Below are 144179 nucleotides of genomic sequence, written 5' to 3'. Positions count from 1 at the left end.
AAAGAAACTAGGTTCTAGCTGCTGATTGGTGGCTGCATATATATACAGATTGTCATTGGCTCACCCATGTGTTCAGTCAGCAACCAGTAGTGCATTGCTGCTCATTTAAAAAAGCATACCAGGAGAACAAAGAAAAATTGATAATAGGAGTAAATTAGAAAGTTGCTTAAAATTGAAGGCTCTATCTGAATCATGAAAGAGAAAAATTGGGTTTCATATCCCTTTAAATGACAGTGTAACCAACGACTCCCAACTAACTATGTATCGGTTGCTATTGATTAATTAAAAAGTTACATATCGTATACTTTTATTGTAAGATTTTCAGCAACCTACAAAGGAGTGTCATACTAGGCGAGGAGGCTTAACACTAAAGCTCGCCACCAGGCAGGTATGTGCAGGATATGCGATTTATTTATTACAGCAGTAACCTAAATCAGCTGGTTTTAGAAACGCCCGAACAGCAAGACTCCTATAGAGAGGCCTCTCACCCCACTATGAATTGTATACGCGTAGTATTGAACGTGCAAATATATAAGTAATGTCTATATGCCCTAAGATCACACTTAGATTTTGCAGTGTTCCACAAGTTAAGGAATACAGAGGCCACTATAAATTGAGCTCAACGTTTAACCTGTATATCAGTAAATGAAACTTGTTTATATGGATTGTACTCAGGGCACTGCTGTGTGTCTAAGCACTATACAGTACAGTTTACCCCAGGTTTGTCAAGTGTTGCCACTAAAAATACTTATTGTTAGTTGTTAAATATCATATCATATGCTTGTAGTTTGTACTGTGGGCAACCACAACAAGAGGTTAATAAAAGAAATATGAGTAGCACAAAGCTTGCCCTAGGGCAGTAATAATTTGTGCTGAAATTACAGGTATGTGCTACATAAGTACCTTAAATAAACTAGTATCGGATAAGCCTGAACAACAGATCTCCTAAGGAAATACCACTATCCCCATAGTAGAATAATACATAAGAAATTCCACTTAGACTGTCATTCCTCCCTTAACATGTTTCGGCTACTGGCTTTGTCAAAAGTGGAGGCACCGCCCAGAATGCAGCCTTTTATTTGCTTCCTATTAGACATCACGCCCATTTCTTGTGATGTCATGAATGGCTAATCAAATATACATGAAAAAAAGGGACCTTTAACCTAAAATGAATAATGTATTTTACTAACTGATTAACTCACTTATGTACTGAAAAAGGCTGGACCAAATAATGTATTTGACCATACCGTTATCCACAGAGGGGATCATCATTACTAATATATACTGTACACAGTATTTTACTTCTCAAGTCGGCATCACATTGTAATAATACTCTATCATACCAGTCCTGTAATGGTTTATCTGTATAGAAAGAATTTATGACAGAGAGGTTTATATACATAACCTCAGACCCATGTCAAATGAAGTTACCAAATCTAGCAAGGAAAAGCAAAACTAATATTAAAAAGGTTTGTATCTGGTGACATTATTTCATTGCTAAGTGTTGAACTTTAAGTGTTGAACGTTTGTGTTCTAATGTGAACAATTCACTATTGTGCAAAATATTATTATTTTTTTTTTTCAATAAAAATACATTTTGTTGCATTATTTTAAATAAAATTGATTAAAATGCAGTGTGGTGTGCTTACTGTTGTGAACTTAAAATGACAGTATGTTAGTTAAATAAACTTACACAGTGTGGTGTTTTAAAATGCCTGAATTATATTGTGATTTGGACAGTTGTGATTATACTGTCCATTACATTAATTCTCCTACTTTTCTAAGTAGTTTTTCATTATTGTTATGTGTGATGCCAGTAAATCTAATAAAAAATATTTTTCCTTTTAATTCAATAGAGTGCCTAGTGGGCTAATGACACTCTATTCCGTAATATTAATATATATGGGTCCCCGGTATGTTAAAGGGAACGTCTTAATGTAAAAAAGTAAAATAATTATTGTATTCATTTAACCTATTTGGTTGTACTGCATTCAAGAGGTAAATCCAGCGTGTTTCTGCTTTTAAATGGGTACGTTCAATATCTCCACTTCGAATACTTAGTGAGATTTTTTGTATCCCAAAGCATTTCAGATCTGACTTTTTGGATTCATGAACATGTAAAAAGAGGTTTGCCACACTTGTCAATTTTTTGCCATTTTCAAGATCTTTCTTGGCTGATTTGACATTTTTCAAATGTTCCAATATTCTAACTTTGAACTTTCTTGAGGTCATCCCTACATAGATCAAATTGCATTTGCAAGTAATGCCATAGATGACTCCTTCCGTGTTACAGTCCATGTAATCTTGGATGTGATAAGTTTTTCCAAATCTGTCAGTAATGGATTTTATTTTTTCCACATTTTGACACATGGAACAGGAGCGACAGATAAAATTGCCTGATGTCAATTTACCCTTGCCTTTCCTACTGTCAAAATGACTATGACTCACCATCTCCTTCAAATTCATGGTCCTTCTATATCCCACTTGGATGTTCTCTGTACCTAGTATCTCTACTAGTATTGGGTCTGCCTTGAGGATACCCAGATGTTTATTCATAATCTGTACCACTGAGTCAGATTGAGCATTATAAGTCATTATCAGTCTAGTCTTGTCATCTCTTGCTTTAGCTTTGGGTGTAAAGCGGTCTTTGCTATTAGTATGTAATACCCTCCTTCAGGCTATTTTTAAGGACCTCTTACTATAGCCTCTGGATATCAGTCTGACTTCCAGTTCTTTCGCTCTAATTTTGAACGTTTCCAGATTGGTACAGTTCCACCTGATTCTTAGAAACTCTCCGGTGGGGAGTGCCTTTACTGTGTGAGGTGAGTAAGCACTTGAGTGGTGCAGAATCATATTAGTAGTTGTATCTTTCTTGTATAGGTATGTATGAATCTCCCCATTAGGTTGTTTGATTATTTTCAAATCCAAAATTGTGACCTCATTACTGTCGATCGGCCATTGTCAGGAATATCTTATACTCTGTTCACTTTGCTGACACTTCCCCTTTAAATTCTGCTGTCATGTGACGACACCTCCCTATTTAAGGTGTCATTGAACAACACATCTTGGCTAGGTAATCTGATACCTCTGGATATCTTACAGAGCATAACCTCTAACGACCCAGCCGTTTCCCTGTCTTATTCTGGATAGTTGTTAAAACTGCTACATTCCATAAGCTTCTCTGCTTATCCTACTTGCCTACCTGCTGAATGCACTTTCTAGGTTTCCGCTAAATGGTCAGCTGTTCTGCTCTTACAGGAACCGGGTGTCTCTCTCTCTCTACATGCTGCTGCGTGTGACGTCATCCGAAGTGTCGGACAGGAACATCCAGGCTGTAGTCTCGCTACGGCACAACGGACAAGTGTACGGTACTGTGATTTAGAAGTTACATGAACTCTCTGCTGTAAATTAATCTGTGCCAAGTATTTGCCAGTACTGCTTGCCTCTGCATTACCTGTCTACTCCGCGTACTCATCTAACTATATTACTGTGTACAGCTTGCCTATTGGGCCTCAGCCTGCTACTCTGCATACTCCTACATTAGGCTACGCTGCACTTTCTCAAGCAAGACTCATGTCTGATAACATCCTGCTGCTTTAGCTTCTGGGAGGTAGTTCTATTTTCACCTCTCATTATAATACCAGATATACTTTCTCTACCTCTGAAACCCTCAGTTAACATCATGGGAAATAACCCTCACTGTTAAGCTAAGTGTGAGCTAGCAACCGACCAATGTTATTTTGCCATATTGAAGTAACCTTATATTATTATACTCTATACTTATACTACATTTTGACCCTCACAAGGTCACCCTCAGATCTATGAGCATATCTAGGGTATTACATATATCATAACACCCGAGGTTTGGTGTGAGACTGAGTGGTGCCATATATATATATATATATATATATAGTATTATCTTCATATCCTTACATATTACCTAGCCAGAAAATTACCTATATATATATATATATATATATATCTGTTTATGATGGATATAACTGAGCTCACTAATCGGCTAGGGGCATTATCTCAAAACATGGACCTAATGATACAGGGGCTTAGGGACATGCAAACAGAGAACCAGGAATTACGGAAATACATCCGTGAACAAGCAGCTGTTAAAACCCCTGCACTAGAAACAATACCTCCTGAATTGTGTGACAGTTTTGTTGAATACCTGCCAACTTGGAAAAGAAATGGCATGCAGAAAACTAACAACAAACCAGTCAAACATGGCAAGTTGTTCTGCGAGATTGATAATCTGGTAATAATGTCCAATGGGTTAACCATACACTGGAAGAAGACCAAGGGTCATTCCAGTATTATAGATCCTGATAAGGAAGGCAATGATCTTGCGGATTCATTAGCCAAACAAGGAGCCATAACTGGAGAACTCCTTAATATCAACCACTTAATGGGTGCAATTCAGGTAGAAGACATTACCAAAAACCAGGCTAAACAACAAAGTGAGCCTAACCTGGTACAATGGAGTCAGGATTCTTCCAGTTAGGACCTGATCACTAGTCAAAAAGAAGACCCCATTGTAGGCATCTTCTATAAACACATAGAAGATCCTGAAAGCAACCCCATCTCAAAAGAGGATTGTATTGGTAAGGAGGATCTTAGAATCTTAAAGGGACACTGAACTCAAATGTTTTCTTTCGTGATTCAGATAGAGCATGCAATTTTAAGCAACTATCTAATTTACTCCTATTATCAAATTTTCTTCATTCTCTTGGTATCTTTATTTGAAATGCAAGAATGTAAGTTTAGATGCCGGCCTGTTTTTGGTGAAAAACCTGTGTTGTTCTTGCTGAGTGGTTGATAAATGCATCCACAAATGAATAAGTGCTTTCCAGGGTCCTGAACCAAACAAATAGCTTAGATGCCTTCTTTTTCAAATAAACATAGCAAGAGAACAAAGAAAAATTGATAATAGGAGTAAATTAGAAAGTTGCTTAAAAATGCATGATCTATCTGAATCATGAAAGAAAAAAATTGGGTTCAGTGTCCCTGAAATCCAGATCACAATTCAAGTTACAGGATGGTTTGTTAATTAGAACCTCCAAAACAGGCATCCAACAATGGGTGGTATCTACAAAGTTCAGAGGTCTCATGCCTTAACATGCCCATGATGCTCCCACATCTGGTCATCGTGGCGCCAAATTAAATATTACGTGACTACACCTTTTGGCTGGACATGTTGAAGGATGTTCAAACCTACTGTCAAGGTTGTTTAATCTGTCCACAGTTCCAACCCACTGCGCCAACGCATAGAGCGCCATTGCAGAAAAGGGGGATGGTAATGCCATGGTCAGATATACAAATTGATTTTATTGGTCCAGTAACAAGGTCATCAAGAGGTAACAAATACATGTTGACAGTAACATGCCTATTCACTAAATGGGTAGAGTGCATCAGTGCACCTAACAATAGTGCTGAAACATGCGCAGCATTGCTCATCAACCACGTGTTTTCCAGATTTGGTTTACCCCAGAGAATCGAATCCGATCGTGGAACCCAATTCACAAGCGAAGTGATGACCAAGATGTTGAAAATAATAGTGGTCAAAAGAAAGCTCCATATTACAGAGCTGCCTCAAGTGGTGGTGTAGAACGTTACAATCAGTCCATTGTGAAAATCCTCAAAAAGTTTGTGAGTGAAACTGGTAAAGACTGGGATGTAAAATTACCTCTAGTCCTAATTGCATTAAGAGCAACTCCAAGTAGTGCTACTAAGATGTCACCTTTTGAACTGATGACTAGTAGAAGAATGGTTCTACCTCAACATCTACTGTACCGTACATCAGAACAGAACTTTATAAATGCTGCCAATACGCATCAATATGTGGAGAACTTAAGGAAGCACCTGCAATATGTCTTTGCATTTGCTCAATGGAACATAAAAAAGGCTGCAACTGCCGCTAAAACCTATTATGATCTCAAGACGTCCAAAAAGGAATATGAAATAAATGATAAAGTTTCTCTTTAAATTTTGGCAGAGATCAAGTTAAGGAGAAGTAATTCCTTCCATCATGGAAGGGTCCTTTTGTCATTACTGACAAAATATCTCCAGTTGCCTATAAAAAAATGATACTTTTATGGATAAATGGGTCCATATTAATCAGATGCGAGCGTGCCATCCTAAGTTCCAACTACAAGTCATAGAGGGAGAATGAAGTATCATATCCCCAAATGCATGAAAAGTACTGTAGTTTAAAGATGCCTAGCTAGCGAGCATGTGAGGATCAAAAAATAACGGACTCTCTTCATAGAAGACTGTCTATGATGCATACTGTCAATACACTCACAAAGTACCACTGATTTTAAGCCTATTCAAATACGTGTCCTACATATATTTAGAGTTAGAAAGGGGATTTATGTTAGGATATCTGTGAGTGTTATTAAATAATACATATAGATATATATTTATTATTTATACATGATAAGAACAAGAATTCATTTTATTTGTGAAACTGTTTGTGAGGCAGCCCCCTCTTGTTCTGAAGCACAGATATGTAGAACAAAAGAAATAGACACTTGTAAAACTCAAGATGTCACTTTAACAGAAGATCCCTCTTCTGTGTAATAAAAATTATCAGGTAATGACCTCATGTGGAGATATACAGACTTAATGTCTGAGATGGGCCTTTGAGGGTTAAGTGTATGCAGAGAAGAACCAATCTTACAGGGGGAAGTGACCATTAACACTTCGATACAAATTGGTTCCTGCTGAGTCAAATACACGAAGCTCAGACGTACGTCTAAATGGAAAATAGCAGGAGAAAGCAGAAAAGCATGTTGCATTGTAACTATGAAATTCATTTTTAAAGTACAACTTATGTTTAAATTTCAAGTAAGATATACCTCAGTATTGTATAAAAATGTATATAAATTGTGGAACTAAGAAGAAATGCCTAACAGTAACATATTAGATAAATATTTGATAACTTAAATATAAAATGTTTAATCAACTTGTTTCAAAATGGATAGAATATTCTTATATTTTTCAGGCATCTAATAAGTGTATATGTAATTGGTGCTGTAAATAATATCATATGTTTTTTTACATTTAGCAAGATATGTACAGATATGCAATATTGATATTAATATGGGATAATAGTCCAGTATAGATATAAATATGTGAAATTACATCCGATTGCAGATCTCAAGCTATGTATGTGATATTAAGATGATAACTGAGAAAGTAATTGAGTCCATGATGAAGGTATTATAATTCTTTTAAATCTTTTCATAGAAAATATGATTTTTAAACGCATTTTTAAGATATTATAAGTGGAGTATATTCATGTTTAATCTTGAAATACTCAGGGTAAATAGTATGACATAATCCAATACACATGGGACAGGTGGTTTGTTAATACTGGAAGCTAAAGTATATTTAATATTTTAAAGGTTATATGCTAGACTGTTAACAATATTAATAATGAAAGTGCATTTCTATTTGTCTGCTGCCCTCTGATAGTTTATATGAGAATTGCAACCAAGGGGAATTGTAGTATCAGATAACCATATGTCTGAAGGGCCAATGATATGATATTTCCCAGTAGCCAATCAGGACAAGCTCCATTAAGGGCCTATCAAAAGACAGCACTGTGGTGCGTATCCAAAAAAGGTTTACCAATGATTAGAATAAAAAGGGGTGGGGTGTATCACTTGATATAACCTCATGCAAGGAGAAAAAAAGGGTCTTTTTGCTGGCTAAAATTTTGACTGATAACTTTGCTGCCTTTTGGGACACAGTCACTATAAGCAGAATTGGGCTACCTTTTCATTCATATTGCAAAAATACCTCTTTTAATTTATGAGGTGAACTTCAATTTTTATCTGGTAACGTATAAAAGGTTATTTCATACTTTTATATTTAAATCAAAGATATTCTAAAGCTTTAGTTAGGTTGTAGTAAGTATACTGGTATTAAATATTAATGTTTAGAAAGAATTTCATATTTTAATATCATAAATTAATTACAGTTATTGCTATATATATATATATATTTAGAATTTGCCTTATTGTAGCTAAATAAGAGGTTATTTCAGCTCAGATAAATTGGCATATCAATTGGATGTTAAAGTATTTTGTTATATTGTCTAACCAAGCATTGTTACATTAACGGTCCATACTCTGGTATTTTATTGTGTTATTTTAATGCAATTATTGTGAGTAAAGTTAATTTTAAAGGTATATTTTTTATGATCTGTTGTATAGAATATTGTAACGGAATAAGCGTGCATAGTTGATTCAAAACTAGTCTCTACTTAATATATTTCAATGTGTTTATAAATGTAACTAATCTCAAGAATTTAGGAATAAAAATTAATTTCAATTGTTTCGTATATACATTTTAAATTGGAGGTTGTTTTAAAGAATAATACAAATGAATTGTATTATAACCCTAGTATAAACTGACAAACAAATATGGTGTTGTTGTTGGATCTGGGTAATCCCACAATGAAGTCTATGGAGATGCCCTTCCAGGGTGTCTCAGGAACGGGAAGAGACATCAGCAAGCCATGAGGTTGACACACAGCTGGCTTGGAGGTGGCACATTTTGCACATGTTTTGATGTAATTAGTGATATCCTTGAGCATTTTTGGCCACCAAAAGGAATGTTGAGCTAAATTAATAGATTTCTATATACCAGGGTGCCCTGCTAAAGGGGAATTGTGAATTAACTGTAAGATCTCTTTATGAACATTGTAGGGTATATATAGCAAGTTGTTATGGTAGTAAAGACCAAATGGATCTTTGTGTAGCAGATGTCAGTAGTTATAGCTCGCTTAATCAGTTGTCTCAAGTCAGTAGTAAGACCAATGAAGTTGCTAAGAGGAATAATTGGTTTGTTTATATCCTTACTTGTAGGTCTAGTGTCCTTCCTAGAGAGAGCATATGCTTTTGTATTCCTACTACCAAGTCTGTACGTAATGTTATAGTTAAAGCGGAAGAAGTACAGACTCCATCTGAGTTGTCTGGATTTTAGATATTGCAAGTTCTTATGATCTGTAAAAATTAAAATAGCAGTGATAGTACCCTCTAAGAGATGCCTCCAATGTTCAAGAGATGCTCTTATTGCCAATAATTAATTTTCTCCAATAGGATAGTTCACTTCTGCTGGTGTCATGACTCTAGAAAAGAAGGCAACTGGATGTATAGGATGATTAAGATATTCTCTTTGGGAAAGAACTGCGCCTATGGCATAATTGGAGGCATCCACCGCTCCAATATGTACTGCAAAGAGGGGTCTGGAATTATCAGTATGGGGGCAGATGTAAAATGATTATTTAAGGAAATAAAAGACTGCTGGGCATCTTTAGTCCATAGAAAACCCTTCTGTCATTTTGTGTTAAGTCTAATAGGTTTAACAATTTTTGAAAAACCTTTAATACATTTCCTATAAAAGTTGGCAAAACCTAGGAACTGCTGAACTTGTTTTATAGATGTAAGGGTTGGCCACAAAGTAATTGCTTATACCTTTTTGGTCTCCATTTTTATGCCAGTAGTAGTGTAATGTGATAACCAAGGAATGAAATGTTATCGGTGTTAAAACCACACTCCAGTTTGTCATATAATAGTTTTTTTCTCAATCTAAGTAGTACAGTTTTCACATGTTCATCAAAACTTTCAGAATAGATCAAAATATCATCAAGATACACCACCAAAAAGACATCTAAAAGATCTCTGAACACGTCATTAATGAAGTTCTGAAATGTTGCTGGGGCATTGGAGTGTCCAAATGGCATTACCATATATTCGTATAACCCATACCTGGTACGAAAAGCAGTAAGCCATTCATCCCCTGAACGAATCCTAATAAGGTTATAAGTCCCACGTAAATCAAATTTTGTAAAGATTTTAGCACCACCTAGCCTCTCAATGAGCTCAGGGATTAACGGAATAGGGTAACGTTTTTTCTTTGTTGTTTTGTTTAGCTCTCTATAGTCAATGATATGCCTCAATCTGTTATCTTTGTTCCTAACAAAGAACATCCCTGCACCTGCTGGAGAGGTGGAAGGCCTAATAAAACCTTTTTTAAGGTTATCTTCAATATATGACTTAAGGTGTTCAAGTTCAGGATGTAAGAGCGGATAGATATGTCCAAAAGGTATAGAGGAACCTGGAAGGAGGTCAATAGTACAATCATAATCTTGATGGGGAGGAAGACAATCAGCTTCCTTATGTTCAAAAACATCTTGAAACTCGAAATACTCTTTAGGTAATTGTTTTTCCATGTTTAAAACCTGTAATATAGAATGTTTGTTTATTAATTATTTATGCAAAATTCAGATTCAAACTTAGTAGAAAAGTGACCCCAAGTTATTGTTGGTTCATGTAATATTATCCAGTTTAAACCAAGAACAACTGGGAATATGGGTGAAGGCAACACATCAAACTCTATATATTCAAAATGATTAGGTGTGCTTTTAAGAATAATGGGTGTTGTTTGGTAAGTAATAGGACCAGTATTCAAAGGTTTTCCATCAAATAAGATGAACAGAGATAGGAGATAATTTTTGCACAAGTGGAATTTTATTTCTATCTAGTTTCCGCTGGCACCCGAGTCAATGATAGCATCAATGTTGACTGAATGGTCTCCCCACTGTAATGAGATAAGAAGTAAAGGGTTAGAAGTATTATTTGTCTTAGGGGTGAAACAATCTGCAGTGGAGTCAGTCTTATCCATTGTTTCTTTATTGAGACTTGGATAGTCTTTAACTTCATGGTCTAAGGCAGCACAATATAGGCATAGGTTATTATTTCTCCTTCCGGTCTTTTAAGCTGGTGATAGAGGACCTTTAATGAACTCTATATCTATAGGTTTCTCAGGGGCTTTTTGCAGATACAGAATTTCCTTGGTTAACCAGTACTTTCTTGGCGCTGTATTCATTACTATATCTCTCAGTCTTACGTTCCCTTAGACGGCGATCAATTGACACTGTAAGAACCATTAGGGACTTCAATGAAGTTGGTAGTTCTGCTCTGGCAAGTTCATCTTTGATGGCTTCAGATAAACCTAATCTAAACTGGTTTCTTAGTGACACATCATTCCAATCTGTGTCTCTGGCCCAGGTTTTAAACTCGACTATGTAGTCATCTACAGGTTTTTAATTTTTAATTGCCTTAGGAATTTCATGGTGGATTCAACTGTTTTGCTTGTTTGGATCATCATACAATTGCGACATTGCAGAGAAAAAAGCATCTAATGAATCTAATATTGGATCCTGTTTTTCATAATATGTATTGGCCAAGGCCCTGGGTTCGGCACTAAGATAAGAAATAACAGTCAAAACTAGAGCGCTCAGTTGAGTAGGTTTTGGGTTTCAGTAAAAAACATAAGTGTACATGCATTTTTTAAATTCCTAAAACCTGCTCTATCTCCATAAAAAAATTCTGGTGGAGAGACATTAGGTTCTGGGAGTTGATCTGAGGTATAAGGCTTAGAAAATAGTTTAATAAAGGATTTAAAATTCTCATTCTCAATTTATATATCTCTGAGATGTTGAGCTAATATATCCACCATCTGTAAAAGTCCTGCAACATGATTAGCAAGTTCTGCTGGATCCATGGTTTTATAAGGCTTAGTATTATGTTATGGTTAGTTTCCACTTTTCTATGTAATAACAAAGCAAAAGATTGGATCACAACTACAGACTTGTAATCGGTGGCACACATTAGAAAATTCAGTACTACTGCGCCTTTAAGAAGTAAACAGTACAAATCATTTGTGAGTGTAGCTGAACTAATAAACCAACCTGATCACTCTGTCAGATTAAATATAAGTTAGTAGCAATTAATAGGATTAATAGAGGTAGTTTTAATAGAGAGAGAAACAATAACAGATTATATATACAGTTTATAACTTCAGCACTTTAATCTATGCCTATATGCAGGCAACCTTGCTAAAGCAACAGAACAGGAAATCTGTCTGAAGCAACAAGCCAAACCCAAAACTCTCGATATAGAAACAAATAGAAAAGATACCTGATAGATTATTGAATAACCTTTGTAAGGAAGAAACCTCAGAGTATAGAAAGACTAAGGAAGTCTGAAGCTTTCAAGCTGAATGCTGTCCTCCGTTGCGGTATGCTGGCTGGAAGCAGAGGAGGCAGTCTGGTCATGTGATGCAAATGTAGCACGTAACAGCTAAGAAGGAGGAAGATCCTCTGACAAGGTAACAATGTTCTAAGATTGGTTCAGTGAGACCACAAGTCCTGATAGCTACGGGCCATGAGAGTATAAGATAGCTGGAATGAAATAACAAATATCTTAAACGCTAATATGGCTAGATACAAGGAGCACTGTTCACACAGTGATATTCACAAAATACCAAGCAAGGAGTAATGTGGTACCTGGCATTTTATTGGTAGTCCAGCATATAACTCCACCCACTGTTAAAGCAGACATAACAGACCTCTGCTATGATACTTGGGTATGCTTATCTTATTGCTGAGACCAAAGACCTCTGCTGTGATACTTGTGTATGCTTATCCTACTGCTGAGAACAAGTACCCTTGCTGTGATACCGGTGTATGCTCACTTGATCCTGAAACCAATTACCCTTGCTGTAATACCGGTGTATGCTCACTCGATCCTGAAACCAAGTACCCTTGCTGTGATACCATTGTATGCTCACTTGAGCCTAAAAGCTGAATCCTCACCAACAGTGCCCGTAAGGGGTCTGTGCTTGTTGAGAAACTTATGCCTATTATTTCTTTGGGTATTCTATTCCCTTTTTCCCAAATCAATATATTGGGTTTTTTTTTTTGCTTCAGTAAAGTGTTCACAAGAAAATACTTTCTTTGTCCTGTGTATCATTCCTGCATTCTGAGTTCCATACACACCCCCAAAACCTGATAGAGGACCGAATCATGACTGATCGGTTATTACAATATTAAAATATAAAGAAAGCTATAGAAATACTTAGATTAATTAATATTCAATTAAATAATATGTTATCCTGGATATGGACACAATATTATTTATAACTTAAAGGGACAGTACACTTTAAAATTGTTTTTATATTAATGTATTTTCAATTACTTGTTATACCAGCTGTAGAATATAAAATGTATGAGAAATTGCATTTTCAGGTTTATTTGTGTATATGAAAAAGCTGGTTTTGTGCTTTAAAACCACAGCCTATTACAATGGGTTGAGCTTCAGGTAATATATCTCATTATGTTATCACTTTGTGTACACACACTTGCTTTCTTATCTTATATTGGACTGGAAAACTCAATACATAGAGAGAACAATGGAAAATTATAATTTTATTACTTAACTATCCTGCACCCCACTGTGAGTTTATTTTTTTCTGCTGGCTGTGTTTACTTAGGCTATTCAATAGGAGAGACTCCAGTATAAAAACTTTCAGTACAGGTTGGGATACCACAAGCTAAATCAGCTATTTCAAAGGCCAAAATAGGAGTAAAGGAGCTACTTGTAAACAATTTAATATACTCCAGCAGGTAAAATGGATCGCTGGGAAATTTAAATGGGAGAAAATGTTTGGGTGAACTGTCCCTTTAACCTTTACTCAAAATGAATTAAATATCAAATATCACAATTGGATTTTACTAGAAAAATGTATAACTAGCCAGTGACATTAACCCGGAAATAATATGGCTTTTTTTTAACAACGTTTGGCTAACTAATATAGTCCAAATATTACAATTAAAGTCTTAGCTTAACTCCAACAAATCTAATGGAATTTCCAGGAGGTAGAATTCAGCTATCCACCCCAAAATAGTTTTATATAACTTCAATTAATCAACCAGAGAGATTTATGCATTATTAGCAATTCAATATATTATCAATACAATAGCAATACGTTTAAGCCAATTTTAAATACAATTTCTAATATATTTTTACAGTAACTAAAAATAACATATGTATATTAAATACCAAACCTTTTTTTTCTCAATAGTATATTTACTTAATGCTAATATAATTATTATTTCAAATACACTGGTCTATTTAATATTAAATTATAAATATAAGAAACACCTTTAAATCACAGCTTAAGCTGTTACACTATTGCTATAAATAATCCAACTTTAGTCTGAAAGGACAAAAAAAAGAAGAGGCGCTTCCTTGTGCAAATCAACTATGATCGAATAGACAAACATGATGGCACTTGCTCCTATTATACTCACATAAGCGGCAGCAATCGTCGTGCTGTTGGACACAGACTGGAGTCTCACAGCACTCCAGCTCGCTGATATCACAACAACCGGGACCGACGGTCTGCCAGATATACAAACTATGAAATAAAAGGGGGGTGGATACAGCGCTGGAACTGAAAACGTCAAAATATATGCAAACAAATAAGATAAAGTAAAATCCCTAAGAAATTACTAAAAAGACCATAAACCAAAGAAAAAATTATTTGCGCTAACGTTAAAAAATCATAAACAAAGCTTGGACTAGGGGTTATAACTAAATAAATAAAACTATAATGTTCAGGAGAGAGTGAACTTTTAAACCCTACTAAAAGTGACAGAGGGCAAGGAGCTAATCAATAGTATGGTATAGCTCTATATGTAAGACTACTTCTAATCATATGCAAAAGATAATCTCATAAAAATTACACAAATTTAATACAGAAAATATCTCACAAAATAAAATATATCATAAAAATGGGCAATATGAAAAATTAATATCCCAAACATATAAAATGAAACAAATATAACACAATAAAGAGTTATATAACAAAGAACAAACCTAACATGTAGGTGGAAAGCCCAAGAAGTGTAAACCTGTGATGGTCACGATTGTGAAAAGGATACGACTATAAGACTAAACACATGTGAGACAAGACATACTAGAGAACATACTAATAAAACACACAGTAACGTTAAATAAATGAAAATAAGCTTATTTTATAAATAATATGATTAAATGTGCAAATATACAATTACATAAAAAACATAAAAAACATCCAGCTAATATTAGCTTCTCTGTTTCAGTGAACCGCAGTCCTAACGTCCAATTTTTTCTCTTATAAGCTGCACAATAAAAGTGTAGTGATCCAGCGTATAATAATAAAAGTTCTCTCTCCCTCCTCCCTATGTATTTTTGTTGTATTTTACTGTATCCTGCTTGCTCTGTTTTTATTTCACACCTACCCCTATCCAGCTAACCAGCCCGCCCACCTTCCTGCTGTATTTAATGCTGCTCCCTTCGCGACCGCGCAGCTGGCGCGCCGAAGGCAAGCCCGTCAGCAACCGTCCGCGCCCTGACCGCACCAACGCCACGAACCTTGACTCCAGAAACTGCCGCCACTATGATGCCAGCACCCTCCATGCGCTCAATACTGGTAGATCGTCCGCCTGCCACCACGCATCCCCGACCAACACCTTCGGACCTTTTACCTGCCGCAACTGCTCCTTCCCCTCCCTCTGGAACACAACCCAACCAACTAACCCACCCAAAAACAGCCGCAATTACCTCAACTGCATCCTCCTCAACACCCACTTCATTCATAAGCACGCCCTTGAAATCTGGAACCTGCTAGACTCCACCTCCCCAGATGTCACCTTCCTCACCGAGACCTAAACCCCACATCAGCGCCGGACATCGCCACTGCAAAACCCGAAGGCTACAAGATCTGCCACAAAGACCGCATCAACCGACCTGGAGGAAGCATCGCCATCATTCACAAACACACCATCCAAGTCACAACCAGCTCCGACGACCACTCACCAGGCCTAGAACACCTACACTTCAAGATCCAGGTCAACCCCAACACCACCCTCCACGGCACCCTCATCTACAGACCTCCCGGACCTCGTCCCGCCTTCTGCGACTCCATCACCGACCACATCGCACCCCATACCCTCGCCTCAACGGACTACATCCTCCTCGGTGACCTTAACTTCCATCTTGATAACCCCAATGATCACAACACCTCCACCCTCCTGGAAAACCTTGGAACCATCGGACTGAAGCAACTCATAAACTACCTAACCCACGCAGCCGGCCACACCCTCGACCCGATCTTCTCCTCAGGCAACCACATCTCAGTCAATAACATCACCGAACTCCTTTGGACTGACCACCACTGCATACACTACTCCTTCAACAAACCCACCACCCACCTCTGACAGTACCACCCGCCCCGCAGAAACTGGAACAACATCATCCAAGACCAACTACACCGCACCCTAAACAAATCCTCCCCACCTACCTCCACAGACGCCAACTCCTCCGCCCGCAACCTCCACCTCTGGATTACAGACTGCCTCCTCAAAAAAACGTCCAGCTGCCAAACCTCCAACAAGGCTAGCTGGTTCACCCCAGCCTTTCAGGACTCTAAACGCCACTGCAGACAATTGGAAAGAACCTGGAAATCCAGCAAAACCCTTCTGGAAAAAGCTGCCTTTAAGGAAGCAATCACCACCCAACACCACCTCATAAAAAAAACACCAAAAAACAGCCATCCAAGACAGAATCAACTCACACAACAGCAAGGAGTTGTTCTCAGACATCAAGGAATTCTCTAAACCCAACAGCGACACCACCAACATCCCACCCTCCCAGGACCTATGCAATACCCTTGCTGCACACTTCCACCGCAAGATCCTCAACATCTATCACAGTTTCACACCTCATAACTCAATCTCCACCACCCACTCCCCTACACCCAATGACACCCCTCCCAAATTCGCCCCCCCACACCACACATGGACTATCTGGAGCCCCTTCACCACAGAGGACACCCTCAGAATCATGAAATCCATCCACTCCGGCACACCCTCGGACCCATGCCTCATTACATATTCAACAAAGCAAGCGACACCATTGCCCCTGAACTCTGCTGCACCATCAACTGCTCCATCAAAACCAGCACCTTCCCGGATGTCTGGAAGCATGTGGAACTGAAACCCCTGCTGAAGAAACCCTCGGCAGATCCCATGGACCCGAATAACTACTGCCCCATCTCTCTAGTCCATCAACTCGCAACTTATTGACCACATTGAGGCTAACCACACCCTGGACCACTCCCAATCTGGTTTCAGAAGCAACCACAGCACCGAGACCACCCTACTCGCTGCTACAGATGACATCCGCGCCATGCTCGACTGAGGAGAAACCGCCGCCCTCATCTTCCTAGACCTCTCAGCAGCCTTTGACACTGTCGACCACAACACCCTCCGCACCCGCCTACATGACGCTGGCATACGCAGCAAAGCCCTGGAATGGATCACCTCCTTCCTCATGGGCAGGACCCAGAAAGTCAGACTCCCACCTTTCTCCTCCAAACCCATACCAGTCAACTGTGGTGTACTGCAAAGCTCTTCACTGAGCCCCACCCTCTTCAACATCTACATGGCCCCTCTCGCAGCCAACGTTCGACGACACAACCTCAACATCCTCTCCTATGCTGAAGACACCCAGTTAATCATCTCACTCACCCGAGATCCCACCACCGCCAAAAAGAACGTCCACGAAGGCCTGACAGCAGTTGAATGATAACCTGCTCAAACTGAACACAGACAAAACCGAAGTCCTCCTCCTCGGACCCAATAAATCCGCATGGGATGACTCCTGGTGGCCCACAGCCCTCAGTCACCCTCCAACCCCAACCGACCATGCACGAAATCTAGGCTTCATCCTGGACTCATCACTCTCCATGAACCGACAAATCAATGACATCACCTCAATATGCTTCCACATCCTCCACCTGCTACGAAAAATCTTCAAGTGGTTATTTGTAATTCTGTATTAAGGTTGATTGTAGATTGTTTATAAATGTTTAGGTTTATGAAGCAAATACTATAGGTACTGCTGCTGTTACTAATATAAATGTAATTACGTTTTCTGATGTATGAATTGTGAAATGAAACATGTGACCTATACCTTTAACTAGGTTGTGTGCTATTCATTTATTCAAAAATGAATATTTCTCAATTTTATAATATGCAAAATATATGTAATGAATCTTGCTTTAACTAATTATAATAATAACAACATAATTTACTTACTTTGATATAAACATTTGAATAAAAAATAGCGCATGACAATAATATACCACTAGGTTTACACTTGGCTATATAAGAAGCCGTTCCGTGGTCTCACAACAGAAGCTTGATAAAGACTATTTGAAACGCGTTGCTTCTTGGTTTGGTGGAGGAAGGCCACCGTAGTCTGGAAATTCAGACCCATGATACATTTTTACCGGCTTTTGTAGCGGACGCTGAAACAGCTGAACGAGCCTTTTATCTACACAGAGTTATCCTCAGGCAGAACAAAAACTTGCAGTGGGAGCGGATTACAAAAAACTTAACTGTAAGTCCGGATATATTCTTATTTTATTACTGTTCCGCAGTTTTTGAGATAAGATAAGTTTTATCTGCTTTTTACAGAGGAAACGGTGCAGCCAGCACTCTGCATATTGTGTACGCTGGATCACTCCACTTTTATTGTGCAGCTTATAAGAGAAAAAAATGGACGTTAAGACTACGGTTCACTGAAACATAGAAGCTAATATTGACTGGATGTTTTTTATGTAATTGTATATTTGCACATTTAATCATATTATTTATTAAATAAGCTTTCATTTAATTTTCATTCTTATTTTTATTTATTTAACGTTACTGTATTAGATTTGCTGCTGTGTTTTTATTTGTGTGTTTTATTAGTATGTTCTCTATGTCTTGTCTCACATGTGTTTAGTCTTATAGTCGTATCCTTTTCACAATCGTGACCATCACAGGTTTACACTTCTTGGGCTTTCCACCTACATGTTAGGTTTGTTCTTTGTGATATAACTCTTTATTGTGTTATATTTGTTTCATCTTATATGTTTGGGATATTAATTTTTCATATTGGCCATTTTTATGATGTATTTTATTTTGTGAGATATTTTCTGTATTAAATTTGCGTATTTTTTTATGAGATTATCTTTTGCATATGATTAGAAGTAGTCTTACATATAGACCTATACCATAGTATTGTTTAGCTCCTTGCCCTCTGTCACTTTCAGTAGGGTTTAAAAGTTCACTCTCTCCTGAACATTATAGTTTTATTTATTTAGTTATAACCCCTAGTCCAATCTGCTCATTATTTGTATTCGCCAGATATATGCTTTAGCTTTGTTTACGATTTGTTAACGTTAGCGCAAATAATTTTTTCTTTGGTTTAAGATATACAAACTAACCAACTTCGGTCTGAAGGGATAAAAAATATAGGACACAATCCTGGTGCAGATCAGTTGGAAACAACTCAAATATAAAATTATCACACTGTCAGTATATGGCCGGGTTATAATACAATATATTTAATAATTATTCTTTAAAATAAACCCCCCAATAAAATGCATATACAAAACAATTAAAATTAATGTAAATTCCTAAATTCTTTATATTATTTAATATTTATAGACACATTTAATTATATTTATAGGAACCAGGTTATGAATCAAACTATACACGTTTATGCTGTTATGATATGCTATACAAGGATCATAAAAATTACCTTATTCACAATAATCTCCCAAATCAGAGTTGCATTTAAATATCACAATGAGATGCCAAGGTATGGTTTGTTAACTTCTAGACAAATATACTTAAGCTATTTAGCCCACAAATGATTCTATACAACTCTAATTAAAACACCAGAAGTTATATATATTCTTAATGTAAACAGACAGTTTATATGCCAATTTATCTAAGCTGAAATAAATTCTTAATTATCTACAATTAAGACACATTCTAAAATATATATATATATATATTTGCTTTATATTTGCAAAGATAAATTACTTAGCATACAAAAGACAAGCTTAAAACTATACAGGACTGTGAATATGAGCTTAAAATACAAAGTGTCCTTTTAAAATTACTAACTGCAATTTAGTTATAGTTACCAAATAGCTTTAATTTAAATATTAAAAATATAGAACAGTCATACATCACCAAATATTTCCAGGGTTCCTCTGATAAATCCAATTTCACCTCCTAACTTAAGAGGTAAGTTTTGCAAGATGGATAAAAATTAGGCCCAGGTTGCTTTATAATAGACTGGATCGCAAGGCAGCAGTTTGTCAGCCAAATATTCAGCAGCAGCAGCCCCTTTTTCTCTCTTACTTGGGATTATATCACGCGATATAACCCCACCCCTTTTTATTCTAATCATTAGTGAAATTAGGATGATGGGCCCTTCAGAAACTTGTCCCTGATTGGTTATTTGGGAAATTTAATTTTCAACAGCCAAATGTCTTTTGGCTGTAATACTGGATTTAGGCCATTGGGGGCAGCAGACAGAGACAAACAGTTTCATTCAAATATTGCTGCAGTTCAATTATCTAATCTATAAAATGTTTATCAAATACACTATTTCTTTATATTAATAAACCTGCTTGGTCATATTTTTAATATACATGGATCATATTTTGTCATTTTTCCTTATTATTTTAATATGAAACGTCAGTATTATTTCTAACATCATATTATTATTATCTTATATTCATATAAAAACACAGCATATTTCACAATCAGTACACCTCTTTCTGAGTGCGTAAAACGTATGACACAATTTATGGGACAACCACACGTGTATTTGTTAGATGCCTGAAAAATAAAAAGAATAGGTTATTTACATTTTTCATTTAGCAGACAGTCACATTTAATATTAAACGAACAGACAATTTCATATCAATTTATTTGTGTCTATTATTTAATAGTCTGAGGCACATATTTAATGTTTGAAAACTATATATATGATTTGTCCAAACTTCGGATCCTTAAGACTTCTATGATTTAAAAAAAAAAAAATACATAGGTTAAGACATGTTGAAATCTGGATTCTTAGATTTTCAGCTTCCAATATTACCCTTCTTAGGCATAGACAATCTCCCAGATTCATGTGTTCATATTTAATATGTTGTCTGAATATATACATATATATTAATTTGAGTATCTTAACTACAGTACATGAACATTATATAGATAATTTGTTATCAAAAGTACATAGGTTAAGATATTCTGAAATCTTAATTCTTGGCTTCTATTCTTCCAAGGGACACATGGCTGGGCAGGATGTGTAGCTCAACAGGGGATCATTTAACATGTAGATGGTAAAAACTACAATTCCTTGAACATGTTTGTAGATTCAACTATTCCCACAGACGGACCGTCTTTTCCCCACAGGGGGCCTGTGAGTTCCTTACCCATCTTGGGCAGGAAGCCCATATATGGGCATATACCTCTGAAGCTCCATTATGCTAATATTCACTTTGAAGTAGCCCACTGTTTTTTTAATACAACAGTCTAAGCCTTTGTTCTTTCTGAAGTAACTATGCAAACAATTTAATATGATGAATGAGAGAGGGGGGGGGGCTGGTTTACACGGCCAAGAATAATTTGATAGAGTAAATACAACTGCTGTAACCAGTTTCATGTATAATGAATCCTGTGGTCTTAACAACTATATATATATATATATATATATATATATATATATATATATATATATATATATATATATAAATATAATTTAATAATCTTCACAGATACCCTGACAAAACTCACAATGTACTCAGAAGAACGGCAGAACTCTGATGTGCTAATGGACACAGACTGGAGTCTCACAGCGCTCCAGCTTCACTGACACAGCTTGATGCGGGATCCAGACAGCACAATCTCAGATGAAGGTGAGGGGCAAAAAAAAAAAAAACAAAGCCTCCCAAATTCATATATCAAGGACACAACAGATGTCCTTGCTAAATTGTCTAACATGAAAAAGAACAATAACTTTTTGTGGATAACATGTGACGTAGGAGCACTATATTCCAATATTCCCCATGAGTTAGGAATTAGAGCTATGGAAAACTATTTAGATAGAGATATATATTTGCCTTCTTTACAGAAAAAAAATTATAAAATGCTATTGAATTTATATTACATCACAATTATTTCAATATTTTGGATGAATATTTCTTACAAATAAGAGGTACCGCCATGGGCACCAGGTTTGCTCCTAGCTATGCTAACCTTTATATGGGGTCATTTGAGGAATATTTTATATACGATGCAAGGTGGGAGCAAAACCTGTTGTTCTATGGAAAGTACATAAACAATCTGCTTTTTATATGGCAGGGGAGTATAATTGAGGACAATTAAACCATTTTGGACTTTCTTTTACATCTAATATCCAACAGGAGAGTATTGATTTTTTTGGATGTTAGTCTTTCATGGGATGAAGAGGGCAATTTTGTCTCATCCACTTATTTTAAACAAGTGGATAGCAATAATTTTTTAGACTATTATAGTAATCATTTGTTGAGTTGGAAGACAAACACCCTCCCATTGCCCCAAAGTAATCAGCTCTTTTATCTGTAAAAAAAAGAATACAATACCCCCCAACATTACAACCCACCACCCACACACCCCTACTCTAAAACCCACCCAATACCCCCTTAAAAAAAACTAACACTACCCCATTGAAGATCACCCTACCTTGAGCAGTCTTCACCCAGCCGGGCAACATTGGTCATCCGATCCGTCCAGAAGTCTTCTTTTTTTTTAAACATATATTTATTGATTGCAATCCAATATACAGGTACAGCAAAAGACATAATAGCAGAGAAAAAGAAAAAAGATACATAATAAACACATCTGCATATTTTGACTGAAAATCTTTAACCTCAGAAATTCAGAAGATGCCTTCTTATTTATACATATGCTTTTGGATTAACAATTAACAATTTTTGAACCTGAAAATAAAAGAAAAGAAGAAAAAAGAAAGAGAGAGAGAAAAGAGAGAAAAAAAAAAAAAGAACGAATTCCCCCCTGTGTCCCAGGAGCCCAGGCCCTAGCCCGTAAGGTATGATTCAGGAGCAATAACCTTTAAGATATTTAGTGACCCTTAGTATACTTCTCTGTAAAGTGAGATCCAAGATGCTGGAAATTCACCAAGTAATACTAATTCTGCAAAGCTATCAGAGCTCAAGAAAGGATTCAATATGCATCTTTGGACTTGGGCGGAATATGTTTTAATTATGGGGAGCCATCTTATTAGAAATGTTTTAATTTGAAAAGATTCAAATATAATTTGGTTTTGTATTTCTTTAATAAAGAGTGGAAAACTAGGGGCTGTTTTTCCCTTCCATGTTTTCAATATTAAATGTCTGGTCAGTAAGATTATTGTATTAAGTATATTTTCATGTAGGGCTTGATTATTTGTATGATTTTTAAGAAGAGGAAGTCTTCATCCGATGGGCCAGAAGAGGACATCCAGACCGGCAGAAGTTTTCATCCTATCCGGGCAGAAGAGGACATCCAGACCGAGAGAAGGCTTCATCCAAGCGGCATCTTCTATCTTCATCCATCCGATGAGGAACGGCTCCATCTTGAAGACATCCGGCGCAGAGCATCCTTCCAGCACGACGACTAACGATGAATGACGTTTCCTTTAAATTACGTCATCCAAGATGGCGTCCCTCGAATTCTGATTAGCTGATAGGATTCTATCAGCCAATCGGAATTAAGGTAGGAAAAATGTGATTGGTTGATGCTATCAGCCAATCGGATTGAAGTTCAATCCGATTGGCTGATTGGATCAGCCAATAGAATGCGAGGTCAGAGCTGATTACTTTGGGGCAATGCCCCGCAAAAGGCCCTTTTAAGGGCTAGTTGTAATTTACTATAGGCTAGGGCATTTTATTATTTTGGGGGGCTTTTTTATTTTATTAGGGGGCTTAGATTAGGTGTAATTAGTTTAAACTTCTTGTAAAATTTTTTATTTTCTGTAATTTAGTGTTTATTTTTTGTCGTAATTTAGTGTTTGTTTTTTTTCGTAATTTCGTTTATTGAACTTAATTGTAATTAATTGTAGGTAGTTTAGGTAATTTATTTAATGATATTGTAGCGTTAGGTGTTATTGTAACTTAGGTTAGGATTTATTTTACAGGTAATTTTGTACTTATTTTAGCTAGGTAGCTATTAAATAGTTAATAACTATTTAATAGTTAATAACTATTTAATAACTATTGTACCTAGTTAAAATAAATACAAAGTTGCCTGTGAAATAAAAATAAATCATAATCTATCTACAATGTAACTATTAGTTATATTGTAGCTATCTTATGGTTTATTTTACAGGTAAGTATTTAGTTTTAAATAGGAATAATTTAGTTAATTTTGTTAAACTTATTTATTTTAAATTAAATTATATTTAAGTTAGGGGGGTGTTAGGGTTAGGTTTAGACTTAGGTTTAGGGGTTAATACATTTATTATAGTAGCGGCGACTTTGGGGGTGGCAGATTAGGGGTTAATAAATGTAAGTAGGTGTCGGCGATGTTAGGGCAGGCAGATTAGGGGTTAATAAAATGTAACTAGTGTTTGCGAGGTGGGAGTGCGGCAGTTTAGGGGTTAATACATTTATTAAAGTGGCGGCGATGTCCGGTCGGCAGATTAGGGGTTAATAAGTGTAGGTAGGTAGCGGCAACTTTGGGGGCGGCAGATTAGGGTTAATAAATATAATGTAGGTGTCGGCGATGTTAGGGGCAGCAGATTAGGGGTTTATAGGTATAATGTAGGTGGCGGCGATGTACGGTCGGCAGATTAGGGGTTAAAAAAATATTTTAGTGTTTGCGATGTGGGGGGGGGCCTCGGTTTAGGGGTTAATAGGTAGTTTATGGGTGTTAGTGTACTTTGTAGCACTTTAGTTAAGAGCTTTATGTTCCGGCGTTAGCCCATAAAGCTCTTAACTACTGACTTTTAAATGCGGTGGGAGTCTTGCCAGGAGAGGGTCTACCGCTCATTTCTTCCAAGACTCGTAATACCAGCATTAGGCAAATCCCATTAAAAAGATAGGATACGCAATTGACGTAAGGGGATTTGCAGTAGCCTTGAGTCGCGGAAGAAAAGTGAGCGGTAGACCCTTTCCTGGCTGACTCGTAATACCAGCGGGCGTTAAAAAGCAGCGTTGGGACCTCTCAACGCTGCTTTTTAAGGCTAACGCCAAACTCGTAATCTAGGCGATTGGATCTATAAATTCAGATCCTTGTTTCACTTTGGTCTGAATGAAAATATTGATATGGCGGCATTTAATTAGACCAACTTCTTGTTATATTATAATATTGTCTGTAAAATGCCAATAAATGGTCAGCTGTTAAGATATTCTATTAATATCATAAACACACACTTTAATATATTTTTATTACAATATATTTTATCAATATGTAGTTAGTTAGGTACTTTTTTACTGTTATGATTTTACTTCTTTATATATATATTTATATTTACACACACCACACTTTGTTCACGTTCTTTTTATTCTAGTAGTATACACATTTAGGGCTGACATATAGGTCGGATAAAACGCATTCACTAGAATTCACAATAAATATATCTTAAACCTCTCACTTATATATATGTACACACATATAGATATTCTCATTTTGAGAATATATACTATTAGACAAGTCCGGAATCACTATATCAGGCTAGTGTATACATGTTATCCCTTTATCCACATAGATTTGTTAAGTTATTAGATTAATCACATCACGATTTCACTAGTATATATCATGTACTATTTAGTTTTCACTTCATCACATTAATGTTTTCCTTTAATGGTTGGTACACGGGGATTTCATTAAGATAGGATCTCTATATGGACCAATTTTAGATTCACTATATGTACATTAAGATAAGTGGTTATAAGACTACGGTTTGTGTAGCAGTGAGGGTGATTTATAATATTTCTTTATGGAATTGATTTGTCATAAATTGGTTTATAAGGTACAAAGTATCACTATAGACACTGGTCTAACTGGTGACGTTTTGCTTCATCCTCCGTGATATGCCCCTTTTTCTTATATATACTTTCCATTTAGTCTAGTTTTTCGTGTGATGGGAGTGAGCAGCTGATCCTTGTATATGTGAACATACTCTTGACAATCTTCTTGGGACAGATTCTATTTAATTTTTTTCATCCCTTACTGCTCGGTCGAGAGCTGGACTCTGTGGTGCCCCTGTATATTGGACTTAAGTCTAGATAAGTGTACTATTGCTATAAGGAATATTTAGCTATAGTCTATTAAAACATTTCTTTTTATACGTTACCAGTTAGCAATATTTGAGCGTTTCAGCACCCAGTTTCTCTCAATGTCATATAAGGAAGATATCCACAATTTAGGAAGTAAAGTGAGCCCAATATTCTCTTTTCCAAAAAGAGTGTTACAGGAGGGGTTGTCTCACAAAGACTGTGTCACACACCAGACTCTCTAAAAAGCAGGCAGCAAAAAAACAAAAACAAGGCCAGGCCCCTTCTCTCCCAATGTGCAGAGTTTTTGTCTGTGACTTAACTCCTCCTCCATTGTTAAATCATCCAATGAAGAAAACTCTGGGTTTGAACTCGGCTCTCATAGGCCACTTGCTTATGCCACTTGGTAATTGAATTCCCTCAAAATTAAATACCTCTGGCTGCATTACTCAGTTTTGGCCACTGGGGGTACAGAACCTGGAATGTGGAGTTTTATTAGTAAAATATTAAATGTTTCTCAAATACAGGAATATATATTTTCTTTAGATGTTTTCATAAAGTGTTAATTTAAATACACTTATAATTTCATAGTTTTAATAAAACATTGGGTCATAGTATATGGCCTATTTAATTTGACTGAGTATGTATTTATATACTTAAAGGGAGAGTCAACACCAGAATTTTTGTTGTTTAAAAAAAAAATGGATAATCCCTTAATTACCCATTCCCCAGTTTTGCATAATAAAAACAGTTATAATAATACACATTTTACCTCTGTAATTACTTTGTATCTAAGCCTCTACAGTTTTTTTGCCAATCAGTGCTCACTCGTCTGTAAATTCACGTGCATGAGCTCAATGTTATCTATATTTAACACATGAACTAACACCCTCTAGTAGTGAAAAGCTGTCAAAATGCTTTCACATAAGATGAGGCCTTCATGGTCTAAGAAATTAGGATATGAACCTCCTAAGTTTAGCTTTCAACTAAGAATACCAAGTGAACAAAGCAAAATTGGTTAAATTGGAAAGTTGTCTTAAATTACATGCCCTTTTTGAATCATGAATGTTTTTTTTGGACTTGACTGTCTCTTTAATGTTAGATATATGATGATATATATAATACACATATATATTTGATAGTAGCAGAAAGGAAAAACCCAGGCGTCAAGACTTTAAAAAAAAAAAGATTACGTTATTACATAAAAAGTAAAAGTGAGGATAGACAGCGTTCTGATGCGTTTCTGCTTGGATAGAGAATATCCATCAGAGATATATCTAAAGGAAACATTATTCTTTTTCTAGATCCAACAATTTATAATGTCATGCTCAGAAATGTAACCATGCGGTATTTGTGTTTTCATTTTAAATATCCAGTATGCCTCTTGCTTTTATTAATAGATTTAATCTGTCACCCCGTCTCAGGGGCCTGTTTTTTTTCTTTTTCAATTGCATTCCATTTAAACATTTTGTTGGTGTTCCTCAATTAAATGCTTGGCTAAAGCTGAACATGGGTTCTTATTTTCAATACAGGACAAATGCTCTCTAATCCGTGTTCTTACATCACGGGTGGTCATTCTTATGTATTGACCGTTATGCTGAGAGCACTCAATCAAATATATTACATACTCAGAGGTGCAATTAATGCATCCCTTTATTTCAAATTCATCATCTGCAGTGTATGATTTACATTTTTTGGTTGCTTTTATATACCCACAAGCACAGCATCTTTTATTGCCGCATCTATAAGTACAATTACTAGTTAGCCAAGCACTTCCTTGATTAGAACCACTCTTTTTAAGCATACTGGGAGACAAAATGTTTCATAGGGTTTTACCTCTAGAATAGACAAATTGACACTCCCTTCAATAGTTTCTTTGAGAGCTGCATCACCACCATATTCTATAGGAAGATGCTTTTTAATAATGTTACAAATGTCAAAGTACTAATTTGAGAACTGTATTACAAAAGTAGGCCTCTTGTCTTTTTTCTGTATTTTTCTAGAGGACAGGAGTTCTTTTCTGTCCATTCTATCTATGTCTTTACTTACAGATACAATCTGTCTTTTAGGATATCCTCTTTTGGCCATTCTATCAGTAAGTTCCTTTTTTGCTTTATTATAGTCATCATTGTGTGAACAATTTCGTTTTACTCTCATTAGCTGTCCTTTAATTATGCCTTTAACCACATGCCTAGGGTGAATACTGGTAGCATGTAGTAATGCATTTCCTGTTATAGGCTTACAATATAAATCTGTCTTTACATTATTATTTGGATCTGCAATTAACACCAAATCTAGGTATATAATCTGCTCTTTATGCTATATACTGACTAGTGATTTTCATACCCATTTTTTATTCCTATTCAAATAGGACACAAACAAATCTGGGGCGCGATCCGATATACGGCGTAGTTTGCGGCGCAAGCGAGGGAACCCGCGTCGCCCGCAGTTTCAGCTCGCATCTCGAGCTATCCAATATACGGCGCCGTCAGATGCTAACGTGCCGTAAGTCGGATAAACCAGCGATGTCCAGAAATCTGCGCAAGTACAAATTTCTGGCGTCGCCAGTGACTTGCGCCACGTTAGAAACTGCCGGCATCTACAAAACCTGACTAAAGTATGAAATCACCCGCACTGTCTAACACGCCTCCCTAACATAGCCCGACACGTCTAACCCTCTATCCCCCCTCACTAGCCTAACAATAAAATATGTATTAACCCCTAAACCGCCGCTCCCAAACCCCGCTGCAACCTAATAAAGTTATTAACCCCTAAACCGCCGCCAGCTATATTAAATCTATAACCCCCTAAAGTGAGCCCCTAACACCGCCGCCATCTACCTTACCTACCCCCTAAAGTGAGCCCCTACCCCTCCGCTATCTATTTTAAAATTATTAACCCCTAATCTAATCCCCCTACCCCGCCACCATCTATATTAAATTATTTAACCCCTAAAATACTAAACTATCCCTACCACTAAACCTAAGTCTAACCCTACAAATAGCCCTGAAAAGGGCTTTTTGCGTGGCATTGCCCCAAAGTAACAGCTCTTTTGCCAGCCCTTAAAAGGGCTTTTTGCGGGGCATGCCCCAAAGAATTCAGCTCTTTTGCCAGCCCTTAAAAGGGCTTTTTGCGGGCTTTGTCACAAAGTAAACTGCTCTTTTGCCTACAATCTACATCCCCCTACACCGCGGCCACCTATAATAAATGTATTAACCCCTAATCTAATCCCCCTACACCGCCGCCAGCTATATTAACTATATTAACCCTAATTATATTAGGGTTAATATAGTTAATATAGTTATTATATTATATATATATTAACTATATTAACCCTAATTATATTAGGGTTAATATAGTTAATATTGTTATTATATTATATTATATATATATATATATATATATATATATATATATATATATTAAGTATAATAACCCTATCTAACTCTAACATCCTAACTAAACTCTTATTAAAATAAATCTAATATTAATATTATTAATTAAAATATTCCTATTTAAATCTAAATACTTACCTATAAAATAAACCCTAAGATAGCTACAATATAATTAATAATTACATTGTAGCTATGTTAGGGTTTATATTTATTTTGCAGGTAAATTGTTAATTATTTTAACTAGGTATAATAGCTATTAAATAGTTATTAACTATTTAATAGCTACCTAGTTAAAATAATTACCCAATTACCTGTAAAATAAATCCTAACCTAAGTTCCAAATACACCTACACTATCAATAAATTAAATAAACTACAAATATCTATCTAAAAATACAATTAAATAAACTAAACTAAATTACAAAAAAAAAAAACACTAAATTACAAAAAATAAAAAAAATATTACAAGATTTTTAAGCTAATTACACCTATTCTAAGCCCCCTAATAAAATAATAAAGCCCCCCAAAATAAAAAAAATTCCCTACCCTATTCTAAATTAAAAAAAGTTCAAAGCTCTTTTACCTTACCAGCCCTTAAAAGGGCCTTTTGTGGGGGCATGCCCCAAAGAAAACTGCTCTTTTGCCTGAAAAAAAAAACACAATACCACCCCCCAACATTACAACCCACCACCCACATACCCCTAATCTAACCCAAACCCCCCTTAAATAAACCTAACACTACCCCCCTGAAGATCTCCCTACCTTGTCTTCACCACACCGGGCCGAACTCCTTATCCGATCCGGGTGATGTCTTTATCCAAGCGGCAGCAAAGTCTTCTTCCATCCGGCAGCATCTTCCATCAAACGGCATCTTCAATCTTCATTCGTCGCTCCTCTGACGCGGAGCAACCATCCCGGCCGACGACTGAACGACGAATGAGGTACCGTTAAATGACGTCATCCAAGATGGCGTCCGTCGAATTCCGATTGGCTGATAGGATTCTATCAGCCAATCGGAATTAAGGTAGAAAAATCTGATTGGCTGATTGAATCAGCCAATCAGATTCAAGTTCAATCTGATTGGCTGATTGGTTCAGCCAATCGGATTGAACTTGAATCTGATTGGCTGATTCATGAAGATTGAAGATGCCGTTTGATGGAAGATGCTGCAGGATGGAAGAAGACTGCTGCCGCTTGGATAAAGACATCACCCGGATCGGATGAGGAGTTCGGCCCGGTGTGGTGAAGACAAGGTAGGGAGATCTTCAGGGGGGTAGTGTTAGGTTTATTTAAGGGGGGTTTGGGTTAGATTAGGGGTATGTGGGTGGTGGGTTGTAATGTTGGGGGGTGGTATTGTGGGGGGTTTTTTCAGGCAAAAGAGCAGTTTTCTTTGGGGCATGCCCCCACAAAAGGCCCTTTTAAGGGCGGGTAAGGTAAAAGAGCTTTGAACTTTTTTTTAATTTAGAATAGGGTAGGGAATTTTTTATTATGTTGGGGGGCTTTATTATTTTATTAGGGGGCTTAGAATAGGTGTAATTAGCTTAAAAATCTTGTAATCTTTTTTTTTATTTTTTGTAATTTAGTGTTTGTTTGTTTTTGTAATTTAGTTTAGTTTATTTAATTGTATTTTTAGATATATATTTGTAGTTTATTTAATTTATTGATAGTGTAGGTGTATTTGTAACTTAGGTTAGGATTTATTTTACAGGTAATTGGGTAATTATTTTAACTAGGTAGCTATTAAATAGTTAATAACTATTTAATAGCTATTATACCTAGTTAAAATAATTAACAATTTACCTGTAAAATAAATATAAACCCTAACATAGCTACAATGTAATTATTAATTATATTGTAGCTATCTTAGGGTTTATTTTATATGTAAGTATTTAGATTTAAATAGGAATATTTTTGTTTATAATATAAATTAGATTTATTTAATAAGAATTTAGTTAGGGGTGTTAGGGGTAGATAGAGTTAATATAGTTAATATAAATACTATAGTAACTATATTAACCCTAATATAATTAGGGTTAATATAGTTAATATATATAATGTAATAACTATATTAACTATAATATACTTAGGGTTAATATAGATAATATAGCTGGCGGTGGGGTAGGTAGATTAAATTAGGGGTTAATAATTTTAATATAGATGGCGGCGGTGTAAGGGGCTTACATTAGGGGTTAATACCATTAATATAGGTGGCGGCGGTGTAGGGAGGGCAGGTTATAGGGCAAAAGAGCTGTTAACTTTGGGGCAAAGCCCGCAAAAGGCCATTTTAAGGGCTGGTAATAGAGCTTATTACTTTATGGATATTAGATTAGGGGTTAATAATATTAATATAGCTGGCGGCGGTGTAAGGGGTCAGATTAGGGGATAGATCAGGTAGATGGTGGCGGTTTTAGGGGCTCACATTAGGGGATAGATCAGTTAGATGGTGGCGGTTTTAGGGGCTCACATTAGGGGATAGATCAGTTAGATGGTGGCGGTTTTAGGGGCTCACATTAGGGGATAGATCAGTTAGATGGTGGCGGTTTTAGGGGCTCACATTAGGGGATAGATCAGTTAGATGGTGGCGGTTTTAGGGGCTCACAGTAGGGGGTTAGTTTATGTAGATGGCGGCGGTTTAGGGGTTAAATACTTTATTAGGGATTACGGCAGGGGATCGCGGTTGACAGGTAGATAGACATTGCGCATGCGTTAGGTGTTAGGTTTTATTTAGCAGATCGCGGTTGACAGCTAGATAGACATTGCGCATGCGTTAGGTGTTAGGTTTATTTAGCAGCTAGTTTAGGTAGTTACGGGGGTCCAATAGTCAGCGAAAGGCTTCTTACGGCTGCTTTTTGTGGCGAGGTGAAAATGGAGTAAGATTTCTCCATTTTCGCCACGTAAGTCCTTACGCTGTATATTGGATACCAAACTGCGCTGGTTTGGTATACCTGCCTATGGCCCAAAAAACTACAGGCGACGGCAGAAATATACGCGCGTAACTTCTAGGTTACGCCGTATATGTGATACCAAACCCGCGCAAATATTGGCGGCGACGTTTTTTATCGGATCGACCCCCTGTTCCCTCCTTATCACCATGCCACACAATGATCAAATTGTCTATAAAGCTCTTGTAAAGAATAATAGATCTTTTAAAAGGATTACTATCTCCAAAGATCAGGGAATGCTCAAGCCACTCCATAAAAAGGTTAGCATAGTATGGCGCAAAACGCGCCCCCATGTCAGTTCCCTGTCTTTGGAGATAGTTATTACCTTCAAACATAAGGTAGTTATGTTCCAAGAGGATTTTTTTTTTTTTTTTCAAAAATATTTTTTATTTTGTAAAATATGAACATTGTTCATATGCATTTGATATTGTTACAGAGTTGTATACATTTACCGCTATGAAAGCTGCACGCACACAGAACGGCTGACATGGAGTTAAGAGAAAAGAAATGCGTACATAGCAATAACATAAAAAACAAACAAAACAAAACACACTGTGCTGCCCAACCCATAGATCTATACATATATTGTATGGATTAATTCAATCCCCAACATCTCGATCTTAGATACATGAAGTGAATCACTATGACCTTCCACTATAGAGCCCCATTCCTTCTGAATCCCTTTTACCCTTCCAATGTACCAAACTCCACCCCTCCACCAGTACACTAGATCACCCATTTAAACACTCTGCATGTAGTAATTGTTTTAATGTCAAGTACCAAACTTATCTTTTAAATAATCTTCCCATATTATCTTAATTTGTAGATATCTATCTAACTTGCGCTGTTTGAGATAATGGTATTCCTCCAGTGAGATAGAGTGATTACATTCTTGTACCTATTGAGCTATAGTCGGAACATTGGAGCTTTTCCAATTCTTGGCTATTAATAACTTAATACGATTACTAGCAATATTAAATAATTTGGTCTGCTCTACCGTGAATTTTTTAGGGGAGATGTGAAATAGCCAGAGGGCTGGGTCCAGCGGTAAATTTCTATCTAGTAGCTTTGATGTTTTCTTTGTGATTTTTTTCCCATACAGGTATTATGTTAGGGCATTGCCACCAAATATGTGCCATATGGCCAATATAGATTTGACATCTCCAGCAAATGTCAGAGGTACTACTGAAAATTTTCTTACTGCGTGATGGGGTAAAATACCACCTGTGTAGTAGCTTCATATTTAATTCCAGGAGTTTACTGAATGTGGCAGATTTCTTAATTGCTGTAAATATCTTAGGTGCATCAATATGTGAAAACTGCACTCCTAACTATTGCCCCCATTTATTTATGAAGTGAGGTATATGGCCTGGTGCATTCTGTTTCAACAGTACATAAATAATGGACAGTGCGTGTCTTGTAGGAGACGTCTTATGACATAAAGATTCAAAGGCTGTCAGAGGTCTCAGCATGTTCCTCTTATGTGGGTGTCCTGATAGATAATTATAGCATTGCATATAAAAATACCAGTTTCTAAAACAATGGAAACCTTTCCAAGAGGAATTTTATAACTTGTAGTATTTAGACTTTAAAACTTTCATAAAAATAAACAGATTTAGCACATACTTAGTATCTTTCAAATGACTCTGTAGGTTCAATACTATTGATTGCAAAATATTGTCGACTCAGTGCAAAGAGGTTCCAAAACAGATCCTATACCTGAGACTATCAGTCTTCCCTTCAAATCATCAAGTTCCTTGTGAGTTTTGGGTAGGTGGTAGAAGATTGGTACTTTAGGATACTCATCATATAGACTATCAAATGTAGTTCTATTAATATGACCCTTTTCAAGCCCTTTGTCTAGTAAAGATAACAATTTTCTTTCAATAAAGAATGTAAGATTAGTGGAAAGTTTGATATATACTTGCACTAAGCTGTCTTAAAAAATTCAGACATATACCAGGATTTATCACAAACAAAATTACTATTGCCTTTATCTGACTTTTTAATTACAATGTCATCATTACTTTCCAAAGAGGTGATAGCTCTTTATTCTTTTTTTGTTAAATTAAACTTTCTTGGTTTTCTACTTTTATCTTGGTTAAACCGTATCAGATCTTCCATTAATCTTTTCTGGAAGAGCTCCAATTGCTTACCCCTTGTTTGTGTGGGATAAAACCTTGATCCCTGTTTGTGTACATTATAACAATTTTTAGTTTTTCTTTCCACATCATGAACGAATGCTTGTTCATTTTGCGCTAAATGCCCACACACATCCTCAAATAATACCATTCCAGGTTTACCTTGTTTACACATGTACTCTATTCATAATTACATTCATTCACAGGTGTATTAGGAAAATGTTTTCTCAGAGTTAATAACCTGATAAATTTAAAATGGTTTGAAAAATGTTAAAATTAGCACTAGGGCAGAAACCTAAACCCATAGTTTAGAACTTTTATTTCTGATTCACTTTCGCCTAGATTTAGAGTTCTGCGTTAGCCGTCAAAACCAGCGTTAGGGGGTCCTAAAGCTGGTTTTGGCCTACCGCTGGTATTTAGAGTCTTGTAGGTAAGGGTCTAACGCTCACTTTCCAGCCGCAACTTTTCCATGCCGCAGATCCCCAGATCAATTGCGTATCCTATCTTTTCAATGGGATCTTTCTAATGCCAGTATATAGAGTCTGACTGAAGTGAGCGGTTCATAAAGCTCTTAACTACTGTACTCTAAAGTACACTAACACCCATAAACTACCTATGTACCCCTAAACCGAGCCCCCCCCACATTGTTGCCACTCTATTAAATTTTTTTAAACCCTAATCTGCTGACCGCACACCGCCGCAACCTACATTATCCCTATGTACCCCTAATCTGCTGCCTCTAACATCGCCAACACCTACATAATATTTATTAATCCCTAATCTGCTCCCCCAACGTCGCCGCTACCTACCTACACTTTTTAACCCCTAATCTGCCGACCGGACCTCACCGCTAATATAATAAATGTATTAACCCTAATCCGCCTCACTCCCGACTCAAAAACCCTATAATAAATTTTATTAACCCCTAATCTGCCCTCCCTAACATCGACGACACCTAACTTCAAGTATTAACCCCTAATCTGCCGACCGGACCTCGCCGCTACTCTAATAAATGTATTAACCCCTAAAGCTAAGTCTAACCCTAACCCTAACACCCCCCTAAATTAAATATAATTTAAATCTAACGAAATAAAATAAATCTTATTAATTAAATTAATCCTATTTAAAACTAAATACTTACCTGTAAAATAAACCCTAATATAGCTACAATATAAATAATAATTACATTGTAGCTATTTTAGGATTTATATTTATTTTACAGTCAACTTTATATTTATATAATTAACTAGGTACAATAGCTATTAAATAGTTATTAACTATTTAATAGCTACCTAGTTAAAATAATTACAAAATTACCTGTAAAATAAATCCTAACCTAAGTTACAATTAAACCTAACACTACACTATCAATAAATTAATTAAATAAACTACCTACAATTATCTACAATTAAATCAACTAAACTAAATTACAACCCCCTCCCACTAAATTAAAAAACAAAAACAAACACTAAATTACAAAAAATAAAAAAGATTACATGAATTTTAAACTAATTACACCTACTCTAAGCCCCCTAAAAAAATAACAAAGCCCCCCAAAATAAAAAAAATGCCCTACCCTATTCTTAAATAAAAATGTAACAGCTCTTTTACCTTACCAGCCCTTAAAAGGGCCTTTTGCGGGGCATGCCCCAAAGAAAACAGCTCTTTTGCATTTAAATTAACATACAATACCCCCCCAACATTACAACCCACCACCCACATACCCCTAATCTAACCCAAACCCCCCTTAAAAAACCTAACACTAAGCCCCTGAAGATTTTCCTACACCACACCGGGTATCACCGATCCGTCCAGAAGAGGGTCATCCTATCCGGCAAGAAGAGGTCCAGAAGAGGGTCCGAAGTCTTCATTCTATCCGGCAAGAAGAGGGCATCCGGACCGGTAGACATCTTCATCCAGGCGTCATCTTCTATCTTCTTCCATCCGGCGCAGAGTTGGACCATCTTGAAGCAGCCGACGCGGATCCATCCTCTTCTTCCGGCGACTCCCGACGAATGAAGGTTCCTTTAAGTGACGTCATCCAAGATGGCGTCCCTCGAATTCCGATTGGCTGATAGGATTTTATCAGCCAATCGGAATTAAGGTAGGAAAAATCTGATTGGCTGATTGAATCAGCCAATCAGATTCAAGTTCAATCTGATTGGCTGATCCAATCAGATTGAGCTCACATTCTATTGGCTGATCGGAACCTTCCCCCTTTTTGGACAACCTGGTTTCTCTGAAAAACCTGTTGCCTATTGATATTTTTATTTTTTACTTTCTGACTCTCATTAGTTTTTTTAGGTTTCTCCTTAGGTCTAGCTCCCTGCTCAGTGTATGTAAATTTTATTTGCCAGTGTTTTACTGACAGATTGTTTTCCCAAATCCTGATTCTGGAGTTCCTCATCTGCTTCTGAATGTGCAAATTCATCAGATGTAAGCAATTATTTCCCTAAGGCCGAGTCATCCTCATCAGTGTATTCTATATCACTAAAGGTAACCTTTCTTCTATTTCTATGTCCCTTCCTGTTCTTATTAAAGTTTTTCTTACTATTGTCTTTTCCTGCTGAAAGCTACCAGACACACTACTTTTTTGGGGCCTCTTAAAGCCTTTGGTCCAAATATACACTTGGTCATTAGTATAATCCTTACTGTCCCTTAAGAACTTAGAATGCTTGGTATTAATTATCTGCTGTTTTGCTTCTTCGACTGCCTCTTGGAGTAGGGTATCATAAGTAGCATATTCAGGGATATCCCTGAATTTATTTAATTCAGTTTGTATTTTAACAATTTCATCTTTAAGCTTTAACAATTCATTCATTCAGTTCCATTTTGTATTTAACTAAAAGTCCCATTAGGGCGGCGTATGGAGCATTCAGTCAGGACCTCATTCCATTCAGCAATAAAGCTTTTATCCTCGACTATAAATGTAGGACATTTTTGCATTCTCAAGCCCCTTGGTATCATGCCTCTGTTTATGTTTTTATCAAATAACCATTTGTCCAAACGTAATCTCTGTTCCTTAGCCTTTAGTCTTTCCATGGATTAGAACAGATCCGTCAATATAATATTTTCAGTATCTGTATGCCGGTTTTTATGCAGTTTTGCTATCACAAACACAGCGCCGCATATAAATGTGGTGCGTATATTTTGCACATATCACATATTCAGCGCAAGGACTTACGTGGTGAAAATTTAGAAATTTTACTCCATTTTCACCTCGCCACACATAGGCCTAGATTTGGAGTTTGGCGGTAAAAGGGCTGTTAACGCTACGCGGGCTTTTTTCTGGCCGCACCATAAATTTAACTCTGGTATCGAGAGTTTAAACAAATGCTGCGTTAGGCTCCAAAAAAGGAGCGTAGAGCATTTTTACCGCAAATACAACTCTCGATACCAGAGTTGCTTACGGACGCGGCCGGCCTCAAAAACGTGCTTGTGCACGATTCTCCCATAGGAAACAATGGGGCTGTTTGAGCTGAAAAAAAACCTAACACCTGCAAAAAAGCAGCGTTCAGCTCCTAACGCAGCCCCATTGTTTGCTATGGGGAAACACTTCCTACGTCTGCACCTAACACTATAACATGTACCCAGAGTCTAAACACCCCTAACCTTACACTTATTAACCCCTAATCTGCCGCCCCCGCTATCGCTGACCCCTGCATATTTTTTTTAACCCCTAATCTGCCGCTCCGTAAACCGCCGCAACCTACGTTATCCCTATGTACCCCTAATCTGCTGCCCTAACATCGCCGACCCCTATATTATATTTATTAACCCCTAATCTGCCCCCCTCAACGTCGCCGACACCTGCCTACACTTATTAACTCCTAATCTGCCGAGCGGACCTGAGCGCTACTATAATAAAGTTATTAACCCCTAATCCGCCTCACTAACCCTATCATAAATAGTATTAACCCCTAATCTGCCCTCCCTAACATCGCCGACACCTACCTTCAATTATTAACCCCTAATCTGCCGAGCGGACCTCACCGCTACTATAATAAATGTATTAACCCCTAAAGCTAAGTCTAACCCTAATACTAACACCCCCCTAAGTTAAATATAATTTACATCTAACGAAATAAATTAACTCTTATTAAATAACTTATTCCTATTTAAAGCTAAATACTTACCTGTAAAATAAACCCTAATATAGCTACAATATAAATTATAATTATATTATAGCTATTTTAGGATTAATATTTATTTTACAGGCAACTTTTTAATTATTTTAACCAGGTACAATAGCTATTAAATAGTTAAGAACTATTTAATAGTTACCTAGTTAAAATAATAACAAATTTACCTGTAAAATAAATCCTAACCTAAGATATAATTAAACCTAACACTACCCTATCAATAAATTAATTAAATAAACTACCTACAATTAACCTAACACTACACTATCAATAAATTAATTAAACACAATTCCTACAAATAAATACAATTAAATAAACTAGCTAAAGTACAAAAAATAAAAAAGAACTAAGTTACAAAAAATAATAAAATATTTACAAACATAAGAAAAATATTACAACAATTTTAAACTAATTACACCTACTCTAAGCCCCCTAATAAAATAACAAAGCCCCCCAAAATAAAAAATTCCCTACCCTATTCTAAATTAAAAAAGTTACAAGCTCTTTTACCTTACCAGCCCTGAACAGGGCCCTTTGCGGGGCATGCCCCAAGGATTTCAGCTCTTTTGCCTGTAAAAAAAAACATACCATACCCCCCCCCAACATTACAACCCACCACCCACATACCCCTAATCTAACCCAAACCCCCCTTAAATAAACCTAACACTAAGCCCCTGAAGATCTTCCTACCTTGTCTTCACCATACCAGGTTCACCGATCCGTCCTGGCTCCAACATCTTCATCCAACCCAAGCGGGGGTTGGCGATCCATCATCCGGTGCTGAAGAGGTCCAGAAGAGGCTCCAAAGTCTTCCTCCTATCCGGCAAGAAGAGGACATCCGGACCGGCAAACATCTTCTCCAAGCGGCATCTTCAATCTTCTTCCATCCGGTGCGGAGCGGGTCCATCTTGAAGCAGGCGACGCGGATCCATCCTCTTCTTCCGTTGTCTCCCGACGAATGACGGTTCCTTTAAGGGACGTCATCCAAGATGGCGTCCCTCGAATTCCGATTGGCTGATAGGATTCTATCAGCCAATCGGAATTAAGGTAGGAATTTTCTGATTGGCTGATGGAATCAGCCAATCAGAATCAAGTTCAATCCGATTGGCTGATCCAATCAGCCAATCAGATTGAGCTCGCATTCTATTGGCTGTTCCGATCAGCCAATAGAATGCGAGCTCAATCTGATTGGATCAGCCAATCGGATTGAACTTGATTCTGATTGGCTGATTCCATCAGCCAATCAGAAAATTCCTACCTTAATTCCGATTGGCTGATAGAATCCTATCAGCCAATCGGAATTCGAGGGACGCCATCTTGGATGACGTCCCTTAAAGGAACCGTCATTCGTCGGGAGACAACGGAAGAAGAGGATGGATCCGCGTCGCCTGCTTCAAGATGGACCCGCTCCGCACCGGATGGAAGAAGATTGAAGATGCCGCTTGGAGAAGATGTTTGCCGGTCCGGATGTCCTCTTCTTGCCGGATAGGAGGAAGACTTTGGAGCCTCTTCTGGACCTCTTCAGCACCGGATGATGGATCGCCAACCCCCGCTTGGGTTGGATGAAGATGTTGGAGCCAGGACGGATCGGTGAACCTGGTATGGTGAAGACAAGGTAGGAAGATCTTCAGGGGCTTAGTGTTAGGTTTATTTAAGGGGGGTTTGGGTTAGATTAGGGGTATGTGGGTGGTGGGTTGTAATGTTGGGGGGGGGGTATTGTATTTATTCTTTTACAGGCAAAAGAGCTGAAATTCTTGGGGCATGCCCCGCAAAGGGCCCTGTTCAGGGCTGGTAAGGTAAAAGAGCTTGTAACTTTTTTAATTTAGAATAGGGTAGGGAATTTTTTTATTTTGGGGGGCTTTGTTATTTTATTAGGGGGCTTAGAGTAGGTGTAATTAGTTTAAAATTGTTGTAATATTTTTCTTATGTTTGTAAATATTTTTTTATTTTTTGTAACTTAGTTCTTTTTTATTTTTTGTACTTTAGTTAGTTTATTTAATTGTATTTATTTGTAGCAATTGTGTTTAATTAATTTATTGATAGTGTAGTGTTAGGTTAATTGTAGGTAATTGTAGGTAGTTTATTTAATTATTTTATTGATAGGGTAGTGTTAGGTTTAATTATATCTTAGGTTAGGATTTATTTTACAGGTAAATTTGTTATTATTTTAACTAGATAGCTATTAAATAGTTCTTAACTATTTAATAGCTATTGTACCTAGTTAAAATAAATACCAAGTTGCCTGTAAAATAAATATTAATCCTAAAATAGCTATAATATAATTATAATTTATATTGTAGCTATATTAGGATTTATTTTACAGGTAAGTATTTAGCTTTAAATAGGAATCATTTATTTAATAAGAGTTAATTAATTTCGTTAGATGTAAATTATATTTAATTTAGGGGGGTGTTAGTGTTAGGGTTAGACTTAGCTTTAGGGGTTAATACATTTAGTAGAATAGCGGTGAGCTCCGGTCGGCAGATTAGGGGTTAATAATTGAAGTTAGGTGTCGGCGATGTTAGGGAGGGCAGATTAGGGGGTTAATACTATTTATGATAGGGTTAGTGAGGCGGGTTAGGGGTTAATAACTTTATTATAGTAGCGCTCAGGTCCGCTCGGCAGATTAGGGGTTAATAAGTGTAGGCAGGTGTCGGCGACGTTGAGGGGGGCAGATTAGGGGTTAATAAATATAATATAGGGGTCGGCGGTGTTAGGGGTAGCAGATTAGGGGTACATAGGGATAACGTAGGTGGCGGCGCTTTGCGGTCGGAAGATTAGGGGTTAATTATTTTAAGTAGCTGGCGGCGATGTTGTGGGGGGCAGGTTAGGGGTTAATAAATGTAATACAGGGGTCGGCGGGGTTAGGGGCAGCAGATTAGGGGTACATAAGTATAACGTAGGTGGCGGTCGGCAGATTAGGGGTTAAAAATTTTAATCGAGTGGCGGCGATGTGGGGGGAGCTCGGTTTAGGGGTACATAGGTAGTTTATGGGTGTTAGTGTACTTTAGGGTACAGTAGTTAAGAGCTTTATAAACCGGCGTTAGCCAGAAAGCTCTTAACTCCTGCTATTTTCAGGCGGCTGGAGTTTTGTCGTTAGAGCTCTAATGCTCACTTCAGAAACGACTCTAAATACCGGCGTTAGAAAGATCCCATTGAAAATATAGGATACGCAAATGGCGTAGGGGGATCTGCGGTATGGAAAAGTCGCGGCTGAAAAGTGAGCGTTAGACCCTTTAATCACTGACTCCAAATACCAGCGGGCGGCCAAAACCAGCGTTAGGAGCCTCTAACGCTGGTTTTCACGGCTACCGCCGAACTCCAAATCTAGGCCATAGGCAGGCGCAGCAAGCCTTGCGCTGAGTATGTGAGCACCGTAACTCCCTGAAAATATTAACTAACACCTAACGCATGCGCTATATCTATCTATCTATCTATCTATCTATCTGTCAACCGCCAACCTCACCGCAATAACTAATAAAACTATTAACCCCTAATCCGCCATTCACCCACATAGCAATAAACCTAATAAATGTATTAACCCCTAATCCGCCATTCACCCACATCGCAATAAACCTAATAAATGTATTAACCCCTAATCTGCCATTCACCCACATAGCAATAAACCTAATTAATATATTAACTCCTAAACGGCCAACCCCCCATAACGCAAAAAACTAAATAAATTACTAAGCCCCCTAACCTAACACCCCCTAAATTAACCCCAATTACCTAAATGAAAAAATACTAAGTTACAATAAAAAAACCTAACATTGCTTTAAAAATAAAAAAAACTAATGGCCAGATTACGAGTTTTGCATTAGGAGCTATGCGGTGCTAACGAGCAGTTTTTTGTCACCGCTCACTTACCTACAGCGCTGGTATTACAGGTTTTTACAAACCCGGCGTTAAAAGACAAGAAGTGAGCGTAGAGCAAAATTGTGCTCCTTACCGCACTTCAATACCAGCGCTGCTTAAGTGAGCGGTGAGCTGGTCGTACGTGCTTGTGCACGATTTCCCCATAGACATCAATGGGGAGAGCCGGCTGAGAAAAAGTCTAACACCTGCAAAAAAGCAGCGTAAAACTCAGTAATGCAGCCCCATTGATTCCTATGGGGAAACACATTTTATGTTTACACCTAACACCCTAACATGAACCCCGAGTCTAAACACCCCTAATCTTATACTTAATAACCCCTAATCTGCCGCCCCCGACATCGCTGACACCTACATTATATTTATTAACCCCTAATCTGCCGCTCCGAACATCGCCGCCACCTACATTATATGTATTAACCCCTAATCTGCCGCCCCCAGTGTCGCCGCAACCTACATACACTTATTAACCCCTAATCTGCCGCCCCCAATGTCGCCGCCACTATATTAAATGTATTAACCCCTAAACCTAAGTCTAACCCTAACCCTAATACCCCCTAATTGAAATATAATTAAAATAATAACTAAATTATTCCTATTTAAAACTAAATACTTACCTGTAAAATAAACCCTAAGCTAGCTACAATATAACTAATAGTTATTTTTATTTTACAGGATAGTTTGTATTTATTTTAACTATGTAGAATAGTTATTAAATAGTTATTAACTATTTAATAACTACCTAGCTAAAATAAATACAAATTTACCTGTAAAATAAAACCTAACTTAAGTTACAATAACACCTAACACTACACTACAATTAAATAAATTAACTAAATTAAATACAATTAAATAAATTAAATTAGCTAAATCACCAACAAAAAAACACACTAAATTACAGAAAATAAAAAACAAATTACAGATCTTTAAACTAATTACACCTAATCTAATAGCCCTATCAAAATAAAAAATAAATAAAAAATAAAAAAAAAAACCCTAGCCTAAACAATACTATATCAATAGCCCTTAAAAGGGCCTTTTGCGGGGCATTGCCCCAAAGTAATCAGCTCTTTTACCTATAAAAAAAAATACAAGCAACCCTCCCAACAGTAAAACCCACCACCCACACAACCAACCCCCCAAATAAAATACTAACTAAAAAAACCTAAGTTCCCCATTGCCCTGAAAAGGGCATTTGGATGGGCATTGTCCTTAAAAGGGCATTTAGCTCTTTTGCAGGCCCAAAGCCCTAACCTAAAAAATAAACCCACCCAATACACCCTTAAAAAAATCCTAACATTAACCCCCGAAGATTCACTTACCAGGAGAAGTCTTCATCTAAGCGGCAAGATGTCCTCAACGAAGCCGGCAGAAGTGGTCCTCCAGACGGGCAGAAGTGGTCCTCCAGACGGGCAGAAGTCCATCCAGACGGCATCTTCTATCTTCATCCTTCCGGTGCGGAGCGGGTCCATCTTCAAGACATCCGACGCAGAGCATCCTCTTCAAATGACGGCTTCTTCGTAATGAATATCTCTTTAAGTGATGTCATCCAAGATGGCATCCCTTAGATTCTGATTGTCTGATAGAATTCTATCAGCCAATCGGATTTAAGGTAGAAAAAATCCTATTGGCTGATTAGGCCTGTCAAAAATAATCGTTTTGACGATGCATCGCGATGCGGCATGAAACGATTCTGCATCGATGCGCTGAGACGCGATAATCGATTAACGTTACCCACGTGACCAGCCTCCAGGTAACGTAAAAGAAAGTGCGCGAAAGTGCGCGGTACATCGTTTTGACGTCACTGACGTCACGTCACCCAATAAAGCAACATGGGCGCTCATGGGCGGTCTCTTGAAGTGCCGAAGTTACGCAGTAGGAGCAAAGCAGCAAAGCAGGAGTTTGTTGCCTGAGATTGATGATGGTACACGGCGGTATACTACAGCTACACGGCGGGCTCATTTTTATTTTGTGGGAGACAGAGGAGGAGACCTATGGTGAGAATTAGACTAACTAACTGTTTGTTTAGTTAATAGTTACCAAAACGTTGTACATTTTGCCAATGCCATGCCATAATTGCCATTGCCATGCCTGCCTATTGCCTCAACTGCCTACTACTTGCCAATAGGTAAGAGCAAATCAATAAGGGGTACACAATCACATTTATTACACAATAAGGGGTAACAATTAAATACTTGCCTTATTTACTTAACGTAGTATGCTGAGCTGACTGAGGCTCAGGCTGCTGCATAATTAATTGCTGCATTATTGAATAATATTGCATATATAAAAAATGTATTATAAATAAATATAGTATACTATTATTGTCTAATAATGTCTCTATTAGTCTAATCTGTATCTATATCTACATGTTTTTCACATGGATGGATGGCCTGGTCTGAAGTTCTAATATTTTAATAATATATTAATTCAAGAAAGTGCATGCAATTTTAAACAACTTTCCCTATTATATAATTTGCTTATCCTTTGTTGAAATGCATAGCCTCCTCCTTGTGCACAAAGTATTATATACTTAGTAAGTAATGTGTGTGCTGTGCAATGCATTGCTAATATGTCATCAACAAACGATATCTGAGAAGTATGAAGCAAATTAAATAATAGAAGAGTTAGTTATGATGTTTATTTAAAATTGTATTCTCTATCTGAATCATGAAAGTAAATGTTTGGGTTTTTGCACCTTTAAGTGTGTAATATATTACAGTAACTGTGTCAGTGAGTGAGTGATGTCCCCTGCAATTATCACAATGCAATTTGTTTTAAAATTTATGTTCGCAAAATGTATGGCATTGGCAAAGTAGTTGAAGTTACTAGTACTTGTTGATTTTACATTTGCGGCTTGACATTTTGACAACTGGAACTTAGTGTATTTTCTTTTTTTTTTAACACTGACAGAGTTTGACGTTGACAACAACATCATCCGTCACATATGTACATGTCATGCTAAAATGACAGAGGGAGACAAAAAAGATAGAGAGATAAAAAATGCACCTAGCATTTTAAAAGCAAGCATCTGGGCACATTTTGGATTTTATGAACATACTGGAAAGCACGAATTGGACAAGACACACGCGGTTTGTAAAGCCTGTCACACAAAAATTAAATACCTAGGGAATACTACTAACTTGAGAAATCACGTTAGACGTTTTCACTCTGAGATGCTAACCCCTGCCGCTGTCGCCAGTGCCACTGCCAAGGAAATAACAAGACTAGCTGAAGCTCATCAGCCAAGAATTGATGCAATGCTGTCAACTTTGCCACCCAACTCTGAAAAAGGGAAGAGAATAACCAAAGCTGTGGCAACTTTCATAGCGAAGGACCTACGGCCTTACTCTGTTGTGGAAAACCTTGGGTTTCGCAACCTGTTGAAGACACTAGAGCCACGTTATAAGATCCCGTCACGCAATCACTTAACAGAAAACGTTATACCTGCACTCTACCAAGAAACAAAAGCTCAGGTAATTGCATCAATGAGCCAAGCCAGTCGAGTCGCACTAACGTGTGATTCATGGACTTCAGTCACGACGGAGTCTTATGTAACAGTAACTGCACATTACATTAGCAAGGACTGGAAGATCTTGTCGCATGTGCTGCAAACGAGAGCAGTTTATGAGTCTCACACGGGTTCTCATCTGGCGGAGCTACTGTCTCGTGTCGTGGAAGAATGGCAGCTGTCCGATAAATCTGTAGTGCTTGTGACCGACAATGCTTCGAACATGATTGTTGCTGCTCAAGTTGGAAAATTCCCTCATGTAAAATGCTTCGCCCATACACTGAATCTCGCATCCCAGCGGGCGCTGAAAGTGGCCACGCTCTCCAGGCTTTTAGGCAGAGTGCGACGAATATCAACATTTTTTCACCGCAGCACTACAGCAAACCACTGTCTGAAAGAAAAACAGAAATGTCTTGGCCTGAAGAATCATAAGCTAATAACTGATGTGACAACAAGGTGGAACAGCTCATATGACATGGTCGAGAGGTTCCTAGAACAGCAACCTGCAATCTGTGCCACATTGTTGTCTCCAGAAGTCAGAAAAAGTGAGTCAGATCTCTGCACTCTCAACGAAACAGATGTGTCAAATGCAGAGGATGCTGTGAGTGCATTAAAGCCAATGAAAGATGCAACCACACTGATGTCAGAAGAGCGCAATCCAACTGTTTCTCTCATTGCCCCTCTAAATGCACAACTGCTCCAGAACATGACAGACACCATGGGAGACACACCCATGATCCATGAGATCAAGAATGCCATCAAAACAGATCTCCTGAAGAGGTACAGCAGTGAGGCAGAGAAGAAGATACTTTATACAGCCTCTGCCCTGGATCCTCGTTTTAAGGGACTGCCTTTTATTCTCACAGAGGAGGAGAGATTGGAGATATACAGAGGAGTGACTGAGGAGGCTGCATCCTTGGAGGTAATTTTAATTGCATCATGTTTCTTGAATAGATGTGAGCTGTTGTATGCATTTATTTATGCATTACTGTCTCTCTGAGCACACACATAGCATTAGCTGGCTGGCTGCTCGAGGTAATAATGAATGCTATTTTTTCTATTCTTTTGTTCAAACACAGATTGAGTGTACTAGTACAGTTACATCTAGGAGGACAAACGTGGATGAAGTGCCACTGCCTGAGGGAAAAGAAACTCTGGAAGAAGAATCAGCCATCGAGGAGGATAACCCTTCTCCTCCCAAAAGAAAGTCCACATCGCTTCTCATGACTTTGCTGGGACAGTCTTTCACTGACACTGAAGGTACAATAGAACCCAAGACCCCCTATGCCAAGGCTGAAGAGGAAATAGAGAAATATTGTAAAGCCCCATCTCTGCCTCTCACTGAAGACCCTTTGAAATGGTGGCATGTACATGAGGTCATATTTCCCCTCCTCTCTCATTTGTCAAAGCGATACTTGTGTATCCCAGGTACAAGCGTGTCTGCAGAGCGGGTTTTCTCCACTGCAGGAGATGTGGTAACGGCTAAAAGAAGCACCCTCAAACCAGAGCATGTGGATCAACTAGTGTTCTTACAGAAAAACCTACATATTCCATAATTCTGAGTAGTGATTCAGGTTTATAATATTAATATTTAATGTTTTTTGGCACATCCAGAAGAAAGTGCTGTGTGCCCCACTGCCCAGTGCAGACTACTGTTAAGTTATTTTATATTTGTTACTGTTATATAGCTTATAGCTTTTTGAAAAATGAAGCTTAAAACCTTGAGTAAATCTTTGTTGGATCACAAAATATACTAGTACACTACACGACACGACCGACCACGTCACTCTGTCACAGTCACACACACACACACACAATACAAAAGAAACAACACACAACTGCACACACCTCATGTGTGCGTGTCAGTGTCACCCTTCACCATGATTCACTCTTTTTATGATGTGTGTTTTTTTTGGTATTGTTTGACTGTGTGTGACTGTGACTGTGTGTGTGTTGTGTAACAATATATTTGTGATCCCATAAAGATATTGATAATCAAAGTTAGTAAATCTAGTAGTTCAATGCTACTTCTTGTATAATGTCTATTACTACTTCTAGTGTTACTGTGATGTTTGCCAATCAGGAAGTGCTCTGTTTTGTAGATGTTGTGCTATTGTTACAGCACACCCCTGTATTGTTTGCAATGCAGTGAGTGCATAGTGCACACTGCATAAGGGATTATTAATATTATTCATTCACACTAAAAAATTGTCTATTTTAAATAGACCCTTTAAGAAAGATATCATATGTTTTTGTTTATGATCCCAATCCCAAATGCCATCCCACCCACTCCCAGGCAGATCTGTAGGGGTTAACCGAATATAACCAACCAGTTAACAATAACAATGTGTGTACTGCAGTGTCTAACTGTCTCTTTATGAGTGTGTGAGTGTGTCTGTGAGTGAGTGCCAGTTTGAAAAGTTTGTATGTATCTCATTCTCTATGAGTGTGTGTGAGATGAGTGTATTAACTGCCTTTGAATTTTTTTGTTTGTATGTGATTGTGTGTCTGTCCCAGTGTCACTGTCTAACGGCTAGATTTAGAGTTCGGCGGTAGCCGTCAAAACCAGCGTTAGAGGCTCCTAACGCTGGTTTTGGGCTACCGCTGGTATTTAGAGTCAGTGATTAAAGGGTCTAACGCTCACTTTACAGCCGCGACTTTTCCATACCGCAGATCCCCCTACGCCATTTGCGTAGCCTATCTTTTCAATGGGATCTTCCTAACGCCGGTATTTAGAGTCGTTTCTGCAGTGAGCGTTAGAGCTCTAACGACAAGATTCCAGCCGCCTGAAAATAGCAGGAGTTAAGAGCTTTCTGGCTAACGCCGGTTTATAAAGCTCTTAACTACTGTACCCTAAAGTACACTAACACCCATAAACTACCTATGTACCCCTAAACCGAGGTCCCCCCACATCGCCGCCACTCGATTAAAAATTTTAACCCCTAATCTGCCGACCGCCACCTACGTTATACTTATGTACCCCTAATCTGCTGCCCCTAACACCGCCGACCCCTGTATTATATCTATTAACCCCTAACTTGCCCCCCACAACGTCGCCGCAAGCTACTTAAAATAATTAACCCCTAATCTTCCGACCGCAAATCGCCGCCACCTACGTTATCCCTATGTACCCCTAATCTTCTGCCCCTAACATCGCCGACCCCTATGTTATATTTATTAACCCCTAATCTGCCCCCCACAACGTCGCCGACACCTGCCTACACTTATTAACCCCTAATCTGCCGAGCGGACCTGAGCGCTACTATAATAAAGTTATTAACCCCTAATCCGCCTCACTAACCCTATCATAAATAGTATTAACCCCTAATCTGCCCTCCCTAACATCGCCGACACCTACCTTCAATTATTAACCCCTAATCTGCCGACCGGAGCTCACCGCTATTCTAATAAATGTATTAACCCCTAAAGCTAAGTCTAACCCTAACACTAACACCCCCCTAAGTTAAATATAATTTTTATCTAACGAAATAAATTAACTCTTATTAAATAAATGATTCCTATTTAAAGCTAAATACTTACCTGTAAAATAAATCATAATATAGCTACAATATAAATTACATTTATATTATAGCTATTTTAGGATTAATATTTATTTTACAGGTAACTTTGTATTTATTTTAACCAGGTACAATAGCTATTAAATAGTTAAGAACTATTTAATAGTTACCTAGTTAAAATAATTACAAATTTACCTGTAAAATAAATCCTAACCTAAGATATAATTAAACCTAACACTACCCTATCAATAAAATAATTAAATAAACTACCTACAATTACCTACAATTAACCTAACACTACACTATCAATAAATTAATTAAACACAATTGCTACAAATAAATACAATTAAATAAACTATCTAAAGTACAAAAAATAAAAAAGAACTAAGTTACAGAAAATAAAAAAATATTTACAAACATAAGAAAAATATTACAACAATTTTAAACTAATTACACCTACTCTAAGCCCCCTAATAAAATAACAAAGACCCCCAAAATAAAAAATTCCTTACCCTATTCTAAATTTAAAAAGTTACAAGCTCTTTTACCTTACCAGCCCTGAACAGGGCCCTTTGCGGGGCATGCCCCAAGAATTTCAGCTCTTTTGCCTGTAAAAAAAAACATACAATACCCCCCCCCCCAACATTACAACCCACCACCCACATACCCCTAATCTAACCCAAACCCCCCTTAAATAAACCTAACACTAAGCCCCTGATGATCTTCCTACCTTGTCTTCACCATGCCAGGTTCACCGATCCGTCCTGGCTCCAAGATCTTCATCCAACCCAAGCAGGGGCTAGACATCCACTGAAGAAGTCCAGAAGAGGGTCCAAAGTCTTCCTCCTATCCGGCAAGAAGAGGACATCCGGACCGGCAAACATCTTCTCCAAGCGGCATCTTCTATGTTCTTCCATCCGATGACGACCGGCTCCATCTTGAAGACCTCCAGCGCGGATCCATCCTCTTCTTCCGACGACTAGACGACGAATGACGGTTCCTTTAAGGGACGTCATCCAAGATGGCGTCCCTCGAATTCCGATTGGCTGATAGGATTCTATCAGCCAATCGGAATTAAGGTAGGAATTTTCTGATTGGCTGATGGAATCAGCCAATCAGAATCAAGATCAATCCGATTGGCTGATCCAATCAGCCAATCAGATTGAGCTCGCATTCTATTGGCTGTTCCGATCAGCCAATAGAATGCGAGCTCAATCTGATTGGCTGATTGGATCAGCCAATCGGATTGATCTTGATTCTGATTGGCTGATTCCATCAGCCAATCAGAAAATTCCTACCTTAATTCCGATTGGCTGATAGAATCCTATCAGCCAATCGGAATTCGAGGGACGCCATCTTGGATGACGTCCCTTAAAGGAACCGTCATTCGTCGTCTAGTCGTCGGAAGAAGAGGATGGATCCGCGCTGGAGGTCTTCAAGATGGAGCCGGTCGTCATCGGATGGAAGAACATAGAAGATGCCGCTTGGAGAAGATGTTTGCCGGTCCGGATGTCCTCTTCTTGCCGGATAGGAGGAAGACTTTGGACCCTCTTCTGGACTTCTTCAGTGGATGTCTAGCCCCTGCTTGGGTTGGATGAAGATCTTGGAGCCAGGACGGATCGGTGAACCTGGCATGGTGAAGACAAGGTAGGAAGATCATCAGGGGCTTAGTGTTAGGTTTATTTAAGGGGGGTTTGGGTTAGATTAGGGGTATGTGGGTGGTGGGTTGTAATGTTGGGGGGGGGGGTATTGTATGTTTTATTTTAAAGGCAAAAGAGCTGAAATTCTTGGGGCATGCCCCGCAAAGGGCCCTGTTCAGGGCTGGTAAGGTAAAAGAGCTTGTAACTTTTTAAATTTAGAATAGGGTAGGGAATTTTTTATTTTGGGGGTCTTTGTTATTTTATTAGGGGGCTTAGAGTAGGTGTAATTAGTTTAAAATTGTTGTAATATTTTTCTTATGTTTGTAAATATTTTTTTATTTTCTGTAACTTAGTTCTTTTTTATTTTTTGTACTTTAGATAGTTTATTTAATTGTATTTATTTGTAGCAATTGTGTTTAATTAATTTATTGATAGTGTAGTGTTAGGTTAATTGTAGGTAATTGTAGGTAGTTTATTTAATTATTTTATTGATAGGGTAGTGTTAGGTTTAATTATATCTTAGGTTAGGATTTATTTTACAGGTAAATTTGTAATTATTTTAACTAGGTAACTATTAAATAGTTCTTAACTATTTAATAGCTATTGTACCTGGTTAAAATAAATACAAAGTTACCTGTAAAATAAATATTAATCCTAAAATAGCTATAATATAAATGTAATTTATATTGTAGCTATATTATGATTTATTTTACAGGTAAGTATTTAGCTTTAAATAGGAATCATTTATTTAATAAGAGTTAATTTATTTCGTTAGATAAAAATTATATTTAACTTAGGGGGGTGTTAGTGTTAGGGTTAGACTTAGCTTTAGGGGTTAATACATTTATTAGAATAGCGGTGAGCTCCGGTCGGCAGATTAGGGGTTAATAATTGAAGGTAGGTGTCGGCGATGTTAGGGAGGGCAGATTAGGGGTTAATACTATTTATGATAGGGTTAGTGAGGCGGATTAGGGGTTAATAACTTTATTATAGTAGCGCTCAGGTCCGGTCGGCAGATTAGGGGTTAATAAGTGTAGGTAGGTGTCGGCGACGTTGTGGGGGGCAGATTAGGGGTTAATAAATATAACATAGGGGTCGGCGATGTTAGGGCAGCAGATTAGGGGTACATAAGGATAACGTAGGTGGCGGCGGTTTACGGAGCGGCAGATTAGGGGTTAAAAGTGTAATGCAGGGGTCAGCGATAGCGGGGGCGGCAGAATAGGGGTTAATAAGTGTAAGGTTAGGGGTGTTTAGACTCGGGGTACATGTTAGAGTGTTAAGTGCAGACGTAGGAAGGGTTACCGCATAGCAAACAATGGGGCTGCGTTAGGAGCTGAACGCTGCTTTTTTCCAGGTGTTAGGTTTTTTTTCAGCTCAAACAGCCCCATTGTTTCCTATGGGAGAATCGTGCACGAGCACGTTTTTGAGGCCGGCCGCGTCCGTAAGCAACTCTGGTATCGAGAGTTGCATTTGCGGTAAAAATGCTCTACGCTCCTTTTTTGGAGCCTAACGCAGCATTTGTTTGAACTCTCGATACCAGAGTTAAATTTATGGTGCGGCCAGAAAAAAACCCGCGGAGCGTTAACAGCCCTTTTACCGCCGAACTCTAAATCTAGGCCTAAGTGTCTATGAGTGTGAGTGTGACTGTGGCTGACTGTGGTGCCATTGAATGTTTTTGTTTGTGTGTGTGTCCCACTGTGTCTCTAGTGTCTGAGTGTCTAGTGAGTGTGACTGTCTAACTGTCTATGAGTGCACTATGCAGAGAGTGAGACTGAAGCCAAACCCCACTATAGGGGAAGGAAAAGCCTTGAGTAAACCTTGAGTAAATCTTTATTGGATCACAAATATACTGTGCACTACAGACAGTACAGCACACACACAGTGCCACACACAACAGCACAATACAAAAATAAAGCACACACACCTCAGGTGAGTGGCGTGCCACCCTTTCTTCACCATGATTTACTCCTTGATGTCTGTGTCCTTTTTTATGTATTGTTTGTTTGTGTGTGACTGCTGTGTACTGTTCAGTGACAGACTCAGTCACTATTCAGTTGTGTGTAGTACTGCTTTAACAGTAACTAATAACTAACTAATTATATTTGTGATCCCATAAAGATAATATAATCATCAAGAAGAAACTGTAGTTATAGTAGTTCAGTTCAATGCTACTTGTTTTAAATGTCTCTCTCTCAGTCTCTAGTACTATTGTAAGTCTGTAACTGTGTAAACTAATTGTATATGTCACAATCACATGTGTGTTGTGTGCACACTCTGTGCTGTGTGTTGTGTTCCAGATTCTTCACGTGATGTTTGTTTGCCACAAATTGACAGTCATGAAGGCACAGTGGACTGCACCTGTAATTTTGTACCTATAAGGGATTTATGTTTTGTTTTCTGAGGACAATTTTCACACAAATAAGGTATTATGGTGGTAACTTAAGCTTAACCTATCTATTTGGGTTTTAATTTAATGTCTATTATATTATTATTACTAAGTAAGTAAAGAAATTAAATTAAAACCAACATAGATAGGTTAGACATTTATTTGTTGTTCATGTTTCTTTACAAGTGTATAGTGTACTACTTACTAATATATAATATATACATTTAAATATTTTCTTTTACTGAAGAAGTACACTGTGAGCACTGCACTTTTTACACTACGTACTCTGTAACTACAGTTTGATGCCATAATATTGTTTCCAAACCAATACAACAATTGCCATTTAGTATTTACTGTTCTATAAACTGTTGTTGTCTGCTGTGTTCAGACTTTGCCACAGGAAGAGTGTCCTTTTTTGAGCTAATAAAATAAAAAAAGAGTTTATTTCAATACTTTGACTTCTTGAATTTTTTTTTCTGAAAAATTTAAAAATTGGGCAGAAATAGTGCAGTAATCGTGATGCATCGCGATGCATCGTAGAATCGAATCGTATCGAATCGTTACGATGATAATCGTAATCGAATCGAATCGTGAGACAGGTGAAGATGCGCAGCTCTATGGCTGATGCAATCCAATTCCAGTTCCAATCAGCCAATAGAATGCAAGCTCAATCCTATTGGCTGATTGGATCAGCCAATAGGATTGAAGTTCAATCATATTGGCTGATTGCATCAGCCAATAGGATTTTTTCTACCTTAATTCCGATTGGCTGATAGAATTCTATCAGCCAATCGGAATCTAAAAGACGCCATCTTGGAAGACGTCGCTTAAAGAGATATTCATTGCGAAGAAACCGTTGTTTGAAGAGGATGCTCCGCGTCGGATGTCTTGAAGATGGACCCGCTCCTCGCCGGAAGGATGAAGATAGAAGATGCTTCTTCGTAATGAATATCTCTTTAAGTGATGTCTTCCAAGATGGCGTCTTTTAGATTCCGATTGGCTGATAGAATTCTATCAGCCAATCGGAATTAAGGTAGAAAAAATCCTATTGGCTGATGCAATCATCCAATATAACTGAACTTCAAACATATTGGCTGATCCAATCAGCCAATAGGATTGAGCTTGCATTCTATTGGCTGATTGGAACAGCCAATAGAATGCCAGATCAATCCTATTGGCTGATTGCATCAGCCAATAGGATTTTTTCTACCTTAATTCCGATTGGCTGATAGAATTCTATCAGCCAATCGGAATCTAAGGGATGCCATCTTGGATGACGTCACTTAAAGAGATATTCATTACGAAGAAGCCGTTGTTTGAAGAGGATGCTCCGTGTCGGATGTCTTGAAGATGGACCCGCTCCGCGCCGGAAGGATGAAGATAGAAGATGCCGTCTCGATGGACTTCTGCCCGTCTGGAGGACCACTTCTGCCCGTCTGGAGGACCACTTCTGCCGGCTTCATTGAGGACATCTTGCAGCTTAGATGAAGACTTTAGATGAAGACTTTTTTCGGTAAGTGAATCTTCGGGGGTTAGTGTTAGGATTTTTTTAAGGGTGTATTGGGTGGGTTTATTTTTTTGGTTAGGGCTTTGGGCCTGCAAAAGAGCTAAATGCCCTTTTAAGGGCAATGCCCATCCAAATGCCCTTTTCAGGGCAATGGAGAGCTTAGGTGTTTTTAGTTAGTATTTTATTTGGGGGGTTGGTTGTGTGGGTGGTGGGTTTTACTGTTGGGGGGGTTGTTTGTATTTTTTTTTTTTACAGGTAAAAGAGACGATTACTTTGGGGCAATGCCCCGCAAAAGGCCCTTTTAAGGGCTATTGATAGTTTAGTTTAGGCTAGGGTTTTTTTTTAATTTTTTATTTTTTTTTATTTTGATAGGGCTATTAGATTAGGTGTAATTAGTTTAAAGATCTGTAATTTGTTTTTTATTTTCTGTAATTTAGTGTTTTTTTGTGTGATTTAGTTAATTTAATTAATTTAATTGTATTTAATTTAGTTAATTTATTTAATTGTAGTGTAGTGTTAGTGTAACTTAGGTTAGGTTTTATTTTACAGGTCAATTTGTATTTATTTTAGCTAGGTAGTTATTAAATAGTTAATAACTATTTAATAACTATTCTACCTAGTTAAAATAAATACAAACTTGCCTTTAAAATAAAAATAAACCCTAAGCTAGCTACAATGTAACTATTAGTTATATTGTAGCTAGCTTAGGGTTTATTTTATAGGTAAGTATTTAGTTTTAAATAGGAATAATTTAGTTAATTATAGTAATTTTCTTTAGATTTATTTAAATTATATTTAAGTTAGGGGGTGTTAGGGTTAGATTTAGGGGTTAATACATTTAATATAGAGGTGGCGACGTTGGGGACGGCAGATTAGGGGTTAATAAGTATAATGTAGGTGGCGGCGATGTTAGGGGAGGCAGATTAGGGGTTAATAATATTTAACTAGTGTTTGCGAGGTGGGAGTGCGACGGTTTAGGGGTTAAAATGTTTATTATAGTGGCGGCGATGTCCGGAGCGGCAGATTAGGGGTTAAAATTTTTATTATAATGTTTGCAATGCGGGAGGGCCTCGGTTTAGGGGTTAATAGGTAGTTTATGGGTGTAAGTGTACTTTTTAGCACTTTAGTTATGAGTTTTATTCTACGGTGTTGTAGTGTAAAACTCATAACTACTGACTTTAGAATGCATCAGGAAAATTGGAGGTAGAGGGTGTACCGCTCACTTTTTGGCCTCCCAGGACAGACTCGTAATACCAGCGCTATGGAAGTCCCATAGAAAAAAGGGTTTACGAAGTTTACGTAAGTCGTTTTTCGGTAAGGCCAAAGAAGTGTGCGGTGCCCCTAAACCTGCAAGACTTGTAATAGCAGCAGTAGTGAAAAAGCAGCGTTAGGACCTGTTAACGCTGCTTTTTCAGTTTAGCGCAAAACTCGTAATGTAGCCGTAAATTTTATTTAATCTAAAATTACAAAAAAAAGTCTAATATTACAGAAAATAATAAACCAAATTATCAAAAATAAAAAAATTAAACCTAATCCCTATGAAAATAAAAAAAGCCCCCAAAATAAAAACACCCCCTAATCCAATACTAAACTACCAATAGCCCTTAAAGGGGCTTTTTGTAGGGCATTGCCCTTAGTTAAACAGCTCTTTTGCATTAAAAAAAAATCTAAGTCCCCCCTAACAGTAAACCCACCAAACCCCCCGAAATAAAAAAACTAACACTAAAAAACCTAAGCTACCCATTGCCCCAAAAGGGGCATTTGTATGGGCATTGACCTTAAAGGGGCATTTAGCTCTTTTACTGCCCTTAAAAGGGCATTCAGCTCTTTTACAGGCCCGTTAAAATCCTTATTCTAAAAAAAACAAACCCAACCCAAAAAAAAAAAAAATCCTAACTCTAACCCCCAAATAGGTACTCACCGTTCCTGATGTCCGGCGGAGAAAGTCTTCTTCCAAGCGGCGATATCTCCTTCCATCGCGGCGACGTCTTCTATCTTTATCCAGGACTAAGCCGATGCGGAGATGAGCGCGGAACAGAGGAGGAGCCATTGAGCGTGGAGATCCTCTTTGTACAATCACCGCCGCACACTGAGAATTGAATTCAAGATACGCGTTTAAATATGGGGTAACTTGCACTCCTATTGGCTGATTTGAATCTTCAAATTCAAATTAGCCAATAGGATGAGAGCTACTGAAATCCTATTGGCTGATTTTAAGGGCTATTGGTAGTTTAGTATTAGATTAGGGGGTGGTTTTATTTTGGGGGCCCTTTTTTATTTTCAAAGGGATTAGGTTTAATTTTTTTTTATTTTTGATAATTTGGTTTATTATTTTCTGTAATGTTAGACTTTTTTATTTTTTGTAATTTTAGATTATTTTATTTTAATCTTAGTTTTTTTTTTTTTAATACTATTAGGATTTTTTATTTTAATTGTAATTTAGTATTTTATTAATTTTATGTAATTTGGGGTTAATTTAGAGGGTGTTAGCTTAGGGGGCTTAGTAATTAAATTAGGTTTATTGCGATGTGGGGGTTTGGTGGTTTAGGGGTTAATAGATTAATTAGGTTTATTTCGATGTGGGGGTTTGGCGGTTTAGGGGTTAATAGATTAATTAAGTTTATTATGATGTGGATTTTACTATGTAGTTTTACTTTTATTATGTAGATTGCGATGTGGGTGAATGGCGGATTAGGGGTTAATAGTTTAATTAGGCATATTGTGTTGTGGGGGTTGTCGGTTTTAGGGGTTAATACATTTATTATTAGTTCCGATATGGGAGTGATGGCGGATACAGGGGTTTTGACGTGTCTGCTTTATTTTGGGAGGCGTGTTAGACTTTTACGGGATATTTGATTTTTTTTTTATTTTCTTAGGCGCCGGCAGTTTCTAAAGTGCCGTAAGTCACTGGCGACTCCAGAAATTTGTATTTCAGCACATTTCTGGACATCACTAGTTTATCCGACTTACGGCACTTTATGAATTGCTGGCGGGGTTTATGTGATTCCCCGAAGGGCGAGGTGAAATTACAAGCAGCGCAGATTTCAGCAGTTACGCTGAAGCTTGCGAGTTACGCTGAAGCTTGCGCCGTATACGTAATTTCGCCCCAAGGAGGTAATATATATGATATTGGCAAACAGAAAGGTGTATGTCACACAGACAGAAATGCCTCAGAACTGACAAGGGTGGAACAGCATCCAAACAAAATCCTAAAGTTCAAAACAGCGCAGTATAAATGTTCAAATATGCGGTTGTTTGGATGCTGTTCCACCCTTGTCAGTTCTGAGGCATTTCTGTCTGTGTGCTGTTTAATGAGACATACTGTATATATATATATTCAATGTATGGTCCATAGAATTTCCTAGTTATGGTATATCTCAAGAGATGTATTATGAGAGCTATATTGATACCTGGAGATTAATTAATTCAATTTAATATTTTATATTAATAATTTGATTAGGATATATTAATGCTATAATTTCATGTAATATTTTGATACACTTCCTCTACATATTTATATCATGCACATACATGTTAATAGATTAATTATGATAGATATAAATATTTTATTTTTATTGACTATTTAATATATATTCCTTATCAAATATATTTTTATGATATTATTTATTAAGTATGTACCAGTCAACTCAGAACCTTTTATACATTGGATATCTGAATAAACATGTAATTTATTCTGAACATAGTTTGTCAAACATTTTAAATATCAATACAGTAGCATGTGCTAGACATGATATATATATATATATATATATATATATATATATATATATATATATATATATATATATATATAATCTAGAACTTAAATACAGTATATATATATATATATATACACACACACATTTATACAGTACTGATGTATATTAACCCCTTAACCCGGACAGATAGCTCAGCATGCTAAGGCACTGTGCCTGAGCTCTGTAGCAGCCCAAGGGTTGCAGGTTCGACCCCCGGCGAGGTCCACTCAGCCTTTCATCCTTCCGAGGTTGATAAAATGAGCAGCGCCTTGAGACCCTTACGGGTGATTAGCCGCGCTTTACAAGTACCCAATACATACATACAACCCCTTAATGACCAACGATGGTACTTTGTACAAAAAACGGTTGTTATCGACCAACGATGCACCCTGTACATCGTCAGGGGTTTCAAGCGGTGGAAGCGATCCTGATCGCTTTTATGTTATTGCAGTGATGCCTCAATATTGAGGCATCCTGCAATAACATTTTTTAGGCATCCGATGCAGAGAGCCACTCTGTGGCCCTCTCTGCATCGGCCATCAATGTGTCGATCGTTGGTGGGTGCGAGCCATTGCAGGGAGGCGTGTGGGCGGCCATCGATGGTGGAACTTCATCAGAGGGAGGCGGGATCCTGTGTGGGAGTGTCGGGAGTGCGCACGGGCACGTGTGCATGTACGGGGGGCAGGGCAGGTGGGCGCACGGGTGCGGGAGAAAGGAGGGGGGAAATTACATCTAAGGGGTCTAGGAAAGGGTGGTGGGTAGTTTTTGGAGGGGGCAGCTACACTACAGAAAAATAGCTTTTATATTAAAAAATAAATAAAAAATACCTACTTGAATGGCAAACTGGGTACTGGCAGACAGCTCCCAGGTACCCAAGATGGTCAACCAATAAGGTAGAGGGGGAGGGTTAGAGAGCTGTTTGGGGGGATCAGGGAGGTTGGGGGCTAAGGGGGCTAATTAAAATTTTTAAAAAAAAGCCTTTTATTTTAGTACTGGCAGACTTTCTGCCAGTACTTAAGATGGCGGGGACAATTGTGGGGTGGCGGAGGGAAGAGAGCTGTTTGAGAGGGATCAGGGGGTGGGATGTGTCAGGTGGGATGCTGATTTCTACACTAAAGCTAAAATTAACCCTACAAGCTACCTAATTAACCCCTTCACTGCTAGACATAATACAAGTGTGGCGCGCAGCGGCATTTAGCGGCCTTCTAATTACCAAAAAGCAATGCCAAAGCCATATATGTCTGCTATTTCTGAAAAAAGGGGATCCCAGAGAAGCATTTACAACCATTTGTGCCATAATTGCACAAGCTGTTTGTAAATAATTTCAGTATGAAACCTAAACTTTGTGACAAATTGAACATTTTTTTTATTTGATCGCATTTGGTGGTGAAATGGTGGCATCAAATATACCAAAATGGGCCTAGATCAATACTTTGGGTTGTCTACTACACTACACTAAATCTTAAATTAACCCTACAAGTTTCCTACAAGCTCCCTAATTAACCCCTTCACTGCTGGGCATAATACAAGTATAGTGTGCAGGAGCATTTAGCGTCCTTCTAATTACCAAAAAATAATGCCAAAGCCATAAATGTCTGCTGTTTCTGAACAAAGGGGATCCCAGAGAAGCATTTACAACCATTTGTGCCATAATTGCACGAGCTGTTTGTAAACAATTCTAGTGAGAAACCTAAAGTTTGAGAAAAAGTTAACAAATGTTTTTATTTGATCGCATTTGGCAGTGAAATGGTGGCATGAAATATACCAAAATGTGCCTAGATCAATACTTTGGGTTGTTTATTAAAAAATAGATATACATGTGAAGGGTTATTCTGGGATTCCTGACAGAAATCATTGTTACAATGTAACTATCGTTTTTTTTTTTTTGTTTTTTTTTAAATGGTTTGAAAATAGCAAAGTGCTACTTGTACTTATTGCCCTTTTAATACTCTTAGGCAGCAAATCAAACACAAGCTCAAACCACTGGTATAGCTATGTGAGCTCTGTATTTAATTAACCTTTGCAGAGACAGTGCTAAATATTTTTTTTTATCTTAATTGGACATTTAATAATAGATTCTTTAAAACTGCTTTCTTCTTTCCTCATTAATATTCTAGATTCTGGCCTTTAAAGTTAGCAAAAATGCACAGTAACACACTACATAGCATACACTTACACAGACAGATACACACACACTACATAGCATACACTTACACATGCAGATACACACACACTACATACCATACACTTACACATGCAGACACACACACACTACATAGCATACACTTATACATGCAGATACACAGACACACACACTTATACATAGATACACACACAACACAGCTTACACTTATACATGCAAATACACACACATACATACTTATAGATACAGATAGACACACACACTACATCATATCATACACTTATACAGGCAGATACACACACACTACATATCATACACTTATACAGGCAGATACACACACACTACATAGCATACACTTATACATAGATACACACACACACTACATAGCATACACGTATACATACAGATACACCAGTGACGTGCAGTGACGTCAGAGGCTGGTGAGGCAGTGGCTAGGATACGCCTTCATTCTTTAGATATCCTTTGTTGAAGAGATAGCAATGCACATGGGTGAGCCAATCACATGAGGTATCTATGTGCAGCAACCAATCAGCAGCTACTGAGCATATTTAGATATGATTTTCAACAAAGGATATCAAAAGAATGAAGCAAATTAGATATTAGATGTAAATTGGAAAGTTATTTAAAATTGCATATGGGTTTCATATGGGTTTCATGTCCCTTTAAATGGTGTCTTGGAAAACTGGTCAACTTAGTAAACATCTTATTTTAGTCTAAAAGGATTGTAACAGAAACTCTTGCCAGATAACACAATGCTTGCTCTGATTATGAGATCTAGAAATCCATGCCCATTAAAATATGATTAAAACATACTTTTTACTTTAATGCTGCAAATTATGCTTATAGATTCTTTCATTATTCAGTAAATATAAAAATGTCTTGATCCAGTGGCGGCTGGTGAAATTTAAAGATGGTGGGGCGCTTGACCCCACCCCTTTAAATAAAGCCACACCATCAGATGGCACTACCAATTCATTAATTAAATAAATAAAAGGTAGACAGAAACACAGAAAAGCACTTGGGGGGAGAGGGAGAGAGAGACAGGGGAGAGAGACACAGAGGGTTAGAGAGAGAGAGACACAATCACACACAGAGGGTTAGAGAGAGAGAAAGAGAGAGAGAGACACAATCACACACAGAGGGTAAGAGAGAGAGAGACACAATCACACACAGAGGGTTAGAGAGAGAGAGAGAGAGACACAATCACTCACAGAGGGTGAGAGAGAGATAGAGACACACAATCACACACAGAGGGTTAGAGAGAGAGAGAAAGAGACACAATCACATACAGAGTGTTAGAGAGAGAGAGAGAGAGACAGACACAATCACATACAGAGTGTTAGAGAGAGAGAAAGAGAGACACAATCATACACAGAGGGTTAGAGAGAGAGAAAGAGAGAGACACAATCACACACAGAGGGTTAGAGAGAGAGAGAGACACAATCATACACATTTTTAAAGGGACACTGTAATCTTACTTTAATAAGATGTGGCTAAAACACTGCTCTCTCTGCCTCTCTTCCTGCTCTGTAAGGATTCAGGAAGTGACAGTGGCACATTCCACTGCACTTAAAGGGGAAGAACAGAACTCTCTTTTTCACTTTAGAAAAGCTAGCAGGTTTACAGGACAGCAACAAAATATATGAAAGTTGTTTTTTTCCGTTTTTGTTTTGTTTTATATGATTTAACATCCAGCCCCAAGCCTAAGGTCCACTTACTAATGCCTCTCACTGGATTGGTTCAGCCCAAATAGGACTGCCTCAAATAAGCAGTTAATGGGCCATGCAATGATCTTAACCACTTTCATCCAGTAGGTGGTGCAGCATGTTGTGTAATGGTGGGCAGACCTGCTTGTGCCTCTCCATTGAACAACATGTAGCTGTGGGGAAAAAAATGCTGGGGGAAAAAAAATACAATTTTTTTTTTAAAGCCAATAAAAAATATATATATTTTTGCCCATATGAGAGGTGAAGCACTGCATACATACTTATAGATACAGATAGACACACACACTACATCATATATGGGTATCTGTAACTCATTGTATGGGGTCCTGGGGTTGGCAAGCACATTAGCTGACAGTCTGAGGCTGCCACTGTTCGTTACCCTGGTGTTAGCACTGCTCATCGTATAAAAATACTTTTCCACAAGGAATCTAACAGGTATATAACCATGGGAGAGAAAAGCCAGCTGCTTCTGAGTATGTGCCCAACAGAATTATTATTTTTTAAATGCATGGGGCAATGCGGGACAGATGGCTAGCAACCCGGGACAGTGGGACAGACCCCCTAAAATCGGGACTGTCCAGCGAAAATCGTGACAGTTGGGGGGTTTGCATGTATAAGTGTATACTATGTAGTGTGTGTCTGCATGTGTAATTGTATGCTATGTAGTGCTAGTGTGTGTGTCTGCATGTATAAGTGTAAGCTATGTAGTGTGCTTCTGTGTATTTGAGTGTGTGTAAAACAATGCATGTATATGTGTAGCTTGTGTTACTGTGCATTTTTGCTGACTTTAAAAGCCAGAATCTAGAATATTAATGGGGAATGCAGAGAGCAGTTTTAAAGAATCTATTATTAAATGCCCAATTAAAGGGACATAATACTCATATGCTAAATCACTTGAAACTGATGCAGTATAACTGTAAAAAGCTGACAGGAAAATATCACCTGAGCATCTCTATATAAAAAAGGAAGATATTTTACCTCACAATCTCCTCAGCTCAGCAGAGTAAGTTCTGTGTAAAAAGTTATACTTCACCTGCTCCCAGCTGCAGGTAAAAATAAAAAAAATGAAGAAATGAACAGCAGCCAATCAGCATCAGCAGTGCTGAGGTCATGAACCCTTACTGTGATCTCATGAGATTTGACTTAACTCTCATGAGATTTCATAGTAAGCTTCCTTTACCTGATTGGTGAAATAATATGAGAGTTCACAAGGCTCATCCCCTAAGATGTCCCAGGACAGACACACTAAAATGCTGCTTAGAAATCCTTTAATATGGGAGGTGGCTACTGAGGAACTTTTGAGGTAAAATATCTTTCTTTTTTACATAGAGATGTTCAGGAGATATTTTCTAGTCAGCTTTTTACAGCTATGCTGCATCACTTTCAAGTGTTTGAACATTTGGGTATTATGGCCCTTTAAAGGGACAGTCTACACCAGAATTTTTATTGTTTTAAAAGATAGATAATACCTTTATTATCCATTCCCCAGTTTTGCATAACCAACACAGTTATAATAATATACTTTTAACCTCTGTGATTATCTTGTAGCTAAGCCTCTGCAAACTGCCCCTTTTTCAGTTCTTTTGACAGACTTGCAGTCTAGCCAATCAGTGCCTGCTCCCAGATAACTTCACGTGCACAAGCACAGTGTTATCTATATGAAATACGTGAACTAACACCCTCTAGTGGTGAAAAACTGTTAAAATGCATCTGAAAAGAGATGGGCTTCAAGGTCTAAGAAATTAGCATATGAACCTCCTAGGTTAAGCTTTCAACTAAGAATACCAAGAGAACAAAGCAAAATTGGTGATAAAAGTAAATTGGAAAATTGTTTAAAATTACATGCTCTATCTGAATCATGAAAGTTTATTTTGGCCTAGACTGTCCCTTTAACCCCTTAACGACTGAGGACGTGCAGGGTACGTCCTCAGAAAAAAGGCAGTTAACGCCTGAGAACGTACCCTGCACGTCCTCAGTGTGGAAAGCAGCTGGAAGCGATCCTGATCACTTCCAGCTGTTTTCCGGTTATTGCAGGATGCCTCGATATTGAGGCATCCTGCAATAACATTTTTTACCCCTCCGGTGCAGAGAGAGCCACTCTGTGGCCCTCTCTGCACCGGACATCGATGGCCGCATTCGTTGGTGGGTGGGAGCTGAAGTGGGAGGTGGGTGGGCGGCCATCGATGGCTTCTTGGTAAAAGAGGGGGGCGGGATCGGGGGCGGTATCGCCGGGGGCGCGCACGGGCGCGCGCGTGCACGGGGGGTGGTGGGCGGGCGCGTGCACGGGGAGGGAGCGGGTGGGAACCACTTACACTACAGAAAGGGTTTTTTTATTATGGGGAGAAAGGAGGGATAAAATCCCTGAATAAAGTAATCTAAGGGATCTGGGAGGGGGTGGGGGATTAGTCTTGGGGGGGGGGGGGGGAAGCTACACTGCAGAAAAAACAAAAATAAAAAAAAAATAGACATTTTTACATGCAAACTGGGTACTGGCAGACAGCTGCCAGTACCCAAGATGGCCCCCAATAAGGCAGAGGGGGAGGGTTAGAGAGCTGTATTGGGGGGGATCAGGGAGGTTGGGGGCTAAGGGGGGAATCTTACACAGCAGCATATGTAAATATGCTATATATATAAAAAAAGGATACCTTTTATTTTAGTACTGGCAGACTTTCTGCCAGTACTTAAGATGGCAGGGACAATTTTTGGGGTGGGGGAGGAAAGAGAGCTCTTTGGGAGGGATCAGGGGGTCTGATGTGTCAGGTGGGAAGCTGATCTCTACACTAAAGCTAAAATTAACCCTGCAAACTCCATACAAGCTACCTAATTAACCCCTTCATTGCTGGGCATAATTCACGTGTTGTGCGCAGTGGCATTTAGCGGCCTTCTAATTACCAAAAAGCAACACCAAATCCATATATGTCTGCTATTTTTGAACAAAGGAGACCCCAGAGAAGCATTTACAACCATTTGTGCCATAATTGCACAAAATGTTTGTAAATGATTTCAGTGAGAAATCTAAAATTTTGAAAAATTTAACGTTTTTCTTTATTTGATCGCATTTGGCGGTGAAATGGTGGCATGAAATATACCAAAATGGGCGTAGATCAATACTTTGGGTTGTCTACTACACTAAAGCTAAAATTACCCCAAAAAGCTCCCTACATGCTCCCTTATTAACCCCTTCCCTGCTGTGCATAATACACGCATGGTGCGCAGTGGCATTTAGCGGCCTTCTAATTACCAAAAAGCAACGTCAAAGCCATATATGTCTGCTATTTCTGAACAAAGGGGATCCCAGAGAAGCATTTACAACCATTTATGCCATAATTGCACAAGCTGTTTGTAAATAATTTCAGTGAGAATCCTAAAGTTTGTGAAAAAATTTGTGAAAAAGTGAACAATTTTTTTTATTTGATCGCATTTGGCGGTGAAATGGTGGCATGAAATATACCAAAATGGGCCTAGATCAATACTTTGGGATGTCTTCTAAAAAAAAATATATACATGTCAATGGATATTCAGGGATTCCTGAAAGATATCAGGGTTCCAATGTAACTAGCGCTCATTTTGAAAAAAAGTGGTTTGGAAATAGCAAAGTGCTACTTATATTTATTGCCCTATAACTTGCAAAAAAAAGCAAAGAACATGTAAACATTGGGTATTTCTAAACTCAGGACAAAATTTAGAAATTATTTAGCATGGGTGTTTTTTGGTGGTTGTAGATGTGTAACAGATTTTGGGGGACAAAGTTAGAAAAAGTGTTTTTTTTCCATTTTTTCCTCATATTTTATATTTTCTTTTATAGTAAATGATAAGATATGATGAAAATAATGGTATATTTTGAAAGTCCATTTAATGGCGAGAAAAACGGTATATAATATGTGTGGGTACAGTAAATGAGTAAGAGGAAAATTACAGCTAAACACAAACACCGCAAAAATGTAAAAATAGCCTTGGTCCCAAACGGACAGAAAATGGAAAAGTGCTGTGGTCATTAAGGGGTTAAGATAAAAATATTTAGCACTGTCTCTGCAAAGGCTAATGAAATACAGAGCTCACATAGCTATACCAGTGGTTTGAGCTTGTTTTTTTTTTTTTTGCTGCCTAAGAGAATTTAATATATATATGATTTTATTTAGAATTGTATTTATATTACTTTGGTCTTATGGAACAGCATCAGTTACATTTACTACCAGTCAAATGAAACTTGCAAAACATAACAAATAAAAGAACATAATAGAAAAATGAACATACATTCTGGGTTTATATAGCTAAGGTCATCACATATACCATTTTTAATTTTACATCCCATTAAAATCTATAGGCATTCCATTTATTTATTCAACATTGTCATTCCGTAAACAACTCCTATATAACCCATATAATCTCACTCGCAGAATATGCTACAGTACTTGAGAAGTATTTTTGTCTCAAATTTGTAGTTTGATCGACGTTAACGTTAACCTATACTTTTTGAGAACATGACTCCCTATTAACCCCTAATTAATCGAGCAGGGTTAACATGTATTGTGTAACCATATAAACATTTTGATTGTGTTATATAACACCGTAATACACCAGGCAGGAAGTTACAACATAACAGATAGCACGCCAGAACTAAACCCAAATAAAGTCATGTGACCACGTTGCTAGTGCTACTTGACGTCATCACGCATTAGTTTTCTGCTGTCCATACTGCTAACGGGTTGTAGTGTCCTCTGTTGAGTTTACTTTACGGGTGCAGAGAGTGAGATGTCAGCTTTAGGACGCTTGTTTTGCTCGGCGTGGAACCGGTGCAGTATTCCGGAACTGCGTGTGCCGTGTGCTGCGTATCACAAAAAGGTATTGAGAAAATGCGGCATGGGTAGACTGATAGTTTGTGTGTGACGCAGTTGCGAAAACAACGGGAGGATGTGTAAGGGGCATTAGGCGCTGTCATGAGGGCAAATGTGCCTGAATTGTAATGCTCTTATCGTGATGTATGGAGACACTGGCAGGTTTTTAGCTAGTTTAGTGTTGTGCGTGTATGTGACAGTGGGGTATGTTCTGGAACATTGCACAATTAGGTGACATTGGGGTAGGAGGTTCTCAATTTAGGATAGTAACTTATCTGAGCTCGAACAGATATATTGCAGCCTTGTCATCTGAGGGTGATAACCGATTTATGTAGCGATGAAATACAAACATAAATTAGCTATACTTCTTTTTTTTTTTTTTTTTTTTTTTTTTTTTTTTTTTCTTTTTTTTTTATATTTAATTTTTTTTTATGCTGGAGTATTCGATATCCACTTGTTTGCTTACTTAGACCTGACCTGTGATGTATTAGATACGGGTATAATGGAATGGTTTTATTTTCAGATGACTTGTTTGTTTTCAATTGAAATATTTTGATCTCGGAGAAATTAGAAAACATCCAAGTATGGGGAGTAGTGGAATTATATGTATTTTGGAAGAAAAAAATAAAGGCTTTAAAGGGACACTAAAACAAAATTTTTTTTTTTTTCATGATTCATTTAGAGAATGTAATTTTAAACATTCATATTTACTTCTATTATCTAATTTTGTTTTATTTTTTAGATATCCTTTGTTGAAGAAATAGACATGCATATGGGTGAGCCAATCAGCAGCTACTGAGCCTATCTAGATATGCTTTTCAGCAAAGAATATCAAGAGAATGAAACACATTAGATAATAGAAGTAAATTAGAAAGTTGTTTAAAATTGCACGCTCTTTCTAAATCATGAAATAAAAAGTGTTTTCATGTCCCTTTTATCTTCCAGCAGCCTGTGTTCTGTCCGTTTTGCTACCCACATGTGCACACATTACGTCACTGCATTCCACATATGCTGTAAAGCATGCGTGGAAGGCAGTGGTGTATGTGTGCTTATGTGCACTGATAGGGGTACCAAATCTCGACGCTTTGCGTGCCAAGCGCACCCTTGATATGTAAATAAAATTAAATTGTTTTTCCAACAGTAATTTGCCACTCCGTATATCACAATGGTTACTCTTAAATTCATTAACTTCGTGATAGTAAATCGTAGCGATTTACCAGTGGAACAATTAAAGGGGACTTTCAGTCATGAAGTTTAACATACTTCATGCTGAAAGTTACTTTATTTGTCTGAAGCTTTTCAGCACTGAACTCCTCAGGCAGCCTGCGGCAGAATGCTATTTTTCTGTGAGTTGATGTTTCCACCTCTTAGCCAGTAGCCGTCCGGGCAAGCTGGCACCATCCCGGATAGCTAGCATGATATTGGCTAAGATCACTTCACAGCAAAATAGCGTTCTGCCATGGGCTGCCTGAGGCACTCAGCGCAGCGAACGCTTCAGACAAATAAAGGAGCTTTCAGCATCATGAAAAAGTCCCTTTATTCCACTGGGCAACGCTAGGATTTACTATCACTTAATGAATTTAGGAGTAACCTTTAACTGTGATATATTAAGCTGCAAATTTCTTTTGGAGAAACTGTTTAGTTAATTTTATTTACATATCAAGGGTGTGCACATTCGCAGACAGTGTCGATTTGATAGCTAGCTGTCGAATTTTGCTACCCCTCTGTCGGACACATACATCAACGTATTCCACACATGCTTTACAACATATGTGAAATGCAGTGATGTGTGTGTGCGCGCATGTGCAATGAGAGGGTAGCAAAAATCGGCAGAACCCCGATGTCCTATTGGATTTTGCTTCCTTATCAAATTTTTCTACCTCAATGTGTGCATGCATTCGCAGACAAAGCGTCTTATTTGCTAGCTAGCCGTCATGCTACCCCTCTCATTGCATACATACATCACCGCATTTTACACTTATTTATAAAATATTTTACCAGGAAGGATACATTGAGATTTCTCTCGTTTTCAAGTATGTCTTGGGTCCACAAAACATTGCATTGATACAATAGGGTACAATAAAATACAGAAACGGTAATAATACACAATATATGCAAACTTTACCATAGAACAGGTAGGAAATATTGAATCAACCATGACAGGTGCATTCTGTTTTGAGATATGTAGAGGGATCTCTTAAAGGATATTAGGCTTGGGGAACGTTTGAAAGTGTGCAGGAGGTCATTCCATAATTGTGGTGCTCTGTAGGAAAAGGAGGACCGAGCTGCTTTCTTTTTGTATTGAGGCAAGCTAAATAATGTGCTGGTACTGGATCGGAGGTTATAGGAGGTGGGAATAGCCGGGGAGACCATTCTGCTCAGGTAGGGTGGGAGCTTCCCAGAAAGGCTTTACAGCATGTGGAATGCAGTGACGTGCTGTGTGCGCGCACTCAATGAGGGTAGCATAACGACAAGACCACGTATTCGCCCTCCACATATGTTTCAGAAGAATGTCTCAAATGTGATAACGTAATTAAAAGCACGCGCACATCGTTCGGTTGCAAATTTCGACGGGCAGCCTTATCCTCGCCTTGATTGTTAAAGCGGCGTCCACAGACATGCACAGTTCAAGGTAAATTTCAACGGTCTACCTTAATACAATCACATTACTTTCCTAATAGGGTACGTCATAACCATATGTGTTGATAGTGTATATAAGATTAAAAAATGCAATACAGCCTGTTTAATAAAAATTATATATGATTGAGGACACACATGGCAATGATGATGTAAGCTAGTAGGAATATTATGTGATTGTATGAAGTTAGACCATCAAAATTTGCTACCTTTACCTACGCATGCATGTTCATCGATGTCTCCTTAAGAAGACTAGGATAATCAGGCTGTCCATTGAAATTTGCTACCAAACAATATGCGCATGTGCACATTGAGGTAGTAAAATTCGATAAGGGAGCAAAATCAGACAGATCTTTATTGCGACATTATCTGTTGCCTGCTGTATCCAGCCATTTTGCCAAATGGTGTAAAAGCCGTTTATATAAAGCGTGTTTTCTTTCATGTAATTAGCAAGAGTCCATGAGCTAGTGACGTATGGGATATACATTCCTACCAGGAGGGGCAAAGTTTCCCAAACCTCAAAATGCCTATAAATACACCCCTCACCACACCCACAATTCAGTTTTACAAACTTTGCCTCCGATGGAGGTGGTGAAGTAAGTTTGTGCTAGATTCTACGTTGATATGCGCTCCGCAGCAAGTTGGAGCCCGGTTTTCCTCTCAGCGTGCAGTGAATGTCAGAGGGATGTGAGGAGAGTATTGCCTATTTGAATGCAGTGATCTCCTTCTAAGGGGTCTATTTCATAGGTTCTCTGTTATCGGTCGTAGAGATTCATCTCTTACCTCCCTTTTCAGATCGACGATATACTCTTATATATACCATTACCTCTGCTGATTCTCGTTTCAGTACTGGTTTGGCTATCTGCTATATGTAGATGAGTGTCCTGGGGTAAGCAAGTCTTATTTTCTGTGACACTCCAAGCTATGGTTGGGCACTTTGTTTATAAAGTTCTAAATATATGTATTCAAACATTTATTTGCCTTGACTCAGAATGTTCAACTTTCCTTATTTTCAGACAGTCAGTTTCATATTTGGGATAATGCATTTTGATTTGACCATTTTTTCTTACCTTAAAATTTGACTTTTTCCCTGTGGGCTGTTAGGCTCGCGGGGGCTGAAAATGCTTCATTTATTGCGTCATTCTTGGCGCGGACTTTTTTGGCGCAAAAATTCTATTTCCGTTTCCGGCGTCATACGTGTCGCCGGAAGTTGCGTCATTCTTTGACGTTATTTCGCGCCAAAAATGTCGGCGTTCCGGATGTGGCGTCATTTTTGGCGCCAAAAAGCATTTAGGCGCCAAATAATGTGAGCGTCTTATTTGGCGCGAAAAAATATGGGCGTCACTTTTGGCTCCACATTATTTAAGTCTCATTTTTTATTGCTTCTGGTTGCTAGAAGCTTGTTCTTTGGCATTCTTTCCCATTCCTGAAACTGTCATTTAAGGAATTTGATCAATTTTGCTTTATATGTTGTTTTTTCTCTTACATATTGCAAGATGTCTCACGTTGCATCTGAGCCAGAAGATACTACAGGAAAATCGCTGTCAAGTGCTGAATCTACCAAAGCTAAGTGTATCTGCTGTAAACTTTTGGTAGCTATTTCTCCAGCTGTTGTTTGTATTGATTGTCATGACAAACTTGTTAAAGCAGATAATATTTCCTTTAGTAAAGTACCATTGCCTGTTGCAGTTCCCTCAACATCTAAGGTGCAGAATGTTCCTGATACTATAAGAGATTTTGTTTCTGAATCCATAAAGAAGGCTATGTCTGTTATTTCTCCTTCTAGTAAACGTAAAAAATCTTTTAAAACTTCTCTCCCTACAGATGAATTTTTAAATGAACATCATCATTCTGATTCTGATGACTCCTCTGGTTCAGAGGATTCTGTCTCTGAGGTTGATGCTGATAAATCTTCATATTTATTTAAAATGGAATTTATTCGTTCTTTACTTAAAGAAGTTCTAATTGCTTTAGAAATAGAGGATTCTGGTCCTCTTGATACTAATTCTAAACGTTTAGATAAGGTATTTAAAGCTCCTGTGGTTATTCCAGAAGTTTTTCCTGTTCCTAATGCTATTTCTGCAGTAATTTCCAAAGAATGGGATAATTTGGGTAATTCATTTACTCCTTCTAAACGTTTTAAGCAATTATATCCTGTGCCGTCTGACAGATTAGAATTTTGGGACAAGATCCCTAAAGTTGATGGGGCTATTTCTACCCTTGCTAAACGTACTACTATTCCTACGTCAGATGGTACTTCGTTTAAGGATCCTCTAGATAGGAAAATTGAGTCCTTTCTAAGAAAAGCTTATCTGTGTTCAGGTAATCTTCTTAGACCTGCTATATCTTTGGCTGATGTTGCTGCAGCTTCAACTTTTTGGTTGGAAACTTTAGCGCAACAAGTAACACATCGTGATTCTCATGATATTATTATTCTTCTTCAGCATGCTAATAATTTTATCTGTGATGCGATTTTTGATATTATCAGAGTTGATGTCAGGTTTATGTCTCTAGCTATTTTAGCTAGAAGAGCTTTATGGCTTAAAACTTGGAATGCTGATATGGCTTCTAAATCAACTTTACTTTCCATTTCTTTCCAGGGTAACAAATTATTTGGTTCTCAGTTGGATTCCATTATTTCAACTGTTACTGGTGGGAAAGGAACTTTTTTACCACAGGATAAAAAATCTAAAGGTAAAAACAGGGCTAATAATCGTTTTCGTTCCTTTCGTTTCAACAAAGAACAAAAGCCTGATCCTTCATCCTCAGGAGCAGTTTCAGTTTGGAGACCATCTCCAGTCTGGAATAAATCCAAGCCAGCTAGAAAGGCAAAGCCTGCTTCTAAGTCCACATGAAGGTGCGGCCCTCATTCCAGCTCAGCTGGTAGGGGGCAGGTTACGTTTTTTCAAGGAAATTTGGATCAATTCTGTTCACAATCTTTGGATTCAGAGTATTGTTTCAGAAGGGTACAGAATTGGTTTCAAGTTGAGACCTCCTGCAAAGAGATTTTTTCTTTCCCGTGTCCCAGTAAATCCAGTAAAAGCTCAAGCATTTCTGAAATGTGTTTCAGATCTAGAGTTGACTGGAGTAATTATGCCAGTTCCAGTTCCGGAACAGGGGATGGGGTTTTATTCAAATCTCTTCATTGTTCCAAAGAAGGAGAATTCTTTCAGACCAGTTCTGGATCTAAAAATATTGAATTGTTATGTAAGGATACCAACGTTCAAGATGGTAACTGTAAGGACTATCTTACCTTTTGTTCAGCAAGGGAATTATATGTCCACGATAGATTTACAGGATGCATATCTGCATATTCCGATTCATCCAGATCATTATCAGTTCCTGAGATTCTCGTTTCTGGACAAGCATTACCAATTTGTGGCTCTGCCGTTTGGCCTAGCTACAGCTCCAAGAATTTTTACAAAGGTTCTCGGTGCCCTGCTGTCTGTAATCAGAGAACAGGGTATTGTGGTATTTCCTTATTTGGACGATATCTTGGTACTTGCTCAGTCTTTACATTTAGCAGAATCTCATACGAATCAACTTGTGTTGTTTCTTCAAGATCATGGTTGGAGGATCAATTTACCAAAAAGTTCTTTGATTCCTCAGACAAGGGTAACCTTTCTGGGTTTCCAGATGGATTCAGTGTCCATGACTCTGTCTTTAACAGACAAGAGACGTCTAAAGTTGATTACAGCTTGTCGAAACCTTCAGTCACAATCATTCCCTTCGGTAGCCTTATGCATGGAAATTCTAGGTCTTATGACTGCTGCATCGGACGCGATCCCCTTTGCTCGTTTTCACATGCGACCTCTTCAGCTCTGTATGCTGAAGCAATGGTGCAAGGATTACACGAAGATATCTCAATTAATATCTTTAAAACCGATTGTTCGACACTCTCTAACATGGTGGACAGATCACCATCGTTTAATTCAGGGGGCTTCTTTTGTGCTTCCGACCTGGACTGTAATTTCAACAGATGCAAGTCTCACAGGTTGGGGAGCTGTGTGGGGATCTCTGACGGCACAAGGAGTTTGGGAATTTCAGGAGGTGAGATTACCGATCAATATTTTGGAACTCCGTGCAATTTTCAGAGCTCTTCAGTTTTGGCCTCTTCTGAAGAGAGAATCGTTCATTTGTTTTCAGACAGACAATGTCACAACTGTGGCATACATCAATCATCAAGGAGGGACTCACAGTCCTCTGGCTATGAAAGAAGTATCTCGAATTTTGGTTTGGGCGGAATCCAGCTCCTGTCTAATCTCTGCGGTTCATATCCCAGGTGTAGACAATTGGGAAGCGGATTATCTCAGTCGCCAAACGTTGCATCCGGGCGAATGGTCTCTTCACCCAGAGGTATTTCTTCAGATTGTTCAAATGTGGGAACTTCCAGAAATAGATCTGATGGCGTCCCATCTAAACAAGAAACTTCCCAGGTATCTGTCCAGATCCCGGGATCCTCAGGCGGAGGCAGTGGATGCATTATCACTTCCTTGGAAGTATCATCCTGCCTATATCTTTCCGCCTCTAGTTCTTCTTCCAAGAGTAATCTCCAAGATTCTGAAGGAATGTTCGTTTGTTCTGCTGGTAGCTCCGGCATGGCCTCACAGGTTTTGGTATGCGGATCTTGTCCGGATGGCCTCTTGCCAACCGTGGACTCTTCCGTTAAGACCAGACCTTCTGTCACAAGGCCCTTTTTTCCATCAGGATCTGAAATCCTTAAATTTAAAGGTATGGAGATTGAACGCTTGATTCTTGGTCAAAGAGGTTTCTCTGACTCCGTGATTAATACTATGTTACAGGCTCGTAAATCTGTATCTCGAGAGATATATTATAGAGTCTGGAAGACTTATATTTCTTGGTGTCTTTCTCATCATTTTTCTTGGCATTCTTTTAGAATACCGAGAATTTTACAGTTTCTTCAGGATGGTTTAGATAAGGGTTTGTCCGCAAGTTCTTTGAAAGGACAAATCTCTGCTCTTTCTGTTCTTTTTCACAGAAAGATTGCTATTCTTCCTGATATTCATTGTTTTGTACAAGCTTTGGTTCGTATAAAACCTGTCATTAAGTCAATTTCTCCTCCTTGGAGTTTGAATTTGGTTCTGGGAGCTCTTCAAGCTCCTCCGTTTGAACCTATGCATTCATTGGACATTAAATTACTTTCTTGGAAAGTTTTGTTCCTTTTGGCCATCTCTTCTGCTAGAAGAGTTTCTGAATTATCTGCTCTTTCTTGTGAGTCTCCTTTTCTGATTTTTCATCAGGATAAGGCGGTGTTGCGAACTTCTTTTGAATTTTTACCTAAAGTTGTGAATTCCAACAACATTAGTAGAGAAATTGTGGTTCCTTCATTATGTCCTAATCCTAAGAATTCTAAGGAGAAATCGTTGCATTCTTTGGATGTTGTTAGAGCTTTGAAATATTATGTTGAAGCTACGAAATCTTTCCGTAAGACTTCTAGTCTATTTGTTATCTTTTCCGGTTCTAGGAAAGGCCAGAAAGCTTCTGCCATTTCTTTGGCATCTTGGTTGAAATCTTTAATTCATCTTGCCTATGTTGAGTCGGGTAAAATTCCGCCTCAGAGAATTACAGCTCATTCTACTAGGTCAGTATCTACTTCCTGGGCGTTTAGGAATGAAGCTTCGGTTGACCAGATCTGCAAAGCAGCAACTTGGTCCTCTTTGCATACTTTTACTAAATTCTACCATTTTGATGTATTTTCTTCTTCTGAAGCAGTTTTTGGTAGAAAAGTACTTCAGGCAGCGGTTTCAGTTTGAATCTTCTGCTTCTGTTTTTCGTTAAACTTTATTTTGGGTGTGGATTATTTTCAGCAGGAATTGGCTGTCTTTATTTTATCCCTCCCTCTCTAGTGACTCTTGTGTGGAAAGATCCACATCTTGGGTAGTCATTATCCCATACGTCACTAGCTCATGGACTCTTGCTAATTACATGAAAGAAAACATAATTTATGTAAGAACTTACCTGATAAATTCATTTCTTTCATATTAGCAAGAGTCCATGAGGCCCGCCCTTTTTTTGTGGTGGTTATGATTTTGTATAAAGCACAATTATTCCAATTCCTTATTTTATATGCTTTCGCACTTTTTTATCACCCCACTTCTTGGCTATTCGTTAAACTGAATTGTGGGTGTGGTGAGGGGTGTATTTATAGGCATTTTGAGGTTTGGGAAACTTTGCCCCTCCTGGTAGGAATGTATATCCCATACGTCACTAGCTCATGGACTCTTGCTAATATGAAAGAAATGAATTTATCAGGTAAGTTCTTACATAAATTATGTTTTTTTTTTTTTTATTATTTGAATAGCACATGAATCCATAGTTAGAAGTATCTAATATTGTGTTTCAACAAATTGACACGTTTTACCAGGACATGCTTTTGCTTTAATTGCCATTTTTTAGTTATATATTAATTGCATGATTTTGGTCATCATTTTATTCAGACTCTTATTTTTTATTAGAGTATTCTTAACTAGTTTCCTGCTCATAATACAGTTTGCAGCTGGCTCCTCATTTTGATAAAAAATGTCTAGCCCTTCGCCCAACAAAGCTTGGATAGGGAGATCCTCTGTAGGGGTAACGTGGGATCTCTTGCGTGGATCAGCCCTGCCCAACGCCCTGCTTGGCTCGCACGGTATCCTCTGAGGACGTGTTGTGTAGATGGGATAAATTTAATTAAGGTGAAACCGTATATCTCTACCTCCATATCACCTGTGATGCCCGTTCGTGAATATCCAGATAACGGATTAGCTAATAAAGCTTACTCTCTGGGATCCTGCTATACCCTAGCGGAGACCGCGATTTCAGGTGCATTGTCGGGGGGCAAAATCAGGTCACATATGGAACTGGCTGAATGGGATTGTGACTTGTTTTCTTCTTGGTTCAGGGCAATGCAGTTCCATCATTACTACAGTGCTCTGCGTGACAGAGAGTTACTGAAAAGACAGAAAACACCATTTGAAGTGCTTTGCACCTCGCCAACTCTACCACGTCATCTCATTTCAATTCTGTATAAATTGCTGTTGGGGGGGGGGCGACGATGCGCTCCCCTCTTACATAACAGCATGGCAACAAGAACTGGGCGTTGAGCCTGACCTCAAGGCATGGTTATCCATGTTTCGCAAAACGAAACATGTGTCGGTCTCGATGAAACTGCAAGAAACACATTTTAAATTTCTGAGTCGTTGGTACCTCACCCCACAGAGGTTAAAAAAAATATACCCACACACAGGTGGTGAGTGCTGGAGGGGCTGCGGGGAGGAGGGATCCATGCTACATATCTGGTGGCAGTGTCCTCATATACAACCCTTTTGGAACGAGGTGTTTCGGGAGTGTAGCAGGTTACTGGAGATCATTCTACCGCCAGACCCTAAATATCTTATATTTCATGAACTACCTAAAATTGTCATGGCCGCGAAACGCCATTTGTTCCTCCTAATGCTGAACTGTGCAAAAGGACTCATACCAAGACATTGGAAATCAATACACACACCTAGCCTGGAGGAGTGGAGGGCTGTGGTCTGGGATCTTTTGAGCCTGGAGAGGTTCCATTACCTAAAGACTGGGAGACTTGAGACTCATGAATATATGATTTTGATCTGGGAGGGTAGGGGTATATAGCTGCCAGGGAAAACTTTGGAGACTGGGTGGCCAGTTGAGGCGAAACTTATGAAAGATCTGGATTATTTAGTTTAAATTTACTGTGACCATTGGAACTTATTCCTCCCTTACCCTCCCCCCCCTCCCCTTTTTTTTTTTTTTTTTTTTCCCCCCTCTCCTCCCCACCTCCCAATACTTGTTCTTCCCCTCCCTCTTACCTCCACACTATCTTAACCCAACATTCCCCTTTTTTCATCTTCCCATCTGCTTCCTGAATCTATTTTTTTCTTATCATCTTTTCCACTGAAATTTTCAGAGACATTATGGGGTTGGCACTGCCGGACTTACCCGCATCTAACACTATATTAGCAGCCTTGTTGTTTTTTTGGCCATTGGATGCCTGGGTCCGGTGCTGTCGACCGCAGGAATTTATGTGTATTTTTGGCATATTGCAAAGTGGAATGATAAACAATGAACACGCCAATTGTAATATTATAACTCTTTATCAGCCTATTACCAGGATATGTTTATGTTTATCTGATATGGCGATCTTGATCGCTTTGGTTTTATGTTTCATCTCAAATGTAAAAGATGTAATTATATATGTGTTCATTCAATAAAGCTTACTTTTGAAAAAAAAAAAATGTCTAGCCCTTCGGTATAGACAGTGTTGAAGTTTATCCTTGCAATGATTTTTTTTTTTTTCCTTAACAGGTTGTTGATCACTACGAGAATCCACGAAATGTAGGTTCCCTTGACAAGAATGCAAAAAATGTTGGCACAGGTCTTGTCGGCGCACCAGCATGTGGAGATGTTATGAAGCTACAAGTATGTTTTTTATTTCAAAATGTGCATAAAATTATAGTAAATCCTAGTGTTTGTGAAACACTAGGATTTACCGGTGGAACAAATAAAGGGGTATAAAGTACTTCATGCTGAAAATTCCTTTATTTGTCTGAAGAGTTTGCCGTGCTGAGCACATCAGGCCACCCCTTAGCAAAATAATTTTTCCTAGCCAATTCCTGTGCCGGCCAGCTGGCATTATGCCGGATAGCTAGCATGCTATTGGCTAAGATCACCTCACTGCAAAATAGTGTTCTGCCGTGGGCTGCATGAGGCGCTCAGCAAGGCGAATACTGTAGACAAAGGAACTTTCAGCATGAAGTATTTTATACTTCATGACTAAAAGCCCCCTTTTAATTGTTGCACTAGTAAATCTAGTGTTTCAAAAATGTTAAGATTTGCTATCACTTTAAGCAAAACATCAATATACAGAAAGGGAATGAGCTTAATGTAAAGTATATATTATAAGAGTAGTCTACTAACAAGCAAAAAAATTCCTAGTACAAATTACAGAACTGTATAGCTAAAGAAATGTTAAAACATGTATTTATTACAATAATATATACTTAGAATAAAATCAATAAATATTGACAAAATCTTTGTAAAAAAATATTCCAGTGCAGAGACTGTGAGAACAACCAACAGAAATGAGAAATACTAAAACAGATTAAATTATATTCCAAATGCAAATTATTATGAATATCAGTCCCAGTTAAATTGAGAAGCTGTAGTAAACAATAACGCACTTTTCAAGAAAATCCAAGTATGCAAGAAAGCCTATATAGTGTAACCTGTATGGAGGCAAAATAGAGACCTGTGTTCATAGACCTTAAAGGGACAGTCAACCATAGAATTGTTAATGTTTTAAAGATGGATAATCCCTTTATTACTCATTCCCCAGTTTTGCATAACCATCAGATATATTAATGTACTTTTTACCTTTGTGATTACCTTGTATCTAGGAACCTTCTTCCAGCCCCCTGATCACATGACTGTGACTGTTTATTATCTATTGTCTTGCAGTTAGCATTGTGTTGTGCTAGATCTTAAATAACTCCCTGTGCCTGAACAGTGTTATCTATATAGCCCACGTGTACTTTCTGTCTCTTTGTGTTGAAAAGAGATTTAAAAAGCATGTGATAAGAGGCAGCCCTCAAAGGCTTAGAAATTAGCATATGAGCCTACCTATGTTTAGTTTAAACTAAGAATACCAAGAGAAAAAAGCAAATTTGATGATAAAAGTAAATTGGAAAGTCAATTAAAATTAAAAGTCCTATCTGAATAATGAGTTTAATTTATACTTGACTGTCCCTTTAATTACCGATGATCCTGTATCTGACAGATAATTATCAGGATGATATTGCACAAGATTGCAATGAAGTAGCTATCATATATACAAATGCATATCACATATTTAGAAAGTAGCAACAGTAATAGTAATATACTTGATATATAGATATATATACCATTGTTGCCAATGCACCAGGGAACCTTGGGTTAGATATACAGTATCATGTTTTCTTTCCTAAGATATGGTGAGTCCACGGCTTGAGTAATTACTGTTGGGAATATCACTCCTGGCCAGCAGGAGGAGGCAAATAGCACCCCAGTTAAACTGCTAAGTATCATCACTCCCTTACCCACAACCCTCAGTCATTCTCTTTGCCTTCGGTGCATGGAGGAAGTGAAGTTTAGGTGTCAAAAGAAAAATTTTGATTTAATCTACAAGCATGTTTTGGGGTATAACTGTATTCTATGTCATTCCTTGCAGTCAGGTAGTGGTGGCTTTAAAGCAGTTAGGAACTTGTAAAGAGGTACTTACTGCATTTTCTTAACAATTGCTGCCCTAGTTTATTAAGCCAGAGTTGCCTACTCTGTTCTTTCTTTTTCAAAGGTCTCTGTGAAGAACTGTGTCTTCTCAGACCTTGTAACTGTCTGCATGCCGGACAGCGGAGCAGGTAAGTGCTTTTTCTTCCATGCACTTAACAAATTAAGACACTGCTTTTTTTTTATTGGGACATAGATAATCCTGTTGTATGGGTTACACTGGGGCATGAAGCAGGCACTGTGGCATGTGTGAGACTAACATTTCATCCCTTTTTTAAAAAGAAAGGGTAAAATGTTTTTATTAGGCTTTTTTTTCTGGCACATATTTACTTGATAAAACAATACAAGTTTAAACTGAAAGTAAGGATGACTTTTCTATTTCAGCAGTTTATTCATTTCCCCTTTGCTTTAAAATAAAACAATGCAACATTTTAAACGGTCAGGTTTGAAAAACCCCCCGGATATTTCTGGTACTCAGTGTACCAGGAAGTGGTGCCTCTGTGTCGCAGCAGTAATTTGAGCTTGGCAGTTGTGGTCACATGACCGGCTTTACTTCATATCATTTCTGAAGAAAAGTTGTTTTAATCCATTTGAGTGATCCGGTGTTCAAAAGTAAGTTGTCTACCGCGTAGGAATGTGACTACCTCGTCACGTCCGGTGACGTGTAAACAGCTGCTGGAGGGTTGTGGCGCTCTCTGCGCATGTTTAAGGCACAATAAACGGCGCTCACTGGAGGCCCAACCTCCTACAAACAGCTAAGGCAGAATAGGTGACCACTTACTTTAGAACACCGGTGTTCTAAAGTATGTTGTGTACCGGGTATGAATTGGCGCCTGATCGCTCTGTCCTTCTCTCCATAACACAGATTTTATTTTGCAATAATTTTGATATAGTTTTTACTTGCTGTATTTAGTTTCCTTTTCCCCGTTCTATACTTTTTTTTTTATAGCAATATCTCAAATTAGTCAACGCTGTACCGTGCTGTATTTTGGTGTTTTCTGAATCATTTCCTAAAGCCTCCAATATAATCCTCAGACGTTTTTACCTCGTTATGATTTTTATCTTCTTGCTTCCACCAATGTCTATTTAGCTCCGACTGAAGTCCTTATAACAACTCCTGGAAACGAAACTCCCATTACAGTCCCATGGCTATTGCTCTGTTTTCATTGCATTTTCTATGTAATTTAATGGGTTTAAATATTAAAAATAAAATAAAGTTACACAATAAAGTCTTATTATTGCACAGGTTGCTACTATTGTTTAAAAACTAATCAATTAGACATTGGTGGAAGCAAGAAGATAATGACGAAGTAAAAACGTCTGAGGATTATATTGGAGGCTTTAGGAAATGATGATTCAGAAAACACAAAAATACAGCACGGTACAGCGTTGACTAATTTGAGATACTGCGCTGAAGGTATAGAACGGCGAAAAAGGAAGTAAATACAGCAAGTAAAAACAATTTCAAAATTATTGCAAAATAAAATCTGTTATGGAGAGAAGGACAGAGCGATCAGGCGGGAATTCCTACGCGGTAGACAACTTACTTTAGAACACCGGTGTTCTAAAGTAAGTTGTCACCTATTCTGCATTAAACAGCTGTTTGTAGGAGGTTGGGCCTCCAGTGAGCGCTGTTTATTGTGCCTTAAACATGGGCAGAGAGCGCCACAACCCTCCAGCAGCTGACTACACGTTACCGGAAGTGAAGCGGTAGTCAAATTCCTATGGTAGACATCTTAATTTAAGACACCGGTCTTAATTGGTAGCAGTAAGGCACCTCAGTAATTGAGGTCTGTGACTGCCTGAGGGGTATTTTAGAAGTTTGTTGTTTCTTAACTTTTCTTACATAATTTTAGCTGGGGATCGATCCTAATTTGGGATAAAATTTAAAGTATTTTTTTTCTTGGCTTATTTTAATTGAATATTAAAATCTTTGAAACTTATCTGTACAAGTTTATTTACTGTTTATCAACATGTCTGATATGGAGCAAGAGCCTGCTCTCATGAATTCATGCTTATGTTTAGATGCACAAATTGCTGCTCCTATTCAATTTTGTTCTTCATGTGTCAAGAAAACCTTGCAAAATAAAGATAAATTTTTTTGAGCCTAATGTGTCTCAGGATGATGCTTTTAAAATAAAACCTCAGCTTTCTCCTGCTATGTCCCAAGCCTCAATGATATCACATGCGGTTCCTCTTACTCCTAGTGGAGTTTATTTAAAAGCAGAAATTGCTGCCCAGGTATCTTCAGCGGTATCTGTGACATTACCTGCCATGCCCAGATTACTGGGAAAACGCAAGAGGAAATCTAGAAATTCAGAAAGTAATGTGCCTGTCCTCAGTTCTGCTTCCCAAGTTGCCCTTTCTCATAAATCTGATGAGGAAGATACATCGTGACATTCTGAGGGTTAAATCTCCGATTTGGTAGTATAATTCCTTCTTCTGAGACTGAGGTGGTATCCTTCAGATTTAAAGTGAATGTCAACTTTCATGAATCGGTGCCCGTTTTTTAAAAAAAACTCTTAAAAACGGGCACTTTCATTCATGAAAGTTTACATTGCACCGGATTTTACAAATAATTACCTTCTCCTGAAACACCGGATCGCTGATTGCCCCGCCTGCTTCTCCCTGCTGTACTAACACAGCAATGACCAAACCGGCTTCCTCCAATCACGGCATGGCCTCACCTGATGAATGCTGGGGGAAGCCGTGATTGGAGAGAGCCGGTTTCGTCATTGCTGACGAAGTACAGAGGACCTGCAGGCGTGGGATCGGCGATCCGGTGTTTCAGGAGAAGGTAAGTTTTTGTAAAATCCGGTGAAATATAAACTTTCATGAATGAAAGTGCCCCTGTTTTTAATAGTTTTTTTTTTTTTTTTTTTTTTTTAAACTGGGCACTGATTCATGAAAGTTGACATTCACTTTAAGCTTGAACACCTTTGTGTATTGTTAAAGGAGGTTTTAGCTACTTTAGGTGACTGATACCCCTGTCGTCATTCCTAAGAAATCTAGTAAACTTAATAGTTTCTTTGATGAACCCTTCCGCTTCAGAGGTTTTTCCTGTGTCGGACCGTGCTAAGGAGATTATCTCACAGGATTGGGAGAAACCAGGGGTGTCTTTTTCCCTGTCTCCCATTTTTAAGAAAATGTTTCCTGTCGGACTCCATTAAAGACCCTGGGTATACTGTACCCAAAGTTGAAGGGGCCATTTCCACTCTGGTTAAGAGAACCACTATTCCTATTGAAGATAGCTGCTCTTTTAAGGATCCGATGGACAAGAAGCTGGAGGCTTATTTGAAAAACCTTTATGTTCATCAAGGTCTCCAATGGCAACCTGCGGTGTGTATTGCCACCGTGACTAGTGCGGCATCTTATTGTTTCGACGCCTTGTCTGATTCTCTTCAAGTAGCGACTTCCTTGGATGAAATTCAAGATAGGTTTAAAGCTCTTAAGTTGGCCAATTCCTTTTGCAGATGCCATTTTACAGGTTGTTAGACTAGGAGCTAAAACCTCTAGTTTTGCTGTCCTAGTCCACAGGGCGTTATGGTTGAAATCCTGGTCTGCGGACGTTTCCTCTAAAGTCAAGCTTCTGGCAATTCCTTACAAGGGCAAAACCTTGTTTGGACCCGGTTTGGCAGAAATTATCTCTGATATTAGGGGTGGAAAAGGGTCTTTTCTGCCTAAAGGACGTCAGAGTAATTTTCGTTCTTTTCGTAACTTCAGATTAAAGCCTTCCCCTTCTTCCAAGCAGGAACAATCCAAGTCTTCTTGAAAACCCAATCAGTCTTGGAACATGGGGAAACAATCAAAGAAACCTGCAGCTGATTCCAAATCAGCATGAAGGGTTTGCACCTGATTCTGGATTAGATCAGGTGGGGGGCAGACTTCCTCAGTTCTCTCAAGCCTGGATAAGAGATGTCTCAGATCCCTGAACTGTGGACATAGTATCCCAGGGTTACAAATTGGAATTAAAGACTATTCCTCCCAAAGGCAGATTCCATCTCTCAAGATTATCTGCAGACCAGATGGAGAGGCATTCTTGAAATTTATACAACATCTTTCCTCCCTGGGCGTGATAGTTCCAGTGCAGGAACAGGGTCTCAGGTTCTACTGCAACCTATTTGTGATTCCCAAAAAAGAGAACTTTACGTCCCATTCTAGACTTGAAGTGTCTAAACAAGTTTCTCAAAGTTCCATCCTACAAGATGTTAGACTATACGCTCCATTCTTCCTTTAGTACAAGAGGGGTCTGTTCATGACGACCATAGCTCTAAAGGATGCGTATCTTCATGTTCCTATTCACAGGGACCATCACAGATTCCTGAGATTTACCTTTCCAGTTCGTGGCCCTTCCATTTGGTCTAGCCACAGCTCCCAGAATTTTTTCAAAGGTTCTGGGGGCTCTTTTGGCAGTGATCCGTTCTCATGGAATTGCTGTGGCACCCTACCTGGACGACATATTGAGTCAGGCACCATCTTTTCAACAAGCAAAATCTCACACAGAGATATTGTCTTTTCTTCGTTCCCACGTATGGAATGTAAATCTGGAAAAAAGCTCCCTTTCCCCTGCTACAAGAGTAGTGTTCTTAGAGACCATAATAGATTCTCTATTGATGAAGATTTTTCTGACAGAGGTCAGGAAAGACAAAATCCTTTACTCTCTCTTCAGGCTACTACTCATCCTTCAGTGGCTCAATGTATGGAGGTAATCGGTCTGATGGTGGCTTCCATGGAAATCATTTATTTTGCTCGATTCCATTTGAGAGCTCTCCAGTTGTGCATGCTCAAACAATGGTATGGCGACCATCCAGCTCTCTCAGAGAATAGAGTTAGATCAGTCGTCAAGGGACTCTCTCTCACGTGGTGGATTTCTCAGTAACATCTGTCTCAGGGCACATGCTTTCGGAGACATTCCTGGGTGATCGTGACCACTCGGGAGGAGTCTGCTCTTCCCATCAACATCTTACAATGCTTACAACATCTTTACAATGCTCTAGTGGCTTGGCCTCAGTTGTCCTCAGCCCAGTTTATCAGGTTCCAGTCAGACAACATAACCTCTGTGGCTAACATCAATCACAAGGGAGGAACTTGGAGTTCCTTAGCCATGAAGGAGGTTACTCTGATTCTTCAGTGGGCAGAGACCCACAATTGTATAAGTATAACAATTCTGGAGTAGACTGTCCCGTTAACTCTCATCAGCAGAAGATAGGTTTGAGTTGCTTGGTGAAAAGGCAAGCAGGGATACTCTCCTAGATTTACTAATTTTGTATACAATAATTCTATGGCCCTTTCATAAAAATTAGGAGCCAAACAGTGGTATTTGTGGATAGATAGATGGAAAATATCTAAAGAAGTTAGGAGCAAAGGGTACTCTATTGTAGAGAGAGATCTCTCTTTCTCTCTTTCTCTTATACACAGGTAGAAACCCCTTTATCCAAACCGTTTGGATTAAAGATTATTTGTATATATTAATCTGTAAAATGGGACAGTTCGGAGAGAGGAACCAAGTGTAAACTATTGTTAAACAGCTAGGATTGACTATTGAAACAAACAATGGTTTTTCATTCATGAAGCCTTTATTTCAAGCGATTGCTGCTCTGGGCTGCTAAGGCACCCCAAGGCAGATCGCTGTTTTGCTAAGAGGTGACATTTCCACCTCTTAGCCAATAGCTCAAGGGCGCCAAGCCGGATTTACTGCAGGGCTATTGGCTAAGAGGTGAAAATGTCACCTCTTGGCAAAACAACGATCTGCCGTGGCCTGCCTTAGCAGCTCAGAGCAGCGATCACTTGAAAAAAATAAAGGTGCTTTCTGCATGAAGTATGTTATACTTTATGAATGAAAGTCCCCTTTATTTGTTTCAATAGTCAATCCTAGTGTTTCACAAACGCTAGGGTTGACTTTCACTTTAACAAAAATATTTATTAAAGTATGGATTCTGGAACAATAATAAAAATAATAATGTTGTTTTTGGAAAGTGTGATATAAATTACTGACAGCATGACATCTTAAACTAATGATACACAAAGAAGAAAATTTGGAGGGCAGTGATAAAATCTCAGAGAGACTGTTAATTTAGTCAATATATCAGATCTTCATGGCAGGGTATTTTGTAATTGTGTAACTTGTGCCTATATCCTGCCAAGAGAGAGACACTTGTTTTGTAAACATGCCATCTTATTGAATCATCTCTTCATTTGGTGATCACATGAGCACTGTGGATTAAAAGCATGCAATTTATCTTACAGATTGAAGTGGGGGAGAATGGAAAGATTGTGGAAGCCAAATTTAAAACGTTTGGCTGCGGCTCTGCAATAGCATCCAGTTCACTGGCAACAGAATGGGTTAAAGGAAAAACGGTAAGCATACCCCCCCTACTTTTAATAATATTTTTGCATCTCATTTTTATGGCTTTTATTTACTTCACTTTTATGGCAAAATACTTTTTTGAGTATTAGTCAACTTACTCTTTCATCTGCACTTAAATTGTATACAGCTTGTGAAAGCATTATTTCATTATGAAATAACTTATGAAAGTAGGCCATTTAGTACTTGTGTAATCTTTTAGGAAAGCAGAAAATCTACACCAACCAGTTCCCAGTGTGGATACCGATTTCAGTGTTTTTTTTTTTTTTTTAAAATACTTTCTTTCTAATGGCAGCCAGAGTCCACAAATTAATTCATTACTGTTGGAAATTCAACACCTGGCCACCAGGAGGCGGCAAAAACACCCTACTTTAAAGGCTTAAAGGGACACTGATTTTTTTTTTTTTTTTGTGAATCAGAGTATGCAATTTTAAGCAACTTTCTAATTTACTCCTATTAATTTTTCTTCATTCTCTTGCTATCTTTATTTGAAAAGGGCATCTAAGCTAAGGAGCCAGCCAATTTTTGGTTTAGAACACTGGACAGCAGTTGTTGATTGGTGGGTGAATTTATCCACCAATCGGCAAGAACAACCAAGGTTGTTCAATATAATGGGCCGGCATCTAAACTTACATTCCTGCTTTTCAAATAAATATATCAAGAGAATGAAGAAATTTGATATAAGGAGTAAATTAGAAAGTTGCTTAAAATTGCATGCTCTATCTGAATCGTGAAAGAAAAATTTGTGTTCATTGTCCCTTTTTTAACCCTTTCGTGACAGGGTTAAAGTGCCTACATCGGAACAACTGTTCCGATGTAGACAAATTGAAACTACGCGATCGTGCATACGATCGCGAGATTTCAATTATTGGATCGCATCTGGGGGGCGTCCCTACAATCCTAGGAACGCCCTCCAGACCGCGATTAAATCCCTGAAGCACAGAAGGCTTCAGGACAGCCGTTAGTTATGACGTTCCATTCCGTCATAACGGCTTTAAAGCCCAGTCTAATTATGACGGAATGGAACGGCATAACGGCTTTAAAAGGTTAAAGTGAAAGTCAATAATAGCGTGTTTGAAATGCTAGGATTGACCATTGGAACAAATAAAGGGGACTTTCAATCATGAAATATAAAATACTTCATGCTGAAAGCTCCTTTATTTGTTTCAAGCGTTCTATTGGGAATATCACTCCTCCCCAGCAGGAGGCGGCAAAGAGCACCACAGCAAAGCTGTGAAATATTACCTTCCCTCCCAACCCAGCCATTCTCTTTGCCTATGTTAGTGCTAGGAAGTGGTAAAGTGAGGTGTTAAGATTCTTCAATCAAGAGTTTATTATTTTTAAAGTGGTACAAGATTGTGCTGCTTTGTCCTAGGGTGTAGCCGTAGTCCATATCAGTCTCTTCAGTAGAGCAGTGGCTTTAGAGCAATGGGAACTTGTGGGACATAATTCTCACTGCGCCTCCCATACATTTATGCTGCCCTAATCCTGGAAGACTGAGTAAGATTTCTCAGTCTTTATCTATTTTTCTACAGGTCCATGTGAGGGAGAGGACCTCACAAACCTAGTGAGCTGCCTGGCAGATTTAGGAGGTAAGTGCTGACTTTATTTTTCCTGGGGCTAGAAGAAAAAGGACTCAGAAAAAGGTGGGCACTTTTATTCAATGGGAAAAAATATGGCATTTATTATTTTCCTGGAACTATATGGTAATCCTTATAAATTTATAAAGGAATTATATAGGGCAGCATTAGCAGGCACTGGGAATTGGACAACAGTCTCTGTTTGTGATTCTCTTTTATTTATGATATAGAGTTTTCACTTAAGATGTCGGCTAACACGTTAGTTTGGACACGCCCACGATGGGCCGGACTTGTGTGGCGGTAGGATTATGTGCTGCACACATTTTCTCTCAATTTCAATAAATATGATTGTGAGAAATCTGCTTATTACAGTGTTTACTTAAAACTTAGTTTATTTGGTTTCACAATAATTCAACAGCTCTGGCTTCCATAGCGATTATTTCCGGTAATCCGACTTGTTGTATTGCTTAGCAGCTTAAAGTGAAGGTAAATTTATAACATTGCAAAATGATCTTTAGATTACTTTTATATTGTACAATCCAGTCACTATGTTTTTTTTAACTAAAAGTTTCTTTATTTATGTACTTTTAAAAGTAATTCTTATTTACCGTTGCGTAACTCGCGTTCCTAATCTCCCATCTCTCATTTCCTGAATTCTGAGACAGTGACGTATAGAGCAGTCCCACCCGCTCTATAAGTGTCATCAAGCTCATGCACATCGAGCATCTTCTCACCGCGCATGCGCACCCATACTACAATCTCCAAATTGCGCATGCGTTAACCGCAGCCTGAATATTTACATGCACCCGCAGCCCGAATCTTGAACGCACTTGCCTCGCCGCTAAGAAATACTAAAGGCTACGCATGCGCATACTTCACAAAACAATGCTGACGTCAATTGACGGCCGCCTAACGGCCAAAGAATCAATTGGCTCTTTAAACAACGTGATCGTTGTTTAGAAAAAAAAAACGGGTTGTTTTTCTTGGAGCCAGATCAATGCCAATAATATATCTAATGAAATATAGCGATATAGGAAAAATGATGAATGAAAGTAGTATTTTGCAGTGAGATATTTATTTATTTAATACACAAGGTTTAACTTTACCTTCACTTTAAGCTGAGGTGTTAAAGCCGTTGATGGGGGTTGTCTTTATTTTGCAGTGATAAATAAAGATTACGTTTTCCCAATTTAGTATAAAACGGTTCAGTTTTTTTTTTTACAGTACTTAAAAATAAAGCAGTTACCTTTTTTAAATGTTAAAGAGACAGTAACCTTGCCCTGTGTATAAGATTTTAATAAAAATGTTCTTTTTGGCTTAAAGGGACAATCTAGTCGAAATTAAACTTTCATGATTCAGATAGGGCATGCAATTAAACAACTTTCCAATTTACTTCTATTATCTAATTTGCTCAATTATTTAGATATCCTTTGTTGAAGAAATAGCAATGCACATGTGTGAGCCAATCACACAAGGCCTTTATGTGCAGCAACCAATCAGCAGCTACTGAGCATATCTAGATATGCATTTCAGCAAGTGATATCAAGAGAATGAAGCAAATTAGATAATGGAAGTAAATTAGAAAGTTGTTTAAAATGACATACTCTTTCTAAATCACAAAATAAAAAAAATGGGTTTCATGTCCCTTTAATTTCTGTTAGAGATTTACAGATATCAGTTTTTTTATTTCAAAGAATAGATCTGTTCAGTTTTTGCAGTTCATCAGTAATAAAGCAGTTACATTTTAAAATTTAAAGGAACAGTAACGTTGCTTTCTGTATAAAATTTTAGATTTTTTTTTTTTATTTGTCTTATTTATTTCTGTTAGAAATAAAGACTCAGTTATAAATGACACAGTCCGCCAGTCCTTGTCTGTTCCTCATGTGTTTGAGGTACACAAAATGTAAATTTTTTTTTTTTTTTTTTTTTTTTTTTTTTTTTTAGCCAATATTGTCTTGGAGTTTATTTTTGACAATGTTCAAAATATTCCGCAATTTCTCCTCAGATGTCCCAAAATAGTTTTTTATAGTTATACAGTGCCATGCTTTTCCTCCCAATTCCCTTGCTAGAGAGCGCACAAGAAAATATTAAAAGATCAGTGTGTAGGTTTCTGTCTCGACTGTATCTCTTCCGAGCTTTCTTTTTCATAAGTATTGAAAAAGGAGGATATTTTGATATATCCTTAGAGTAAGACCTTAGAATCAGTGTAATTCCTTCTTCTGATGCTGGAGGGTTATCCTTCAGATTTAGGCTAGAGCACTTCCTGCTTAAGGAGGTTTTAGCTACTTTGGACGTCTCTGATACTTCGCTCATAGTCAATCCTAAACAGCAATAAAGATGAGCTTAAAGGAACATGAAACCCAAAAATGTTCTTTCATAATTCAGAAAGAACATATCATTTTAAACTGCTTTCCAATTTACTTCTATTTCATTTGCTTTGTCCTCTTGGTATTTTTTGTTGAAAAAGAATACGAAGGTATGCTCAGGATCAGCAATGCATTACTGGGAACTAGCTGTTGATTGGTGGATGCACATATGTACCTCCTTGTAATTGTTCGCCCAATGTGTTCAGTTTGCTTCCTGAAATGAAATTGTGCTCCTTCAACATAGAATACCAAAGGGATAAAGCATATTTGCTAATTGAAGTACATAGAGCATGCAATAAAAGCAACTTTTCAATCTAAATAATGAGAATTTTTTTTGGGGAGGGGGGGGGGGTTTCATATCCCTTTTAACACCATCTGTGCAATGTCTTGCTACATAATGTTGCATTATTCAAGAGGGTTAAAGTGATTAAGTGTAATGAATAAGTGCCCAGTATCTAAAATTACTCTTAAACAGGGGCACATTAATTCATTAAACTTTACAATGACGTTTTTTCATTTTTTTTAAAATATTTACCTTTGCTTTATGGAAAGCAGCCCTGCAATCCTCTGCTTGCATCTCCTGCTGTAGTTAGCAGACAGGTGACAAATCTGGCTTCCACCAATCATTGTGTGCTGCCCCCCCCCAAAATTTTTAGCGTCCATCTCGTGGGGCAAAAAACAATTGGAGGAAGTCGGATTCATCACACGATAATGTGGCCCCAATATATGTAACACAGAGATGTTATGAACCATACAATGAATTTTAACTAACTTTTTTTTTTTTTTTTTTTTTTATAGCCAGTCACCTATAGTAGCACATACCAGGGAGCTCCCTCCATTTCTGGGGCAGTTGCACTGTGCTTGTGTGTGATGTTTTCTGTTAATCTTGGTGCTTGTCATTAGGAGCGTGCATCGCTTTGTTTATAGCCTGGGAAAAATACAGGGGGGCTGGTACGTGTTGCTTTGGGTGCCTTTTTGAATATAACAAGAGGTTAAAATTCATAACTGCTTGATGCTACATATATTGGAACACATAAATTCACATAATTGTGGAAAAACGTTTTATCTGTTCCTTTTTTTTTTGGTCTGCTTGTCCATTATATTATTGCTATCTCCTCGCTGTCAAATCAAGACTAGTTACAGTAAAATAATTATGTGCAGCATGGAATCAAGCTTTGTTGTATCACTTCAGCTCACAAATTTCTTATGACCATTGCTAGATTTTTTTTTCTATTTTTACCCGCTACTGGCTACTTATTTCTTTAAGACACGATGAGTCCACGGATCATCTTAATTACTAATGGGATATTCACCTCCTGGTCAGCAGGAGGAGGCAAAGAGCACCACAGCAGAGCTGTTAAATAGCTCCTCCCTTCCCTCCCACCCCAGTCATTCTCTTTGCCTATGTTAGTGATAGGAAGAGGTAAAGTGAGGTGTTAAAAAAGATTCTTCAATCAAGAGTTTATTATTTTTAAAGTGGTACAAGATTGTGCTGCTTTGTTCTAGGGTGTAGCCGTAGTCCATGTCAGTCTCTTCAGTAAAGCCTTGGTGGCTTTAGAGCAATGGGAACTTGTGGGACATAATTGTCACTGCGCCTCCCATATTCTGATGCTGCCCTTACACTGAAAACCTGAGGGATATTTACTCAGGAATTTCCTTTTCCTTTCAGGTCCATGGGAGAGAGAGGACCTCTTACACCTGGAAACTGCCTTGCTACCAGGCAGAAGATGAGGTAAGTGCTAACTTTCTGTGGTAGAAATCTCAGAATAAGTTGGGGCACTTTATTTCTTTTGCATGATGTACAGAGTCCATGGATTCATCCTTACTTGTGGGATATTATCCTTCCTAACAGGAAGTGACAAAGAGAGCACCACAGCAGAGCTGTCTATATAGCTCCCCTCCTAACTCCACCCCCCAGTCATTCTCTTTGCCGGCTCTAAGCAGGAAGGGTAAAGTGAAAGAGGTGTTAAGCTGTTAGTTTAATTTTAACTACAATCAAGAGTTTGTTATTTTTAAATGGTTCCGGTGTTGTACTATTTACTCTCAGGCAGGACATAGATGAAGATTTGCAAATTGTTTTTTTTTTTTTCCATTAAATAGTGTTTTCCAAGCTTGCTTGCTTTATTACTAGTCTGTTAAACATGTCTGACACTGAGGAAACTCATTGCTCAATTTGTTTAGAAGCCATTGTGGAACCCCCTCTTAGAATGTGTCCCACTTGTACGGATATGTCCATAAATTGCAAACAGCATATTTTGACTTATAAAAATTTGGCATTAAATGATTCTCAGACAGAAGGAAGTCAGGTTTTGCCATCTAGTTCTCCAAGTGTCACAACCGGTAACGCCCGCGCAAGCAACGCCAATTACTTCTAGTGTGTCTAATTCTTTCACCTTGCAAGATATGGCTTCAGTTATGAATACTACCCTCACAGAGGTTTTATCTAAACTGCCTGGGTTGCGCAGTAGCTCTGGGTTAAGAACAAATGCTGAGCCTTCTGACGCTTTAGTAGCCGTATCCGATATTCCCTCGCAATGTTCTGAGGTAGGGATGAGGGATTTGCTGTCTGAGGGAGAGATTTCTGATTCAGGAAAGAAGTTCCCTCAGACAGATTTAGATATGACGGCATTTAAATTTAAGCTAGAGCACCTCCGCTTATTGCTCAGGGAGGTTTTAGCTTCTCTGGATGATTGTGACCCTATTGTAGTTCCAGAGAAATTGTGTAAAATGGACAGATATTTAGAGGTTCCTGTTTACACTGATGTTTTTCCGGTCCCTAAGAGGATTTCGGACATTGTTACTAAGGAGTGGGATAGACCAGGTATTCCGTTCGCTCCCCCTCCTGTCTTTAAGAAAATGTTCCCTATTTCTGACACCATAAAGGACTCATGGCAGACGGTCCCTAAGGTGGAGGGAGCTATTTCTACACTGGCTAAGCGTACAACTATACCTATTGAAGACAGTTGTGCTTTCATTGATCCTATGGATAAAAAATTAGAGGGTCTCCTAAAGAAAATTTTTGTTCAAGGTTTTCTTCAACCTATAGCATGCATTGTTCCTGTAACCACTGCAGTTGCCTTTTGGTTTGAGGCTCTAGAAGAGGCTCTTCAGATGGAGACCCCACTAGATGATATTTTGGACAGAATTAAGGCTCTTAAGTTGACTAATTCTTTTATTACAGACGCCGCTTTTCATCTTGCTAAGTTAGCGGCAAAGAATTCAGGTTTTGCCATTTTAGAGCGTTCGGGCCTGCACTGAAAGATCATTTCAGACATTACTGGAGGGAAGGGTCATACCCTCCCTCAGGATTAGTCAAATAAGACAAGGACCAAACAAAATAATTTTCGTTCTTTTTGAAACTTCAAGAGCGGTTCCTCTTCCTCTGCTGCAAAGCAAGAGGGGAACTTTGCTCAATCCAAGCCAACCTGGAGACCTAATCAGGCTTGGAACAAGGGTAAACAGGCCAAAAAACCTGCTGCTGCCACTAAGTCAGCATGAAGGGGTAGCCCCCGATCCGGGACCGGATCTAGTAGGGGGTAGTCTCTCTTTCTCTCTCTCTCTCTCTTTCTCTTTCTCTTTCTCTTTCTCTTTCTCTCTTTCTCTTTTTCTCTCTCTCTTTTTCTCTCTCTCTTTTTCTCTCTCTCTTTTTCTCTCTCTCTTTTTCTCTCTCTCTTTTTCTCTCTCTCTCTTTCTCTCTCTCTCTCTTTCTCTCTCTCTCTCTCTCTCTTTCTCTTTTTCTCTTTTTCTCTTTTTCTCTTTCTCTCTTTCTCTTTCTCTCTCTCTTTCTTTTTTTCTCTTTCTCTCTTTCTCTTTCTCTCTTTCTCTTTCTCTTTTTCTCTTTCTCTTTTTCTCTTTCTCTTTTTCTCTTTCTCTTTTTCTCTTTCTCTTTTTTTCTCTTTTTTTCTCTTTTTTTCTCTTTTTTTCTCTTTTTTTCTCTTTTTTTCTCTTTTTTTCTCTTTTTTTCTCTTTTTTTTCTCTTTTTTTCTCTTTTTTTCTCTTTTTTTCTCTTTTTTTCTCTTTTTTTCTCTTTCTCTCTTTCTCTTTTTTTCTCTTTCTCTCTTTCTCTTTTTTTCTCTTTCTCTCTTTCTCTTTTTCTCTCTCTTTCTCTCCTCAGGCCTGGGCAAGAGACGTTCAGGATTCCTGGGCAGTAGAAATTGTAACCCAGGGATACAGTCTAGATTTCAAGGACTCCCTTCCAAGGGGGATGTTCCATCTTTCTCAATTGTCTGTAAACCCGACAAAAAGAGAGGCGTTCTTACGCTGTGTAGAAGACCTTTTTACCATGGAAGTGATCTTCCCAGTTCCAAAATCAGAACAAGGGCAGGGGTTCTACTCTATTCTGTTTATAGTTCCCAAAAAGTAGGGAACATTCAGACCAATTCTGGATCTCAAGATCCTAAACCAGTTCCTAAGAGTCCCATCTTTCAAGATTGAGACCATTTGGACTATCTTACCATTGATCCAGGAGGGTCAATATATGACCACCGTGGATTTAAAGGATGCGTATCTACACATTCCTATCCACAAAGATCATCACCAGTTCCTCAGGTTTGCCTTTCTGGACAAGCAGCATCAGTTTGTGGCTCTTCCTTTCGGGTTGGCCACGGCGCCACAAATCTTCACAAAGGTGCTAGGGTCCCTTCTGGCGGTTCTAAGGCCACGGGGCATAACAGTGGCGCCTTATCTAGACATTCTGATTCAAGCGTCGACCTTCCACCTGCCGAGCTCTTCACTCCATTCCTCGGCTGTCAGTGGCTCAGTGTATGGAGGTAATCTGTCTAATGGTAGCGGCAATGGACATAGTTCCGTTTGCTCGCTTGCATCTCAGACCACTGCAACTACGCATGCTCAATCAGTGGAATGGGGATTATGTGGATTTATCTCCTCAGATAAATCTGGATCAAGAGACCAGAGACTCTCTTCTTTGGTGGTTGTCATAGGATCATCTGTCCCAGGGAATGTGTTTCCGCAGGCCAGAATGGGTTATAGTGACGACAGACGCCAGCCTACTGGGCTGGGGTGCAGTCTGGAATTCCCTAAAGGCTCAGTGTTTGTGGACTCGGGAGGAGGCTCTCCTACCGATAAATATTCTGGAATTAAGAGCGATATTCAATGCTCTCCAGGCATGGCCTCAGCTGACTTCGGCCAGATTCATCGGGTTTCAGTTGGACATCACGACGACTGTGGCTTATATCAATCAGGGCGGAACAAGGAGTTCCTTAGCGATGATAGAGGTCTCAAGGATAAGTCGATGGGCAGAGGCTCACTCTTGCCATCTGTCAGCGATCTATATCCCAGGTGTAGAGAATTGGGAGGCAGACTTTCTAAGTTCTCGTCAGAACGCCAAACTTCCTCGTTACGGCTCCAGGTCAAGGGATCCTTAGGCTGTACTGATAGATGCTCTAGCAGTACCCTGGTCGTTCAACCTGGCTTATGTTTCCACCTTTCCCTCTCCTTCCACGTCTGATTGCCAGAATCAAACAGGCGAGAGCATCAGTGATTTTGATAGCGCCTGCGTGGCCACGCAGGACTTGGTATGCAGACCTGGTGGACATGTCATTTTTTCCACCATGGTCTCTGCCGCTGAGACAGGACCTTCTGATTCAAGGTCCATTAAAGCATCCAAATCTAATTTCTTTGCAACTGACTGCTTGGAGATTGAACGCTTGATTCTATCAAAGCGGGGTTTCTCTGAGTCAGTCATAAATACCTTGATTCAGGCTCGAAAGCCTGTTACCAGGAAAATCTATCATAAGATATGGCGTAAATATCTTTTTTGGTGCAAATCCAAAGGCTTCTCCTGGAGTAAAATCAGGATTCCTATGATTTTGTCTTTTCTCCAAGAGGGATTGGAGAAAGGATTGTCAGCTAGTTCTCTAAAAGGACAGATATCTGCTCTGTCTATTTTGTTATACAAGCGTCTGGCAGATGTTCCAGACGTTCAGGCTTTTTGTCAGGATTTAGCTAGAATTAAGCCTGTTTAAATCTGTTGCTCCCCCATGGAGTCTAAATTTAGTTCTCAGAGTTCTTCAGGGGATTCTGTTTGAACCCATTACTAGCAGGAATATCAATCAGGAAATTGTTGTTCCTTCTCTATGTCCTAATCCTTCTTGTAAGAAGGAACGTCTGTTGCAAAACTTGGACGTGGTTCGTGCTTTGAAATTTTATTTGCAGGCAACCAAAGATTTTCATCAAACATCTTCTTTGTTGTCTATTCTGGAAAGCGTAGGGGTCAAAAGGCTACGGCGACTTCTTTCCTTTTGGCTGAAAAGCATCATCTGTTTGGCTTATGAGACTGCTGGACAGCAGCATCCTGAAAGGATTACAGCTCATTCTACTAGAGCGGTAGCTTCCACATGGGCTTTTAATTAAAAATTATGCTTCTGTTGAACAGATTTGTAAGGCTCCGACTTGGTCTTCGCTTCATTCCTTTTACAAATTTTACAAATTTGATACTTTTGCTTCTTCCGAGGCTATTTTTGGGAGAGAGGTTTTGCAAGCAGTGGTGCCTTCCGTTTAGGTTTCTGTCTTGTCCCTCCCTTCATCCGTGTCCTAATGCTTTGGTATTGGTATCCCACAAGTAAGAATGAATCCATAGACTCGGTACATCATGCAAAAGAAAACAAAATTTATGCTTACCTGATACATTTTTTTCTTTTGCGATGTCCACGGCCCGCCCTGTCTATTCAAGACAGATGGTATTTTTGATTAAAAACTTAAGTCACCTCTGCACCTTATAGTTTTCTCCTTTTTCTTCCTTGGCCTTCGGTCGATGACGGGGGAGCTATATAGACAGCTCTGCTGTGGTGCTCTCTTTGCCACTTCCTGTTAGGAAGGATAATATCCCACAAGTAAGGATGAATCCGTGGACTCGGTACATCGCAAAAGAAATAAATTTATCAGGTAAGCATAAATTTTGTTTTTATATATATATACAGACCTCATGCTAATAAGGGCTCCTTCTAGGGGTTTCAGAGATGGATTCTCCTAGCGTAATAGGGGTTACTATGGCAGTGCGAATGCAGGCACTGGGGCTAATTGTGACTCTCCTCTCCCGGCGGTTCTCACTAATAGCCGACCGGGTGTTTTCATATGAGCTGTGATGCAGTGTGCGAGCTCAGCGTAAGGGGGGATTCACTATTGTTATTTAACAGACTATGTGCTGTAAAGCATAGGGGTGCTTCACTGTTAGATTTTCTAAACGGACTAAGCAACTTCCTAATCTGGGTCGGCTCAGTCGGTTATTCTCTCATAACAATAGCTATCGGGAGAGGACTATTGAAACGCCCATGGAGGGCGGAGCTTGTGTATGTACTGTAATGCCGGGTGCAAGCTTAGTGTGATGGTGCTTTTCTACTTGTTTATTAATACGGAAGCAATTGCCTAAGAGGAGTATCGAATAAGGATTTAGATATGCTAAGAGACTGCCTAGTTTGTTATTCTCCCGGTGGCTCAATTTAACAAAATAGTGGCGACTGGGAGACGACTTTTGAAACCTTCACGAGGGGCGGGACTTGTGTGGCACCAATTTAATTACTCATCTCTTTACTAGGCTTCCGGTTATCGGAAGGAAAGTGGAGGTTTTAATTAAGCACCTCTTCCTTAGTATTAACGGATCTTGAAATTTTTTGACAGTGTGTGCTCTTAAAAGACAGCGCTTCAGCTGAGTCAAGTGTTGAGCAGTTGGGGTGACATACACCTCAGCTGGGTTAAGCTGAGGTGTAGAGGGAGTTTGCAGCATTATCTACCTTTTCTGTTCAGCCATTTCTGCCAATTGAAATTAAGAAGTTACTCTTTAAAATTTAAAGAGACGGTACCTATTACATTTTTTAACTCTCATCCATATGTGAATCACAATACTATACAAGTTGTTTCATTATGTTGTAAAGAGAACTTTCTAAGTGGATAGAGAATTTTTTCCCTCAAGTGTCCAAACATTTCTGTAGCCCACATGCAGTGCCCTGCTCTTCCTCGCAATCTCCATCTGAAGTTGCTTTGCTAAACTTCGCTCATAGTAGGTCATGGCGATATCTGTTACATTGTATGCTTTTCACGTGCTAAGCAGGGAATCCGCTTGATGTAGTGTTTTTAATTACGAATGTTTCTTCCCTAAAGCCTGGAGGCGGAAGATACTTCGGTAGCATATGGGGGAAAATCTCTATCAGCTCTCGCTCTAGCGCTCTCTCGCTCTAGCGCGCTCTCTCACTCACACACATGCGTTGAAGTTACTTCGGGAGTATCGAATAAGGATTTCTCAGTCTCTGATGAGGTAATTCCTTTATCTGATCCTGAGTTTCTTTTCCTCATATTTTAGCTTAAATCCCTTCATTTACTACTTAGTGGAGGTTTTAGCTACTCTGGGTGACCTCGTCACCGGTAGGTTATACTATTATGTGCCCTTCTTGGTGGAAGTATATTTCTGTACCAGATAGGGCTATAGGGTACCCTGTGTTTCCCTATAACTTAGAGGGAGATGCTATGTACTGGTGTCATACGTTTTCTGTTTCTTTTGGACAGACACCCCTCTCCCAAGAATAGGAGAAGGGTTTTTAAGTAACGTAAAGGAAGTATGAGATTATTTAGTTTGTTTCAAGATTGCAGAGAAAATTCTTCCACTCCTTTTTCCCAAGTATAAGCAGTTTAAACCTTTTGGAGTCTGTATCTGGCTTAAGATAGGGGAAAATAGCCCAAGTAACTTGCTGTTGAGTTAAGGACACAATCCATGAAGCCTGCTGTTGAATCAAGACAGCATGACAGGCCTTCCCCCGATCCGGGACTGGATCTTGTAGGGGGCAGACTTTCCTTTTTTCACTTAGGCTTGGGCTCGACATGTTCTGGATACCTGGCCAATAGAAAATGTTTCCCAGGGATACAAATTAGAGTTCAAAAGTTTTCCTTTCAGAGGCAGGTTTCTCTTTTCAAGATTTTCTGCAGACCAGACAAAGAGAGAGATGTTCTTACACTGCGTAAGAGACCTTTCCAACCTGGGAGTGATTGTTCCTGTTCCGGTACAAGGTCTGGGATATTATTCCAGTCTGTCTGTGGTTCCCAAAAAGGAGGGAACGTTCAGACCAATTTTAGACCTCAAGAGTCTAAACAAATTTCTCAGGGTACCTTTACCTTTAGGTTGGAAACTATCGTTCCATTCTTCCTTTGATTCTAGAGGGTCATTTTATGATAAGTGGTTTTAAAGGACGCGTACCTACATGTTCCCATCCACTGGGATCATCAAAGGTTCCTAAGGTTTGCCTTTCTGGTCAAACACTTCCAATTTGTGGTTCTTCCTTTCGGTCTTACAGCAGCTCTCAGAATTTTCACGTAGGTTCTGGGATCTCTGTTGGCGGTGCTCGATCATGCGGCATTGCAATGGCGCCTTATCTGGACATCACTAGTCCAGGCGCCATCTTTTTAGCTAGCAAGATCCCACACGGACTTGGTGTTGTCCTTCCTACGATCTCACATAAGGAGTTCCAGATACAACGGGAACTTTCTTGGGAACCGTAATAGACTCACTGTGGCTTATATCAATCATCAGGTAGCAACGAGGAGTACCTTGGTGATGAGAGGTATCCAAAATATTTCAGTGGGCGGAGACCCAATCTTGCTGCCTGACGGCGATCCACATCCCAGGGATGGACATCTGGGAGGCGGATTTCCTGAGCAGGCAGAGCTTTCATCCGGGGGAGTGGGATCTCCACCCGGAAGTGTTCTCCAGCCTGATTCTCCAGTGAGATCAGCCATAATTAAACTTCATGGCATTGCGACAGAATGCCGGCTCCCGAGATACAGGTCGAGATACAGGGACTTCCAGGCGGAACTGATAAAGGCTCTGGCGGTCCCTTGGATCTTCAATATAGCATACCCGTTTCCTCAGTTTGTTCCTTTTCCTCAAGTAATTGCTTGAATCAAACAGGAGGGCGCCTAGGTGATCCTCATAGCGCCGGCCTGGACTCGCAGGATTTGGTATGCAGATCTGGTGGAGATGACATCTCTACCACCTTGGAGATTTCCGTTGAGGAAAGGCCTTCTAATTCAGGGGCCCTTCCTTTACCCAAATCTAGTTTCTCTGAAGCTGACTGCTTGGAGATTGAACGTTTAATTTTATCCAAGCGTGGGTTTTCTGGCTCGGTCATGGAGACCATGATTCAGGCTCGTAAGCCTGTAACTAGAAGTATTTACTATAAGATTTGGCGGAAATATCTCTATTGGTGTGAATCCAAGGGCTACTCATGGAGTAGTTAGGATTCCTAGAATTTTTGTTTTCTCTTGTAAGGTGTATCCAGTCCACGGATCATCCATTACTTGTGGGATATTCTCCTTCCCAACAGGAAGTTGCAAGAGGATCACCCACAGCAGAGCTGCTATATAGCTCCTCCCCTAACTGCCATATCCAGTCATTCTCTTGCAACTCTCAACATAGCTGGAGGTAGTAAGAGGAAAGTGGTGTAATATAGTTAGTTTTTTCTTCAATCAAAAGTTTATTGTTTTTAAATGGTACCGGAGTTGTACTATTTTATCTCAGGCAGCATTTAGAAGAAGAATCTGCCTGCGTTTTTCTTTGATCTTAGCAGAAGTAACTAAGATCCACTGCTGTTCTCACATATGTCTGAGGAGTGAGGTAACTTCAGAGGGAGAATGGCGTGCAGGGTATCCTGCAATAAGGTATGTGCAGTTTAATTTTCTTCTGTTAAGTGTGATCAGTCCACGGGTCATCATTACTTCTGGGATATTACTCCTCCCCAACAGGAAGTGCAAGAGGATTCACCCAGCAGAGCTGCATATAGCTCCTCCCCTCTACGTCACTCCCAGTCATTCTCTTGCACCCAACGACTAGATAGGATGTGTGAGAGGACTATGGTGATTATACTTAGTTTTATATCTTCAATCAAAAGTTTGTTATTTTAAAATAGCACCGGAGTGTGTTATTACCTCTCTGGCAGAGTTTGAAGAAGAATCTACCAGTGTTTTACTATGATTTTAGCCGGAGTAGTTAAGATCATATTGCTGTTTCTCGGCCATCTGAGGAGAGGTAAACTTCAGATCAGGGGACAGCGGGCAGATGAATCTGCATAGAGGTATGTAGCAGCTTTTATTTTCTGACAATGGAATTGATGAGAAAATCCTGCCATACCGATATGTCATGTATGTATACTTTACACTTCAGTATTCTGGGCTTACCTTCACATACCGATTCACAAAGATCATTACCGGTACCTAAGGTTTGCCTTCCTAGACAGGCATTACCAGTTTGTGGCTTTTCCATTCGGATTGGCTACAGCTCCAAGAATCTTCACAAAGGTTCTGGGTGCTCTTCTGGCGGTACTAAGACCGCGGGGAATCTCGGTAGCTCCATATCTAGACGACATTCTGATACAAGCTTCAAGCTTTCAAACTGCCAAGTTTCATACAGAGTTAGTACTGGCATTTCTAAGGTCACATGGATGGAAGGTGAACGAAAAGAAAAGTTCACTCGTTCCACTCACAAGAGTTCCCTTCCTGGGGACTCTTATAGATTCTGTAGAAATGAAGATTTACCTGACAGAGGACAGGCTAACAAGACTTCAAAGTGCTTGCCGCACCCTTCATTCCATTCAACACCCGTCAGTGGCTCAATGCATGGAGGTAATCGGCTTAATGGTAGCGGCAATGGACATAGTACCCTTTGCACGCTTACACCTCAGACCACTGCAACTGTGCATGCTAAGTCAGTGGAATGGGGATTACTCAGACTTGTCCCCTTCTCTGAATCTGGATCAAGAGACCAGAAATTCTCTTCTATGGTGGCTTTCTCGGCCACATCTGTCCAGGGGGATGCCATTCAGCAGACCAGACTGGACAATTGTAACAACAGACGCCAGCCTTCTAGGTTGGGGTGCCGTCTGGAATTCTCTGAAGGCTCAGGGACAATGGAGTCAGGAGGAGAGTCTCCTGCCAATAAACATTCTGGAATTGAGAGCAGTTCTCAATGCACTCCTGGCTTGGCCCCAGTTGACAACTCGGGGGTTCATCAGGTTTCAGTCGGACAACATCACGACTGTAGCTTACATCAACCATCAGGGAGGGACAAGAAGCTCCCTAGCAATGATGGAAGTATCAAAGATAATTCGCTGGGCAGAGTCTCACTCTTGCCACCTGTCAGCAATCCACATCCCGGGAGTGGAGAACTGGGAGGCGGATTTCTTAAGTCGTCAGACTTTTCATCCGGGGGAGTGGGAACTTCATCCGGAGGTCTTTGCCCAAATACTTCAACGTTGGGGCAAACCAGAGATAGATCTCATGGCGTCTCGACAGAACGCCAAGCTTCCTCGTTACGGGTCCAGATCCAGGGATCCAGGAGCAGTCCTGATAGATGCCCTGACAGCACCTTGGGACTTCAGGATGGCTTACGTGTTTCCACCCTTCCCGATGCTTCCTCGATTGATTGCCAGAATCAAACAGGAGAGAGCATCAGTGATTCTAATAGCACCTGCATGGCCACGCAGGACTTGGTATGCAGACCTGGTGGACATGTCATCCTGTCCACCTTGGTCTCTACCTCTGAAACAGGACCTTCTGATACAGGGTCCTTTCAAACATCAAAATCTAACTTCTCTGAAGCTGACTGCTTGGAAATTGAACGCTTGATTTTATCAAGACGTGGGTTTTCTGAGTCAGTTATTGATACCTTAATACAGGCTAGGAAGCCTGTTACCAGAAGGATTTACCATAAGATATGGCGTAAATACCTATATTGGTGTGAATCCAAAGGTTACTCTTGGAGTAAGGTTAGGATTCCTAGGATATTGTCTTTTCTACAAGAAGGTTTAGAAAAGGGTTTATCTGCTAGTTCATTAAAGGGACAGATCTCAGCTCTGTCCATTCTGTTACACAAACGTCTGTCAGAAGTTCCTGACGTCCAGGCTTTTTGTCAGGCTTTGGCCAGGATTAAGCCTGTGTTTAAAACTGTTGCTCCACCATGGAGTTTAAACCTTGTTCTTAATGTTTTACAGGGCGTTCCGTTTGAACCCCTTCATTCCATTGATATAAAGTTGTTATCTTGGAAAGTTCTATTTTTAATGGCTATTTCCTCGGCTCGAAGAGTCTCTGAATTATCAGCCTTACATTGTGATTCTCCTTATTTGATTTTTCATTCGGATAAGGTAGTTCTGCGTACTAAACCTGGGTTCTTACCTAAGGTAGTCACTAACAGGAATATCAATCAAGAGATTGTTGTTCCTTCTTTGTGCCCAAATCCTTCTTCGAAGAAGGAACGTCTACTGCACAACCTGGACGTAGTCCGTGCTCTAAAATTTTACTTACAGGCAACTAAGGAATTTCGACAAACGTCTTCTCTGTTTGTCGTTTACTCTGGTCAGAGGAGAGGTCAAAAGGCTTCTGCTACCTCTTTCTTTTTGGCTTCGTAGCATAATTCGTTTAGCTTATGAGACTGCTGGACAGCAGCCTCCTGAAAGAATTACAGCTCATTCTACTAGAGCTGTGGCTTCCACTTGGGCCTTCAAGAATGAGGCCTCTGTTGAGCAGATTTGCAAGGCTGCAACTTGGTCTTCGCTTCATACTTTTTCCAAATTTTACAAATTTGACACTTTTGCTTCCTCGGAGGCTATTTTTGGGAGAAAGGTTCTTCAGGCAGTGGTTCCTTCTGTATAAAGAGCCTGCCTATCCCTCCCGTCATCCGTGTACTTTTGCTTTGGTATTGGTATCCCAGAAGTAATGATGACCCGTGGACTGATCACACTTAACAGAAGAAAACATAATTTATGCTTACCTGATAAATTCCTTTCTTCTGTAGTGTGATCAGTCCACGGCCCGCCCTGTTTTTAAGGCAGGTAAATATTTTTTAAGTTATACTCCAGTCACCACTACACCCTTGGCTTCTCCTTTCTCGTTGGTCCTTGGTCGAATGACTGGGAGTGACGTAGAGGGGAGGAGCTATATGCAGCTCTGCTGGGTGAATCCTCTTGCACTTCCTGTTGGGGAGGAGTAATATCCCAGAAGTAATGATGACCCGTGGACTGATCACACTACAGAAGAAAGGAATTTATCAGGTAAGCATAAATTATGTTTTTTCTAGGGATGGAATTGTTAGAAAATGCTGCTGATACCGGATTAATGTAAGTTAAGCCTAAATACAGTGATTTAATAGCGACTAATATCAGGCTTGCTATAAGAGGTATATACTCTGATTAATGTGCAATATAAAACGTTTGCTGGCATGTTTAATCGTTTTTATATATGCTTTGGTGATAAAACTTATTGGGGCCTAGTTTTTTCCACATGGCTGGCTTGATTTTTGCCTAGAAACAGTTTCCTGAGGCTTTCCACTGTTGTAATATGAGTGGGAGGGGCCTATTTTAGCGCTTTTTTTTGCGCAGGTTAAATTACAGACAGAGACATTCAGCTTCCCTCAGCAGGCCCCTGCATGCTATAGGACATCTCTGAAGGACTCAAAAGGCTTCAAAAGTCGTGTATTGAGGAAGGTAAAGCCACAGTGGAGCTGTGGCAGTTGTTGTGACTGTTTAAAAACTTTTTTTTTTTTTTCTTCGTTTTGTTAATCCATTTTTTGTATTAAGGGGTTAATCATCCATTTGCAAGTGGGTGCAATGCTCTGCTAACTTGTTACATACACTGTAAAAATTTCTTTAGTTTAACTGCCTTTTTTCACTGTTATTTCAAATTTTGGCAAAATTTGTTTCTCTTAAAGGCACAGTAACGTTTTTTTTATATTGCTTGTTTAACTTGATTTAAAGTTTTTTCCAAGCTTGCTAGTCTCATTGCTAGTCTGTGTAAACATGTTTGACATAGAGGAAACTCCTTGTTCATTATGTTTAAAAGCCATGGTGGAACCCCATAGGAGAATGTGTACTAAATGTATTGATTTCACTTTAAACAATAAAGATCAGCTGTTATCTTTAAAAGAATTATCACCAGAGGATTCTGACGAGGGGGAAGTTATGTCGACTAACTCTCCCCACGTGTCGGACCCTTTGACTACCGCTCAAGGGACTCACGCTAAAATGGCGCCAAGTACATCAGACGCCCATAGTGATTACTTTGCAGGACATGGCGGCAATCATGGATAATACCCTGTCAGCGGTATTAGCCAGACTGCCTGAATTCAGAGGAAAGCGCGATAGCTCTGGGGTTAGACGTAGTACAGAGCGCGCAGATGCTTTAAGGCCCATGTCTGATACTGCGTCACAATATGCAGAAGCTGAGGAAGGAGAGCTTCAGTCTGTGGGTGACATTTCTGATTCGGTGAAACCTGATTCAGATATTTCTACTTTTAAATTTAAGCTTGATAACCTCTGTGTATTGCTTGGGGAGGTGTTAGCTGCTCTGAATGACTGTGACACAATTGCAGTGCCAGAGAAATTGTGTAGACTGGATAAATACTATGCAGTGCCGGTGTGTACTGATGTTTTTCCAATACCTTAAAGGTTTACAGAAATTATTAATAAGGAGTGGGATAGACCCGGTGTGCAGTTCTCCCCCCCCCCCCCCCCCCTCCTATTTTTAGAAAAATGTTTCCAATAGACGCCACCACACGGGACTTATGGCAGACGGTCCCTAAGGTGGAGGGAGCAGTTTCTACTTTAGCAAAGCGTACCACTTTCCCTGTCGAGGACAGTTGTGCTTTTTCAGATCCAATGGATAAAAAAATTAGGTTACCTTAAGAAAATGTTTATTCAACAAGGTTTTATCCTGCAGCCCCTTGCATGCATTGCGCCTGTCACTGCTGCGGCGTTCTGGTTTGAGTCTCTGGAAGAGGCCTTTCAGACAGCTACTCCATTGACTAAAATACTTGACAAGCTTAGAACACTTAAGCTAGCTAATTCTTTTGTTTCTGATGCCATTGTTCATTTGACTAAACTAACGGCTAAGAATTCTGGATTCGCCATCCAGGCGCGTAGGGCGCTATGGCTTAAATCTTGGTCAGCTGACGTGACTTCAAAGTCTAAATGACTTAACATTCCCTTCAAGGGGCAGACCCTATTCGGGCCTGGTTTGAAGGAAATTATTGCTGACATTACTGGAGGTAAGGGTCATGCCCTTCCTCAGGACAGGGCCAAATCAAAGGCCAAACAGTCTAACTTTCGTGCCTTTCGAAACTTCAAGGCAGGTGCAGCATCAACTTCCTCTGCTACAAAACAAGTGGGAACTTTTGCTCAATCCAAGCCAGTCTGGAAACCTAACCAGTCCTGGAACAAGGGCAAGCAGGCCAGAAAGCCTGCTGCTGCCTCTAAGACAGCATGAAGGAACGGCCCCCTATCCGGTAACAGATCTAGTAGGGGCAGACTTTCTCTCTTCGCCCAGGCGTGGGCAAGAAATGTTCAGGATCCCTGGACGTTGGAGATCATATCTCAGGGATATCTTCTGGACTTCAAAGCTTCCCCCCCTCAAGGGAGATTTCACCTTTCGAGATTATCTGTAAACCAGATAAAGAAAGAGGCATTCTTACGCTGTGTGCAAGACCTCCTAGTTATGGGAGTGATCTGTCCAGTTCCACAGTCGGGACAGGGTTTTTATTCAAATCTGTTTGTGGTTCCCAAAAAAGAGGGAACCTTCAGACCCATTTTGGATCTAAAGATCTTAAACAAATTCCTCAGAGTTCCATCGTTCAAAATGGAAACTATTCGGACCATCCTACCTATGATCCAGGAGGGTCAGTACATGACCACAGTGGATTTGAAGGATGCTTACCTTCACATACCGATTCACAAAGATCATCATCGGTTCCTAAGGTTTGCCTTTCTGGACAGGCATTACCAATTTGTGGCTCTTCCCTTCGGGTTAGCTACTGCTCCAAGAATCTTTACAAAGGTTCTGGGATCGCTTCTGGCGGTCCTAAGACCGCAAGGTATATCAGTGGCCCCTTATCTGGACGACATCCTGATACAGGCGTCAAGCTTTCAGATTGCCAAGTCACATACGGACATAGTTCTGGCATTTCTCAGGTCACATGGGTGGAAGGTGAACGAGTTCTCTATCCCCACTCACAAGAGTCTCCTTCCTAGGGACTCTGATAGATTCTGTAGAAATTAAGATTTACCTGACAGAATCCAGGTTATCAAAGCTTCTAAAATCTTGCCGTTTTCTTCATTCTATTCCGCGCCCTTCGGTGGCTCAGTGTATGGAAGTAATCGGTTTAATGGTAGCGGCGATGGACATAGTACCATTTGCGTGCCTACATCTCAGACCGCTGCAACTATGCATGCTTAGTCAGTGGAATGGGGATTACACAGATTTGTCCCTTCTGCTAAATCTGGATCAAGAGACCAGAGATTCTCTTCTCTGGTGGCTATCTTGGGTCCATCTGTCCAAAGGTATGACCTTTCGCAGGCCAGATTGGACAATTGTAACAGATGCCAGCCTTCTAGGTTGGGGTGCAGTCTGGAATTCCCTGAAGGCTCAGGGATCGTGGACTCAGGAGGAGAAACTCCTCCCAATAAATATTCTGGAGTTAAGAGCAATGCTCTTCTAGCTTGGCCTCAGTTAGCAACCCCGAGGTTCATCAGATTTCAGTCGGACAACATCACGACTGTGGCTTACATCAACCAACAAGGGGGAACCAGGAGTTCCCTAGCGATGCTGGAAGTCTCCAAGATAATTCGCTGGGCAGAGACTCACTCTTGCCAACTATCAGCAATCCATATCCCAGGTGTAGAGAACTGGGAGGCGTATTTTCTAAGTCGTCAGACTTTTCATCCGGGGGAGTGGGAACTCCATCCGGAGGTGTTTGCTCAATTGGTTCATCGTTGGGGCAAACCAGAACATGATCTCATGGCGTCTCGCCAGAACACCAAGCTTCCTTGTTACGGAACCAGGTCCAGGGACCCAGAAGCGGCACTGATAGATGCTCTAGCAGCGCCTTGGTTCTTCAACCTGGCTTATGTGTTTCCACCGTTTCCTCTGCTCCCTCGACTGATTGCCAAAATCAAACAGGAGAGAGCATCAGTGATCTTGATAGCGCCTGCATGGCCACGCAGGACCTGGTATGCAGACCTGGTGGACATGTCATCCTTTCCACCATGGACCCTGCCTCTGAGACAAGACCTTCTACTACAAGGTCCTTTCAATCATCCGAATCTAATTTCTCTGAGACTGACTGCATGGAGATTGAACGCTTGATTTTATCAAAGCGTGGCTTCTCCGAGTCAGTCATTGATATCCTAATACAGGCACGAAAGCCTGTCACCAGGAAAATCTACCATAAGATATGGTGTAAATACCTTTATTGGTGTGAATCCAAGAATTACTCATGGAGTAAGGTTAGGATTCCTAGGATATTGTCCTTTCTCCAAGAGGGTTTGGAAAAAGGATTATCAGCTAGTTCTTTAAAGGGACAGATTTCTGCTCAGTCTATTCTTTTGCACAAGCGTCTGGCTGAAGTTCCAGACGTTCAAGCTTTTTGTCAGGCTTTGGTTAGAATCAAGCCTGTGTTTAAACCTGTTGCTCCCCCACGGAGCTTAAACTTGGTTCTTTCAGTTCTTCAAGGGGTTCCGTTTTGAACCCCTTCATTCCATTGATATTAAACTTTTGTCTTGGAAAGTTCTGATTTTGATGGCTATTTCCTCGGTTCGGAGAGTCTCTGAGTTATCTGCTTTACAATGTGATTCTCCTTATCTGATTTTCCATTCAGATAAAGTAGTTCTGCGTACAAAACCTGGGTTTTTACCTAAGGTAGTTTCTAACAAGAATATCAATCGAGAGATTGTTGTTCCATCATTGTGTCCTAATCCTCCTTCAAAGAAGGAACGTCTTTTACATAATCTGGACGTGGTCAGTGCTTTGAAGTTTTACTACTAAAGATTTTCGCCAAACATCTACTGTTTGTTGTTTACTCTGGACAGAGGAGAGGTCAAATAGCTTCGGCAACCTCTCTTTCTTTTTGGCTTCGGAGCGTAATACGCTTAGCCTATGAGACTGCTGGACAGCAGCCCCCTGAAAGGATTACAGCTCATTCTACTAGAGCTGTGGCTTCCACCTGGGCCTTTAAAAATGAGGCTTCTGTTGAACAGATTTGCAAGGCGGCGACTTGGTCTTCGCTTCATACCTTTTCAAAATTTTACAAATTTGATACTTTTGCTTCTTCGGAGGCTATTTTTGGGAGAAAGGTTCTACAGGCAGTGGTTCCTTCCATTTAAGCCTGCCTTGTCCCTCCCTTCATCCGTGTATTTTAGCTTTGGTATCCCACAAGTAATGGATGATCCGTGGACTGTATACACCTTACAAGAGAACATAATTTATGCTTACCCGATAAATTTTTTTCTCTTCTGGTGTATCCAGTCCACGGCCCGCCCTGTCCTTTTAAGGCAGGTCTAAATTTTAATTTAAACTACACCACTGCACCCTATGGTTTCTCCTTTCTCGGCATGTTTCGTCGAATGACTGGATATGGCAGTTAGGGGAGGAGCTATATAACAGCTCTGCTGTGGGTGATTCTCTTGCAACTTTCTGTTGGGAAGGAGAATATCCCACAAGTAATGGATGATCCATGGACTGGATACACCACAAGAGAAATAAATTTATCAGGTAAGCATAAATTATGTTTTTTTTTCTCCAAGAAGGTTTGGATAAAGGTTTATCGACTAGTTCCCTAAGTGGTCAAATCTTGGCCGTATCCATTTTGTTAAATGTCTGGCGGATGTCCCAGATGTACAATCTTTTTGCCAGACATAAGTCAGGATCAGGCCTGTGTTCAAACCAGTTGCTCATCCATGGAGTCTTAATTTAGTTCTCAATGTTCTTCAAGGGGCTCCGTTTGAGCCTATGCATTCCTTAGATATTAAGTTATCTTGGAAAGTTTTATTTCTTGTTGCTATTTCTTCTGCTCGGAGAGTATCTGAACTCTCGACATTGCAGTACGAGTCTCCTTATCTTATTTTCCATTCAGATAAGGTAGTTTTACGTACCAAATTAGGATTTCTTCCTAAGGTTGTTTCTGATCGGAACATTAATCGGGAGATCGTTGTGCCTTCCTTGTGTCCTAATCCTTCTAAGAAGGAAAGACTTCTGCACAATTTGGACGTGGTCCGTGCTTTAAAGTTTTACCTGCAGGCGATTACGGACTTTCGGCAGTCTTCTTTGTGGTTTTCTCGGGAAAGCGCAAGGGACAGAAAGCTATGGCTGCTGCTTCTTTTTGGCTGAAGAGTATCATATGTTTTGCATATGAGACTGCTGGAAAGCAGCCTCCTGAGAGAGTTACGGCTCATTCCACGAGGACTGTTGCTTCCTCATGGGCATTCAAAAATGAATCTTCTGTGGAACGGATTTGCAAGGCTGCAACTTGGTCCTCTCTTCACACTTTTTCAAGGTTTTACAAATTTGACACTTTTGCATCGGCTGAGGCCGCTTTTGGGAGAGAGGTTCTTCAAGCAGTGGTGCCTTCCGTTTAGGTTCCCTGTCTTGTCCCTCCCGTATCATCTGTGTTCTCTAGCTTGGGTATTGTATCCCATTAGTAATTAAGATGATCTGTGGACTCATGTCTTTAAAAAGAAAATTTATGTTTACCTGATAAATGTATTTCTTTTTTGACACGAGTCCACGGCCCGCCCTGTGTTTATAGACAGGTTGTTGGTTATTGTGAACTTCAGACACCTCTGCACCTTGGCTTTTCCTTTCTTTTCCTAACTTCGGTCGAATGAGGGAAGGGAGGAGCTATTTAACAGCTCTGCTGTGGTGCTCTTTGCCTCCTGCTGACCAGGAGGTGAATATCCCATTAGTAATTAAGATGATCCGTGGACTCATTGTGTCAAAAAAGAAATACATTTATCAGGTAAGCATAAATGTTTTTTTTTTTTTTTTTTTTCTATTACTTTAAATATATACACTCTGTGCAGCTCCCTACATGGCATTTGTTTTCCTGCGTTGGATCACATTGTTTGTGCATACCTTCTGGAAGCACTAACCATTTCATTTAGTTCTAAAATGATAGGGGTAGCATATACATTTTGATTGGTGATACATACATAAACAAACGTGAGTATATAAAATTGAATTTGTGTGTCTGAAATAAGCAATGGGATTTTAAGCTTTTTATTTAATACACAGGTTGATGAAGCAATGACAATCAAGAACACAGATATTGCCAAGGAACTCTGCCTACCACCAGTTAAACTGCATTGCTCTAGTAAGTTTCTGCATTTTTACATTTGTTTCCTAGATGAGTAGGCACTTAAAGGGACAGTTTACTCAAACTTTTTCTCCCCTTTTTAATTTGTTTCCAATGATCCACTTTACCTGCTGGAGTGTATTAAATAGTTTACAAGTAGCTCCTTTACCCTTATATTGGCATTTGAAATAGTTAATTTAGCATGTGGTATTCCCACCTATTCTGAAAGTTTGTGGCCGCAGGTCCAAGCTATAGATAAGCTTTGTAAACACAGCCAGCAGAAGAAATTACACTCCCAGTGGGATATAGCAGAGATAAGGCAATTAAATGCTGATTTTTCCATTGTTCTCTCCAAGTATTGGTGATTGTTTTATGGACAGATATAAGATAAAGAAGCAGTTATATGTACACAATGGGATAAGGTAATGAGAGCTGATTATACCTACAAGCTCAACCCATTTTATTATGTTGTGGCTTCAAAACACAAAATCAGAGCTTAAATATACACAAATAACCTTTAAAATGCTAATTTTCTTTTTTTTTTTGCTCTGGAGTTGGTAAAAAAAAGCAATTGTAAACACATTAAGGACAAAACTATTTTACAGTATACTGTCCTTTTTAAAATGTTTGTGTAGTTAAACTTTGTAATATACTTTCATTCTTTATTTTGTCCCCTATTCCTGTAATTTAACTGTAGTTTTGTTTTTTTATTAAATTCCACTGAGTTTCTATAAAGTAATGGGTGCCGCCATGTCTTACTGTCCTGCTGCAAATTATTAGGAATATATATATTATTTTTCCACGCAGTCTTGTTTACACAAACTCTTTATTGCCTGGTTTATAGATCTTTCACTAATTGTTCTATACAGAAGACAAATAGTTTACTATTTATCTCTAACATGGCACCCATTACTTTATAGAATCTACAGTACTTTATAGAAACTAAACCTTTACACATCATCATACAGCTACATATTATTCTAAGGCTAATTTTAGCATGGCATTCATCATTATGTCTACATGCATTTACTGTGTAATATCACGTTAAGGCTTTCTTTGTTTTAGATGCAGAAGTATAAAACAGAAAATTCATATCAACAATAAATATTCCATTGTGCTGGGAAGATGTTTGAATGTCACATTTGAAAATGTACATCTCAGACTTTGTTTTAATTGTTTTGCAGTGCTGGCTGAAGATGCAATCAGAGCTGCCCTATCAGATTACAGACTGAAGCAAGACAAAGAGAAGTCTGCTGCTAGTGGATAAATTCATCAAACCTTTCCAACACTATTCATCTTGGAAATGGGTCATGCTTGTGCTATTAGAATAGCACTGCTAATATACGCACAATAATACAGCTGCTTATCAAATAGTGTGAATGTCTTTGCAATTGCATGTAAAACATTCACTTCCTTTCAGTTTGCAAACTGTTTAAAAAAAAAAAAAAATGTACAGACCTTAGGATTTGTGATAACTGATTTGGCTTTGAATGCTAATATGTAGTAACTCCTAAACTCTTATTGTAAAAGTACAGTCAAGGTAAACAATAGTAGGCACCAATATTTTTACAGACCTGCCTTATCCCATTATCTCAGTGTCTGGTAAATGGTAATTCATATGCATAATTAGAATTTTATCTTGTAAACCCTTCCAAACCATTTTGTTTTTAGGGTCTGTTTTATAGCATTCATTAGATGATATAGGCCAGTGAAATGCAGTTATGTTGGTAACGTTTCTTGCTGCTGTTGAAGTTTATATACATTTTTTTTCCCTCCTTAGAGAAGCACTCACAAGTGACTAGGACTAAACACCTAAATAAAACTTGAGATTAGTTTAGAAAGGATTTTTTTTTTTTTTAAACCAATGAAAGGGACACTTTTGAAGCGACAGTTGTTTATGCAAGATCTGACCATCTGCCTTTTCTATTTGTATATGTTTACTATATAATATACTATAAACCGATCCCTTTGTGGCAATAAATAAATAAGATTTTCCTTGTGTGAGGGTAGAAAATATGTCTTGCGTTTTTTTGTTTGTTTTTTTTAAAGTGTTTTGTTTTTCACAACATAACCCCTTTTCGCCGTTAAGACATTCCATGCTGTCCTAACTGCGATGGTCCTAGCTGCTAGGTTGTCCTGAAGCCATAGCTGCTTGCTAAATGGGATCGCGGGCTGGAGGGTGTGCCTACCGTCAAAGGCACACCCCCTGATCCTATCATTGAAATAACGCAATCACATGAAGGATTGCTTGCTTTCAATTTTTACTTATTTGTTTTCTTTGTTCCGATGTAGACAAATAAGTCCTGGCAGGAAATGGTTAATGTCCCCAATTTATCTTTGTGATTGTGTGTATATATAAATATAATATACAGGTAGCCCTCAGTTTACGCCGGGGTTAGGTTCCAGGAGAAATTGTTGTAAATTGAAACTGTTGTAAATTGAAACCCAGTTTATAATGTAAGTCAATGGGAAGTGAGGGAGTTGGGTTCCAGGCCCCTCTTAAAATTGATATAAGGAACACCTAATACATTTATTTTTAAAGCTTTGAAATTAAGACTTTAAATGCTAAACAGCATTATAAACCTAATATAGATTGTATCATCATCAAACTAAGTTTAATGAACAAAAACATTTGCTAATCAGCACCTAATTAAATAATCACACAACAGACTGCATCATAATCAAACTAAGTTTAATGAACAAAAACGTTTTCTCTTGTTAAGTGTATCCAGTCCACGGATCATCCATTACTTATGGAATAAATTCTCCTTCCCAACAGGAAGTTGCAAGAGTCCACCCACAGCAAAGCTGCTATATAGCTCCTCCCCTAACTGCCATACTCAGTCATTCTCTTGCAAGCCTCAACATAGATAGGTCGTGAGAGTCTGGTTTTTTATACTTAGTTTATTCTTCAATCAAAAGTTTATTTTTAAATGGCACCGGAGTGTGCTGTTTATCTCAGGCAGTATTTGGAAGAAGAATCTGCCTGCGTTTTTCTATGATCTTAGCAGACGTAACTAAGATCCATTTGCTGTTCTCACACATTGAGGAGTGAGGTACTTCAGAGGGGGAATGGCGTGCAGGTTTTCCTGCAGATAAGGTATGTGCAGTAAAGTATTTTTCTAGGAATGGAATTGACTAAGAAAATACTGCTGATACCGAAGTAATGTAAGTAAAGCCTTAAATGCAGCGATAGCAACTGGTATCAGGCTTATTAATAGAGATACATACTCTTATAAAAATGTGTTTTAAAACGTTTGCTGGCATGTTTAATCGTTTTTTAACGTACATTGGTGATAACACTAATGTTGGTATAGCCTTAAATGCAGTAAAAGCGACTGGTATCAGGCTTATTAATAGAGATACATACTCTTGTAAAAATGTGTTTAAAAACGTTTGCTGGCATGTTTAATCGTTTTTTAACATATGTTTGGTGATAAAACTTATTGGGGCCTAAGTTTTTTCCACATGGCTGGCTTAAATTTTGCATAGAAACAGTTAACTGAAGCTTCCCACTGTTGTAATATGAGTGGGAAGGGCCTAATTTAGCGCTTTTTTGCGCAGTTAAAATTACAAAATGAATCATCCAGATTCCCTCAGCAGTCCCATGAATACTACAGGACATTTCTAAAGGGCTAAAAAGACTTCCAAAATCGTTTATAGGGAAGGTAATCCACAGCTCTGCTGTGGCAGTTTGTTGTCTGTTTTTAAAAACGTCTGTCGTTTTTTTTGATCCGTTTTTTGCATTAAGGGGTTAATCATCCATTTGCAAGTGGGTGCAATGCTCTGTTACCTTATTACATGTACTGTAAAAATTTCGTTTGTTTTACTGCCTTTTTTCACTGTTTTTCAAATTTTGACAAAATTTGTTTCTCTTAAAGGCACAGTAACGTTTTATATATTTGCTTGTTAACTTGATTTAAAGTGTTTTCCAAGCTTACTAGTCTCATTATTAGTCTGTTCTAACATGTCTGACATAGAGGAAGCTCTGTGTTAATTATGTTTTAAAGCCATGGTGGAACCCCATCTTAGAATGTGTACCAGATGTACTGATTTCATGTTAAACAATAAAGATCATTTTTTGTCTTTAAAAACATTATCACCAGAGGATTCTGTCGTGGGGGTAGTTATGCCGACTAACTCTCCCCACGTGTCAGACCTTTTGACTCCCGCTTTAGGGACTCACGCTCAAATGGCGCCAAGTACATCAAGGGCACCCATAGCGTTTATTTTACCAGGGGACTCTGTCGAGGGGAAAGTTATGCCGACTAACTCTCCCCACGTGTCAGACCCTTCGACTCCCGCTTCAGGGACTCACGCTCAAATGGCGCCAAGTACATCAAGGGCGTCCATAGCGTTTATTTTACAAGACATGGCAAAGGTGGTGAATAATACTCTGGCAGCAGTATTAGTCAGACTACCTGAAATTAAAGGAAAGCAGATAGCTCTGGGGGTAGATACAGAGCATACAGACACTTTAAGAACCATGTATGATTCTACCTCACAATATGCTTAGTCTGTGGGTGATTTTTTTGACTCTGGGAAGATGATTTAACCTGATTCTGATAATTCTACATTTAAAATTTATGCTTGAGAACCTCCACTTGTTGCTCAGGGAGGCTTTGGCTGCTCTGAATGAATGTGTACAATCGCAGGGCCAGAGAAATTGTGTAGACTGGATAAATAATATGCAGTGCCGGTGTGTACTGATGTTTTTCCAATACCTAAAGAGGTTTATTAATTTTTTTTTTTAATAAGGAATGGGATAGACCAGGTGTGCCGTTCTCTTCCCCTCCTATTTTTTAGAAGAATGTTTTCTAATAGTTACGACCACACGGGACTTCTGGCAGACAGTTCCTAAGGTGGAGAGAAGAGTTTCTACTCTAGCTAGGCGTACCACTACCTCTGGCGAGGACAGTTGTGCTTTTTAGATCCAATGGATAAAAAATGTTTATTCAACAGGGTTTTATCCTGCAGCCCCTTGCATACATTGCTTCTGTCATTGCTGCTGCGGCGTTCTGGGTTGTCTCTTGATGAGGCTTTACAGTTAGCGACTCCATTGGATGAATATATTTGACAAGCTTATGCTAGCCAATTCCTTTGTTTTCTGATGCCTTTGTTCATTTGACTAGACTAACGGCTAAGAATTCTGTTTACTATACTGGCGCGCAGAGCGCTATGGCTTATATCATGGTCAGCTGTCGTGACTTTAATAAATAAGCTACTTAACTTCCCTTCAAGGGGCAGACCCTATTCGGGCCTGGTTTGAAGGAGATTATTGCTTATATCACTGGAGGAAAAGGTCATGCCCTTCCTCAGGATAGGTCCAAATCAAGGGCCAAGAAAGGTCTAATTTTCGTGCCTTTTAAAACTTCAGGGCAGGTGTGGCATCCACTTCCTCTAAGGCAAAACAAGAGGGAATTTTCTCCAACATAGGTGTGTCCGGTCCACGGCGTCATCCTTACTTGTGGGATATTCTCTTCCCCAACAGGAAATGGCAAAGAGCCCAGCAAAGCTGGTCATATGATCCCTCCTAGGCTCCGCCTACCCCAGTCATTCTCTTTGCCGTTGCACAGGCAACATCTCCACGGAGATGGCTAAGAGTTTTTTGGTGTTTAAATGTAGTTTTTATTCTTCAATCAAGTGTTTGTTATTTTAAAATAGTGCTGGTATGTACTATTTACTCTGAAACAGAAAAGAGAAGAAGATTTCTGTTTGTAAGAGGAAGATGATTTTAGCAAACGTTACTAAAATCGATTGCTGTTTCCACACAGGACTGTTGAGATGAAGTAACTTCAGTTGGGGGAAGCAGTTGACAGACTTTTTCTGCCTGAGGTATGACTGGCCACATTTCTAACAAGACTTTTTAATGCTGGAAGGCTGTCATTTTCCCTATGGGGACCGGTAAGCCATTTTCTTAGATTAAGCAAAAGAATAAAGGGCTTTATAAGGGCTTATAAAACTGGTAGACATTTTTCTGGGCTAAAACGATTACTTTGCTAAGCATATTTGACAGATTATAACTCTTTATAGTTATTATAATCTTGGGGATTGTTGTTAAAAAAACGGCAGGCACTGTATGGACACCTTTTTCAGATGGGGGCCTTCTCTAGTCATAGGCAGAGCCTCATTTTCGCGCCACTAATGCGCAGTTGTTTTTGGAAGGCAAGGCATGCAGATGCATGTGTGAGGAGCTAAGAACCACTGAAAAAGCTTATTGAAGGCGTCATTTGGTATCGTATTCCCCCTGGGCTTGGTTGGGTCTCAGCAAAGCAGATACCTGGGACTGTATAGGGGTTAAATGTAAAAACGGCTCCGGTTCCGTTATTTTAAGGGTTAAAGCTTTCAAATTTGGTGTGCAATACTTTTAAGGCTTTAAGACACTGTGGTGAAATTTTGGTGAATTTTGAACAATTGCTTCATGCTTTTTCGCATATTCAGTAATAAAGTGTGTTCTGTTTAAAATTTAAAGTGACAGTAACGGTTTTATTTTAAAACGTTTTTTGTGCTTTGACAAGTTTAAGCCTGTTTAACATGTCTGAACCATCAGATAAGCGATGTTCTATATGTATGAAAGCCAATGTGTCTCCCCATTTAAATATATGTGATAATTGTAACATAGTGTCCAAACAAAGTAGGGACAATGATGCCACAGATAATAATAGTGCCCAAGATGATTCTTCAGATGAGGGGAGTAAGCATGGTACTGCATCACCCCCTTCTGTGTCTACACCAGTTTTGCCCACACAAGAGGCCCCTAGTACATCTAGTGCGCCAATACTTATTACTATGCAACAATTAACGGCTGTTATGGATAATTCTATTGCAAATATTTTATCTAAAATGCCTACTTATCAAAGAAAGCGCGATTGCTCTGTTTTAAACACTGAAGAGCAAGAGGACGCTGATGATAACGTTTCTGACATACCCTCACACCAATCTGAAGGGGCCAGGAGGGAGGTTTTGTCTGAGGGAGAAATTTCAGATTCAGGAAAAATTTCTCAACAAGCTGAACCTGATGTTGTGATATTTAAATTTAAATTAGAACATCTCCGCGCACTGCTTAAGGAGGTATTATCTACTCTGGATGATTGTGACAATTTGGTCATTCCAGAGAAATTATGTAAGATGGACAAGTTCCTAGAGGTTCCGGTGCCCCCCGATGTTTTTCCTATACCCAAGCGGGTGGCAGACATAGTAAATAAGGAATGGGAAAGGCCCGGCATACCTTTTGTTCCTCCCCCTATATTTAAGAAATTATTTCCTATAGTCGACCCCAGAAAGGACTTATGGCAGACAGTCCCTAAGGTCGAGGGGGCGGTCTCTACTCTAAACAAACGCACTACTATTCCCATAGAAGATAGTTGTGCTTTCAAAGATCCTATGGATAAAAGATTAGAGGGTTTGCTTAAAAAGATGTTTGTTCAGCAAGGTTACCTTCTACAACCAATTTCATGCATTGTTCCTGTCACTACGGCAGCGTTTTTCTGGTTCGAAGAACTAGAAAAGGCGCTCAATAAAGAATCTTCGTAGGAGGAGGTTATGGACAGAGTTCAAGCACTTAAATTGGCTAACTCTTTTATTCTAGATGCCGCTTTGCAATTAGCTAGATTAGTGGCGAAAAATTCAGGGTTTGCTATCGTGGCGCGCAGAGCGCTCTGGCTAAAGTCTTGGTCAGCGGATGTGTCTTCCAAGACAAAATTGCTTAACATCCCTTTCAAGGGCAAAACACTGTTTGGTCCTGATTTGAAAGAGATTATTTCAGACATCACCGGGGGAAAGGGCCACGCCCTTCCTCAGGATAGGTCTTTTAAGGCTAGAAATAAGCCTAATTTTCGTCCCTTTCGCAGAAACGGACCAACCTCTACTTCTACATCCTCTAAGCAAGAGGGTAATACTTCTCAACCCAAACCAGCCTGGAGACCGATGCAAGGCTGGAACAAGGGTAAGCAGGCCAAGAAGCCTGCCACTGCTACCAAAACAGCATGAAGGGATGGCCCCCGATCCGGGACCGGATCTGGTGGGGGGGCAGACTTTCTCTCTTTGCTCAGGCTTGGGCAAGAGATGTTCAGGATCCTTGGGCACTAGAAATAGTTTCTCAAGGTTATCTCCTGGAATTCAAGGAACTACCCCCAAGGGGAAGGTTCCACAGGTCTCAATTATCTTCAAACCAAATAAAAAGACAGGCATTCTTACATTGTGTAGAAGACCTGTTAAAGATGGGAGTAATTCATCCAGTTCCAATAGGAGAACAAGGGATGGGGTTTTACTCCAACCTGTTCATAGTTCCCAAAAAAGAGGGAACATTCAGACCAATTCTAGATCTCAAAATCCTAAACAAATTTCTCAGGGTTCCATCGTTCAAAATGGAAACTATTCGAACGATCCTTCCTACCATTCAGGAAGGTCAATTTATGACCACGGTGGATTTAAAGGATGCGTACCTACATATTCCTATCCACAAGGAACATCAGTTCCTAAGGTTCGCTTTTCTGGACAAGCATTACCAGTTTGTGGCACTTCCATTCGGATTAGCCACTGCTCCGAGAATTTTCACAAAGGTACTAGGGTCCCTTCTAGCGGTTCTAAGACCAAGGGGCATTGCAGTAGTACCGTACTTGGACGACATCCTGATTCAAGCGTCGTCTCTGTCAAAAGCAAAGGCTCATACGGACATCGTCCTAGCCTTTCTCAGATCTCACGGATGGAAAGTGAACATAGAAAAAAGTTCTCTTTCCCCGTCAACAAGAGTTCCCTTCTTGGGAACAATAATAGACTCCTTAGAAATGAGGATTTTTCTGACAGAGGTCAGAAAATCAAAACTTCTAAGCTCTTGTCAAGTTCTTCATTCTGTTCTTCGTCCTTCCATAGCGCAGTGCATGGAAGTAATAGGATTGATGGTTGCAGCAATGGACATAGTTCCTTTAGCACGAATTCATCTAAGACCATTACAACTGTGCATGCTTAGACAGTGGAATGGGGATTATACAGACTTGTCTCCGACGATTCAAGTAGATCAAAGGACCAGAGATTCACTCAGTTGGTGGCTAATCCTGGACAACCTGTCACAGGGAATGAGCTTCCGCAGACCAGAGTGGGTCATTGTCACGACCGACGCCAGTCTGGTGGGCTGGGGCGCGGTCTGGGAACCCCTGAAAGCTCAGGGTCTATGGTCTCGGGAAGAATCTCTTCTCCCGATAAACATTCTGGAACTAAGAGCGATATTCAATGCTCTCAAAGCTTGGCCTCATCTAGCAAAGGCCAAATTCATAAGGTTTCAATCAGACAACATGACGACAGTTGCATATATCAACCATCAGGGGGGAACAAGGAGTTCCCTGGCGATGGAGGAAGTGACCAAGATAATTCAATGGGCGGAGGATCACTCCTGCCACTTGTCTGCAATCCACATCCCAGGAGTGGAAAATTGGGAAGCGGATTTTCTGAGTCGTCAGACATTCCATCCGGGGGAGTGGGAACTCCACCCGGAAATCTTTGCCCAAATAACTCAATTATGGGGCATTCCAGACATGGATCTGATGGCCTCTCGTCAGAACTTCAAGGTTCCTTGTTACGGGTCCAGATCCAGGGATCCCAAGGCGACTCTAGTAGATGCACTAGTAGCACCTTGGACCTTCAACCTAGCTTATGTATTCCCACCGTTTCCTCTCATTCCCAGGCTGGTAGCCAGGATCAACCAGGAGAGGGCTTCGGTGATCTTGATAGCTCCTGCGTGGCCACGCAGGACTTGGTATGCAGACCTGGTGAATATGTCATCGGCTCCACCATGGAAGCTACCTTTGAGACAGGACCTTCTTGTTCAAGGTCCATTCGAACATCCGAATCTGGTTTCCCTCCAACTGACTGCTTGGAGATTGAACGCTTGATTTTATCAAAGCGTGGGTTTTCAGATTCTGTAATAGATACTCTGATTCAAGCTAGAAAGCCTGTAACTAGAAAAATTTACCATAAGATATGGAAAAGATATATCTGTTGGTGTGAATCTAAAGGATTCCCATGGAACAAGATAAAAATTCCCAAGATTCTATCCTTTCTACAAGAAGGTTTGGAGAAGGGATTATCTGCAAGTTCTCTGAAGGGACAGATTTCTGCGTTATCTGTTTTACTTCACAAAAGGCTGGCAGCTGTGCCAGACGTTCAAGCGTTTGTTCAGGCTCTGGTTAGAATCAAGCCTGTTTACAGACCTTTGACTCCTCCCTGGAGTCTTAATCTAGTTCTTTCAGTTCTTCAAGGGGTTCCGTTTGAACCCTTACATTCCGTAGATATTAAGTTATTATCTTGGAAAGTTTTGTTTTTGGTTGCAATTTCTTCAGCTAGAAGAGTTTCTGAGTTATCTGCTCTGCAGTGTTCTCCGCCCTATCTGGTGTTCCATGCAGATAAGGTGGTTTTGCGTACTAAGCCTGGTTTTCTTCCGAAAGTTGTTTCCAACAAGAATATTAACCAGGAGATAGTTGTACCTTCTTTGTGTCCGAATCCAGTTTCAAAGAAGGAACGTTTGTTACACAATTTGGACGTAGTCCGTGCTCTAAAATTCTATTTAGAGGCCACTAAAGATTTCAGACAAACTTCTTCTTTGTTTGTTGTTTATTCTGGTAAAAGGAGAGGTCAAAAAGCAACTTCTACCTCTCTTTCTTTTTGGCTTAAAAGCATTATCCGATTGGCTTATGAGACTGCCGGACGGCAGCCTCCTGAAAGAATCACAGCTCACTCCACTAGGGCTGTGGCTTCCACATGGGCCTTCAAGAACGAGGCTTCTGTTGACCAGATATGTAAGGCAGCGACTTGGTCTTCACTGCACACTTTTGCCAAATTTTACAAATTTGATACTTTTGCTTCTTCAGAGGCTATTTTTGGGAGACAGGTTTTGCAAGCCGTGGTGCCTTCCATTTAGGTGACCTGATTTGCTCCCTCCCTTCATCCGTGTCCTAAAGCTTTGGTATTGGTTCCCACAAGTAAGGATGACGCCGTGGACCGGACACACCTATGTTGGAGAAAACAGAATTTATGCTTACCTGATAAATTACTTTCTCCAACGGTGTGTCCGGTCCACGGCCCGCCCTGGTTTTTTTAATCAGGTCTGATGAATTATTTTCTCTAACTACAGTCACCACGGTATCATGTGGTTTCTCCTATGCATATTTCCTCCTGTACGTCGGTCAAATGACTGGGGTAGGCGGAGCCTAGGAGGGATCATATGACCAGCTTTGCTGGGCTCTTTGCCATTTCCTGTTGGGGAAGAGAATATCCCACAAGTAAGGATGATGCCGTGGACCGGACACACCGTTGGAGAAAGTAATTTATCAGGTAAGCATAAATTCTGTTTTTGCTCAGTCCAAGGCGGTCTGGAGACAATCGGACCTGGAACAAAGATAAGCAGGCCAAAAGGAGCCTGCTGCTGCCTCTAAGGCAGCATGAAGGAACGGACCCCTATCCGGTAACGGATCCTATAGGGGGCAGACTTTCATTCTTCGCCCAGGCGTGGGTAAGAGATGCCCAGGATCCCTAGGCATTGGAATTTATATCCCAGAGATATCTTCTGGATTTCAAAGATTCTCCCCCCCCCAAAAAAGGGGAGATTTCGCCTTTCCAATTATCTGCAAACCAGATAAAGAAGGAGGCATTCTTACATTGTGTACGAGATCCATCCAGTTCCAAGAGAGGAACAGGGACAGAGTTTTCTTTCATGTAATTAGCAAGAGTCCATGAGCTAGTGACGTATGGGATATACATTCCTACCAGGAGGGGCAAAGTTTCCCAAACCTTAAAATGCCTATAAATACACCCCTCACCACACCCACAATTCAGTTTTACAAACTTTGCCTCCTATGGAGGTAAGTAAGTTTGTGCTAGATTCTACGTTGATATGCACTCCGCAGTAAGTTGGAGCCCGGTTTTCCTCTCAGCGTGCAGTGAATGTCAGAGGGATGTGAGGAGAGTATTGCCTATTTGAATGCAGTGATCTCCTTCTACGGGGTCTATTTCATAGGTTCTCTGTTATCGGTCGTAGAGATTCATCTCTTACCTCCCTTTTCAGATCGACGATATACTCTTATTTATATACCATTACCTCTGCTGATTCTCGTTTCAGTACTGGTTTGGCTTTCTACAAACATGTAGATGAGTGTCCTGGGGTAAGTAAATCTTATTTTCTGTGACACTCTAAGCTATGGTTGGGCACTTTGTTTATAAAAGTTCTAAATATATGTATTCAAACATTTATTTGCCTTGACTCAGAATGTTCAACTTTCCTTATTTTCAGACAGTCAGTTTCATATTTGGGATAATGCATTTGAATCAATCCTTTTTTTTCTTACCTTAAAAAAATTTGACTTTTTCCCTGTGGGCTGTTAGGCTCGCGGGGGCTGAAAATGCTTCATTTTATTGCGTCATTCTTGGCGCGGACTTTTTTGGCGCAAAAAATCTTTTCTGTTTCCGGCGTTATACGTGTCGCCGGAAGTTGCGTCATTTTTTACGTCCTTTTGCGCCAAAAATGTCGGCGTTCCGGATGTGGTGTCATTTTTGGCGCCAAAAGCATTTAGGCGCCAAATGTGGGCGTCTTGTTTGGCGCTAAAAAAATTTTGGGCGTCGCTTTTGTCTCACATTATTTAAGTCTCATTATTTATTGCTTCTGGTTGCTAGAAGCTTGTTCACTGGCATTTTTTTCATTTAAGGAATTTGATCAGTTTTGCTTTATATGTTGTTTTTTCTATTACATATTGCAAGATGTTCCACGTTGCAACTGAGTCAGAAGATACTTCAGGAAAATCACTGCCCGGTGCTGGAGCTACCAAGCTAAGTGTATCTGCTATAAATTTTTGGTATCTGTTTCTCCAGCTGTTTGTATTGCATGTCATGACAAACTTATTAATGCAGATAAAATTTCCTTTAGTACTGTTACATTACCTGTTGCTGTTCCGTCAACATCTAATTTTCAGAGTGTTCCTGATAAACATAAGAGATTTTATTTTTTAAATCCATTTAGATGGCTATGTCTGTTATTTCTCCTTCTAGTTTACATAAAAGTCTTTTAAAACTTCTCTTTTTTCAGATGAATTTTTAAATGAACATCATTCTGATACTGATAATGGTTCTTCTGGTTCAGAGGTTTCTGTCTCAGAGGTTGATGCTGATAAATCTTTGTATTTGTTCAAGATGGAATTTATTCGTTCTTTATTTAAAGAAGTATTAATTGCTTTAGAAATAGAGGATTCTGGTCCTCTTGATACTAAATCTAAACGTTTAAGGTGTTTAATCTCCCTGATGCTATTTCTGAAGTAATTCCAGGGAATGGAACAATTTGGGTAATTCTTTTACTCCTTCTAAACGTTTAAGCAATTATATCCTGTGCCATCTGACAGATTAGAGTTTTTGGGACAAAATCCCTAAGGTTATGGCGCTGTCTCTACTCCTGCTTAATGTACTACTATTCCTACGGCAGATAGTACTTCATTTAAGGATCCTTTAGATAGGAAAATTGAATCCTTTCTAAGAAAAGCTTACTTATGTTCAGGTAATCTTCTTAGACCTGCTATATTTTTAGCGGCTGTTGCTGCAGCTTCAACTTTTTGGTTAGAAGTTTTAGCGCAACAAGTAACAGATCATAATTTTATAGCATTATTATTATTCTATAACATGCTAATAATTTTATTGGTGATACCATCTTTTGATATCATTAGAGTTGATGTCAGGTATATGTCTCTAGCTATTTTAGCTAGAAAAGCTTTATGGATTAAACTTGGAATGCTGATATGTCTTCTAAGTCAACTTTGCTTTCCCTTTTCTTTCCAGGGTAATAAATTATTATCTCAACTGTTTCTGGAAGGAAGGGAACTTTTTTACCAAAGGATAAAAAATCCAAGGTAAATTTAGGTTTAATAATCATTTTTCGTTCTTTTTCTCACAAGGAACAAAAGCCTGATCCTTCATCCTCAGGAGCGGTATCAGTTTGGAAACTATTTCCAGTTTGGAATATATCCAAGCCTTATAGAAACCTATAGCCAGCTCCTAAGTGCCCATGAAGGTGCGGCCCTTATTCCAGTTCAGCTGGTATGGGGCAGATTACGTTTTCTTCAAAGAAATTTGGATCAATTCCGTTCTCAATCTCTGGTTTCAGAACATTGTTTCAGAAAGGTACAGAATTGGCTTCAAGTTAAGGCCTCCTGCTAAGAGATTTTTTTCTTTCCCGTGTCCCAGTTAACACAGCAAAGGCTCAGCATTTCTGAAATGTGTTTCAGATCTAGAGTTGGCTGGAGTAATTATGCCAGTTCCAGTTCTGGAACAGGGGCTGGGGTTTTATTTTATCTCTTCATTGTACCAAAGAAGGTCAATTCCTTCAGACCAGTTCCGGATCTATCAATATTGAATCGTTATGTAAGGATACCAACATTCAAGATGGTTACTGTAGGACTATCCTGCCTTTTGTTTAGCAAGGGCATTATATGTCTACAATAGATTTACAGGATGTGTATCTGCATATTCCGATTCATCCAGATCACTTTTAGTGTCTGAGATTCTCTTTTTAGACAAGCATTACCAGTTTTGTGGCTCTACCGTTTGGCCTAGCCTCAGTTCCAAGAATTTTTTTCAAAGGTTCTCGGTGCCCTTCTTTCTGTAATCAGAGAACAGGGTTTTGGTATTTCCTTATTTGGACGATATCTTGGTACTTGCTCAGTCTTCTCGTTTTCGAAGAATCTCATACGAATCGACTTGTGTTGTTTCTTCAAGTTCATGGTTGGAGGATCAGTTTACCAATCAGTTCATTGATTCCTCAGACAAGGGTAACCTTTTTTTTCTAGATAGATTCAGTGTCTATGACTCTGTCCTTGTCAGACAAGAGAAGTTTAACATTGATATCAGCTTGTCAAAACCTTCAGTCACAATCATTCCCTTTGGTAGCCTTATGCATGGAAATTTTAGGTCTTAGGACTGCCGCATCAGATGCGATCTCCTTTGCTCCTTTTCACATGCGACCTCTTCAGATCTGTATGCTGAACCAATGGTGCAGGGATTACTCAAAGATATCTCAATTAATATCTTTAAACCGATTATACGACACTCTCTGACATGGTGGACAGATCACCATCGTTTAGTTCAGGGGGCTTCTTTGTTCTTCCGACCTGGACTATAATCTCAACAGATGCAAGTCTTACAGGTTGGGGAGCTGTGTGGGGGTATCTGACGGCACAAGGGGTTTGGGAATCTCAGGAGGTGAGATTTCCGATCAATATTTTGGAACTCCGTGCAATTTTCAGAGCTCTTCAGTCTTGGCCTTTTCTGAAGAGAGAGTTGTTCTTTTGTTTTCAGATAGACAATGTCACAACTGTGGCATACATCAATCATCAAGGAGGGACTCACAGTCCTCTGGCTATGAAAGAAGTATCTCGAATTTTGGTTTGGGCGGAATCCAGCTCCTGTCTAATCTCTGCGGTTCATATCCCAGGTATGGACAATTGGAAAGCGGATTATCTCAGTCGCCAAACTTTGCACCTGGGCGAATGGTCTTCACCCAGAGGTATTTCCTCAGATTGTTCAAATGTGGGAATTCCCAGAAATAGATCTGATGGCTTCTCATCTAAACAAGAAACTTACCTGGTATCTGTCCGGATCCCGGGATCCTCGGGCGGAGGCAGTGGATGCATTATCTCTTCCTTACAAGTGTCATCCTGCCTATATCTTTCCGCCTCTAGTTCTTCTTCCAAGGGTATTCTCCAATATTCTAAAGGAATGCTCATTTGTCCTGCTGGTAGCTCCAGCATGGCCTCACAGGTTTTGGTATGCGGATCTTGTCCGGATGGCCTCTTGCCAGCTGTGGACTCTTCCGTTAAGACCAGTCTTTCTGTCTCAAGGTTCTTTTTTCCATCAGGATCTCAAAACCTTAATTTTAAGGTATGGAGTTTGAACGCTTGATTCTTGGTCAAAGAGGTTTCTCTGACTCTGTGATTGATACTATGTGACAGGCTCGTAAATCTGTATCTAGAGAGATATATTAGAGTCTGGAAGACTTATTTTTCTTCAGGATGGTTTAGATAAAGGTTTGTCCGCAAGTTCCTTGAAAGACAAATCTCTGCTCTTTCTGTTCTTTTTCACAGAAGGATTGCTAATCTTCCTGATATTCATTGTTTTGTACAACCTTTGGTTCGTATAAAACCTGTCATTCAGTCAATTTCTCCTCCTTGGAGTTTGAATTTGGTTCTGGGGGCTCTTCAAGCTCCTCCGTTTGAACCTATGCATTCATTGGACATTAAATTACTTTCTTGGAAAGTTTTGTTCCTTTTGGCAATCTCTTCTGCCAGAAGAGTTTCTGAATTATCTGCTCTTTCTTGTGAGTCTCCTTTTCTGATTTTTCATCAGGATAAGGCGGTGTTGCGAACTTCTTTTGAATTTTTACCTAAAGTTGTGAATTCCAACATTAGTAGAGACATTGTGGTTCCTTCATTATGTCCTAATCCTAAGAATTCTAAGGAGAAATCGTTGCATTCTTTGGATGTTGTTAGAGCTTTGAAATATTATGTTGAAGCTACTAAGTCTTTCCGAAAGACTTCTAGTTTATTTGTTATCTTTTCCGGTTCTAGAAAAGGCCAGAAAGCTTCTGCCATTTCTTTGGCATCTTGGTTGAAATCTTTAATTCATCTTGCCTATGTTGAGTCGGGTAAAACTCCGCCTCAGAGGATTACTGCTCATTCTACTAGGTCAGTTTCTACTTCCTGGGCATTTAGGAATGAAGCTTCGATTGATCAGATTTGCAAAGCAGCAACTTGGTCCTCTTTGCATACTTTTACTAAATTCTACCATTTTGATGTATTTTCTTCTTCTGAAGCAGTTTTTGGTAGAAAAGTACTTCAGGCAGCGGTTTCAGTTTAAATCCTCTGCTTATGTTTTTCATTAAACTTTATTTTGGGTGTGGATTATTTTCAGCAGGAATTGGCTGTCTTTATTTTATCCCTCCCTCTCTAGTGACTCTTGTGTGGAAAGATCCACATCTTGGGTAATCATTATCCCATACGTCACTAGCTCATGGACTCTTGCTAATTACATGAAAGAAAACATAATTTATGTAAGAACTTACCTGATAAATTCATTTCTTTCATATTAGCAAGAGTCCATGAGGCCCGCCCTTTTTTTGTGGTGGTTATGATTTTTGTATAAAGCACAATTATTCCAATTCCTTATTTTTTATGCTTTCGCACTTTCTTATCACCCCACTTCTTGGCTATTCGTTAAACTGAATTGTGGGTGTGGTGAGGGGTGTATTTATAGGCATTTTAAGGTTTGGGAAACTTTGCCCCTCCTGGTAGGAATGTATATCCCATACGTCACTAGCTCATGGACTCTTGCTAATATGAAAGAAATGAATTTATCAGGTAAGTTCTTACATAAATTATGTTTTTACTCAAATCTGTTTGTGGTTCCCAAGGAGAGGGAACCTTCAGACCTATTTTGGATCTAAAGATCTTAAACAAATTCCTCAGAATTCCGTCTTTTAAGATGGAAACTATTCGTACCATCTTAACTATGATCCAGGAGAGTCAATAGAGGACTACAATGGATTTGAAGTATGTTTATCCTCACATTGTGATGCATAAAGATCACCATCGTTTTTCAGGTTTGCCTTTCTAGACAGGCATTACCAGTTTGTAGCTCTTTCCGTTGGGATATCTACAGCCCCAAGAATCTTTATGGAGGTTCTGGGGTCGCTTTGGCGGTCCTTAGGCCGCGGGGCATAGAAGTGGCCCCTTATTTAGACGACATCCTGATACAGGCGTCAAACATCCAAATTGCCAAGTCTCATACGGACGTAGTACTGGCATTTCTGAGATCACATGGGTGGAAAGTGAACAAGGAAAGAGTTCTCTATCCCCAATCTCAAGGGTTTCCCTCTTAGGGACTCTGATAGATTCTGTAGAAATGAAAATTTACCTGACTGAGTCCAGGTTGTCAAAGTTTCTAAATTTCTGCCGTGTTTTTCATTCCATCCGCGCCCTTCGGTGGCTCAGTACATGAATGAAATCGGCTTAATGGTAGCGGCAAGGGACATAGTACCGTTTGCACGTCTACATTTCAGACCGCTGCAACTATGCATGCTCAGTCAGAGGAACGGGGATTACACAGGTTTGTCCCCCTGTTAAACCTGGACCAAGAGACCAGAGATTCTCTGGTGACTGTCGGGTCCATCTGTCCAAGGGTATGACCTTCCGCAGGTCAGATGGGACAATTGTTACAATAGATGCCAGCCTTTTAGGTTGGGATGCAGTTTGGAACTCCCTGAAGGCTCAGGGATAGTGGACTTAGGAGGAGACCCTCCTTCTAATAAATATTCTGGAACTGGGAGTGATATTCCATGCTCTTCAGACTTGGCCTCAGTTAAGCAACTCTGAGGTACATCATATTCAGTCGGACAATATACACGACTGTGGTTTACATCAGCCATCAAGGGGGAACAGAAGTTCCCTAGCGATGTTAGAAGTCTTACAATAATTCACTGGACAGAGACTCACTCTTGTCTATCAGCTATCCATATCCCAGGTGTTGAGAACTGGGAGGTGGTTTTTCTAAGTCGTCAGACTTTTCTTCCGGGGGAGTGGGATTTCCTCCGTAGGTCAAGACCAAGCAGGAGAGGGCTTTGGTATTTTTGTCAGCGCCTGCGTAGCCACGCAGGACCTGGTATGCAGATCTGGTGGACATGTCATCCTTTCCATCACTGTCTCTGCTTCTGAGACAGGTCCCTCTACCTCAGGGTCCTTTCAACCATATAAATAGAATCAATCTGAGATGGACTGCCTGGAGACTGAACGCTTGATGTTATCAAAGCATGGCTTCTCCAAGTCAGTCATTGATACCTTAATACAGACATGAAAGCCTGTCTCTAGGAAAATTGAACATAGATATGATGTAAATATCTGATTGTTATGAATCCAAGGGTTACTCATGGAGTAAAGTCTGGATTCCCAGGATATTATCTTTTCTTCAAGATGTTTTGGAGAAAAGGGTTGTCAGCTAATTCCTTAAAAGGGACAGATTTTTACTCTATTTTTTTGCACAAGCGTCTGGCAGGTATTCTAGACGTTCAGGCATTTGGTCAGGCTTTGGTTAGATCCAAGCCTGTGTTTAAAACTGTTGCTTCGCCATGGAGCTTAAACCTGGTTCTTAAGGTTTCTTCAAGAAGTTCAGTTTGAACCTTTTTTTTGTTCCATAGATATCAATCTTTATCTTGGAAAGTTCCTTTTGGGTAGCTATTTCCTCGACTCGTAGAGTCTCCAAGTTATCTGTGTTACAATGTGATTCTCCTTATCTGGTCCTTCGTACGGATAAGGTAGTCCTGCGTACCAACCTGGGTTTTTTCCTAAGGTGGCATCTAACAAGAACATCACTCAAGAGATAGTTGTTCCATGCTTGTATCCTAATCCTTCCTCAAAGAAGGAACGTCTATTACACAATATTGGACGTGGTTTGGGCTTTAAAGTTTTACTTACAAGCTACTACAGTTTTCATCAAACGTTCACCTTGTTTGTTGTCTATTCTGGACAGAGGAGGAGAGGTCAAAAGACTTCAGCAGCCTCTCTGTCTTTTTGGTTAAAAAGCATAATTCATTTAGCTTATGAGACTGCTGGACAGCAGCCTCCTGAAGGGATTACAGCTCATTCTACTAGAGCTGTGGTTTTCACTTGGGCCTTTTTTAAATGTGGCTTCTGTTGAACAGATTTACAAGACGGAGTCTTGGTCTGCGCTTCATACTTTTTCAAATTTAACAAATTTGATACCTTGCTTCTTCGGAGGCTATTTTTGGGAGAAAGGGTTTCTTACAGGCAGTGGCAACTTCCATTTAAGTACCTGCCTTGTCCCTCCCATCATCCGTGTACTTTAGCTTTGGTATTGGTATTCCATAAGTAATGGATGATCCGTGGACTGGATACACTTAACAAGAGAAAACATAATTTATGCTTACCTGATAAATTTATTTCTCTTGTAGTGTATCCAGTCCACGGCCCGCCCTGTCACTTTAAGGCAGGTAATTTTTTCATTTGAACTACAGTCACCACTGCACCCTATGGTTTTTCCTTTCTCTGCATGTTTTCGGTCGAATGACTGAGTATGGCAGTTAGGGGAGGAGCTATATAGCAGCTTTGCTGTGGGTGGACTCTTGCAAATTCCTGTTGGGAAGGAGAATTTATTCCATAAGTAATGGATGATCCGTGGACTGGATACACTACAAGAGAAATAAATTTATCAGGTAAGCATAAATTATGTTTTTTTACTTGCATTTTTCTGCAATCAGTTCTCTGCATTGTTAGCATGTTAGATAATATTGGGTCTGCACCTATAATATACATTTCAATCTGCAGTGATTAATAGGCAGTTAGACACCCTCACCTCAAACTGCTGGACAGGAAGATAATAGGGAAGTGGCTACTCGATAGCTAATGTCTGTTCTGTGTACACAGATCAATTTCAGACCTGTTAACCCCTTAATGACAACTGACGTACCAGGTACGTCATGCATTAACAATCAGTTAATGACAATGGACGTACCTGGTACGTCAGTTGTCTAACAGAGTGCTGGAAGTGATCACAATCACTTCCAGCAGCTCTGAGGGTATTGCAGTGATGCCTCGATATGGAGGCATCCTGCAATACCCCTTTACAAGACTCCGATGCAGAGAGAGCCACTCTGTGGCCCTCTCTGCACCGGTAGTGATGGTGCCGATGGTGCCTCTGACCGGTGGGAGGAGGGAGCGTGTGCGCGCGCGTGCACATGCGCACATTAGCCACACTGACACCAATGAAAAAATAAGGGGAAAAAAAGTTATTTTATTTTTTTTATATTTAAAAGGATCTGTGAGGGGGTGGGGGTATTGTGGGGGGGCTGCTACACTACAGAAATAAATAAACACAAATAACAGTTATAAATACAATTAAAATAAGTTTGGTTTGTGGCGGTAATTAGGTAGGGGAGAGGGTTAGAGAGCTGGAGGGGGGGATCAGGGAGGTTGGTGCTAAGGCAGGGGTCCATCACAACTAAAATATTTTATAATTTTTATTTAAAAAAAAAAAACTCTTATTTAGTACTGGCAGACTTTCTGCCAGTACTTAAGATGGCGGTAACAATTGTGGGGGAGGGAAGAGAGCTATTTGGGAGGGATCAGGGGGTGGGATGTGTCAGGTGGGAGGCTGATCTCTAAAATTAACCCTGCAAGCTCCCTACAAGCTACCTAATTTAACCCCTTCACTGCTGGGCATAATTCACGTGTTGTGCGCAGCAGCATTTAGCGGCCTTCTAATTACCAAAAAGCAACGCCAAAGCCATATAAATCTATTTCTGAACAAAGGGGATCCCAGAGAAGCTTTTACAACAATTTCTGCCATAATTGCACAAGCTGTTTGTAAATAATTTCAGTGAGAAACCTAAAATTGTGAAACATTTAAAGTTTTTTTTAATTTGATCGCATTTGGCGGTGAAATGGTGGCATAAAATATACCAAAATGGGCCTAGATCGATACTTGGGGTTGTCTACTACACTACACTAAAGCTAAAATTAACCCTACAAGCTCCCTAATTAACCCCTTCACTCCTGGGCATAAAACATGTGTGGTGCGCAGCGGCATTTAGCGGCCTTCTAATTACCAAAAAGCAACCACAAAGCCATATAAGTCTGTTATTTCTGAAAAAGGGGATCCCAGAGAAGCATTTACAACCATTTGTGCCATAATTGCAGAAGCTGTTTGTAAATAATTTCAGTGGAAAACCTAAAGTTTGTGACAAAATTTGTGAAAAAGTGAACTTTTTTTTTTATCGCATTTGGCGGTGAAATGGTGGCATGAAATATACCAAAATGGGCCTAGATCAATACTTTGGAATGTCTTCTAAAACAAAATATATACATGTCAAGGGATATTCAGATATTCCTGACAGATATCAGGGTTCCAAAGTAACTAGCGCTAATTTTGAAAAAAAGTGGTTTGGAAATAGCAAAGTGCTACTTGTATTTATTGCCCCATAAATTGCAAAGAACATGTAAACATTGGGTATTTCTAAACTCAGGACAAAATTTATAAACTATTTAGCATGGGTGTTTTTTGGTGATTGTAGATGTGTAACAGATTTTGGGGGTCAAAGTTAGAAAAAGTGTGTTTTTTTTTTCCATTTTTTCCTCATATTTTATCTTTTTTTTTTTTTTAGTAAATTATAAGATATGATGAAAATAATGGTATCTTTAGAAAGTCCATTTAATGACGAGAAAAACGGTATATAATGTGTGGGTACAGTAAACGAGTAAGAGGAAAATTACAGCTAAACGCAAACACTGCAGAAATGTAAAAATAGCCATTGTCATTAAGGGTAAGAAAATTGAAAAATGGTCCGGTCATTAAGGGGTTAAAGGGACAGTCTAGGCCAAAATAAACTTTCATGATTCAGATAGAGCATGCAATTTTAAACAATTTTCCAATTTACTTTTATCACCAATTTTGCTTTGTTCTCTTGGTATTCTTAGTTGAAAGCTTAACCTAGGAGGTTCATATGCTAATTTCTTGGACCTTGAAGCCCACCTCTTTCAGATTGCATTTTAACAGTTTTTCACCACTAGAGGGTGTTAGTTCACGTATTTCATATACATAACTTCTCGTGCACGAGCACAGTGTTATCTGGGAGCAGGCACTGATTGGCTAGACTGCAAGTCTGTCAAAAGAACTGAAAAAAGGGGCAGTTTGCAGAGGCTTAGATACAATATAATCACACAGGTTAAAAGTATATTATTATAACTTATTTATGCAAAACTGGGAAATGGGTAATAATGGGATTATCTATCTTTTAAAACAATAAAAATTCTGGTGTAGACTGTCCCTTTTAAGTTGCATAACTTTGCTGCAAAACCAGTGGACAGCTCCACCTACTGGCTTTCTCCAACATTGGTGTGTCCGGTCCACGGCGTCATCCATAACTTGTGGGAATATTCTCTTCCCCAACAGGAAATGGCAAAGAGCACAGCAAAAGCTGTCCATATAGTCCCTCCCAGGCTCCGCCCCCCAGTCATTCTCTTTGCCGCTCTGAACAAGTAGCATCTCCACGGAGATGGTGAAGAGTATGTGGGGATTATCTGAGTCGTCAGACTTTCCATCCGGGGGAGTGGGAACTTCACCCGGAGGTGTTTGCCCAGTTGACTCAATTATGGGGCATTCCAGACATGGATCTGATGGCGTCTCGTCAGAACTTCAAGGTTCCTTGCTACGGGTCCAGATCCAGGGATCCCAAGGCGACTCTAGTGGATGCATTAGTGGCGCCTTGGTCCTTCAACCTAGCTTATGCGTTTCCACCGTTCCCTCTCCTTCCCAGGCTGGTAGCCAGGATCAAACAGGAGAAGGCCTCTGTGATTCTGATAGCTCCTGCGTGGCCACGCAGGACTTGGTATGCAGACCTGGTGAATATGTCATCGGCTCCACCATGGAAGCTACCTTTGAGACAGGATCTTCTAGTACAAGGTCCATTCGAACATCCAAATCTAGTTTCTCTGCAGCTGACTGCTTGGAAATTGAACGCTTGATTTTATCCAAGCGCGGGTTTTCGGATTCAGTGATAGATACTCTGGTCCAAGCCAGAAAACCTGTGACTAGAAAGATTTACCATAAAATATATTAGTTATATCTGTTGGTGTGAATCCAAGGGATTCTCATGGAGTAAGATTAAAATTCCCAGGATCCTCTCCTTTCTCCAAGAAGGTTTGGATAAGGGATTGTCAGCGAGTTCTTTAAAAGGACAGCTTTCTTCTTTATCTGTCTTGTTACACAAACGACTGGCAGCTGTGCCAGATGTTCAAGCTTTTGTACAGGCTTTGGTCAGGATCAAGCCTGTTTACAGACCTTTGACTCCTCCCTGGAGTCTAAATTTAGTTCTTTCAGTTCTTCAAGGGGTTCCGTTTGAACCCTTACTTTCCATAGATATCAAGTTATTATCTTGGAAAGTTCTGTTTTTGGTTGCTATTTCTTCTGCTAGAAGAGTTTCTGAATTATCTGCTTTGCGGTGTGATCCACCCTATCTGGTGTTCCATTCAGATAAGGTGGTTTTGCGTACCAAGCCTGGTTTTCTTCCAAAAGTTGTTTCCAACAAGAATATTAACCAGGAAATAGTTGTTCCTTCTTTGTGTCCGAATCCAGTTTCAAAGAAGGAACGTTTGTTACACAATTTAGATGTAATTCGTGCTTTAAAGTTCTATTTAGAAGCAACAAAGGATTTCAGACAAACTTCTTCTTTGTTTGTCGTTTATTCCGGTTAGAGGAGAGGACAAAAAGCTACTGCTACCTCTCTTTCTTTCTGGCTGAAAAGCATCATCCGATTGGCTTATGAGACTGCCGGACGGCAGCCTCCTGAATGAATCACAGCTCACTCTACCAGGGCTGTGGCTTCCACATGGGCCTTCAAGAACGAGGCTTCTGTTGATCAGATATGTAAGGCAGCGACTTGGTCTTCCCCGCACACTTTTGCCAAATTCTACAAATTTGATACTTTTGCTTCTTCAGAGGCTATTTTTGGGAGAAAGGTTTTGCAAGCCGTGGTGCCTTCTGTTTAGGTAACCTGATTTGCTCCCTCCCTTCATCCGTGTCCTAAAGCTTTGGTATTGGTTCCCACAAGTTATGGATGACGCCGTGGACCGGACACACCAATGTTGGAGAAAACAGAATTTATGCTTACCTGATAAATTACTTTCTCCAACGGTGTGTCCGGTCCACGGCCCGCCCTGGTTTTTTAATCAGGTTTGAAAAATTTCTTTCTCTATACACTAGTCACCACGGCACCCTATAGTTTCTCATTTTTTTCTCCTAACCGTCGGTCGAATGACTGGGGGGGCGGAGCCTGGGAGGGACTATATGGACAGCTTTTGCTGTGCTCTTTGCCATTTCCTGTTGGGGAAGAGAATATTCCCACAAGTTATGGATGACGCCGTGGACTGGACACACCGTTGGAGAAAGTAATTTATCAGGTAAGCATAAATTCTGTTTTTTTTTAATTAGTGCATTGCTTTCCAAAGCTTTTCAATAGCAGTCACATGACTGAAAAAAAGTTGTTATTCTGAAACGGCGCAATTTGAACTGGCGTAAACAGAGGGCCACCTGTATTGGAATTTTTAAATCGGATGTACATCAGTTTTTATATCTGGACACCTATGCCTAGTCAGTACTTGTTAGACATGAACTTTGCGCCTCCCCCACACCTAGGGGGATGGACAGAACCAGTCCTACTTACCTGTATAAAGGTGAGACAGTGCTCCTTTAGTAATAAAAAATAAATAAATCTCTAAATAAAAATAAATTGTGTTTTAAAAGTAAACATAAAGACATTTTGAGAAAACAACTTGTTTTCTTGCAAAAAGAACACTAACATTTAACGTGTAGCCACTGACTTTAATGAGATAGAGGAACTATTATACATTTTTAATTCTACTGTGACATGATTTTTCAGCAAAAGTTCTCTTCTAAGCATGGACAATAAACTGACTGGAGATACTGTAGGTGTCTCCTAGCAACCACTTCAAAGGAAAGGTTACTCTTCCTTCCTGTAGTAACTACAGCCCCTTTGGGCTGTGACGGGAAATAATGCACCATGCACAAATTAAGTTGTAAAGCTGAAAAGTTCAAATCCTTTTATGATGAATAATACATATTGCAATAATTTATATTAAAGGGATATTCCAGCCAAAATTAGAATGCACACGGGTGCTTTTAAGTTTTGAATAGAAGAATGTTTGCACTATACAAAAATATGCATGAATGCTTGTACTAAATGCTATAGCGGTTTCATGAGTGTAGTTGAAGGGATATAAAATGGTACTCCTTTAGTAAAAACAAATATGCAAAATCAGGGAAAAAAAATGTACTTGTTTCTTTTACAGGATACGATGAGTTCACGGATTTCATCCTTGTGGGATATCGCCTCCTGGTCAGCAGGAGTCAAAGAGCACCACAGCAGAGCTGTATATATAGCTCCTACCTTCCCTCCCCCCAGTCATTCTCTTTGCCTTTGTTAGTGATAGGAAGAGGTAAAGTGAGGTGTTAGTTTTAGATTCTTCAATCAAGAGTTTATTTTTTAAAGTAGTGCCTCTGAGTGCTACTTTGTTCTGGGGTGTAGCCTAGACCAGATCAGTCTCTTCCATAACAAAAGAGAAGCATTTGGTGGCTTTAGAGCAATGGGAACTTGTGGGACATAATTCTCACTGCGCCTCCCATGTACTTGTTTGCTACCCTTACCAAGAAAACCTGAGGGATATTTACTCAGGATTTTCCTTTTCATTACAGGTCCATGTGAGGGAGAGGACCTCACACACCTGGAGACTGCCTTACTGTCTGGCAGGAGATGAGGTAAGTGCTAACTTTATTCTGGGGGTGAGAGAGTCTCAGAAGAAAGTTGGGAACTCTGTTTTAGTCCTCACCAGCTTTAACTCTCTTACATATATAGATGGACCCCCTCAGAGCTTCAGGGGATACTTTGGGACAGTTACACGCGAGGTTTGGCTCTCTGCATTGCTAAAAAGGAGCCACGCATTGAACGAGCCCTGTGTGTATAAAAAACCTTTACTGTAGAGCTAGCAAAAACAAGGCTCAGTGTGAGGCGATACATGAGACTGGGGTTTTTATATGAGCATATCCTCCAGATTTGACGTAAAGCAGGACTCTGCTCTTGCATTTTTTTTTCTCCAGGCGGTTTAATTATAGCCGACCGGGAGATCTATTATGGCCACAATTTATAAGCTATGATTGTATGGCTTAGTGTTGGGGAATCCGCCTTTTTTATTCATTTGGATTCGACTGTTTGGTGCATAACTATTTCCCTGTAGGCCTTTTTAATAAGTAAATGGCGACCGGGAGAGGATACTGATAACGCCCACGATGGGCGGAGTTATGTTTGGCGCCTTTTTTAGTTGCGCACTTTATATGTTTTGCTCTCCCTGAATCGGAAGACTGCACCGGACAGCTTTTGAAAGAGCTTATTCCGGAATATTTACCCCGTTTTGTTGCAATGGGAGTTTCATTCTAAAGAGGGTGTTACAGTGCATCTGCTACTTTTCTCTTTTCATCCTAGTGTTTTCGGATGTTTCAGCCTGATATGCCCACGATGGGCGGAGCTAGGCTATGATACAGAAGGTTTTACACGCCCCTTTTTAATGCCGTTCTAGGAACACACTGATGGGCTATTGGCTGGTGTGTATTGCATACCCTTACGGTCAGTCTTACTTTAGCTGACGCAAGGGTTATCGGCATAATGCTTGAATGCTTTCTTGCACTAGTAGTGTACAGTTTACACAATGTTTTCTGTGTCCTCAGTTTGTAGTTACACAGCTCAACTGCCCTACTCCATTGTTTTTCATTTTTACATGTAGTGATTAAACATATGGGATGTCTATACTAATTAAAGAGTCAGTAGTGTTTGCTTTCATTTATTATGACTTGGAAGGAACAAAGTTACATCTAAAGTGTCGTTCTTTTTTCAATTAAAGTGACAGTACCGTTTAATTTGTGGGGTCCCTTTTATTTGATACATTCTGCTGTTTATGGTATAATACAGCTTGGTACTTAACAGGGAACAAGTGTTCACATGAAATGATCTTTCTTCTCCCACATGCGGTGCTCTGCGGTTCCTTGCAGCACAAGTCTGGGTTGCTTTAATGTCTTTAGCAATATGTTTCCAGCAGGGATAACATAATGCTTGAATATTTTGGTCACAGAAATGAGAGGATTTCAATATTACACTCTTTATTTCTGTGAGTTACTGTAGAGGAAAAATGTTATCATTTTAAAATTTAAAGAGAGTGACATTTGCTTTTATTGATTTTTCTTTTATATACTCCTTCTAATGTGACGGTTAGGAGTCTGGTGTCACCGGCCAATCCTTTCCACATTTTCTACCTATAGTGTCTGGAATTCTTGCTTACCCACAGGCAGTGCTCTGCAGTTCCTTGCTTAGACATTGCTTTGAGGTTCTTAACAATGTCCAGTTCCAGCAATATTAGTATTCCTCTGGTTCTGCATGACAGTAATAAGATGCTCTTTATTTTAAAGAGACAGTACAATTTTTTTGTGTGAATTTTCTTACACAAATTGGAACTGTTTTTTATTAGGTCATCCTTTGTGACTATAGGATGGTATAAAGGCACATAAATGAATTTAGCCGGTCAGGTAGCTCGACACTTGCTAAGACACTAGGGCTTAACTCTGTAGCAACCCAAGGGTTGCAGGTTCGCTTTCAATGGTCACGTGGCTTGCAGCTCAAGGGTTGTTGATTGCATCCAGGTGCTGGCTGGCCATTTTATTAATATTGACAGCGTAAGAACCTTAAAAGAGTTTGGTCTTCGCCCGCGGACCTAACCTAGGATGCATACCTACATGTTCCCATTCACTGGGACCATTTCCAATTCTAAGGTTTGCATTTTTTGCAAACATTTTCAGTGTGTGGCGTTGCCTCTCGGCCTGGCCACTGCTCCAAGACTATTTACAAAGGTACTGGGATCTTTTCTGGCGGTTCTTTGACTGCAGGACTTTGGAGTGGCGCCGTATCTGGTCGAAATTCTAATTCAATCGCCATTATTTCACCTCGCCAGATTCTGAGGCTGTTTTTGACCCGACCTGGTGTTATCCTTCCTGTGTACTCATGGGTGGAAGATAAATATGGAACAATGGTCCTTGTTTCCAAGTACAAGGGTAACCCTTCTAGGGACCATAATAGATTCCCTGTCGATAAAAGTTTTTCTGATAGAGGTTGGGTAAACGCAGGTTGTTACATACCTGTCATGCCCTTCAGTCCGCTCTCCGGCCTTCGTTGGCTCAATGTATGGAGGTATTGGGCTGATGGTGGTGACAATGGATGTCATCCCTTTTGCTTGGTTCCATCTCGGACCTCTACGGTTAAGCGTGGTCAGGCATTGGAATGGGGATTTTACAGACTTATCATCTGATAACTTTCGATCAGGAGGAAAGGGATTCTCTTCAGTGGTGGTTGTCTCTGGATCCTCTATCCCGGGGAACCTGCTTTCACAGGCCGGCTGGGGATTTTGTGACAACGGACGCCAGCCTTCTGGGGTGGGGAGTTGTCTGGAACTCCCTGAAAGCTCAGGGTCTTTAGGCTCTGTCAGAGTCGGTTCTCCCTATACACTCTCTAGAACTGATAGTGATTCTTTATACGCTTCTGACCTGGCCTTGGTTAGCCACGGCCATGTTTATCAGGTTCCAGTTGGACTATATAACTTTGGTGGTTTACATCAATCGTCAGGGGGGAACAAGAAGTTCTCCAACGATGACAGAAGTATACAAAGTTGTTTAATGGGCAGAGACCCATTTTTTGTTGCCTGTCAGCGATCCACACCCCGGGTGTAGACAATGGGAGGCGGATTCTTGAGCAGACAGACGTTCCATCCGGGGGAGTGGGTACTCCATCCGGAGGTGTTTTCCAAGCTGATCCTCAAGTGGGGACAGCCGGAGTTGGATCTGATGGCATCTCGAGGGAATGCCAATCTTGCGAGATCCAGGGTCCCCAGGCGGCGTTAATTGATGTTCTGGCGGTTCCTTGGAACTTCAATCTAGCATACCAGTTTCCTCCATTTGCATCAAGGACTTTGGTATGCGGAACTAATAGAGGTAGCATCTCCATCACTTGGAGACTGCCGTTGAGGGAGGACCTTCTCATTCAGGGTCCATTCCTTAATTCACGTCTAGCTTCTCTGCAGCTGTCTGCGTGGCGATTGAATGCTTAATTTTGTCTAAGCAAGGGTTTTCTTATTCGGTCATAGATACCTTGATTCAGGCACGTATGCCTGTTACTAGAAAATTTACCATCAGATATGGTGTAAATATCTTTATTGGTGTGAATCCGAGGGCTACTCGGGGAGTAGGGTTAGGATTCCCAGGATTTTGTCTTTTTTCCAAGAAGGATTGGAGTAAGGGTTGTCAGTTGTCAGCAGGTTCCTTAAAGGGACAGATTTCAGTTTGGCAAATGTTCCAGATGTTCAATCTTTTTGTCAGGCTCTGACTAGAATCAGGCCTGTGTTTAGACCAATTGCTCCTCCTTGGAGTTTGAATTTAGTTCTTAATGTTCTTCAAGGGGTTCTGTTTGAACCTATGCATTCCATAGATATTAAGTTATCTTGGAAAGTTTTATTTTTGGTTGCTATTTCTTCTGCTCGCAGAGTTTCTGAGCTTTCGGCATTACAATGTTATTCTCCTTATCTTATTTTCCATTCTGATAAGGTGGTGTTACGTACCAAACCTGGTTTCCTTCCTAAGGTTTCTAGAAAGAATATTAATCAGGAAATTGTTGTTCCTTCCTTGTGTCCTAATCCCTCTTCTAAGGAGGAGCGTCTTACATAATTTGGATGTGGTCCGTGCATTGAAGTTCTACTTACAGGCGACTAAGGATTTTCGTCAATCATTTTCCTTGTTTGTTGTTTTTTTCTGGGAAACGTAGGGGCCAGAAAGCTATGGCTGTCTCTTTCCTTTTGGCTGAAGAGTATCATCCGTTTTGCATATGAGACTGCTGAACGAATTACGGCTTATTCCACTAGGGCTGTGGCTTCCTCATGGGCATTAAAAAATGATGCTTCTGTTGAACAGATTTGCAAAGCTGCAACTTGGTAGTCTCCACACTTTTTCCAAATTTTACAAATTCGATACTTTTGCCTCGCCTGAGGCTGTTTTTGGGACTAAAGTTCTTCAAGCAGTGGTGCCTTCTGTTTAAGTTCCCTGTCTTGTCCCTCCCGTTTCATCCGTGTACTATAGCTTTGGTATTGTATCCCACAAGTAAGGATGAAATCCGTGGACTCATCGTATCTTGTAAAAGAAAAGGAAATTTATTCTTATCTGATAAATTTATTTCTTTTACGATATGAGTCCACGGCCCACCCTGTTTTTGTAAGACAGGTCTTTTTATTTTTTTACTAAACTTCAGTCACCTCTGCACCTTGGCTTTTTAATCTTCTGTGGTGCTCTTTGCCTCCTCCTGCTGACCAGGAGGCGATATCCCACAAGTAAGGATGAAATCCGTGGACGTATCGTAAAAGAAATACATTTATCAGTTAAGAATAAATGTCCTTTTCTTCTACTAAATACGACGAGTCCACGGATTCATCCTTACTTGTAGGATATTAACCTCCTGCTACCAGGAAGTGGCAAAGAGCACCACAGCAGAGCTGTCTATATAGCTCCTCCCTTGACTTCACCCCCCAGTCATTCTCTTTGCCTATACTAAGTAATAGGAGGCTACTTAATATTTTTATATACAAACGTTTTTTGTGGCTGATGGCATTGTAAGGGTTCACATGGCTTTTATTAATGGATGGGTTATATGAAAACCCACATGGCTAGTTTGCTAGACCGCTTTACAGCGGTTCCCATTAGGCATGAGAGATATTGATGGGCGGGGCCTATTTTCGCGCCTCAGATGCGTAGTTGAAATGATTATGAAGACAGCAAGCTCCAGCTCCGGTGGGCCTAGGCTGCAGATTTAGACAAAAAACGAAGGATAGTGTGCCTTACAGACCCCTGAGGGCAGGTAGGTGCCACAGCAGGTTGATTTATTACTGTTCATAAACGTTTTTTGAGTAATGTTTTTTTCTATAAGGGGTTAACTTTCCTTACTTGTGGTGCAATCTTAGCTGACAAGATTAAACACATATATGCTAAAATTGTGGTATTTACTACATTTTAAGACAGTTTTGGAAAACTTGTATGCTTTTTTTACTCTTAAAGGCGCAGTACCGGTTTTTCAGATAGTTTTTTTTTCACTAAATAAAGTGTTTCTCTTGTAAGGTGTATCCAGTCCACGGGTTCATCCATTACTTGTGGGATATTCTCCTTCCCAAAGGGAAGTTGCAAGAGGACACCAACAGCAGAGCTGTCTATATAGCTCCTCCCCTAACTGCCACCCCCAGTCATTCTCTTGCAACTCTCGACAAGATAGGAAGTATTTTTAAACGGTACCGGCGTCGTACTGTTTTACTCCCAGGCAGAAATTAGAAGAAGAATCTGCCTGGGGGTTGATGATCTTAGCGGTTTGTAACTAAGGTCCATTGCTGTTCTCACGCATAACTGAAGAGTATGGGAAAGACTTCAGTTGGGGGGGAACGGTTTGCAGATTACCTGCTTTGAGGTATGTTCAGTATATTTATTTCTAGAGAGATGATAAGATCTAGAAAGTGCTGACAGAGCCTTGTATAATTGAGGTAAGCCTGCGACTGGGATCATGCTTATAAAAAAAAAAAGGGTAATATTCGGACTTCCGGTGGGCGGGC

General features: G+C 39.4%; 1 protein-coding gene across 1 annotated transcript; it reads left to right on the top strand.

The window, feature by feature from the left end:
• Positions 1-67379: 67379 nt before the first annotated feature.
• ISCU (iron-sulfur cluster assembly enzyme) lies at positions 67380-113911 on the top strand. Its single transcript, XM_053702146.1, has 5 exons — positions 67380-67561; positions 78520-78633; positions 86722-86832; positions 111837-111915; positions 113082-113911. Exons 1-5 carry the CDS (start codon positions 67472-67474, stop codon positions 113162-113164), a joined length of 477 nt encoding a protein of 158 aa, XP_053558121.1. The 5' UTR covers positions 67380-67471; the 3' UTR covers positions 113165-113911.
• Positions 113912-144179: the final 30268 nt, after the last annotated feature.

This window comes from Bombina bombina, chromosome 2, assembly GCF_027579735.1.
Source record: "Bombina bombina isolate aBomBom1 chromosome 2, aBomBom1.pri, whole genome shotgun sequence".
In the NCBI taxonomy this organism is placed as follows: domain Eukaryota; kingdom Metazoa; phylum Chordata; class Amphibia; order Anura; family Bombinatoridae; genus Bombina; species Bombina bombina.
This window is presented reverse-complemented; position numbering and strand designations above follow the sequence as displayed.

What these genes read in the sequence shown, in the direction of transcription:
- ISCU (XM_053702146.1), top strand. Translation starts at nt 67,472, where the DNA reads ATGTCAGCTTTAGGACGCTTGTTTTGCTCGGCGTGGAACCGGTGCAGT. An exon ending in AATGGGTTAAAGGAAAAACG is followed by an intron (nt 86,833 to 111,836) that starts GTAAGCATACCC and finishes TTTAATACACAG; the next exon opens with GTTGATGAAGCAATGACAAT. An exon ending in AGTTAAACTGCATTGCTCTA is followed by an intron (nt 111,916 to 113,081) that starts GTAAGTTTCTGC and finishes ATTGTTTTGCAG; the next exon opens with TGCTGGCTGAAGATGCAATC.